The following is a 144179-nucleotide window of genomic DNA, read 5'->3' on the forward strand; positions in this document are numbered from 1 at the left end:
TAACCGTTTAGTCTCCTTGCACATTTCTCATAACAACAGTTTGACGTATCTTTTTAACTTCTCCCTCCTCACTCTTTCTAGCTCATTTTCTCCTACTTGCTTCTATCAATCATGTTTGTGCTGTATCCAAGCTTCTCCCAGATAATTTTCATATTTCTGCTCCTGTCAATCAGATCCCTTTTGATGTCACAAGACATGAATGAAGATGTAGAATTCCAGCCTTGACATAAATCAGCATTGTACAGGTATAGGCTTGCGCTTCTCAGGAAAGGGGCAGAGATGCAGCAATGATATCGCATTGAACAGGGAAGAAACATTGCTGAATAATGTAATAGACAAATTGGACAGAAGTGGAAGTGGTTTATCATTTTTGCTTGGCTCTGAATCATTTGATTTTAGAAAAAAAACCTGGTATGCTTATTTTAATGTAAAATTGGTAATGTGCATATTCTGTATGTGCTATAATTATATTTATTTTTATTCATTAAAAAGAAATAAAAAACGATTACACCTCTTTTATTTATGCCATTTACAGATCAGCATAAAAATTTGTCTGCTTCATTGTATGGGTTCTTATGATTTTGGGGGATACCAAATATTTCTATACTACCGGTTTAATTGCATGTTTCCATATTATAAGTGTTTATAGCTGTTTTTGTCACTTTTATTGTTGTATTAACATAATTAGCAGTGTCCATCATACATATGGCCCCTTTCTGTTCTTTTATCCATACTAAAATGTTATTAGTTTTGACGTTTATCTAAAATGTTAAAAATATTTATTTGTTGTTTGTGCTACGTTATGTTTTAGTAACTTTATGGGAAAAATAATATTTTCTTTTTCAGCATTTTTAAGTACCTAAAAGGTACTAACGTAAAAAGATATATTTGTATATATCAGCACATTATGCCTGTAAAGAAGAATACTACTAAGGTTTTTACGTAGAGAAAATTCTCTCATACACAATAATGCAGTGCAATCAATCTGTGGCTCAATTTTAAAGTTTATCCCTTCCTTATCATAGATCCTATGTCTGAATCCTTGCACAAAAGAATCCAAGAAGAAATTGAGCATATGTGGTGCGGCGTGAGGCGGAAGCCACCGGCGAGGCACTCGTCTTCTCCTGTGATGCCCCGGAGCGCTACATGAAAGAATGGGTCCTAGCTGGGTGTTGGTGCTGTGAGGACCATTTGCCCGTGCAGGCCACCTGTAGCCAATGGTGTTGGCCGGCCAGGACCATAGGTTTCAGAGTTCAATAAAGGAAACTCCCGTTCTAAAACACAGTCTTTACTGAACGGTAACTTGGTAAGGGTGATGTACAAGGGGTAGCGGGTATAAAGTCTTATGGACGGTTCCTTCACAGTGTAGCATTTTCACACACATTGTTTCCTTCCACTGTAGTCTACTCCAGGGCCAGTGAAGCATGCTGTTTCTCCCTACTATTTCATCACAGCCTAGCCTGTCGCCAAAGTCCTTATCAGCAAGTCTCTCTACCTGCTCACCGGTTCCACATCCAATTTCTTCCACTATTGGTGCCCTGGATCTACAGTTCGGTACCCCCACTAGTCCCACAAACTCAATCCTGTTTAGGTCCATTACCTTCGACGTTCAGCAAGCTCAGGGTTTCTCGTGACAAGGACCCCTTTAAGAAGGAAGGCCACTCTGTCTCGTCTTCGGCTAGTTCGAGATCACGCTACTCACTTATCCCTTAGTCTTCTTTTCTTAGTAGTTCACTAAACAGCGGCACTACTCACAGACACTTCCTACTTCAACTTGGATTTGTCTTTATCTAACTATCTACAGGAAGCAGTCAGTTGCACACAAAGCCCCTCACACTATGGGCTAGTCCCAAACATTAACATTATTCTTACACTAATGTTGCTACCTAGCTACAGTCACTATCTTATCGTACCTATCTTGTGTGCTAAGCCCTAACCTATGTCTTACCCTATGCTATCCTATACTGCACACTACCAACATTACTTTTCTTATGTTATCACATCCTACCTTATACATTACTACACATTACATAGGCAAACGTCACATGACACAATATATACAAAAGATGCAGGACACATGACGTGATTGGTGTCTTCAGGGGTAGGAATGTGACAGTCCAGTCGACACATCTTACATATAAATAAAATATAGCAGCATCCATTCATCACTGTCCAATGCTTGTACTGCTCCTCCTCCAATGTCCTATGTAATCTACTCAAAAGATAAAGAAACACAGGAGTGTCCTGTGTAATAATCTACACAGGACATCACTAAATAGGGAACGGCAATGTTTTCAAAAGCTGTTCCGAAAGTCGCAGATCAGCTTTCTGACTGCACCCATCTTCGACCATTAGCCTCTGTGTAGCTGAGCTGCACAAGCGGTATGTCCGATCCTGGGTTTCAGATGTTGTAGACCTACTTTTGCTTGGTTTACAGCTCTGTATAAACCACACAACCATTAAAAATGTTGCACTTAACTTTTCACAATCTATTTGAGAACCTCTGTGATTAATAGGACACTGTCGGCTGCATTGTGGGTGCAGTGTGCTGGCCCCTATGTGGACTACCTTTAGTTACCTAGTCATTACAATTTAGTCCTTGTAAAAGTTGATCCTTACCGTTACCAATTTTCCCTGCAGAACACACCAAGAACTGACTGTTTACTTACTTCATAATATACTGTATGACAAGTGTCATTCTAATGAGATAATCAATGATATTCACTTAATCTGTAATTTGTTTTCATGTTATTACTGATTAGTGTATATGAAAGATAAAATATCTGTCATTTTTCAAAAAAGCTGAGACAATAGGTGGAATTTATTACAACTTACTCTCAGTTGAGCTCGGGTAAAATGTACCAAATTTATTAAAAGATACCGCCTTTACTAAATTTTGCACATCTTTGTCCATTCACCAAGAAAAATGAAATTTACTACAACTTTAAGCATGTAGAATCAGACAGAAAAGCCTTCTCTATCCTTTCTTTTGAAATCCTGAAATATGAGGCAAAAGTAAGTACAGTAAAAGTAGAACGTACAGTAGAATCCTCTACATCTCTTGCTGTCATTACAAAGCCAATATCAGAGACACAAACCATAAGGCATTGCCATTTCTCTGAGCTTTAGAGGTAATTTGTCACTAAATTTTTACCAGCTAATCTGAGAGCTGCATGATGTAGAGACAGTGACCCTGATTTAAGTTATGTGTCACTTACTAAGCAGGTTGCTGAAGTTTGGATAAAATCAGTGTTTTATAACCAGAAGATCATCACTATAGGACTAGTAAACCTGCTACCATGCAGTCTTCCATATTCATGAGCAATGTATAACCCCACCGCTAACACTGGCAGCTTTAAGCCTTTGAATAGTGTATGCAGAAACTTGACAATCAGTGGTGTGCAGGCTTGGACTGGCCTAAAGGAGAACAGGAGAATTCTCTGGTGGGCCACCACCCTATTATATGAGCATTACAACAATCTACCCAGTTCATTGTTATATAAATTTGTGATTGAGGATAATGTCACATTTGCATGTAGCTGAAAAGAGGGGCCCTGAAGTTGTGGATGAGGTTATACAGAGCTTAGCATTCAAAGGACTGCTAGACCTGCAGCAGATAAAGCAGTGTTTTTATCAGAATGACAGCAAGAGGCACAGTAATGATACATCACTGTAATCAGGGACTCCGCCCCTATATCATGCTCATCTCAGATGGGGTAGCAAAAACCTAATGACAGATTCCATTTAACGCCTAAGTAAGCAGTAAACGGGTTGTTCCATCTTGAACATTTATGACATATCCATAGAGGTCCAATCTCAAGAACTGGGAATAAAGAGATGATGACACAAGCATGGCTCTCTCCATTCATTTTTGTTCTCTAGTTTTTGAAACTACCATACAAATGAATGGAGAGAGCTGTGTATGTGAAGCCGACTCTCCACATACAGTGACATCAAAAATGTTTGCGACTGAATCAAGCCTTTAATTGAAGTATGAGAAAGGAAAATTAGTTTTTCCATCTGGTCTTCTCTTTTATAAACTAAATATACAATCATGTCATCACTCATCAGCAGAAAAGGTAAACTATTAATCTGATGAATCCCACTTAAATTTAATGGAAAGACAAATTATGATATGTTTAATCCAACACTGAATTATGCAATTTTCACAAGTTTATCCTTTACCTCGTGTGATCAGCAGCGTATTTCAAAACTCAAATACAGAGCAAGATTATTCAACAGATTTGTCTTTCAAAAGTGGTTTGTAGTGACATGAACATAAATGCCAACAACTTATTTCAATTTCAGGACAGGCGACATTTGATTCTGTTTTCTAGATTTAACAGTGCAGAAGGGACTTTCATTTATTGCTCTGCGGCAGAGAGACAGATTTAATTATTAAAGAACTGTGTTGGCTACAAGCCAGGACAAGGTATAAATAGATATACTAAATTATTAAGATGTTGTCTCTTTACCTGTGACCTTCCTTTAGCAATCCCCTCCCAGACCTTATGTCTCTTTTGTGGTCTAAAAGTGGCAAGATCTCTACTATTACTGTCTGTGTAATACAATAGGTGAGACTTAATCTTAACCACAAACGCTACAACTTCGAAAATTAATTTCTGATTACATTCCCTGACTTACACTTGCTTAGCAATATTATTTTCAGTAAGATACCAAAAGTTATTGTGACAATAAAATACGAATGAGCAGCACTCATTTGCACATAGAAAAAGACCTTCAGGTAGATTCATTGGCTTTCTACAATGTTGACAAAACTTAACATAAAAACAAAATGAGCAAATACCCTGTGGTAAGTAATTAGTAATAGTAAATGTAAATCACATACGATACTTCGTTAACACTATTTTGATCAACAAAGTGTAAAAGCCATCCCACACCAACATATACAGTGATAGCTAAAACTGTTGGCACCCTTGAAAATGTTCCAGAAAATGAAGTATTTCTTCCAGAAAACTATTGCAATTAAAGATGTTTTGTTATGCACTTGTTTATTTCCTTTGTGTGTATTGGAACAACACAAAAAAAAAAAACTGAGGAAAAAAGGTAAATTGAACATAATTTCACACAAAACCCCCAAAATGGGCTGGACAAAATACTTCATTTCTAGAACAATTTCAAGGGTGCCAAGACTTTTGGCCATGACTTCTCATTTCTTTGGTTTTGCTTGTCAAATATGTTTACGTCGCCGTGGCTGCATATCTCGCGTACATATTTGACGAGCACGCCGAAGATACTCGGTTAGGACTCAAGCGTGCTCAACTTTATGAACAATGTTTTTTATGATTGCATTGGGAGATTTGTTGTTTTTTACCTTGATATTTAAATTTTCTAGCCTGATTTGGATTCTCAGCAGAAACATGTCCAGGATGTATTACAAAGATTGAGGGAAAATTCTTTGTTTGCGAAAATTGAGAAATGTATTTTTCATGTTCAGGAGGTTTGATTTCAGGGATACATTTTGTCGGCTGACGGTTTTAAAATGGATCCTGGTAAGGTGAAAGCTATAATTGATTGGGTTCAATCTAATGACCTGAAAGCATTGCAACATTTTCTATTATTCGTCAAGTAAAAGAAATTCATTAAGGGTTCCTTTCAGATTGTTAAACCTCTTACTGACCTCACACATAAGGGGGCGGATCTCAAGGCTTTGCTCATCGGATGCTATTGAAAAATTGAAAAGGTGTTTTATGTCTGCTCCTGTTCTAATCCAACCCAATCTTCAGGAACCACTAATTGTGGAAGTGGATGCTTTGGGGGTTGGAGTGGGAGCAATTTCATGTCAGGGGACCAAAACTCTGACTAATTTGTGGCCCTGTGCATTTTTCTCAAATAAATTTTAATCTGCTAAAAGAAATTTTGATGTCGGGGACCGTGAGTTACTCGCTGTTAAATTAGCTTCTGAATATTGGAGTAATTTTTTGGAGGGGGAAGTTCATCAAATCACTGTAGTCACTGATCATAAAAATTTAGCTTACATTGAATCAGCCAAACGGTTAACTCCTAGACAAGTCAGATGGTCCTTATTTTACTCTAGATTCAAGCTCTCTATCACATTCAGGCCAGGGTCTAAGAATGTGAAGGTTGACGCACTGTCACGCACTCTTGATTCACTATCATCTCCAGAACCTCCATCCTCCATTCTTCCTAAGGGCATTGTGGTTTCTGTGGGATCCTTGTAGTTGGAGGCAGAGATCCGTAAAACTCAGTAGTTTTCCCTGTCCGGCACTCCAGGGTCCAAGCTATTTGTATTTGTGTACTTAAGATTACGCCTGTTACAGGAGTTTCAAGATTCCGCCCTGAGTAATCACCCTAGGGTCACAGCTAAGCACAAAGCTATTTCCAGACTCTTTTGGTGGCCGTCTATGAGTAATGATATTAAAGATTTTGTATCCACCTGTGAAGTTTACGCACTCGCTAAAGTTTGTCACAACCAGCTGGCCGGGGAATTGGTTCCATTGCCAATTCCAGAAAGACTGTGGACTCATCTGACCATGGATTTCATCATGGATTTGCCTCTGTCTGATGGGATAACTGTTATCTGGGTGGTAGTTGAAAGTTTCAGTAAACAAGCTAATTTTGTTCCATTGTCAGGGTTACCTAATGCAGAAACACTCTCCAGCTTGTTTATTCGTCATGTGGAACCTCAACACATGACAAAGAAATTCCTCTTGACACTGTTTCTGATAGGGGAATGCAATTTGTCTCCAAGTTTTGTAGAGCTTTTTGTAAGAAACTGGGGTTTGACTCGTCTTTTTCCTTTGCTTGCCACCCTGAAACCAACAGTCAGACGGAGAGGACAAATCAATCTTTGGACCAAATTTTGAGGTGTTTTGTCACGGCTCAGCAGGAGGACTGGTCCTCATTCCTACCTCTTGCAGAGTTCGCCTTTAATTGGCGGGTGAATCAATCCACTGGAACGTTGCCATTTTTCTGTAATTACGGTTTTCATCCCCATTTTGGTGAGTTTTCCAGCATAAGTTCTGAGTGTCCACAGGTGGAGGTCGCTATACAGAAACTTGAGGATGTTTGGAAGGAGGTTGAGAGGAATATTGGGGTTGCTCAAGTTCACCAAAAACGGGAGGCTGAAAGAAGACGTTCGGCGGTTCCTGTTTTTAAGGTGGGCGATAAGTTCTGGCTGTCATACAGAAACTTTAAACTTAAGGTTCCATTGGCGGAGTTAGGACTGAAATTCATCGGTTGCTATGAGGTCCTGGAAGTGGTCAATCCAGTGGCATTTAGGTTGAAGCTTCCTCCATGTCTCAACATCCCTAATGTCTTCCATAGATCTCCGTCAAAGGAATTTTTTTCCCTCAGTGGTGTCGTCCTCGTCCCCGCCTCCTCCGTTTGCTGTCGATGACAGTCTAAAGCATGAGGTACAAAGGGTTGTGGATTCTGGGAGGGTCTGAAATTAGATTGTCTCGTGAGGACTTTGGTGGGGATATTATACTGTGTGGGGGAAATGTATTGCAAAAAAATATTTTTTTCTATAAAATAGCTTTTATTGTGTAAAAGCGCCAAAATATAGAAAAACTATATAATTGTGGTACCGCTGTAAACGTACTGACTCAAAGAATAAAGCTGCCTTATCAATTTTACCACACGCGGAACAGCATAAAAAAAACAACAAAAAAAACAATTCCTGAATTGTTGGTTTTTGTTTATTCTGCCTCCCAAAAATTGTAATAGAAAGCAATCATAAAGTGTCACATGCCTGAAAATGGTACCAATAAAAACATCAACTCATCCCGCAATAAACAAGCCATCACATGACTCTGTTGGCCAAAATATGGAAAACTTATAGCTCTCAAAATATGGCGATGCAAAAACTAGATTTTACAAAAAAATGTGTCTTTTAGTGTGTGACAGCTGTCAATCATAAAAACCCGATATGAATCTGGTATCGCTGTAATCGCACCGACCTGAAGAATAAAGTCATCTAATCACTTATACTGCACGAGGAATGGCGCAAAAAATAAACTCTAGGGTTAGGGCTGGGCAAGGGTTAGGGTTGGACTAGGGTTGGGCTAGGGTTAGGGTTGGGGTTGTGGTTAGGGTCAGGGTTGGGGTTGTGTCTAATAACCGTGAAACATATGGGCGGGGACTCGAGCATGTCACTCGAGCACGCGCGATACATGGTGCATACCTGAGTACCCGAAGCCAACTCAAGTAGCGAGCACTTGCGCTCAAGACTAATGACAACTTATTCAATATGATGACCTAATGTTATCAAATTCTGTGTCGTACCCCTAGGTTCACTATACTCCTTGATAAAATCCTTGAGGGGTGTAGTTTCCAAAATGGGGTCACTTGTGGGGGGTTTCCACTATTTAGGCACATCAGGGGCTCTCCAAACGCGACATGGCGTCCGCTCTTGATTCCAGCCAATTTTGCGTTCAAAAAGTCACACAGTGCTCCTTCCTTTCTGAAGCCTGCCGTGCGCCCAAACACTGTATTTTCCCCACATATGGGGTATTGGCATACTCAGGAGAAATTGCACAAAAGTTTTTGGGGTCCATTTTACCCTTGTGAAAATAAAAAAATTTGGGCTAAAACATAATTTTTGTGGAAAAAGTTAGAATTTTTTATTTTCACGGCTCCATGTTATAAACTTCTGTAAAGCACTTGGGGGTTCAGAGTGCTCACCACACATCTAGATAAGTTCCCAGATGGTTCTAGTTTCAAAAATGGTGTCACTTGTGGGGGGTTTCCACTGTTTAGACACATCAGAGGCTCTCTGAACGCAATATGGCGTCCGCTAATTATTCAAGCAAATTTTACAATCAAAAAGTCAAATTGCACTCCTTCCCTTCCGAACCCTGCCGTGCGCCCAAACAGTGTTTTTCCCCCACATATTCGGTATCTGCTTACTCAGGAGAGATTGCACAACAAACTGCATGGTGCAATTTCTCCTGTTACCCTTATGAAAATGCAAAATTGGGGGCTGAAAAACATTTTTGCGGGAAAAATGTGAAAATTTTATTTTTACGACTCAATGCTATAAACTTCTGTGAAGCACCTGGGGGCTCAAGGTGCTCACCACACATCTAGATAAGTTCCCTAAGGGGTCTAGTTTCCAAAATGGTGTCACTTGTGGGGGGCTTCCACTGTTTAGGCACATCAGGGGCTCCCCAAATGCAACATGGCGTCCGCTAATTATTCAAGCAAATTTTGCAATCAAAAAGTTAAATGGCGCTCCTTCCCTTCCGAGCCCTGCCGTGCGCCTACACAGTGGTTTTCCCCCACATATGGGGTATCTGCTTACTTAGGAGAAATTGCACAACAAAATGCATGGTGCAATTTCTCCTGTTACACTTATGAAAATGCAAAATTGGGGGCTGAAAGACATTTTTGTGGAAAAAATGTAAAAGTTTTATTTTTACGGCTCAATGCTATAAACTTCTGTGAAGCACCTGGGGGTTCAAAGTACTCACCACACATCTAGATAAGTTCCCTGAGGGGTCTAGTTTACAAATTGGTGTCACTTGTGGGGGGCTTCCACTGTTTAGTCACATCAGGGGCGCCCCAAACGCAACATGGCGTCTGCTAATTATTCAAGCAAATTTTACATTCAAAAAGTCAAATGGCACTCCTTCCCTTCCGAACCCTGCCGTGCACCCAAACAGTGTTTTTTCCCCACATATGGGGTATCTACGTACTCGGGAAATTGCACAACAAATTTTTGGTTCCATTTTTTCCTGTTACCCCTGCAAAAATAAAAAAAATTGGGTCTAAAATAACATTTTTGTGAAAAAAGTTAAATGTTCATTTTTTTCTTCCACATTCCAAAAATTCCTGTGAAGCACCTGAAGGGTTAATAAACTTCTTGAATGTGGTTTTGAGCAACTTGAGGGGTGCAGTTTTTAGAATGGTGTCACTTTTAGGTATTTTCTGTCATAAAGACCCCTCAAAGTTACTTCAAATGTGATGTGGTCCCTAAAAAAATGGTTTTGTAAATTTTGTTGGGAGAATGGGAAATCGCTGGTCAACTTTTAACCCTTATAGCTTCCTAACAAAAAAAAATTTGGTTCCAAAATTGTGCTGATGTAAAGTAGATATGTGGAAAATGTTATTTATTAACTATTTTGTGTAACATATCTCTCTGATTTAAGGGCATAAAAATTAAAATTTTGAAATTTGCCAAATTTTCAACATTTTTGCCAAATTTCCCTTTTTTTCACAAATAAACGCAAGTGATATCGAAGAAATTTTACCACAATCATGAAGTACAATATGTCACGAAAAAAATCTCAGAATCAGGGGGATCCGTTGAAGCGTTCCAGAGTAATTACCTCATGCAGTGACAGTGGTCAGAATTGTAAAAATTGGCCTGGTCATTAACGTGCAAACCACCTTGGGGGGTAAAGGGGTTAAACTTATAGTTTTTGTATACAGTGGGAAAAATAAGTATTTGATAAACTGCCGATTTTGCAAGTTTTCCCACCTACAAAGAATGGAGAGGTCTGTAATTTTTATCGTAGGTACACTTCACCTGTGAGAGACAGAATCTTAAAAAAATGCAGAAAATCCCATTGTATGATTTTTACATAATTAATTTGCCTTTTATTGCATGAAATAAGTATTTTATACAATAGAAAAACAGAACTTAATATTTGGTACAGAAACCTTTGTTTGCAATTACAGAGGTCAGACATTTCCTTTAGTTCTTGACCAAGTTTACACACACTGCAGCAGGGATTTTGGCCCACTCCATACGATCTTCTCTAGATCTTTCAGGTTAATACAGGTAATGAGTGCCGAGTAGGAGGGCTTCTAAAAGGAAAACTAACAGGTTTGTGAGAGACAGAATTCTTGCTGGTTGGTAGGTGATCAAATAATTAATTTGCATTTTATTGCATGAAATAAGTATGTGACTCGCCCCCTGGGCCTGTGTTGTGCGTGCACGTGTATGCGGGGAATACCCGGAGCCAGATCGCTGGGGGTTGTAGTCTCCCGGGCGATGACCCGGTCCGTGCCCAGGGTGGTCAAACCAGTGGCAGACTTAGTAGTATTATAATTGTCCGACTACGCCACCAATGGATTGCGGTCAGTGGGGACCGCCGCTGCGATGCAGACCACTGAGGCTGATGTTGTATGCGCAGCCAAGTATGGGATGACTCCCCACGGGAGAAGTATAGCCTCAGGGCAGTTAGTGCAGATGATGGGAGTGATGGTGCACGAGCGTCCCAGCACTGGTGGTGCTGGTGTGGCGAAGAAGCACAGAGACATGTGGTTGCAGTTTCCAATGCTTTACTCACAGTTCTTTACTGGTCCTAGTCACCTCGGCACTGGCGGTGACTGCCCAAGCCGTGCTGCGTCCACCAGGCAAGGGGCTCGACCAACTCCCAGGCAATTCCAGAGCGTGGCACAGGGCTCCCTTCTCTTCCCTTCTCTAGCCGTGCCCCACCAGTGACTCTACGTTTGTCCGGCTGCCTCGGGCCTTCTCTTGGTATGCTGATTTCTGCGTCCCTGACCCTATGTGGTGTGCCTTCCTGGTAGGTGTAGTGAGGGGTCGCACCGAGATATAGTCACGACCGCCGGTCTTTGGCTGAGGATTAGTCGCCTCCACCAATTTGGGATCCGGTACCCTGTTCTGCCAACCCGTCACCCGCAATCTCCTGGGTCTATGGGGTTCCTTCTTCTCTCGTGTCTCTGGGCCTCTCTTAATGTTCTGTTCCTTGTTTCCTTTCTCTTCTGTTCCTGTTCTCTCTGCTGTTTCTGGCCTCCACTCCAGGCCTGCCTCGTGGGGCTGGGCCCAGACTGAGCCACAGCTCCCTGTCAGCCCTCTCTGGCTGAACTCCTTCTCTCACTCCTCTCCTCTGACTGTCTCACTGAACCTCTAAGATGGTGCCCACCTTATATACCTCCCTCTCTGTGTGAGCCCAGGTGACTAGCAACCAATGGGTTCCTACCTATGCCCAGAGACCCACCCCTATCTGCTCCTACACCACTGGGTTTTCCTTCCCCTCCCCACTCCAGCCAGGGACAGATGCTGTCGTGCCTGCACTTCTGTCTAGTGGGAGCACCGTTGAGCTGTCCCTCGGAAATGGGGTGTGTGTGGTGCATGCAGCTACTGAGTCCTGGTCCACACTCCATCCTTACCCGGGAGTGGAATATCACACCTCTGGTTTGAGGTGCAATACCCCTGTAGCAGCCAAGCCCTCGGGGTGCTACATATGCAAAAATTATACAATGTGATTTTCTATTTTTTATTTTAAGATTTTGTCTCTCACAGTTGAAGTGTACCTATGATAAAAATTACAGACCCCTCCATTCTCTGTAGGTGGGAAAACGTGCAAAATCAGCAATGTATCAAATACTTATTTTCCCCACTGTAGTTGGGAATATATACTGCACAATTTGTGATTTTGCCTTACTGCTTAAAGGGAACATGTCAACATGGTTTTCCATATTGCAGTAGTGTTATGGCTATATTAGTGCTGAATAGGCCTCCTTTTCTTTGTAAAAACTGGTTATGAGAAAACTAATGTAGAAGTAATATGCAAATTAGGTTCGGAGTGCACAGGGGGCATGTCAATGCACTTTGCTTCTTTCCAGTGCAGAGTCAGGCCCTTAGTGCGCATCAAATCTGATTTGCATATGTCTTCTTCTACATTGGATTTTTCAAGACTGACACATTTGAACAAAGTAATACAAACATTTTATCATTTTTATCTTTACTGTCTTTTGGGGCAAGCGCCTACACACATCTATTAACATTCTTACAGAGGTGGTCCGCTTTGCACAACTTCTACTCATTAAAACTGTCCCATGACAGTAAGCTTATCACAAGGTATGAACATGTTAGTAGTAGTCAGCTGTCATCTGTGGCTGAAACCTAACAGTAATTGCTTCATTTCTGTGCAGAAACATAGGAAATGAAGCATGGAGCCCATGTACTGTAAATAATTTGATTTCTGTGTAATATAGGAAAGGTCTTCCAGTGAGAGAACTGCTTACCTGACTGAATCCTATTTACAAAATGGGGAGAACCCCAAAAGAGACCCCTCTTTTGGCATCTTTGCCAGTGTCACATCCCCTGATAACGCCGCCGCACATGCGGTGAAACATATTGGGGGGACTTGTGCTATGAGTACAGTTTGTCCTATTCTGCCGTTTGTATGAAGGCAACCGGGTGCCGCTAAGTGTATGTAGAAATGCGAATACCACTATAAAATACTAATGGCAGATTAGGGACAAAGTTTTTTTATATACCCCTAGGCATTTTTAATCAAATATGAAATAAAAGCTAAATTTTATGGCTTGTTAGAGAGGGGTCACTTTTGGGATTCTCCCCATTTTGTAAATACATTATCAATATACCCCTCCCAGGCCATTGTTTTCCTCACAGTTTGTTATATACTGACTGAATCCTGGCTCAAACCCAGTTTATTAGCCTGAATTATTCTACCACGTATGTACCACGTAAGTAAAAAAACATATTTCTTAGCTTTTTACAATAGTATAGTCTCGCAGTGGTGGACATTTGTCATTGTGTCACTATTTCTCATGTTGATGGAGATCCTTTTGGCGCTCCCTAGTTAATATATTGCAAAAAAAGAGAGGATGTGAGGAAATAACACAAATGCACTAGTAAATAATCTGATATTCGTACATTAGGCTGAGCGGACCTCTGCTCATGTGAAGTGTACACAATCTCAGATAATATATATCGGCTTTGGCTACAAATTTGTTATTTCAATAAGACTTAACCAGCACACAGATCAAAAGAAGCAGCCAGATCCTTTCAGCGGTACTGAATTGTGTCCCTCTTGAAATATAATCTGAACACTTTGCTGGCTATCTCTGCATCTGCAATTCACTGTGTCACTGGCATTTCAATTTATTTAATTCACCAAGGATATTCAAGCAGAGTAACTAGATCTGTATTAAACTGTCTACAGCAAATGTAATGATCAGGGCCATGCATTGCCTTGTGCTTTTCTTGTTCAGCTACCAAGCAATAGACGTTAGAAGCTCAATTGTAAAATCTGCTGCGTTTTATGATTAAATAATTAGGGCTATAGCTAAATTGCTACATGTAATGTGCTACCAGGAAAGGGTTATGTCACTGGAAATACACAAGCATGTACATTGGGGAAAATAAGTATTTGATACTTTGAGAGCAGGATTTATATTTTCTCTATCTTGACTGTATTGTGGATATTCTACATGTATTCTCTCCTGCTTTCCAAGATGGAGTTTGAACCAGTATGTGTGTGAGATAAGGAGTCTTTGGAATGTCTTTGTCTAACAGACTTAAGCCCCCGTCTCACATAGCGAGATCGCTAGCGAGATCGCTGCTGAGTCAAGGTTTTAGTGACACAACAGCGACCTCACCAGCGATGTCGCTATGTGTGACACTTTGCAGCGATCAGGCCCCTGCTGTGAGGTCGCTCATCGCTGCAAAATGTCCTGGACCATTTTTTGGTCTTTGCCCTCCCGCTGGTCAGCACACATCGCTGCTCCTGCTTCAGCAGGCTGGTAACCAGGAGCAGGACATCGTGGAAAGATTCTTTCCATGATGTCGCTGCTCCCCTGATCGCTGGTGAGCCTGCCTGTTTGACAGCTCACCAGCGATCACATAGCGACGCAGCAACGATCCGACAGGTCGTATCGCTGTCGGGATCGCTGTAGCGTCGCTATGTGTGAAGGGGCCTTTAGAGAAGACTAATAAAGACTAATAAAGAAAGAAACTGAGAGACACACCTATACTGTTAAGAAGTGTGTAGACAGAATTACCTTTAGCCAATGAGATGTATGTATGCTAATGTCAGCACATATTAAGAGACAAGCTGAGCCAATTATATTGTTACCATATATGACTATTAAACACCTGTATAAGATGATGTCATGCTGAAAAATAAAGAGAGACCTGCTCTGATGCTCAATGTATCAGCGTGGCTCTTACGTGCATGTATTTGAATTTTACATTTTAATTTGGAACAGGCACAACATCTCTGAACGTCCCACATTATGTGGCGACGACAAAACCTGGCGCGGGAACAGGTATCTGCTAGTTTAAAAGGCTGCTTGATCCAAACTGTTTGCTGGTGCCTGCACAGACAGACAAATCAGGAAAAAGCTGCAACAAGGTAAGAAGTTTTATTCTTACGCTACCTCAATTGGTCTCTCAGTCTTGGCCTCAGTGTGTTTGGGTAAGTGGGTTGGCAGATCTCACGATCTGTTCATAGTAAGTGGGTCCATTATTGTTAGACAAAGAACCCTGATGAGACCTTGTGTATTGTGTTGAATTCTTGTGTTGTATGTTGTTCAGTGTCTGGTTGTCCACCGGGTGACAGATTTGATGAAGGTTTCTGGAAGTGTATTGGAGGAACAGCAAGATTGTTTAAATGATGTTGGCTTATAAGACCAGGCTATAATATGGTGGAAAAACTCTAAATGTGCCTGCACTGGATGTGACCAATGCTCCTTCAGGACTTGCCCTGCCCTCTAGTTCCTACCCTGACAACCCAAAGGGATGCAGCAGTTATACATCAGCCTTTTGCTGCCATCGAAGACTCACTAGGACAATTACTCAGTCAGGGTAGGCAGCTCACCTCACACCCTAGTCTGGGGGACCCGATACTGTAGAGCCTCAGGAAGGTGTGTTGCGTCCCTGGAATCCTAGTGAAATGCTGGCCATGATGAGTAGCATGCCAGATCCTGAAATGTTTCCCATGCCATTTGTTAGAGAAGTAGAGAAAATTAGAAAGGCTTTCTCCTGTTGTTGATGGGATTTAGAGAACCTGGTATCAGCAAAAGCAGGGGGTACTTTCTACTCCCTTGTGGTGGGGGCAATAGGGCCTTTACCCGCAGATAATACTTCATTCGATTCGGGGAAGCTGTATGTAAGAAAACTCACCCAGTGGGGTCAGGCCAGATTAGCTTCTCAGTCAGCCACCCTTCACGCTATTCAACAGGGTGATACTGAGTCAGTATAAAAATGTTATACCTGGCTGTGGCAGAGATGGCAGGACTTGTTAGAATACATCTGAAGTTCACACCCGTTTACTGTTCTGTGCCTTTGTTGAAGGTTTAAAGCCTGTGATTAACCCCTTTACCCTCGAGGGTGGTTTGCATGTTAATGACCAGTCCAATTTTTACAATTCTGACCACTGTCATTTTATGAGGTAATTACTCTGGAACCCTTCAATGGATCCACCTGATTCTGAGATTGTTTTTTTGTGACATATTGTACTTCATGATAGTGGTAAAATTGCTTCAATATCATTTGCGTTTATTTGTGAAAAAAATGCAAATTTGGAGAAAATTTTGAAAATTTCGCAATTTTCAAAATTTTAATTTTTATGCCCTTAAATCAGAGAGATATGTTGCACAAAATAGTTAATAAATAACATTTCCCACATGTCTACTTTACATCAACACAATTTTGGAACCAAAATTTTTTGTTAGGAGGGAGCTATAAGGGTTAAAAGTTGACCAGCGATTTCTCATTTTTACAACAAAATTTACAAAACCATTTTTTTTAGGGACCGCATCACATTTGACGTGACTTTGAGGGGCCTTTATGACAGAAAATACCCAAAAGTGACATCATTCTAAAAACTGCACCCCTCAACGTGCTCAAAACCACATTCAAAAAGTTTATTAACCCTTCAGGTTCTTCACAGAAATTTTTGGAATGTGGGAGAAATAAATGAACATTTAACTTTTTTCACAAAAATGTTACTTTAGACCCAATTTTTTTCTATTTTTGCAGGGGTAACAGGAAAAAATGGACCCCGAAATTTGTTGTGCAATTTCCTCTGAGCACGCAGATACCCATATGTGAGGAAAAAACACTGTTTGGGCGCATGGCAGGGCTCGGAAGGGAAGGAGCGCCATTTGACTTTTTGAATGTAAAATTTGCTTGAATAATTAGCGGACACCATGTTGCGTTTGGGGAGCCCCTGATGTGCCTAAACAGTGGAAACCCCCACAAGTGACCCCATTTTGTAAACTAGACCCCCCCCAGGAAACTTATCTAGATGTGTGGTGAGCACCTTGAACCCCCAGGTGCTTCACAGAAGTTTATAACATTGAACCGTAAAAATAAAATTTTCACATTTCTCCAACAAAAATGTTTTTCAGCCCCCAATTTTGCATTTTCACAAAAGTAACAGGAGAAATTGCACCATGAAATTTGTTGTGCAATTTCTCCTGCATAAGCCGATACCCCATATGTGGGGGAAAACCACTGTTTGGGCACATGGCAGGGTTCGGAAGGCAAGGAGCGCCATTTGACTTTTTGAATGCAAAATTTGCTTGAATAATTAGCGGACGCCATGTTGCGTTTGGGGAGCCCCTGATGTGCCTAAACAGTGGAAACCCCCACAAGTGACCCCATTTTAAAACTAGACCCCTTAGGGAACTTATCTAGATGTGTGGTGAGCACCCTGAACCCCCAGGTGCTTCACAGAAGTTTATAACATTGAACCGTAAAAATAAAATTTTCACATTTTTTCAACAAAAATGTTTTTCAATTTTGCATTTTCATAAGGGTAACAGGAGAAATTGCACCATGCAATTTGTTGTGCAATTTCTCCTGAGTAAGCAGATACCCCATATGTGGGGGAATACCACTGTTTGGGCGCATGGCTGGGCTCAGAAGGGAAGGAGCGCTATTTGACTTTTTGAATGTAAAATTTGCTTGAATAATTAGCGGACGCGATGTTGCGTTTGGGGAGTCCCTGATGTTCCTAAATAGTGGAAACCACCACCCCCCCTCCCCCCCAGTGACTCCATTTTGGAACTAGACCCCTCATGGATTTTATCAAGGGGTATAGTGAAGATTTTGAACCCAGAGGTACGACACAGAATTTGATAACATTAGGTCATCATATTTAATAAGTTTTATTAGTCTTGAGTGCAAGTGCTCGCTATTTGAGTTTGCATCAGGTGCTCGGGTATGCACCAAGTATTGCGGGTGCTCAAATGACATGCTCGAGTCCCTGCCCCGCATGTTTCACGGTTATTAGACACCCAAAAAAAAACATGCGGGGATTGCTCATGCATGGCAGGCAATCCCCGCAAGGTTTTTTTGGCTGGATAACAGCTGCAAAACATTTGGGGCGGAGACTCGAGCATGTCACTCGAGCACCCGCTGTACTCGGTGCATACCCGAGCACCCGATGCAAACTCAAGTAGCGAGCACTTGCGCTCAACGTTAGTCGCCATATTGTCGTCATTTTTTTTTCTTTACTTCTGAAAAAATTCCAACCCCAACCCTAATCTTAGCCCAACCCTAACCCTAACCTTAGCCTAACCCTAGCCCAACCCTAACCCTAGCTCAACCCTAACTCTAGCACAACCCTAACCCTAGCCTAACCCTAACCCTAGCCCATTCCTAGCCCAACCCTAACCGTAGCCTAACCCTAGCCCAACCCTAACCCTAGCCCAACACTAACCCTAGCGCAACCCTAGCCCAACCCGAACCCTAGCCCAACCCTTACCCTAGCCCAACCCTAACCCTAGCCAAACCCCAACCCTAGCCCAACCCCAACCCAAGCCGAACCCCAACCCTAACCCTAGCACAACCCTAGCCCAACCCCAACCCTAACCCTAGCACAACCCTAACCCTAGCACAACCCTAACCCTAAAGTTTATTTTTTATGCCGTTCCTCGTGCAGTATAAGTGATTAGACGTCTTTATTCTTCGGGTCGGTGCAATTACAGCGATGCCAGATTCATATCGGGTTTTTATGATTGACAGCTGTCACACACTAAAAGACGCATTTTTTTGCAAAGACTAGTTTTTACATCACCATATTTTGAGAGCTATCATTTTTACTATATTTCGGCTGACAGAGTCATGTGACAAGTTGACGTTTTTATTGGTACCATTTTCAGGCACGTGACATTTTTTGATCTCTTTCTATTCTGATTTTTAGAAGGCAGAATAAACAAAAACCAACAATTCAAGATTTTTTTTTTTTTTTTTATGCAGTTCCGCGTGTGGTAAAATTGATAAGGTAGCTTTATTCTTTGGGTCAGTACGTTTACAGCGGTACTACATTTATATATTTTTTTTATATTTTGACGCTGTTACACAATAAAAACTATTTTATAGAAAAAAGAATTGTTTTTGCATTGTGAGAGCTATAACTTTTTTATTTTTCGGCCGTTAGAGCTGTATGGCGGCTTGTTTTTTGTGAGAATAGATGACGTTTTTAGCGGTACCATTTTTATTTACATTTGTCTTTTTGATCGCGTTTTAATCCATTTTTTGTTTGGCGGTATGATGATAAAACATAGTTTTATGTTTTGTTTTTTATTTTATTTTTTTACCGTGCTCACTAAAAGAGTTAACTAGTGGGACAGTTTTATAGGTCAGGTCATTCCGGATGCGGCGATACCAAATATGTGTACTTTTATTGGTTTATTATTTTTTTTATAAGGCTGTGTGCCCACGTAGCGTTTTTCAAGCGTATATGCTGCGGAATTTCCGCAGCGTAAACGCTTGAAAAACGCATGTATATCCGCACCCCATGGTCCCCAATGGCATTCCGCAATGTCAATGCCCATGCTGCGGATTTTTCCGCAGCGTATATGCTGCGGTCAAAAATCCGCAGCATGTTCATTAATTTTGCGGAAGCGCAGCGGAATCAATGTGCGGATGGTACCCAAGTCTGGATGAGAGGAGACTCTCATCCAGACCTGGGTACCAAAGAACCTGTAAAAAAAAGAATAAAATAAAGTTTATACTTATCTTCTGATGTTTTCCCTCCGTCGCGCTGTTGTCTGAAGGACCTGCCACGTCATCGAGTCATGTGACCCACCACATGACTCAATGACGTCACTGCAGGTCCTGCACACAACAGCGTGAGCCGCTCAAGACTCCGGACGGGGCAGAGAATGCATCAGAAGGTGAGTATAAAGTTTATTTTTTTAATTTTTACCATTCTGAACAAGTTGTCAAGCACTTTTCCAAGTGATGCTTGGAGAAGTGCTTGATAACCCGCATGCGGAAATGCATGCAAAGACGCCTCACAAACGCTTCTACCGGCGGGAAAACCGCATGTAATATCCGCATGCGATTTTCCCGCCAGGGAGAAGCGTAAAAAATATGCTTCAGGTCCGCAACGTGGGCACATAGCCTAAGAATATTTATTTATGGGTACAATATATTTTTATTTTTTTTTATTATTATTTTCATTTTTTTTTAAATATTTTTACAATTTTTTTTTCATTTTTTTTTCACTTTCTGACATTTTTATTATTTTTTCACATTATCCCACTATGGAACTTTCACTTTTTGCAGCCTGATCGGCTGCATGGCATAGAGAGCAGCAGCTCCCTATGCCATGCAGCCTGTCAGTGCTGCACAGGGACAAGTTACTTTGGTCATGCACTGCGCATGACCAAAGCAACTTCCTGCCTCCTGGTGTCCCGGATGTTGTCATGATGATGTCAGGTCACCATGGCAACAGCCGGGACCGGACTCAGACGCCGCGAGACGCTGGCAGAGAAGGTAAGTATAGCGCTCACTTCCTCTTGTCACCGGAATGCTGCGATCGATTTTGATCGCAGCATTTCGGGGGTTAATGTGTCGGGAGCGGTGCGGGACTGCTCCCTGCACATAGCACCGGGTGTCAGCTGTAACAATCAGCTGACACCCGGTGGCGATCTCGCCCGCACCGCTTGTGCCCATAAGGCCCAGGGCACAGATATGTATTAATACGCCCTGGGCCAGAAAGGGGTTAAAGAGCCATTAATAGTGTCCCACTCCGAGTACCGAGTAGTGTGTCTCCTAAATTCAGAGGAGAGCATGATAACCCCCCTTTCTCCCCCTTCTCCAGCAAAGGGGGGGCAGGGTCTCACTAAGCCATAAATGCCATACAGCTATACCTGCATAGGTTTGCTGTGCTGGAACTGTTCTAACTTTCTCCCTCCCTGTTTATGTCTCTCATGATGTTATGGCCATTTTTCTCAGTACTGCTCAACATCTCAGAATTTTATGTGCCCTCCTTATGCCTGAAAACATCATATTCTCCTTTGCACTATTCTGAATTCATCCACCTTGTTGCCTCTGGAGGGGGGGTGGTAGTGGTAACTTGGGTGACCTGCTATTTGAGCCACAAGAGGAACATGACTGTGTACAAATAATGTCCTACAGGGGTACAGTGTCCATTTTAGGACATGAACAGATATCAAAATCAAACATCAGAATGATGTCAGTTTGAGGCTAAACACCCTGTTTGAGAACTGATTTTGATAAGTGATTCTGACAAGTGATCCTGACAAGTGATCCTGACAAGTGATTCTGACAAGTGATTTTGACAAGTGACTTTTACAACTGTAATAATAATAAAAAAAAAATTTACTGTTCGCTGATGGGACTTGAACCCAAAGCTCTGCATTTAGAAGCCAGTGCACTAATCACTGAGCTATAAACTCAGCTCAGAAAAGCTAAGCGTTCTATTTGGTTATATGATTTTCAGTGCAAATCTTGTCTGAAACTGATTGGGACTTTCAGAAATACCTCCCCCAAGCCAAATTCAAATGATGTTTGATTTTGATGTGTGAGTCTGATGTGTGACTTTCTTCAAACATCAGAATCAGAATCACAATGACTTTTAGTCACCCTGAGTATTTTCATGGTTGATCTCATAAGACAAGAAAAGCTACCAGTCAGTATCACTTGACTGGATAGCTCAATGGTAAGGCATCAGCCTCTTAAACTTCAATGTCTGGGTTCCAATCCCATTGGGATGTTATTTCTTTTTTTGTAGCTACGCCTATTTAGCACACAAACTACAGAAACGCCCAGGAAGCTGAACTCCATGCCCTAAAAGATGCCTGCAGACGTGCTAAAGATCAGACTGCCACTATTTATACAGACAGCCGCTATGCTTTCATGACTATGGACCTATATGGAGAGCTCCATCTTTCCTCGCAGCGGCAAGTAAGCCTATCAAGAATGATAAATCCATCCAATGCCTGATGGAGGCCCTACCTTTACCCGAGAAAGTTGCCATAGTGAAAGTCAAAGGTCATGCAAAGGAAGACTCAACCACAGCTAAAGGCAACCACCTGGCTGACCAGACTGCAAACTCTGCAGCTTGCCAACCAAGAGACAACCCTGCCAAGGTGGCAGCTGCACAGGTGGCCTCCACCACGGACCCACCTGTGACTTACGATCTTCTCCAGAAGCTACGATGACAGGCTGGTGTTGAAGAATTCACCAGATGGCAAGAGAAGGAAGCTGTGCAGTCACCAGAAGGACTGTGGCATGTGGGGACAAAGTTTGCCTTCCCTAAGTTCTGTATCCCATGCTGGATCAAGCCACCCACGGCAATACCCACCAATCAAAGACTGCCATGACAGACCTCATCCACCATCATTATTATGCTCCTGGGTTCAGTGTCACTGCAGACAAACACGTTCAAGCCCTGTACCCATTCCAGCATCTTCAGAAGGACTACATTCAATTTCCCAAGATGCAAACCTACGCATATGTACTTGTGTGTTGACCTCTTCTCAGTATGTACAAAACTGTACCCCATGTGTAAAGCCACCGCTAGGGCTACAGCGAAGAGACTAATTTCAGATGTTGTCTGCAGATATGAGGTGCCTGAGACCATGAAGAGTGACAGAGGCATCCACTTTACCGGAGAAGTAATGCAGGAAATAATGTCTGCTCTTGGAGTGGAACAGGCCTTTCAGACTGTGTACCATCCACAAAGTAGAGGTAGAGTAGAGAGATTGAATGAGACCAGATCTTTCAGGTTTCAGGGCTGTCACTGGGCAACACTGAGTTTCAGCTCCCTCCAAAGATTTTCTATTGGGTTCAGGTCTGGAGACTGGCTAGTCGACTCCAGGACCTTGAGATGCTTCTTACGGAGCCACTCCTTAGTTGTCCTGGCTGTGTGTTTCGGATCATTGTCATGCTGGAAGACCCAGCCACAACCCATCTTCAATGCTGTTACTGAGGGAAGGAGGTTGTTGGCCAAAATCTTGCAACTCATGACCCCCCATATATTCCTCCCTTCAATACAGTGCAGTTGTCCTGTCCCCTTTGCAGAAAATCACCCCCAAAGTATGATGTTTTCCCCACCATGCTTCACAGTTGGGGCGGTGTTCTTGGGTTATACTCATTCTTCTTCCTCCAAACATGGCGAGTGAAGTTGATACCAAAAAGTTATATTTTTGGTCTCATCTGACCACATGACCTACTCCCATGCCTCCTCTGGATCATCCAGATGGTCATTAGAGAACTTCAAATGGGCCTGGACATGTGCTGACGTGAGCAGGGTGACCTTGCGTGCCCTGCAGGATTTTAATCCATGATGGCATAGTGTGTTACGAATGGTAATGCTTGAGACTGTGGTCCCAGCTCTCTTCAGATCATTGGCCAGGTCCTCCCATGTAGTTCTGGGCTGATTCCTGACCTTTCTCAGAATCATCCTTAACCCACAAGGTGAGATCTTGCATGGAGCCCCAGACCAAGGAAGATTGACAGTCATCTTGTGTTTCTTCCATTTACTAATAATTGTACCAACAGTTGTTGCCTTCTCAACAAGCTGCTTGCCTATTGTCCTGTAGCCCATCTCAGCCTTGCGCAGTTCTACAATTTTGTCCCTGGTATCCTTAGACAGCTTTTTGGCCTTGGCCATGGTGGAGAGGTTGGAGTGTGATTGATTGAGTGTGTGGAGAGGTGTCTTTTATATGGGTAACGAGTTGAAACAGCTGCAATTAATACAGGTAATGAGTGCAGAATAGGAGGGCTTCTTAATGGAAAACTAACAGGTCTGTGAGAGCCAGAATTCTTGCTGGCTGGTAGGTGATCAAATACTTATTTCATGCAATAAGATTCAATTTAATTATTTAAAAATCATACAATGTGATTTTCTGTTTTTTATTTTTTAATTCTGTCTCTCACAGTTGAAGTGTACCTACGATAAAAATTAGAAACCTCTCCATTCTTTGTAGGTGGGAAAACTTGCAAAATCTGTAGTGTATTAAATATTTATTTTCCCCCTTGTATATATAGCATAGATGAGTGGGAACATATGGGTACTCTATCGGAAGGATGTAATCAAGGCTTTTGCACCAGTTTTCTAGTGTTAAAAAGTTGCATATTTTCATGCAGGACTTTTTGCAAGAAAGAAGTGTAACTTTTTTTGATTTTACACTCTCCTGTTACTTTCGAAAAATGGGTGGGAAAGTGGCCTTGGTAAGCTCGCCAAAGTTTTATATAGCAAAACTGTTTCATGAAAACATGTACCGAATTTATCAAACACCTTGCAACACATTAAGAAATTTGGCGTAAATCAAGGCAACGCACGGCAAAACGCATTTAAAAAAAATCCACCCCTATATTTATATATTCTTCTTTCGCATGGAAAGAGCATAATTTAGCCATTTTCAATGCTATCTAACATTTTTCCCAGACAATGTTTAGAAAGAATGTGCAGTGAAGTGCCCGGATCTGCCATGGTTTGAAATTATAGTATGAGTTAAGAGGGGTTAAGGAAATGAACAGTAAAACAAGCAGAGCTCTTAATTATGAGTAATAACTCAGGCTGAACTGACCTGACAAGCATTGCTGAGTAAGAGCTTTTCTCAGCTTGTGCACATAACTTTGTCCAATGGATATGTCAGCAGCTGTTGAGAGCAGCGTTACTTCTCACAATGTGTGGTGGGGGCTTATCATGATCTGTTTGATTGGACACTTCTGTAGTTATTTAGCAGACGTACTGAAAACATAAAGGGGTTGTCCACAACCCCTTCTCAATCAGCACGTTTGCCACCATAAAATAACAACACTTATACTCACCTCTGCCAGCGGTGTTGGCACACTCTCTCAGACATCAAGAGGAAGTGAGCTGCCAGCCACACCTCTCACTTCCTCATGATTACTGACTTGTCTGAAGGAGGGGAGAGTGAAGCCAGAGCTGATTGGGTGCTGGGCTCGTGTAACATTGTTATGTCACGTGAGTCACGGGAGAGCACGTGCCGACACCACCGCTGGAATGGTGCCGACACGAGAGGTGAGTATAAATATTGTTATTTTACATTGACCAACATGCTGATTACAAAGGAGTTGTTCAAGTAGTGGACAACCCCTTTAAAAGACCCTTATATAATATTGTAGGGGTTTCAGATATCTGGTATCTGCTTGGATACGCACAGGGTTTTTATATCAAAACAGAATAAAGTTTATTGTCCTTCATAAACTTTACAGCTCCAAAATGAAACAGCCTTTTTTTAGCACAAATGAATAACCAAACAGTTCTTTCTTCAGCACAAATAAATAATAAAAGTCATCTCTCTTGGTAAGGCAAAGTAAATCAAACGGTCTCTCCAGTTTGGCAATACAGGGAACCTCTTGGACTGCAGTGCAGACTATCCACCAGCTCTGTCATTCTCCAGCCTCAACACACTACTCCTACCTGAGCTAGACCAGGTGCATTTTATTAGGCCAGTAAGACTCAGACTGGGGTATGGGAGTGACCTTTCCCACCCAGGATCTTTTGGTTGTTTCTAAATCCCAGACCCCAAATCCAGTCAAAATAAAAGCCATCTCAGTAACACATACCTGCCATCCAGGACCTTACCTCCTACCTTTTTACAAAACTTTTACAGAATATTGAGGTATGATAGTGTCTGAGATTCATCAAAGCTTCTTTCATTTATGCATGTAACTTCAATGGAGGCTTTATACAGCAATGTGAACTGAACCTTAGATTCAGGCAAAAAATAAAGAAGGAAGTTTTCGGCACTAGTAAAATGATCTTCAATTGGCTTTTTATTATTTATACAACTGTGGGTACTCAGGATAAGCAATGTTCCCTCAGGCCAACGCTGTTCTGTTTGCATGTGAGGCCTTGAGAAAGAGTATGTGCACATGAAACGTTGTTGGCATGAGGAAGCACTGCTTATAGGGTCGGACTGGGACTCAAATTCAGCCCTGGCATTTGAGAGCACACAGACCCATTTATTATGAAGTGAATGTGATATACAGTACAGACCAAAAGTTTGGACACACCTTCTCATTTAAAGATTTTTCTGTATTTTCATGACTATGAAAATTGTACATTCACACTGAAGGCATCAAAACTATGAATTAACACATGTGGAATTATATACTTAACAAAAAGTTTTAAACAACTGAAAATATCTAATATATATAATTGTCTTATCCCGTCTGTCTGTCCAGGAAATCCTGCGTCGCTGATTGGTCCGGCCGCGGCCAATCAGCGACGCGGGATTTCAGAAAAAAGATGGCGGCCGTTGGCGGCTCATCTGTCGGACGGAGGTCAGCGGCGAGGACCGCTGATCTCCCGACGGCAAGTGTGAACGGAGGACCGGGGAGCAGCGCCGCCGGTCAGGATGCTTCTGCTGCGAGCAGCCGCTCATCTCCCAGCTGCTCGCAGCGGAAGTATCCGCACAGGCAGCGCCGCTCCCCGGTCCTCACTAATACGACGCTGATTGGTCGCAGCCGCCTGCCGCGACCAATCAGCGATATGGGCGACAAATTTAAACGCCCGCGACCAATCAGCGATTTGGGCGCCAAATTTAAACTCGCTCTCCAGTACTCAGTAACACGGTTCGCTGATTGATCGCGGCCGGCGACGCGGCCGCTCTGCTGATTGGTTGCGGTGGCCGGCCGCGACCAATCAGCGATTTTGGTGCCAGATTAAAACACCGCTCTGCTGATTGGTCGCGGTCGCTGGACGCGACCAATCAGCATTAGTGGCGCCAAATTTAAGCCCCGCTGTGCTGATTGGTCGCGACCGCCGGCTGCGAAAATGAGCAGTATTGGCGCCAAATTTTAACACTGCTCTGCTGATTAGTCGCGGTCGTCGGCCACAACCAATCAGCAGTATTGGCGCCAAATTTAAATCCCGCTCTGCTGATTAGTCGCTACCGCCGGCCGTGACCAATCAGCGATATTGGCGCCAAATTTAAACACCGCTTTGCTGATTGGTCGTGGTCGCGACTAATCAGCAATTTTGGCGCCAAATTTAAACACGCTCTCCAGTCCTCACTAACACGGTTTGCTGATTGGTCGCGGCCGCCGCCCGCAACCAATCAGCAGTATTGGAGCCAAATTTAAACCCCGCTCTGCTGATTGGTCGCGTTCGCCGGCTGCGATCAATCAGCAGTATTGGCGCCAAATTTAAACACCACTCTGCTAATTGGTCGCGGTTGCCGGCCGCGACCAATCAGCATTATTGGCGCCAAATTTAAACACCGCTTTGCTTATTGGTCGCGGTGGCCGGCCGCGACCAAGCAGCGATATTAGTGCCAAATTTAAACACCGCTCTGCTGATTGGTCGCGGTTGCCGGGTGTGACTAATCAGCATTATTGGCGCCAAATTTAAACACCGCTTTGCTGATTGGTCATATTGGCACCAAATTTAAACACCGCTCTGCTGATTGGTCGCGGCCGTGAACAATCACCATTATTGGCGCCAAATTTAAACACCGCTCTGCTGATTGGTCGAGACCGCCGGCCGCAACCAATCAGCATTATTGGCGCCAAATTTAAACCCCGCTCTGCTGATTAGTCGCTACCGCCAGCCGCGACCAATCAGCGATTTTGGCGCCAAATTTAAAAACCGCTCTGCTGATTGCGCCCGGTCGGCCGCATACATATTCTAGAATACCCGATGCGTTAGAATCGGGCCACCATCTAGTGTCTTATATTCTAGGTTCTTCAAAGTAGCCACCTTTTGCTTTGATGACTGCTTTGCACACTCTTGGCATTCTCTTGATGAGCTTCAAGAGGTAGTCACCGGAAATGGTTTTCCAACAATCTTGAAGGAGTTCCCAGAGATGCTTAGCACTTGTTGGCCCTTTTGACTTCACTCTGCGGTCCAGCTCACCCCAAACCATCTCGATTGGGTACAGGTCTGGTGACTTGTCTAATGTCCATTCCTTGTGTTCTTTAGCCCAAACAAGTCTCTTCTGCTTGCTGCCTGTCCTTAGCAGTGGTTTCCTAGCAGCTATTTTACCATGAAGGCCTGCTGCACAAAGTCTCCTCTTAACAGTTGTTGTAGAGATGTGTCTGCTGCTAGAACTCTGAGTGGCATTGACCTGGTCTCTAATCTGAGCTTCTGTTAACCTGCGATTTCTGAGGCTGGTGACTCGGATAAACTTATCCTCAGAAGCACAGGTGACTCTTGGTCTTCCTTTCCTGGGGCGGTCCTCAAGAGAGCCAGTTTCTTTGTAGCGCTTGATGGTTTTTGCAACTGCACTTGGGGACACTTTCAAAGTTTGCCCAATTTTTCGGACTGACTTACCTTCATTTCTTAAAGTAATGATGGCCACACATTTTTCTTTACTTAGCTGCTTTTTTCTTGCCATAATACAAATTCTAACAGTCTATTCAGTAGGACTATCAACTGTGTATCCACCTGACTTCTGCACAACACAACTGATGGTCCCAACCCCATTTATAAGGCAAGAAATCTCACTTATTAAACCTGAAAGGGCACACCTGTGAAGTGAAAACCATTTCCGGTGACTACCTCTTGAAGCTCATCAAGAGAATGCCAAGAGTGTGCAAAGCAGTCATCAAAGCAAAAGGTGGCTACTTTGAAGAACCTAGAATATAAGACATATTTTCAGTTGTTTCACACTTTTTTGTTAAGTATATAATTCCACGTGTGTTAATTCATAGTTTTGATGCCTTCAGTGTGAATGTACAATTTTCATAGGCATGAAAATACAGAAAAATCTTTAAATTAGAAGGTGTGTCCAAACTTTTGCTCTGTACTGTATGTTTGTCGATTCTTGTGGATTGCTCAAGATATACATCACATTTACACAATACAAACTGCTGTGAAGGAAGAGTAAAACTATGTGAGATTTAAAAGGAACCTATCAAGCCAGATAACTCTATTTACCTGCAGATATAGAGTTAATCTGCAGGTTAATAGCATTAAGAAGGAGACCAGCCATTTTACTGAAAGTGCGGGTCAAATAAACTTTATTTCTCCAAGAAGTCACCGGCTTTCAGTCATGCAAGTCGTGCCTGGAGCAATTACAGTCACTGCTCGCAGCTGTAAGCACGCCCTGGCACTTTAACTGACAGCTGACTGTGCACTGATGCACAGCCAGCTGTCAGTCAAGGGAGGAACGCAGCAAGCAGGGACCAGCCCTACTCATAAAAGTGCTTCACTCTCCCCTCCTTTGGAAGTAACTAATATCCGAAGGAGGTGAGAGCAGTTGCAGCTCTCACTTCTACTGCATGTCTGGATTTGTCCAAAAGTGAGGAAAGTGAAGCCAGCAATGATTGGTCACAGGGATCGTGTGACATAACAATGTTGCCGTAACGCAATCCCTGGAAAAGCCAGTGTTGACACATCTGGAATTGCACCTGCCCCAGAGGTGAGTATACAGTAGGTGTTATTATTTTACAAGGGGGAACATAGGGATTGAGAAGGGGTTAAATCTGTTCAACAGCTATGTAAATCAGAGGGTTTAGAGATTAGTCCCAACAGAGTCACTTAACGTAGGGGCAAATGTGATGTAAACATAGCGTAGGTCAGTGATTTCAAAATCCAGTCCTCATGGCCTCCAACAGACAATGCGGTGACATCATTTAGTCAGCTGATGGTCACGCGACCGCTGACGTCAGCAGTCAGGTGATGGTCGCGTGACCATCAGCTGACTAAATGACGTCACCGAAGGTCCTTGCAGATCACCGCTGGGAGCCAAGGAGAGCGCATCGTCGCCGGGAGGACACGGGGGGCCGGCGGAAGGTGAGTATGAATATTTTTTACTTTGTAATTCCTTTTTTTTAAACTATTTTATGGTCGCACAATACAAATCCATGCCAGTTGCATGGATTTATATAGTGTGACCAACTTGTCAAGCCCTTGTTATGATCTGCAACAAGTACTAAGGAAAGATAGGGGAAAGCTGTCCCTACAGTAAGACTAAGCTGAATCCCTACGACGTAGCGGGCTGCCTGTTCTTAGCGAACAGACCCGCCTTAGTCCTCGGCTAGTCTGAACGAAGACCTATAGCATAAGGGGAGGGGTCCCTAAAAGAACTAAGGACTGGAACAAAAATGGGGCACCTCCTAAACAGAGAAGTTGTTGCAGAACACAAAAGACAAGCTGACAAAAAGGTACTAGAGGTCCCAGAAGGACCAAGCGAACTGACAGAGATAGGTACCGAAGCACCTGGCTAGAAAAACAGTCAAACAACACTGAAGTCCAGCACAGCCAAAAGGGCGGAGCTGGAATATAAAGACAGGTGGTCACGTGATCGCAAAACACAAGATGGAAAAAATAAACAGGAGGGTTCTAACAGTACCACCTCTTTTATGAGCATCCTCCAGATTCTCCAGGCCCAGGCCTATCCGGAAACCTCCTGTGGAAAGCTCTAACAAGCCTAGGAGCAGAGACATCATCCGCCCTTACCCAGGAGATATCTTCGGGAACGAAACCCTTCCAGGAGACAAGATACTGTAATCTCCCTCTATGCCATCTAGAATTCAAGATACGAGAAATATCATATTCGCCGTCTTCCACCACAGGAGGAACTGTGACAGTGGAATCCCTATCTGATACATCAGCCTTTTTCAACAAGGAAACATGAAACACAGGGTTAATCTTCCAGGAAGTAGGGACATCCAACCTAACCGCAGATGGGTTAACAACCTGAAGCACTTTTAAATGGACCCACAAACTTAGGACCCAGTGAAGTGACCGCGGGCAAGGCCGCGCATTGGTATCTATGATCTGGCCCAGCAAGATCCCCACACACAGACTCTATCTTGATAACCGTATCTTTACTCGTATACATTTTTAACACAGCAAAGAAAAAAACAATAAATGACAACCATAAATATGCACAGTAATAACGTGTATTGATAAGCTGACCCTCACTGTCCCTACTCACACGTTACCAGTCCTTTACTCCAGAAGGATGTGTCCCCCGTCGCAGGCCTGTCTGTCTTTGCAGGAGGGCGTCCCAGCCTGAAAAAAAAAACAGGAACTGCAGAATTCGCGGAAAGAAAGGAAGGGATACTTTGGCCTCTCGCCAGAGGTCCCGCTTACAGTCTCTCTGATCCGGATAGAAGCTCTGGTGGGTCCCCTTATGTAGTCCACACTCCAGTAGCAGGGAGTGTAACAACTGAATCCTTCAGCAGTGCAGGAGCTGGGGAAAGCTCCGAGGATATGGTGTCAGATAGAAGAAATCACGTTGAGAGTCTCTCCTGCGCCACACACGAGGGCCTGCACACCGTCCTGGCTCTTTTCACAGACCACAGCAGACTCTGCGTGCGCTTTTTCCTGCTTCCCACTTTGGTCACGTGACTCTCTAGGGCGGGACACAGGAGGCTCAGTCTTTTTCTCTGTCATGACACCCTGCGCAGGTGCAACCTCTGGCCACAAGGTGGCAACATCATCCTGTGTAATGACTTCTGTAACAGGCTCTATATCAATTATCACAGAACAGCCAGAGCCGGCCAGCTCACTACACGCCCCCCCACTCAAAGGTTGGCAGTCCCTGCCAACGACCGGCTCCACGGCGGCGATGGCTGTGGATGTGACAGGGGGCGGCTGGGAAGAGGGCCACACATATTGGTCTCTGTAGGACAGTCCTGGAGGTACCCCTGCAGTGGTCCTCGTTGTCCGCCTAACGGGTTGGATCCCCTCTCTCCTATCAGTCACCCCACTCTCTTTCCCAGTCGACATGTCAGTAGAGGAGGTAATCGGTTCAAGTGCGTCAGTCGGACGGACAGGGGTAGGCATGCATTCAGTCTCTACATCCCCGGGGTCAGTGTCTCCGACAGTATTAGTGATATCCATCTCTCTAGGTATCACAGTAGGGGAGTCAGGCTGGGAACGGCAGGGGCGCAACATATTACGGTGCAAAGTTCGGATGCTGCTGCTGTCTTCGCCCTGCACTCGATAGACGGGACCACCGGGGTACGGCTGTCCAATTACTCGATAGACTTCGGTCTCCCACTTGGGCCGGAGTTTCCCTTGTGGCTTCTTTATTCGGACTAGGACCAGTTGACCTACATTCAATGGGTCTTCTTGTACCGGAAGTGGGTCAGCGTGCACTTGATCCTGAATTTGTCGGCCTACTAGCCAGTAGACAGTCTCCATTCTCTGGCGGTGTGTTTGTAGCCAGGAAGGATAGGTACCACAGGTATCTTCTTTGGAGCTAGACAGTTGCAACTCATGGATGTCTTTGCCTGGACGGCCAAAGAGAAGGGTGTATGGGGTGTATCCGGTGACGGAATGGACCTGATTATTATAGGCCCACAGCAGTTCCGGGAGGAATCGAGGCCAGTCGGGCTTTTTGTCTTCAGCCAAAGTCCGGATCAGTTGTAAGAGGGTCCGGTTAAAGCGTTCACACGCGCTATTCCCTTGTGGATGGTAAGGGGTGGTCCTGGACTTCTTGATTCCATACATCCGTTGGAGTTCTTCAATGACTCGCCCTTCGAAACAAGCCCCCTGATCAGAGTGTAGCCGCTCCGGACACCCGTAGACCCGAACGAATTGCTGACAGATAGCCTGTGCAGCTGATTCAGCAGTCTGATCCTTGGTAGCAACAGCGACAGCGAATTTCGTGAAGTGGTCCACCATCACCAGACAGTACTGGTAGCCACTATTCGCCGTTCCGATCAACAGATAGTCCACCATCAACAGCTCGAGGGGCCTTGAAGTCTTAATAGTCTGGACGGGGGCACGCTGCTCCGCGGACTTGTGGAATTCACTGGTACGGCATGCTTGACAGACGTTTTCAACCAACTTACGGAGCCCCGGACAAAAAATTAACTGCTAGGTCCACCGGAGGGTCTTGTCTATGCCGAAGTGGCCGTTCCTCCTGTGAGCTTCGCCCACCATCTCATGGGCCAACTGCACCGGGACGACAATCTGCAAACACTCCTCCTGCATATGGGATAAAAGGGCCCTGAGACACAGGACTCCATCTTTCACGATCAGCCGATCCCACTGGGCAAGCAGAGCCAAGGCTCCGGTCGATAGTCGGGCTCTCACTTCGGAGGGCGGTTTCTCTTGTTTATTCACATACTGTTTCAGTAAGACATGCTCGGGATCTCGATCTTGAAGCTTGGCCCATTCTTGCTGGGACAGGGGAGATCCCACTACGCCTTCAATCCCTCCTACCGCATACTGGCAGCTATCTTCTATTTGCTTTGCGAGCCGGGCAAAGTCAGGCATCTCATCTTCCTCCAACTCTTCATCCCGGTCCCCCACTGGCGGGGATGATGTCACTCTAGACAGGCTGTCAGCATTCTGATTCTCGTTCCCCGCTCTGTATTTAATTTTGTACTGGAATCTAGAGAGCCTGGCCATCCAGCGCTGTTCCATTGTCCCTAGTTTGGCATTCTCTAGGTGGGCAAGAGGATTGTTGTCCGTCATGACCAGCACCTCCGCTCCTGTCAGATAGCCGGCAAATTTCTCCGTCATAGCCCAAGTCAGAGCCAAGAGTTCCAAGCGGAAGGAGCTGTAGTTGACGGGATTCTTTTCGGTGTCACAGAGAGACCTACTGCCATAGGCTATCACGCGTTCTTTATTATCTTGAACTTGAGAGAGGACCGCCCCTAGACCTTGAAGGCTGGCGTCGGTGTGCAACTGAAACGGTAATGTGTAGTCTGCATATGCCAGAACAGGGGGTGATGTTAGAGCAGCCTTAAGTGCCTGAAAGGATTTTTCTCGGTCAGGCCCCCAACTGATGCGTCGTCCTCTGGGGCTGTTCGCGGTCCCTCGGAGAACCTCATGCAGTGGTTCAGCAAGCCGAGCAAAGTCCTTGACAAACCGACGGTAGTAGCCTGCTAGCCCCAGAAAGGCCCGGACTTCTTTGACGGTAGTTGGCTGCGGCCACTCTTGAACGGCTGCTATCTTCTCCGGAGAGGGCTGGACGCCTTCGGCCGAGATCCGGTGACCCAAGTAGTCGATTTCCTGCTGGAACAGACGGCACTTGCTGGGCTTCAACTTCAAGCCGTGTCGCCTCAAGCGCTGGAACACTTGGCCAAGCTTGTGAAGATGATCTTCAAAGGTGGCGGAGTATACCACGATGTCTTCAAGGTATATCAGCGTAAACTCAAAGTTGAAGTCCCCCAGACAGCGTTCCATTAGTCTCTGAAAGGTCCCCGGTGCGTTATTCAAGCCGAACGTCATCCGGTCGAACTCATACAGGCCCATGGGAAGGATGAAAGCGGTCTTTTCCCTGTCCTTCTCACTCATTGGAGCCTGCCAATATCCACTGGCCAGGTCTAGGGACGAAAAATATTTGGCCTTCTTCAGGGCGGTCAGTGACTCTTCGATCCGAGGAAGTGGATATGAGTCCCGGATAGTGCAAGCGTTCAGCCTACGGTAGTCCACGCAAAACCTTAGGGAACCATCTTTCTTTTTGACTATCACCACGGGTGCAGCCCACGGGCTCTGGCTTTCACGTACCACTCCGGTGTGTAGCATAGATTCTAACAGGCTTTTCACCTCCTGGTATTGCTGAGGTGGTATCTGCCGGTACCTCTCGCGGATAGGGGGGGTATCGCCCGTGGGTATCTCGTGCTGGATACTGGTGGTACACCCAAAGTCTGTGTCATGCTTTGCAAAGGAGTCTTGGTGTTCCCGCAGGAGTTCCTCCACTTGAGACACTTCTTGTTTGGTGTACTGAGACGTGTCTAGCTGCACTTTTTCCCGTAGTTTTCGCCCAATGTCTTCATCGTCTACTTGAGCGTTTATGGCTGAGACGGTTACCGTCCAGTCACCTTCTGTAGACGGGGTGAATTCTAGGGGCCCAATGGGATTCACTTCCGTGGGTAGAGCATATACCCGGGCAAGTTGAGTGCCGGCTTCGAGGGCTAGGCCTACGTCTGCGGTGTTGTTTAGCCTGACAGGGACTTTCCCGTTCCTCACGACGGCTAGAGTGCGAGCAACTAGTGGGTTTAGCTTACCCCCACTTGGGGTCCTCGGCTCGATCAACACTTCAACCCCCTCAAGTTGTTGGTGGGTGTTAAGGGGTAAGGAAATGACTGTCTCTTTTTCAGCGGGCAAAGTAATCCGGTTACGGCGTGGCACCGTAATGGCGGCTAGGGGTAGTTGTTCCTCTGCCATCTGTTGAAGTCCAACGGTCCGGATTACGCGCTGGAACGCCAGACGAGTCGGCTTATGTTTGGTGACTTTCTGCCAGTATTTGGGTCCTTTTTTTGTCAACAGCATAAGATCTAGGTCTTTCAAGATGTTCATTCCAACTATCACTGGGGTTTCGGAGCCGAAACCTTCCTTGACGATGACGATCCCTCGTTTCCCTAAGTCCTGTCCGCAGGCCTTTGTGTCCATCCAAGCAACTCCAGTCACTGGAATGGGTAGATTATTAGCCGCAATAATCTTAATGGCGGTGTCTGGGTCACGAGCAGTTCTTGGTTTGAGGTAATTTTCTTAAAACTGTTCAGAGATCATGGTCACTTGTGACCCGGTGTCCATCAGTCCCTGTACGGCAATTCCTTCCAGGACAACTTCAAGTGTCGGGCTATTCGAGGCAAGAGCACTCCGCCATCGGCTCTGTTTTTCCACACCCCTCTACTTGGCCTCCCCTGCTGCGCGAGCCTCAGCTGCAGGGGTGTCTAGTTTAACGGCGGCCATTGTGGTGAGGCCCGGCGTGGTAGCTCTGCTTGTGGATATGGCTGGGGTTCCATTCGCTGGTCTGATCGAAATTCCCTTCGCTGGGGTGACTGAGGGTTTGTTCGTTGGTGCGACGGAGGTTGTTGCGGAGGGAAGTGTTGAGGACAACGATTTGCCCTATGGCGAGGATCACCGCATGACCAACACTGTCCCACGGGACGACTAGGCTGTCTTCGCTGGTCTCCCTGTCGGTCTAATGTTAACTGTAATATCTGTCTCTGTAAGTCTGCTACCATCTGTTTCAGGTCTTCCGTGTCACTGTTCGGATTTTTAATGTCAGATATGGATCTGCACGCAGCACCTTGAATCACCACATCCATGACGGGTCCCCTTGAACGTTCTATGGCTTCCTGTTTGACTTCAGCAAAAGTAAGAGCCGGCATCATCCGGATCAAGTCCTGTAACGTGCGGTTAAGATACTGGTCTCTCAGTCCTATTACAAATTGGTCTCTCAGTACCAGGTCACGAGAAGCCATACCAGCTAGTTGCTCCCCTTTTCCACAGGTTTGTTCAAGGAGTACCTGAAGGGTGTTCGCATATTGGGGAATATCCTCCCATTCAAGCTGCGTCCGTCTAAAGAACATGTGTCGCAGTGTTCCCTGGTATGTGGTCGGCCCATAGGTGTTCTCCAGCACCCACACCAAATCATCTACTGTACGCTGGTCCCTGACCGTCTCCAGTCTGACTGTCGTCCATGCCTCCCCCTCTAGCGTCAGTACCGCCATTTCTGCCAAGGTCTTAGGGTCAATATTATACATTTCCCCCAGTATCCGGACTTGTTCCGCCCACTCTGGTACAGGGTAGTTTCGTCCGCCAAATTTCCTGACCTGATTCACAATAGACACCGGCGGGGGTTTCTGACTGTACACATGGCCTGGGTGGGAATCCTGTTGGTCACAGATCCTGCCGACTACGCCAGATGAAGTGACCGCGGGCAAGGCCGCGCATTGGTATCTATGATCTGGCCCAGCAAGATCCCCACACACAGACTCTATCTTGATAACCGTATCTTTACTCGTATACATTTTTAACACAGCAAAGAAAAAAACAATAAATGACAACCGTAAATATGCACAGTATTAACGTGTACTGATAAGCTGACCCTCACTGTCCCTACTCACACGTTACCAGTCCTTTACTCCAGAAGGATGTGTCCCCCGTCGCAGGCCTGTCTGTCTTTGCAGGAGGGCGTCCCAGCCGGAAAAAAAAAACAGGAACAGCAGAATTCGCGGAAAGAAAGGAAGGGATACTTCGGCCTCTCGCCAGAGGTCCCGCTTACAGTCTCTCTGATCCGGATAGAAGCTCTGGTGGGTCCCCTTATGTAGTCCACACTCCAGTAGCAGGGAGTGTAACAGCTGAATCCTTCAGCAGTGCAGGAGCTGGGGAAGGCTCCAAGGATATGGTGTCAGATAGAAGAAATCACGTTGAGAGTCTCTCCTGCGCCACACACGAGGGCCTGCACACCGTCCTGGCTCTTTTCACAGACCACAGCAGACTCTGCGCGCGCTTTTTCCTGCTTCCCACTTTGGTCACGTGACTCTCTAGGGCGGGACACAGGAGGCTCAGTCTTTTTCTCTGTCATCACACCCTGCGCAGGTGCAACCTCTGGCCACAAGGTGGCAACATCATCCTGTGTAATCACTTCTGTAACAGGCTCTATATCAATTATCACAGAACAGCCAGAGCCGGCCAGCTTACTACACCAGTTTTTTAGAGGGAATCCTCAACCGCAGGTTCTTTGAGGACAACCAAACCATGTCACACACAGTAAACAAAACCTCCTTACGGTTCCTGTCAATATACTTCTTGGACTTCTTGTTAGCCTCTTGAAGGTTGCAACGTACATTAGTCCAAACTCTCTCCAAATCACCGGAAAAATTCTTCTCCGGCACCGCTGACCCCAATTTGGAGAACGAACCAAAAGAAGGATGTCTCCCAGTACAACAAAAAAAAGGAGAACACCCAGCAGAGGAGGATGTATGATTGTTAAGAGCAAATTCTGCGAGAGGCAGAAACTCAGACCACACCTCTTGATTGTCCACCACAAAACAACGCAGAAACTGTTCTACATCCTGGTTCTTTCTTTCAGTCTGTCCATTAGACTCAGGATGATACCCAGATGAAAATGACAAATGGACTCCCAACCTGTCACAAAAATCACGCCAAAAGCTAGTCACAAACTGAGGTCCTCTATCAGAAACAATATCCGTGGGAACGCCATGAAGCTTGACAATCTCCTTAACAAACGCCTTAGCGAGTGTATTGGCACAGGGCAACTTAATGAATGGAACCAAATGACACATCTTACTAAAACGGTCCACGACCACCCAGATGACAGTAAAACCCTTGGATACAAGAAGATCAGTAATAAAATCCATTGTGAGATGCGTCCAAGGCGTACTAGGAACCTCCAGATGGCAAAGCAACCCCGCAGCAGGAGTATGCGAAGCTTTTGACCTAGCACCCACCGTACATTGATGCACCCACTTGATGACTTCTTTCTGCCATCCAGACCACCAAAAACTGCGACTGATAAGTGTAGCATCGGCGTCTCTGCCTCCTGCCAGGCAGAGACGCCGTCCCTCTCACCTCCCCGCTCCCCGCGCGGCGTCCTCCTGCGCTCCTCTTCCTGCAGCGGCCGGCGCGCGTTATTTCCCGGGCACTGTGCTTAGGGCGTGCGCGCGCTCCCTCTCTCTTAAAGGGGCCGCGCGCGCCGCCCTAAGGAGTCCCCGGCCAATAGCTGGAGGACCTCCCATATTTAAGGCACCTCCTCCAAAATGGAGGTGCCCGAGCAAAGTTGTTGCACAGTTACTTATCTCTGCTTCAGCCCTCAGGTCCCGCTGCTAGCCTGACTCCTCGTCCTGCCTGCCAGCCTGTTATCTGCCCGTTACCTGCCGAGCCTGCCAGCCCGCTCACCTGGAGCACTCACCTGTCACCTGCCTGTTACCTGCCTTGTCTGACAGCCCACTCACCTGGGAGCACCCGCCTGTTACCTGCTGTGCCCGTCAGTCCGCTCACCTGGGAGCGCTCACCTGTTACCTGACTGTTACCTGCAAGGCCTGTCAGCCCGCTCACCTGGGAGCACCCGCCTGTTACCTGCTGTGTCCGTCAGCCCGCTCGCCTGGGAGCACCCGTCTGTTACCTGCTTGCCTACCTGGAGGCTCCGCCGTCACTTGCTGTGACCACCTGCCTGGTAAAACTAGAGACTACTACTTGCTCCGCTGTCACGTACCGTGACCACCTGTCAGCTACCCAGAGACTTCTGCCTGCTTGCTGTGTCCATCCGTCATACCGGTCAGTCCCAGCCATCTGACCCGTGGGAGCCACCTGCTCTCCTACAAGGTCGTCCCCAGAGTAGCACCTGGTCCCTCTGCCCGGATCCTCCCTGGTCACGGAGTCGTTAGCTGCCGTCCGACCAGGGTCGGTTCGGGTTGATACTTAGTCACTCCCCTCTGGGTCCTTCCTTGCACCGCGGCACAGAGGTTCCACCACCCGGACCCGTAACAGTTTGCTCGGGCCATGGAACCTCGCTCTCTGACCTATACCACGAAGTCTCCCGTCAGAGATCCCAACAGGAATCCATCCTGAACCACCTGCGGAATGTCAACTCCCGCCTGGACACACTGACTGCTCCACCAGGACCCGCTTCTAGTTGCACGTCTCGCACCCCGGCAGCTCCGCTGCCCACCAATCCCATGGTATCCGGCCTCGGTCCCCGGCTTTCTGCACCGCCTCGTTTTGGCGGAGACCCCGCCTTGGCTCGAGGTTTCATAAACCAGTGCACCCTGCACTTTGAACTCTTGGCACATCAGTTTATCTCCGACCGGGCCAAAGTGGCATTCATCATGTCCCATCTCACTGGGGAGGCACTGGCTTGGCTAAATCCCCTGGGGGAGAGAGGGGATCCCCTGGTGTCCGACCTGTCGTCTTTCCTCACTGCTTTCCGGAAAGTCTTCGATGAACCGGGACGTAAGACCTCATCAGCCTCCTCTCTGCTACGTCTCCGCCAAGGGAGTCTCACCGTGGGCCAATATGCCATACGGTTCCGCACCCTCGCTTCTGAGCTTGCCTGGGATAACGAGGCCCTGGTGTCCGTCTTCTGGGAGGGCCTTTCCAGGCGGATTAAAGACGAGCTCGCCGGTCGGGACATTCCTACCACCCTGGCTGACCTGGTGTCACTGGCTACCCGGATTGACATCCGGTTTCAAGAGCGCACCAAGGAGACCACCCGTGAGAGAAGGTTTCCCCACCTTGCTCCTACTTTCCAGAGGCCTGTCTCCTCATCTGTCACTCCCCGGGCGCACTCACCTGAGCCCATGCAGATCGACCAGACCAAGATGGTCAAATCTCGCCAAGAGTCACGCCGAGCCGAGGGGAGCTGTTTCTATTGTGGCAGTAAGGAGCACCTGATCCGTTCCTGCCCATAGAGGCCGGGAAACTTTAGTGTCTAGGACCGCTCAGAGAGGTCGCCCTAGACAGAAGTGAGCCCTCTCCATCCCTGACTTTGTCTGTCTCTATCTCCTGGGGAGAGAACCGTCATTTTGAACTTGCCCACCTGGATTCTGGAGCTGCTGGAAACCTCATTTCCCAGTCCCTGGTTGAGAAATACCGTATTCCCACCAAGTCTCTGGCTGAACCATTGTCAGTCGCCTCCGTGGATGGAAGACTCCTTCCAGTGACCATCCTGCTCGTCACGAAACCCATAACCCTGCAGGTGGGAATGCTGCACTCTGATAAAATCTCCTTCCATGTGCTACCCGGACTCTCTCACTCCCTATTGTTAGGCCTAACTTGGCTCCAGACACATGAACCCGTGTTGAACTGGCAATCCGGTGAAGTACTCCGGTGGGGGCCGGACTGCCACAAGACCTACCTGGTTCCGGTTCGTCCGGTCCGTCCACCACCTACCCCAGCTAATTTACCCGGTCTTCCTGCTCCATATTGGCCCTATGCTGACGTCTTTGGTAAAAAGGAAGCAGAGACATTGCCACCTCATAGGCCATATGATTGCCAGATCGACCTGGTACCTGGCGCCACTCCACCCCGTGGCCGTATTTACCTGTTGTCTGCGGCTGAAACCCGGGCCATGTCTGAGTACATTGAAGAGAATCTGGCTAGGGGATTCATCCGGAAGTCTACCTCCCCGGCTGGAGCAGGATTCTTCTTTGTCAAAAAAGAGACTATAGAGGACTCAATCAGATCACGGTAAAGAATAAATACCCCCTGCCACTCATCTCCGAGTTGTTTGACCACCTTAAAGGCACCAGGATCTTTTCCAAGCTGGATCTACGTGGAGCATATAACCTGGTTCGTATCCGGCAAGGAGACGAGTGTAAGACGGCATTCAATACCCGGGACGGTCACTATGAGTACCGTGTGATGCCCTTCGGTCTCTGCAGTGCTCCCGCCATCTTCCAAGAACTGGTCAATGACATCTTCCGTGATCTTCTTTACTCCTGTGTGGTGGTATACCTGGACGACATCTTGGTCTTCTCTCCGGATCTTCCCACACACCGGAGGGATGTTCGTCAGGTCCTGCTTAGGCTCAGGCAGAACCACCTCTATGCTAAATACGGGAAGTGCCTCTTCGAACAGACCTCTCTTCCATTCCTGGGCTATGTTATCTCCCAGACAGGCTTGTGAATGGATCCAGAGAAACTCTCTGCTGTCCTAAAGTGGCCCCGTCTGGAGGGGTTGAAGGCGATTCAGCGATTCCTGGGCTTCGCCAATTATTATCGTCTCTTCATTCCACACTTCTCGTCCCGGACGGCCCCCATATCTGCGCTCACCCGTAAGGGGGCAAATCCCAAGGTATGGTTGCCCGAAGCCGAGGAGGCCTTCCTTTCCTTAAAAAAAGCCTTCTCCTCTGCCCCAGTACTGCACCGTCCGGACTGCAATAAACAATTCTACCTGGAGGTTGATGCTTCCTCCTCTGGAGCCGGAGCGGTGAAAAATCTTCTTCCGGGAGAATGGTAACCTGCGGCTTTTTCTCCAAATTGTTCTCCTCATCTGAGCGCAAATACTCCATAGGATACCGAGAATTGCTAGCCGTCAAATTGGCGCTGGAGGAGTGGCGCTACCTGCTTGAGGGGGCTCTATACCCGGTGATCATCTATACGGATCACAAAAATCTGGCATATCTCCACAATGCCCAAAGACTCAATCCGCGTCAGGCCTGGTGGTCTTTGTTCTTTGCCCGCTTCGACTTCATCCTACATTTCCGCCCTGCGGACAAGAATGTCAAAGCCGATGCCTTGTCCCGATCCTTCCTGTCCTCCGATCTAGAGGAGGAGCCTGTGCACATCATCGATCCCTCCAAGGTGATGAATGTGGCCCCCTTGGATGTAACTCGTCTTCCACCCGGTAAGACGTTTGTAGCGGTGCCAGACCGTGAGAAGGTTCTTCGCTGGGGCCATTCTTCTAAACTAGCTGGCCATGCTGGCCAAAAGAAGACCTTCCAGCTCATTACCCGGAATTACTGGTGGTCTACCCTGCGTAAGGATGTGGTAGACTTCATCTCAGCCTGTTCATCTTGTGCCCGCAACAAAGTTCCCAGACATTTACCAGCCGGTCATCTCCTGCCTCTTCCCGTACCTGCTGCCCCGTGGCAACACATTGCTATGGACTTTATTACCGATCTCCCTGTTTCTGCCGGTTGTACAGTCATTTGGGTGGTCGCGGACCGCTTTTCTAAAATGGCCCACTTCATTCCTCTGCCTGGCCTCCCATCTGCATCTGAGCTAACTAAGGACTTCTTTCACCATATCTTTCGTCTCCATGGCCTACCCCTCCACATCGTGTCGGATCGAGGGGTTCAGTTCACCTCACGCTTTTGGAGAGCTACCTGTAAGCTGCTGGATGTCACCCTTGATTTCTCCTCCGCTTACCACCCACAGTCCAATGGTCAAGTAGAGCGAATCAACCAGATCCTTACCAGCTACCTCCGGCACTTTGTCAATGCCCACCATACTGATTGGGTGGACCTCCTACCATGGGCCGAATTCTCTTATAACAATCATGAGAGCGAATCCACTTCCAAGTCCCCGTTCTTTATTGTCTATGGCCAACACCCCCGGATTCCGTTTCCCGTCTCCGCTTCTGTGGACAACCCTGCTGCGGAGTCCCTGGTCAGTGATTTTTCCACTATTTGGGAGAATACTAGGTCCACACTTCTTCAGTCTTCCGAGCGGATGAAGAGATTTGCTGACAAAAGACGTCTGGATCCGCCTCAATTCCGTCCGGGAGACAAGGTTTGGCTCTCCTCCAAACATGCGCGGCTCAAAATACCCTCCTACAAGCTGGGCCCTCGGTTCATCGGTCCATTTGAGGTCCTTAAACAGATCAATCCAGTGGCCTACAAGTTGAAGCTTCCACCCACCATACGCATTCCCAACTCCTTCCACGTATCTCTCGTCAAACCTGCTGTCTTTAACTCTTTCTCCAATAATTCAGGTACTCCTCCTGCTCCGGTTGCTGCTGAGGACGTTTTTGAGGTAGAGAATATTCTGGCCACCAAGAGGGTAAGAGGGAAAACTTTTTTTCTGGTGGATTGAAAGGGCTTTGGCCCAGAGGAGAGAACTTGGGAACCCAGGGAGAACATCCACGCCCCGTTTCTCCTTGAAAAATTTCTTGCCAGCCTAAAAAAGAGGGGGTGTAAATGGGGGGGGGTACTGTAGCATCGGCGTCTCTGCCTCCTGCCAGGCAGAGATGCCGTCCCTCTCACCTCCCCGCTCCCCGCACGGCGTCCTCCTGCGCTCCTCTTCCTGCAGCGGCCGGCGCGCGTTCTTTCCCGGGCACTGTGCTTAGGGTGCGCGCGCGCTCCCTCTCTCTTAAAGGGACCGCGCGCGCCGCCCTAAGGAGTCCCCGGCCAATAGCTGGAGGACCTCCCATATTTAAGGCACCTCCTCCAAAATGGAGGTGCCCGAGCAAAGTTGTTGGACGGTTACTTATCTCTGCTTCAGCCCTCAGGTCCCGCTGCTAGCCTGACTCCTCGTCCTGCCTGCCAGCCTGTTATCTGCCCGTTACCTGCCGAGCCTGCCAGCCCGCTCACCTGGAGCGCTCACCTGTCACCTGCCTGTTACCTGCCTTGTCTGACAGCCCCTCACCTGGGAGCACCTGCCTGTTACCTGCTGTGCCCGTCAGTCCGCTCACCTGGGAGCGCTCACCTGTTACCTGCCTGTTACCTGCCTGGCATGTCAGCCCGCTCACTTGGGAGCACCCGCCTGTTACCTGCTGTGTCCGTCAGCCCGCTCACCTGGGAGCACCCGTCTGTTACCTGCTTGCCTACCTGGAGGCTCTGCCGTCACTTGCTGTGACCACCTGCCTGGTAAACCTAGAGACTACTACTTGCTCTGCTGTCACGTGCCGTGACCACCTGTCAGTTAACCAGAGACTTCTGCCTGCTTGCTGTGTCCATCCATCATACCGGTCAGTCCCAGCCATCTGATCCCAGAGTAGCACCTGGTCCCTCTGCCCGGATCCTCCCTGGTCACGGAGTCGTTAGCCGCCGTCTGACCAGGGTCGGTTCGGGTTGATACTTAGTCACGCCCCTCTGGGTCCCTCTTTGCACCGCGGCACAGAGGTTCCACCACCCGGACCCGTAACAATAAGTCTCTAAGTCTCTGAAATTCCTGGATGACCTGCCAACCGAGACACATGACACTCCACAAACAAATCTCTCGTAAAGGTTCTAGGCATGAACAACCTCCCTTGGGGAGTGTTAGATGGAGCATCTGACGCGCCCCCTGGGCCTGTGCTGTGCAGGGGGATACCCGGAGCCGGATCGCTGGGGGTTGTAGTCTCAATGTGGCGGTGACCCGGTCTGTGCCCAGGGCGGTCAAACCAGTGGCAGTCTTAATGTATAGCAAATGTCCGACTACGCCACCCGTGGATTGCGGTCAGTGGGGACCGCCGCCGCGCTGCAGACCGCTGAGGCTGATGTTGTTTGCGCAGCTGAGTGTGGGATAACTCCCCACGGGAGAAGTATTGCCTCAGGGCAGCTAATGTGAGAGATGACGAGAGTGATGGTGTGAGCGTCCCAGTGCTAATGGTGCTGGTGCGGCGAGGAACCACAGAGACGTGCGGTTGCAGTTTTCAATGCTTTACTCACAGTTGTTGTTCATGTCAATGCTGCAGGCGATGACTGCCCGAGCCGTGCTGCGTCCACCAGGCAAGGGACTCGGTCAACTCCCAGGTAATTCCAGAGTGTGGTTCAGAGCTTCCTTCTCTACCTTTCTCTGGCCGTCCCCACCAGTGACCCACCTTTGTCCAGCTTCCTCGGGCCTTCTGTTGGCGAAACCTCTCCCGGTTTCCCTGACCCTATACGGTATGCCTTTCTGGTGGATGTAGTGAGGGATCGCACCAAGATGTGGTAACAACCTCCGGTCTTTGGCTGAGGAATCTGTTGCCTCCACCAATTTGGGTTCCGGTACCCTGTTCTGCCAACCCTTCACCCTGTATCTCCTCTGGGCATATGGGGTTCCTTCTGTCCTCGTGTCTCTGGGCCTTTCTCTGTGTTCCTTGCTTCCTTTCTCCTCTGTTCCAGCTCCTTTCTTACTTTCCTTTCCGCTCCTTCTCCTCTCTCTTTCTGCTGTTACTGGCCTCCACTCCAGGCCTGCCTCTGGAGCTGGGCCCAGACTGAGCCACAGCTCCCTGTCAGCCCTCTCTGGCTGAACTTCTGTCTTCTTCTCCTCCTCTCTGAACTGGCTGGACTGAACTCACTCCTAAGATGGTGCCCACCTTATATACCTCCTTCTAACACCCGAGCCCAGGTGACTAGCAACCAATGGGCTCCTACCTATGCCCAGAAACCCACCCCTATCTGCTCCTACACCACTGAGTATTCCTCCCCCCGCCCCACTCCAGCCAGGGACAGATGCTGTCGTGCCTGCACTTCTGTCTAGTGGGAGCACCGTTGAGCTGTCCCTCGGAAATGGGGTGTGTGTGGTGCATGCAGCTTACTGAGTCCTGGTCCACACTCCATCCTTACCCGGGAGTGGAATATCACACCTCTGGTTTGAGGTGCAATACCCCTGTAGCAGCCGAGCCCTCGGGGTGCTACACATCATCTTGCGCTTTCAGAATCCCATTCTCCAAAACGGAGTCCAATGCTGCCACCACAACTCCTTTCTGTAAAATGCTCTCCTCCTCAGCACCGACCGTAGGAGAGAAGCTGCGAGATAAAGCATCGGCTTTAACATTCTTAGTACCAGGGATATAGGTAACAGAAAAATGAAACCGAGAAAAAAAAAGTGCCCACCTAGTTTGACGGGCATTCAAGCGCTTGGCAACATCCAGATAGATCAAATTCTTATGATCTGTGAAAACCTGAATAGGAAATCTAGCACCTTCCAAAAAATGATGCCAATGTTCAAACGCGAGTTTAATAGCCAGCAACTCCCGATTTCCACCATCATAATTCAGTTAGTTTTCCGAATTTTTTTTTCGAAAAGAAGGCACAAGGATGTACTCCATCCCTGTTCTCCTGAGACAAAACTGCTCCGACCCCCACCGATGAAGCATCGACCTTGACCAAAAAAGGCTTGGTCTCATCAGGCTGCATAAGGATAGGGGCAGAACTGAACCTCTCCTTGAGATACTTAAACTCTTCAATGGCCTCAGTAGTCCACTGGACTGTATTCGCACCTTTCCTGGTGAGATCGGTTAGAGGCTTAACAATTACAGAAAAATTCTTAATGAATTTCCTGTAATAATTGGCAAAACCCAAAAATCTCTGTATAGATTTCAAACCAATAGGCCTAGGCCATTCCTGCACAGCCTGAACCTTCACCGGGTCCATCTCAAAGCCCTCGCTGGAGACAATGTAGCCCAAAAAACTAATTTTCTGCACAGCGAACTCACATTTCTCCAGCTTAGCAAATAGTGAATTATCACTCAATAACTGCAAAACTTCACGTACACTCTGCCAATGGGACTCTAGATCTGGTGAATAAATCAAAATGTCATCCAAATACACAACCACATTCTTACCAAAGGTCTCAGGATGTCATTAATAAGGTTCTGAAAAAATGCAGGTGCATTGGTAAGACCAAAAGGCTTCACCAGATTCTCAAAATGACCTACTGGAGTGTTAAAAGCAGTTTTCCATTCATCACCCTCCTTCACTCGTAACAAATTGTATGCCCCCCGGAGATCAATTTTAGAGAACCACTTGGCCCCCACCAACTGGTTAAACAAGTCAGGAATTAACGGCAATGGGTAGGAATTGCGTACGGTAATCTTATTAATTTCACGAAAATTCAGACATGGACGTAAACCCCTGTACTTTTTTTTAACAAAGAAAAATACAACTGCCACAGGCAACTTAGAAGGTCTAATGTGACCAGCAGCCAGGCTAGTCTGTATGTACTCCTCCAAGGCCTTTCTTTCAGGGGTAGTCAGATTAAACAAGCGACTCTTGGGAAGAGTAGCTCCCGGAACAAACTCAATGGCGCAATCATAATCCCTATGAGGAGGTAAAACTTGCGACTCCTCCTCCGAAAAAACCCTCCAAAAATCTTGAATAGGTACCGGTAATTCCCCTTTTTCCACAGCCGCAATGCGCCCATTAGAACATTTATCATAGCACTTCGGACTCCAAGACTTAATCACATTAGTAGATCAGTCCAGTAAAGGATTGTGCAGTTTTAACCAAGGCAAACCTAGAACGACCGGAGAGGGTAAATTATCTAATACAACCAAGTCCAAAATTTCTTGGTGAACTCCATTGATAGTGAGGGGAAATGCGGCAACCTTGTGAGTAATACATTTCAAGGGAGTGGTATCAATTGCAATCACAGAAATAGGTGATGACAAAGGTTTGGATTTCAGTTTAAGTTTTTCCAAAAACCTTTTATCAATCACATTAAGTGTTGAACCACAATCCACAAATACCTGAAATTCAATCAAATTTTCCTGAAAAGTAGTACTCCCTGAAAGAAATACTCCTGCAGAGCGTAAACAAGCTATACGGGCGTAACTGACCTTTTTTTTTTCTTTACTTAAACGAAGCTCACAATACTTAATCAAATGGTCAGCTTTACCACAATAAAAACACAATTCCTTGGCGAACCTCCGGTCTCTTTCCTGAGAGGGGAGTGACTTTGCCCCAACGTCCATCGGTTCTCCGCCGTCAGAGCAGATTTTCTGAGGACTAGGACCTGGCCTTACAGGAGTCTTTACCTCATTCTGCCTAAATCTCAGCCTCCTATCCACACGAACAGCTAATTGCATGGCATCCTGCAGAGTCTCAGGTGCGGGGAATGCAATTAGCAAATCCTTAACCCTTTCACTCAGACCAGAAAGAGATAGACATTTCAGAGAAGAATCATTCCATTTGACTTCTGAAGCCCATCTTCTAAAGTATGTGCAATAATTTTCAACATCACCTGACCCCTGATTCAAACGCTTGAGTTCTGCCTCAGCAGATGAGATTCGATCAGGATCGTCATATAATAGACCCATAGCCGAAAAAAATTCTTCTACAGACCTTAAGCATGGATCATTAGGTTGGAGAGAAAAGGCCCACCCCTGTGGTTCTTTGCACAAAAGTGACATAATAAAACCAATGTGCTGTGATTCATTCCCAGAGGACCTTGGTCTCAAACGAAAAAACAAGCATTTTTAAAGGAAAAAAAATCTTGCTGTTTACCATAAAAAACATCAGGCAGTCCTACCTTGGGTTCCACAAAATGCGCTCCAGAACAGCTACTCTTGCAACTACTGTTGCTGGAGCTCGGCTACCTCCAGAGACAATCCCTGCAAGCGTTGAGCTAAAACTTGGACGGAAGCCATACTGATCCCCGAATTTCTTTCCTTTAGTTTTTTTTGGGCTGGACTTACTGTTATGATCTGCAACAAGTACTAAGGAAAGATAGGGGAAAGCTGTCCCTACAGTAAGACTAAGCTGAATCCCTATGATGTAGCGGGCTATCTGTTCCTAGCGAACAGACCCGCCTTAGTCCTCGGCTAGTCTGAACGAAGACCTATAGCATAAGGGGAGGGGTCCCTAAAAGAACTAAGGACTGGAACAAAAATGGGACACCTCCTAAACAGAGAAGTTGTTGCAGAACACAAAAGAAAAAAATTGACAAAAAGGTACTAGAGGTCCCAGAAGGACCAAGCGAACTGACAGAGATAGGCACCGAAGCACCTGGCTAGAAAAACAGTCAAACAACACTGAAGTCCAGCACAGCCAAAAGGGCAGAGCTGGAATATAAAGACAGGTGGTCACGTGACTGCAAAACACAAGATGGAAAAAACAAACAAGAGGATTCTAACAGCCCTTTTCCAAGTGATGCTCAAAATTGCTTGGAAAAGTGCTTGAAAATACGCATGCTTAAAACGCATGTAAAAAAGCTAAAATGCTTCTCTCTGGCAGAAAAAACGCATGTCAATTCCACATGCGTTTTTTCTGCCAGGGAGAGGAAAAAACACATGCGGATTTTGGCGGGAATTTCCGCATCGTGTGCACATAGCCTAACACTGGTGAGAGAACCAGTTGTAATTTCTGATGCTTTGATAAAATTCCATCACCTGTGCAATACTAAGGAAATCCTGAAAACATGATCTGTTGAGGGCCGTGAGGACTGAAGTTTGGGTCAGGCCTATTTTCCTAATCTAAGACCTAAGGCCATTGTTTCCCAATCATTACATGCCACACCAATGCTCATCACCCTGAATAACATGGCATATTTTTTTTTAGAGGATAAGAACCTTGAAAGTATGAAATATAGTCATTACCACTACTCTGCACATATAACTCTGCACACATGTGTAACCTCTCATTTGTTTACTTTTTATTAATTAGAAAACACTTTTAATATTAAGTTTGAGAGTCATTCTGACTACATATAGGGTAGCCATATAAAATCAAGACTGGCACTGTAATGTAATGTAATGTATGGTTAGCGGGCATGAAGGTTTCCATAACAACCTTACCACAGGACATCTTTTGTCAAACAGCAGGGTCCTGTCACAAAGTAAATTAATGATTTACACTGTGCCAATAGCAAAGTAAATATTAACAAACTTCTAATTTATGTTGTCAACTGAATTGTAAATGAGCTCTGATGAACAGATGGAGATATTACGAAATATGTAACGCCGTCAATGTAGATATGTTTAGCGAGCTACAAAGCTTTAACCCACTAATATTAGACATTCATGTGACACGTGTAATAACATGTAAATTTCAGTAAACTTGTTATGTAAAGTATTATGCTTTTATTTTCCAAAATTGAAAAGGTATCTTATACCAGACTGGTCCTTCAGTCATCAAACTTTTTTTGGGGGCATCTTCCCAGATGCCTAATACTCCTGCAACTAATGATTGACGGGGCTGTCAGAAAGCAATGATCTCTATATAATATACCTTGTTTGACTAACTCTAAGATTTTAACTCACAGTGAATAATGTAACTTGACACTTGTGGAACCATATACAAAATCTCCAAGAGGGCCCCCAACTACAATGGGGTTTCATAAATATTGGTCATAGTAACATAGTATTCCCCCAATTGTATTCCCTACACTAGCTTACTAACTTACTGGGACTAGGCTTCACAAATGTATTACCATTTTCAGTATTACTGCACTATTACAATTACAAATAAACCAGTTTATAATTTTGTAATATGAGCTTAAGGGATCTTTTGGGCACCCTTAGGCTCCAGTGTCCAGGTAAGAACATGCATCCTCTATAATTATACCCCTTTCAGTGATTTAGGTGTCTCAAGTGTACTACTTTGTCAGTTCCTCACTACTGAAGGTAAATATACTACATAAATCTGCAGATTCAGGACAACAGCAGATGGGAATAGGTTATATCACCCAAAATCAATCAAAATAATCAAAATATAGGTTATTTATTATAATGGACCCCACATAGCCCTCCACACAGTATATTGGTCCTCACAATGCCTTCCACACAGTATAATAGCCCTCACAGCACTCCCACATAGTATGATTGCCCCCTCAACCCCACATACAGTTTGATCACCCCATAGTCCCACATACTATTGATGTCCCCTAAAGTACCCCACACTTTATGATGCCCCACCCCCATAATTCTTCTACAAACAGTATGATGACCCTACCATATATTCCCCACACACAGTATGTCCACATACAAGCATTCATTGATAAAAAAAGATAACTACTCACCTCTCCTCCCTGTAGTGTATTTTCTGAAGCTCCGCACAGCGGGTGCGATGTAGTAACATCATCTGCATCCAGGATGCAGATGCCATTGAAAATGAGACACAAGTCGAGGGGCCCACTGATTTACAGGCCCCCTAGTGGGGTCTGTCACTGTTAGTGGTACGCCACTGCACACAATCATGTCGTGAATGGTGTTATGTTGTGAATCATGTTAATTCAGACACAAATTACTATCAAGCTCAGTTTATAGATTTTTTCTTTTGTCGATAAAAGATTTTATATTTGATCCTATATTGTTTTTATGTATCTCACATCTGTTCCAACGCTTTCTCTTGTCTTAAGTTTGCCCCACTGTTTTGACAATTTACAAACGTTTTGGTCATATATTCCCTCTAATAGCCATCAAAAATGAAGGCCCTGTGAGTGAAATCAACTCTCTTCAGTTGCCTTTTGACCTCCAAATATTAAGGCATGGATGCAAGTGCCTGGGAAATCAGAGAGCACAACGTTAGCATGATATACTGACTACTGGTTTATTATCACTCAGCCCAAGTTTAAATACTGTCACAAACAAATAAAACTTCCTGCCAAAAGATTTAGCCAATAGGAACTTAGGGACATGAAAAGAAATATGAAACTTATCCCCCCAGCAGTATTAACTATTGATCATCATGATACAAGAGCATGAGTCAAGATGTATACACAGAGACAAGATGGAGTCTGTTCTCTCACAATCCCATTAGTTTTTCCTTATTATAATAACTAGTGATGAGCGAGCATGCTCGCTACTGCTCGGTGCTCGCCCGAGCATCTCACTGCTCGAGATGCTCGGCGCTCGCCGAGTATTTCTGGGTTGCTTGGGCGGGAACTCGGGTCCCCTCCCTGCATGTTTGGCGCTCTTTAGAGAGCCAATGAACATGCAGGGATTGTCTGCCATGCACTGTAATGCCGTAGCCATGTTGGTTGTGGGCATTACAGTGATTGGCTGGCCGCACAGCATCATCAGGTCTATATCAGACCTGGCGCCGCCATGCTCGTCACAGTCACTCCGGATCAGACAGTGTAGGGGGAGCTGCTGCTGTGTCAGGGAGAGATTTGATTGTGTATTAGGTAATGTAGGGAGAAAAACCGTACATTACACATATCCATCTTAACAAATAGTCCTTCTGAGGACTAATCCATCTGCAGAGATATCAGGCAGGCAGGGTGTATAGGCAAGCAGTGTACATAGCAGACTGTAGTGCATATAGCACAAGAGGCTCCATTCCAATTCTGCCTTCTGCTGCTGTTAGATATTTCTATACAAAGGCCCAGGTCTCAGGGGCCAGGAATACTTTTCTTTGGATCTTAATCCTCATTATTTGCTTAAAAAGCAATCCAGAGAACACAATTTTTCTGCGCCATTTGCTTGTTTTGGGAGAGGTGCTGCTGCGTCAGGGACAGATTTGCTTGTGTATTAGGTAGTGTAGGGAGAAAAATCGTACATTACACATATCCATCTTAACAAACAGTCCTTCTGAGGACTAATCCATCTGCAGAGATATCAGGCAGGCAGGGTGTATAGGCAGGCAGTGTATATAGCAGACTGCAGTGCATATAGCACTAGAGGCTCCATTCCAATTCTGCCTTCTGCTGCTGTTAGATATTTCTATACAAAGGCCCAGGTCTCAGGGGCCAGGAATACTTTTCTTTGGATCTTAATCCTCATTATTTGCTTAAAAAGTAATCCAGAGAACACCGTTTTTTTTGCGCCATTTGCTTGTTGGCACTGCAGAATACAGCCAGGTCCTTTCCATATTAGAGCACTAGAAATCCAGCTATTTAAAACCATGTTTTCTCCCTCAAACAGATCACATATACGTTGTCAGAAAATACTGGCATTTCTGGCCTCCATTAAAAATTTCCTTTAGCGTGTCAGTGAAGCAATTCACTGCAGTTTGCTGTTCAAACTACTTACCTACAGGCCAGGTATTTAAAACTCTGTTTTCTCCGTCACACGGATCACATATACGTTGTCAGAAAATACTGCCATTTCTGGCCTCCATTAAAAATTTCTTTCAGTGTGTCAGTGAAGCAATTCACAGCAGTTTGCTGGTCAAACTACTTACCTACAGGCCAGGTATTTAAAACTCTGTTTTCTCCATCACATGGATCACATATAAGTTCGCACCAAACTCAGTCATTTGTAGTGAGCGTGGAAGATACTGTCCTCCATTTAAAATGGGCAAGGCACGTGGCAAGGGACGGGGAACTGGACATGATGCTAATGGTGCATGCAGAGGCCGAGGACATGGCCGTGGGCAAGCCGAAATTGTGCCACAACAAACACCCACATCTTCTCACCTGACCTTCCTGTCCCAATTTCTAGGAGACCGCAGCACACCACTATTGAATCCAGATCAGTGTTAAAAGGTTGTTGGTTGGATAGCGGATAATGCTTCCAGTCACTTAGCCACCACCACCACCACCCGGTCTTCCACACAATCAAGTCTCAGTAGCCGTGAGTCTGGACCGCATATTCCTCACCCTGATCCTCCTTCCTCCCACCATGCCGAGTATCCAGAGACAACTGATCCCACACTTGGACACTCTGAAGAGCTGTTCAGATTCCATTTATAGATTCGGGCCTCTCGCCCGGTCCACTTGAAGCGGGGCAAGAGGAGATCGCGTGTAGCGATGCCCAAATATTTGAGCAGCCACGGTCACACGAAGGCGACGGTGGGAAAGTGTCACAAGAGGTGGACGATGATGAGACACAATTGCCAGAAAGTCAGAAGGAGGACCAGGGTGCGGAAGTGGAAGACGAGGTGGTGGATGATATAGTAACTGACCCAACCTGGCAGGAGGACATGCAGAGCGAGGACAGCAGCACACAGGGGGAGGGAGGCAGAGCACCCCAACAGGCAGGAAGAAGCAGCGTGGTGGCCGCAGACAGAAGGCAGGCAACCGTTCCCCGTAACACCAACATGAAGGAAGTTGCCAGTACAACTGTTAGGTCTTCCCGAGTCTGGTTGTTTTTTAAAGACTCTGCCGATAACCCCAAAAAGGCCATTTGCACCACCTGCCAGGCCAGCATCTGCAGGGGTGGCAAAACAACCAGCCTGACCACCACCAGCATCATCAGGCACATGGCAGCAAAGCACCCGACTTTGTGGGCTGAACCTCCGGGGTCCAGGAACAGTGTCTGCGGGTGGCACCACTGCTTCTTCCGCTGTTGTGCATGCAAGCCAATCCCCTGTCCATGGTGCATACGAAGATGCCTCCTGCCCTGCACCTGTCGTTGCACACTCTCAAGTAGCAGATCAGGAAGCACGTCCATGTCCTTGTCCCAGCGCAGCGTTCAGTTGTCCATACCCCAGTCCTTGGAACGCAAGCGAAAATATGCAGCCAATGTCCCACAGGCCACAAAACTAAATTCTCACATTTCACGACTGCTTGCGCTCGAAATGTTGCCTTTTAGGCTCGTGGAGACGGAAGCATTCCGCAACCTGATGGCTGCGGCCATCCCTCGGTACTCGGTCCCCAGCCACCACCACTATTTCTCCCCGCATTATACAAGCACGTGTCTCAAAACATTAGCCGTGCTCTCAACAACGCAGTTACCGGTAAAGTCCACCTAACCACGGACACGTGGATAAGTGCTTGTGAGCAGGGACGGTACATCTCGCTGACGGCACACTGGGTTAACATAGTGGAAGCCAGGACTCAGTCGGACCTTGGGACGGAACACGTCCTCCCGATGCCAAGGATTGCGGGCCCTAGGTCAATCAGGGTTGCTCCCATGGTCTACAGCTCCTGCACCTCAACCTCCTCAGCCTCCTCCTCCTATTCAGCCTCTATTTCCGAAATGACCACATCAGTCACAAGTTGGAAGCAGTGCAGCACTGCCTCGGCCAAGCGGCAACAGGCTGTGCTGAAGCTAATATGCTTAGGTGAAAAACCGCACAATGCTGAAGAGTTGTGGACAGATCTGAAAGAGCAGGCAGATCTGTGGCTCACACCACTGAACCTACAGCCAGGCATGGTCGTGTGTGACAAGGCTGGAACCTGGTGGCGGTTCTGAGGCGAGGCGAGCTCACACACGTACCATGCCTGGCCCATGTGCTTAACCTCATGGTTCAGCGGTTTCTGAAATCCTAGCCGGAGCTGCCGGATCTGCTTGTTAAATTACGCCGCCTGTGTGCCCATTTTAGAAAGTCAGCTACAGCTTCCGCCACCCTTGCAGTGTTTCAGCAGCGTTTGCAGCTTCCGGTTCACAGACTGGTGTGTGATGTCCCCACGCATTGGAACTCTACACTGCAGATGTTGGGAAGGATTTGTGAGCAGAAGAGGGCAGTTGTTGAGTACCACCATCTGTATTCAGTTCAGACTCCACACATAAGATCTCAGGAGTGGACATGGATGTCAGACATATGTACCATCCTCCAAAACTTTGAGGACTCTACCAAGATGGTGAGCGGCGATGATGCCATAATTAGCGTCACCTTCCCGCTTCTCTGTCTTCTGAAACGCTCTCTGCTCACAATGAAAGAGGATGCATTGCAGGCGGAGCACGATGAGATGGAGCAAGGAACCATACAGGGTGATTACACACAGCCAAGCCTCATCTCATCCCAACGTGGATTGGGTGACAATGAGGAAGAGGAGGAGGAGGAGGAAGGACAGGAGCTAGTTTCATGCACTATAGACGGTACTACCTGCACAGCTGTCATACTGTCTGTTCAGCATGGATGGCCAGAGAACAGAGAGGAGGAGGAGGAGGAGGAGGAGAGCATGGTCAGTCATCCTGTTGATGAGGAAACGGAAGTCTTGCCTGTTAGTAGTCTGACATGCATGGCTGAGTTTATGTTACGCTGCCTTTCCCATGACCCTCGCGTTCTCAAAATTTTGGATGACAGTCATGACTGGTTGGTGACACTTCTAGACCCACGCTACAAGGAGAACTTTATATCTCTTATTCCTGAGGCGGACAGGTCTACAAAAATGGGGCAGTACCAGAAGGCCCTTGTTGCGGGACTATTAAAAAAATTCCCATCTGAAAACGCTGGCGGCAGAGGGCACACTTCCTTGTGTGATGTCCTCATTCTCAAAAGAGCCCTTTTAGTTTTGCGTTTACCCTGGGTGATGGGGGACTCGGTGTCGGGTCCTGTGATGAAGAGATGGGATGTAGCCGTGGCCCGGACCCGACCCGTGCTCAGGGCCGTCACATGAAAAGGGAGATGCTGTGGGCTCGTTCGGGTTGAGTGGCTTATTTTAACGACTACGCCACCTGTGGTGCCTGGTGAAGGGTCACCAGCGCCGCTGCAGTCCGCCGAGGCCTGATGTCATGGCGGCCAAAGTTCTCACTGCTCCCCACAGGCGGAGCAAGGCCTCAGGGCAGGCAGACAGAATGGAGGGGGTAGTAGTGCGGGGAGTACGGGCACCGCATCGCGTGGTATGGCGCATAATGAACAGTCCGGAGGCCATAGGGGTGAACTTCCAAGGCTTTACTCACTTAGAGATGATAGCGGGAAGGCGACTCCCTGCTCCCCGCGGAGTCCTGCGGCTACCAGGGACGGGGGTCCGACTACCTCCGAGAAAGTCCAGTATTCGGTAGTGACCCTACACCAGAGTGTTCCTGCACTACAGACTTCACCCTTTCTCGTCTGCGCGTGTGTAGATAGGCCGGGTCTCCCTCTGAGCTCATCTCAGGACTAGGGCACGGGTGGCAATTCCTCTCCATCCGATGCCCGGTGGGATCCTCAGGGCCTACCGGGCTTTCCCGTCCAGGACATGGACTACAAGGTCGGGTGTCGGGGGCCGGTACCCCTCTGAATAGATCAGGTAGGCGAGGACAGGTGGCGTACTCCGCTCCGTCTGCATCCTCCCCGGGACCCATTTGCGGGGGAGCCACACTCTAGAGCTCCCGGGCCTTCTTGATCCTGGTCCTTGGCCGGGTTGAGACATCCCTGGTCTATAACCTACCTCTCGTCCCAAGGCCAGGGTACGAGGGCTGTGTCCCTTGCCGGTGCAGGCCCACACAGGTTCTGCACTCCCGGGCGGGAGGTCACATTACACACAGTATTTTGACAGCCGACAGACTAGCAACAGCTAGACAGAGGACGGAAGGACCAAGATCAAAAATGGCTTTTTATTAAATATCAAATTTGAAGTGTAACTAACTTGTAAGTCCTCCACCCTCACCCACTAACTGGTTCCTAACACTTTGTGTTCCCCAGTCTCCCTGGGGAGCAGCACCTAGTGCATACCAGCTCCCTCTGGTGGATAAGTGTGGTGTTGGATGCAAAAGGTTAGGTCACAACTATCACACTGGCCTTACCTCGGAGGAGGAACACCACACTCCATTAAAGAAGTGCAGCATCCCTGTGGGGGTCGAACCCTCAGGGGCGCCACATTCTCCCCTGGTAAAACACAGCATGTCCGCGGGCTGCAAAAGAAGTAACACCCAGGAAATTTTCTTTTTATAGAAACATAACCATCTTCCCTTTATGGGAGGGAACAGATTCTTGAACGTTGCATAACAAGGTATATACAGTGCCTACAAGTAGTATTCAACCCCCTGCAGATTTAGCTGGTTGACACATGCGGAATTAACTTGGCATTGTGACATTTGTACTGTAGATCAGCCTGGAAGTGGGAAATGCACTGCAGCAAATTTTTTATTTTTTTTTAATTTTTTTTTAAAACGTAAAAAGTTAATTCAGAGTGTCATTTATTATTCAACCCCTCAAACCACAAGAATTCTGTTTGGTCCCCCTAAAGTATTAAGAAGTAGTTCAGGCACCAAGAATAATGAGCTTCACATGTGTGGATTAAATATCTCTTTTGCCAGCCTTTTCTGACTATTTAAGACCCTCCCCAAACTTGTGAACAGCACTCAGACATGGTCAACATGGGAAAGACAAAGGAGCATTCCAAGGCCATCAGAGACAAGATCGTGGAGGGTCACAAGGCTGGCAAGGGGTACAAAACCCTTTCCAAGGAGTTGGGCCTACCTGTCTCCACTGTTGGGAGCATCATCCGTAAGTGGAAGGCTTATGGAACTACTGTTAGCCTTCCACGGCCAGGACAGCCTTGGAAAGTGTCCTCCCGTGCCGAGGCCAGGCTTGTCCGAAGAGTCAAGGCTAACCCAAGGACAACAAGGAAGGAGCTCCGGGAAGATCTCATGGCAGTGGGGACATTGGTTTCAGTCAATACCATAAGTAACGTACTCCACCGCAATGGTCTCCGTTCCAGACGAGCCCGTAAGGTACCTTTACTTTCAAAGTGTCATGTCAAGGCTCGTCTACAGTTTGCTCATGATCACTTGGAGGACTCTGAGACAGACTGGTTCAAGGTTCTATGGTCTGATGAGACCAAGATCGAGATCTTTGGTGCCAACCACACACGTGACGTTTGGAGACTGGATGGCACTGCATACGACCCCAAGAATACCATCCCTACAGTCAAGCATGGTGGTGGCAGCATCATGCTGTGGGGCTGTTTCTCTGCCAAGGGGCCTGGCCATCTGGTCCGCATCCATGGGAAGATGGATAGCACGGCCTACCTGGAGATTTTGGCCAAGAACCTCCGCTCCTCCATCAAGGATCTTAAGATGGGTCGTAATTTCATCTTCCAACAAGACAACGACCCAAAGCACACAGCCAAGAAAACCAAGGCCTGGTTCAAGAGGGAAAAAGTCAAGGTGTTGGAGTGGCCTAGTCAGTCTCCTGACCTTAACCCAATTGAAAACTTGTGGAAGGAGCTCAAGAATAAAGTCCACATGAGACACCCAAAGAACCTAGATAACTTGGAGAAGATCTGCATGGAGGAGTGGGCCAAGATAACTCCACAGACCTGTGCCGGCCTGATCAGGTCTTATAAAAGACGATTATTAGCTGTAATTGCAAACAAGGGTTATTCCACAAAATATTAAACATAGGGGTTGTATAATAATTGACCCACACTTTTATGTTTAAAATTTAATAAAATTCAACTGAGCAACATAACTTTTTGGTTTGTAAGATTTATGCTTCTGTTCATAAAACCTACTCTCGTTTGCAGTTTGAAGGCTCTAACTTATTTGCATCTTATCAAACCAGCTAAATCTGCAGGGGGTTGAATACTACTTGTACTTTATACTGTAGTATAAAAGTATAAAATTATAAAATTATAAAAGTGCTAGCATTTTTCCAGAGACATTTGTGCAAACAGACAGGTTAAGGTGCAAAAACGCAGAGTCAGTACAGAAGTGCGAGGGACCTGTCCTAAACCCCCAACGTAGGACCTGGGGTGGCTGCAGGGCAAAAAGATCCCGAGTTGGTCCTCCCGGAGAGCCACCCTGACAGGTTTTTCTTCTGAGGTCTTGAGGTAGAAAATATCCGCGGTTTTTGTATAAAACCAATATGGAGCACCTAAAGAGATGCAAACTATATACAATGTAAAGAGTCTGTCTGCTGCCAGTCCGCAGGGACACGTGTCTCTAGAAACCGGGTAAGAAATTAAGCATAATAGAAAAAGTCAACAGATTAAACTTGTAAACCAGAACAGCAACTGCCGGGGGCTGCTTTAAACCTCGGGCTCTCTCCTTGGAAAGGGCTCATTCCTCCCGACGGAGGCTAGCCGGTCCCCTGAGGCTGAGCGCGGGGTGGCATCACTCCCGGACACTTTGTGCACGTCCAGGGCGTACCACCCTCGCACCCCCTGGTGGCGAGAGAAAGTCACTCTATCGCCCGGGAAGAGGTTCCGGCCAGGATGTCCCTTCCTTAAACGCGGCTCAACGTCCCGCCGGCTGACGAAGACGTCGTCCTGGTACTGGGGACACCGGATGAACCCCCACCCCGCCTCATGGTGAAAACGGAGGACTTGGCCTTCCACTCGGGGACTGGGACGGGTGGCCTCCTCCTGATGCGCCCGAGATTTAGCAGCTTTAGCCCGCACCTCGAGGCACTCGCAGCGCTGCTCCCGTGCGAGCTGAAAGATTTGATCGCTGCACCACTGGCTCCTCCTCCGCGCTTCAGCCCGGGTCTCCCGGGGGAAGCCCATTAGGTCGCCCCCCTGGTTTTCCCAGGCCCACTCCTCAGCCTCGGGCCAGGTCACTGCTGGTGTGGGTAGCGGGGTAAGAACGGGTTGCTGCGGGTCCTCTGTAGGCGCGGACCAGTCCAGGTTGGAGCCGGTAGTTTCCTCCGCAGCTTCAGGCACCTCCGACTCAGGGTTTGGGCGGCATCGCAGGTCTCCACCCATAGCTGCCGATTGCAGCTCCGGAGCCAACGCTTGCTCCCAGGTGACCGCGTGGGGAATTAGGTACTCCGACATGAGGTCCAGCATAGTCACAGTAGGCTCTGCAGCCGGGGCAGGGGTTGCACACTCACCTGCCGCTGGGTCGCCCTCGACCTCTGTCACCGAGTCGACTTGTCCTAGGATCTCAACTCCTTGGTGGCGGTCTCGGATGCGCAGCAGCATCTCCTCCCGCCACGCAGCCGTCGCCGCCTCCTGGGCCTCTTTCTGCCTTCTTAAGAGTCCCAGAGCTTCTTGCCAGAGAAATGCAAAATCTCCCGGTGTCAACACGCTGCCGCCTTGCTCTCTGCCGGGTGAAGGGCCTGAACCGGGTTCAGTAGATGCATGGACTTGCTCCCCAGAGGCGTCCATGTCTGCCTCTGTTGATTGCCAAGCTCCGACTGCAATGGCCGCACCTTGTTGCTTTTCTTCTTCCTCCTCTTTCGGGGCGGTTCCTGGGCGGAATTCTGACAGGCCTGCCTTCGTCCAGCCCATCCTGTTTGACGGGCATTAGCCCACGGACAGTCTCTGATGGAAGGGGCAGTCCACATTTTTGGCGCCAAGCGGGAGCCCAGCCCACGATGGGAGGCGTTCAAAGACAGTCTTTTCACAGCATTATGGCGCCTGTTCTTCTTGGGCGGGCACCATTTTAAGTGTAAAACAACAGTTCAAGGTGTAAGGCACACAGTACCCGATAGCAATGGGCACTTCTTCCTTTGCTGCGGGCACGCGATCCTGCCGACTACGCCAGGTTGTGACGTCCTCATTCTCGAAAGAGCCCTTTTAGTTTTGAGTTTACCCTGGGTAATGGGGGACTCGGTGTCGGGTCCTGTGATGAAGAGATGGGATGTAGCCGTGGCCCGGACCCGACCCGTGCTCAGGGCCGTCACATTAAAAGGGAGATGTTGTGGGCTCGTCCGGGTTGAGTGGCTTATTTTAATGACTACGCCACCTTTGGTGCCTGGTGAAGGGTCACCAGCGCCGCTGCAGTCCGCCGAGGCCTGATGTCATGGCGGCCAAAGTTCTCACTGCTCCCCACAGGCGGAGCAAGGCCTCAGGGCAGGCAGACAGGATGGAGGGGGTAGTAGTGCGGGGAGTACGGGCACCGCATCGCGTGGTATGGCGCATAATGAAGAGTCCGGAGGCCATAGGGGTGAACTTCCAAGGCTTTACTCACTTAGAGATGATAGCGGGAAGGCGACTCCCTGCTCCCCGTGGAGTCCTGCGGCTACCAGGGACGGGGGTCCGACTACCTCCGAGAAAGTCCAGTATTCGGTAGTGACCCTACAGCAGAGTGTTCCTGCACTACAGACTTCACCCTTTCCCGTCTGCGCGTGTGTAGATAGGCCGGGTCTCCCTCTGAGCTCTTCTCAGGACTAGGGCACGGGTGGCAATTCCTCTCCATCCGATGCCCGGTGGGATCCTCAGGGCCTACCGGGCTTTCCCGTCCAGGACATGGAGTACAAGGTCAGGTGTCAGGGGCCGGTACCCCTTTTGCAGCCGGAATCCCTCTGAATAGATCAGGTAGGCGAGGACAGGTGGCGTACTCCGCTCCGTCTGCATCCTCCCCGGGACCCATTTGCTGGGGAGCCACACTCTAGAGCTCCCGGGCCTTCTTGATCCTGGTCCTTGGCCGGGTTGAGACATTCCTGGTCTACAACCTACCTCTCGTCCCAAGGCCAGGGTACGAGGGCTGTGTCCCTTGCCGCTGCAGGCCCACACAGGATCTGCACTCCCGGGCGGGAGGTCACATTACACACAGTATTTTGACAGCCGACAGACTAGCAACGGCTAGACAGAGGACGGAAGGACCAAGATCAAAAATGGCTTTTTATTAAATATCAAATTTGAAGTGTAACTAACTTGTAAGTCCTCCACCCTCACCCACTAACTGGTTCCTAACACTTTGTGTTCCCCAGTCTCCCTGTAACCAGGGGAGCTGCACCTAGTGCACACCAGCTCCCTCTGGTGGATAAGTGTGGTGTTGGATGCAAAAGGTTAGGTCACAACTATCACACTGGCCTTACCTCGGAGGAGGAACACCACACTCCATTAAAGAAGTGCAGCATCCCTGTGGCGGTCGAACCCTCAGGGGCGCCACACTTGGACAACCAAGGAGTACAGGCGAGAGAGACACAACTTCAATCCAGCAGAGGCAGGGGAACACTGTCAAAGTTCTGGGAGAGTTTTCTCAGACCCTCCCATCGCACAGGCCCTGAGGCGCGGGGTACTCTCACAAGGAGTCCAAAGTTTGGGAAGATGCTGAGGGAGTACCTTGCCGACCGTACCAACGTCCTCCGTGATTCCTCTGTGTCTTATAATTGTTGGGTATCCAAGCTGGATACGTGGAATGAACTGGCTCTCTATGCCTTGGAGGTCCTGGCCTGCCCTGCCGCCGGCGTTTTATCAGAGCGGGTTTTTAGTGCCGCTGGTGGAATTAAAACTGATAAGCGCATCCGCCTGTCAACTGAAAATGCTGACAGGCTGATGCTTATAAAAATGAACAAGGGCTGGATTGTGCCAGACTTCTCAACACCAACGAATGATAGCAGCATAACATAAACTCAAATCCAGTGTCTTTTCTTGGGAGGTGTACTCCCATGCACCTTTTCACACCCACACATGGGTATACACTTCCTGATTTTGTCTATTTGCTCTTGTCCTCCTCCTTCTCCTCATCCTCCACCACCATATCACCAGGGTGACCGTGGTCCGTGATGCAACACCCACATTATTTTTTTAAAGGGTGTTTATGATGCCCGTAAAAAATTTTTTTTATACAGTATGTTCATGTATACCCCCCAGGGGTAAATGTTTGTCAGCCCATACACTTAGTGCATGGGCATTACAAGTATAAGAGGCCCGCTCCTTTCTAATGGGAGCATTTTTTTATGAGGCCCTCCTCCACGTCTCTTCCAAGGGGCATTGAAGTGCCTCCAAATTTTTGGCAGCCCTTGCATTCACTGCATAGGCCAACACTATGGGAGACTCTCTCCTTTCTAATGGAAATTTGTCATTACTGTGGCCCTGCTCTATGTATCTTTAAATTCTTAGTGGGGTTTTTCCTAAAACTGGTCAGCCGTTGGACTCACTGCATACCCTATAACTGTATAGCAGACCCTCTCCTTTCTAATGGGAACATGTCGTACTTGTTACTGTGGCCCTGCTCTGTGTGTCTTTAAATTCTTAGTGGGGTTTTTCCTAAAATTGGTCAGCCGTTGGACTCACTGCATACCCTATAACTGTATAGCAGACCCTCTCCTTGCTAATGGGAACATATCGTACCTTGTTACTGTGGCCCTGCTCCTTGTGTCTTTAAATTCTTAGTGGGGTTTTTCCCAAATTTTGGCAGCCCTTGCAGTCACAGCATGTGCATTACCACTATAGAGACCCGCTCCTTTATAATGGGAACATTTTTTTTTACTGAGACCCTCCTCTATGTCTCTTCAGAGGGGTATTGGGTTGCGTCCAAATTTTTGGCAGCCCTTGCAGTCACTGGATACGCAATAACAGTATAGGAGACCCACTTGTTAATAATGGGAACAACAAAGCATAGCCGGCTGATGACTCTCTAACAATAGCTAGGGCCGACTGCTGGCCTTTTAAGAATAGTAAGGGCTGTCTGATGTCCCTATAAAGATAGGCTTTAAGACTTTCAGAGTCCCTCCATCATAAATCAAAAATGATGTGTCTGATGATGTGTCACACACCACATTGCCAGATAAGGTTGTAAAATGTTAAAATGACATTTCCCGGTGAATGCATTTGTCTTAAAAAATAACGTAAAAAAACCCAAAACAATAGGATCTTTCTTTAGTATAAAAAACAGTGTCACCAATTTAACCTCAATGTAATCACGTTGTTCAGCTCATGCACCTCCTCCTCAATCTCCGAAATGACCACATCAGTCACAAGCTGACAGCACTGCAGCACTGCCTTGGCCAAGCGGCAACAGGCTGTGCTGAAGATAACATGCTTAATGCTTAATTGACAAACCGCCCAGCACTGCAGAGTTGTTGAAAGCTGTAACACAGCAGCCTGATCTGTGGCTCTCACCGCTGAACATACAGCCAGGCATGGTCGTGTGTGGCAATGGGCGGAACCTGGTGCCGGAGAAATTAAAGCCGGGGTAGATACGGTTTCCCTCTATGCCAGTCCTTTCACCAAGCTAAAGAATATGGCTGTGGTGAAATACAACTCCCACTGAGAAGCTGTTTCAGATTGAAAAACATTGTGCCCACAAGAGGATTTGATTCTGAGGGCTAACCTTTCTCACCCGCTCAAGAGCCCCATAGCAGCTGCAAAGTTAGTGCTATCATGAACTCTCCTGAGGTAGAAGCCAAGGCACACCAGAGGATTCTCTGGTGGGACTGTCCAACCCTGCCGAGAAGCAGTCCTGGCTCAGAAAAGTGTGTGGGAAGTTTCCTGGACACTCTATGGCTGCTTTTTTACTGAGGAGGAAACACGCAAGCACAGGGAGAACATACAAAGTCCTTGCAGATGTTGTCCTTGCTGGGATTTGAACCCAGGATCCCAGTGCTGCAAAGCTTCAGTGCTAACCACTGATCCAATGTGCTGCCGTTCACCCTCTAATATCTAGCAGGCTGGAGAAACTTGCACCTACTGCCACACTATCTTCAGCTCCTTTGTGAGAAAATGTATTTGGGCAGCCACTCAGTCTACCAAAAAAATTCCTGAGAAGGAAATTGGGGTAGGCTTCGCTACTGGTACTAGTACTGGTACTGGTACTGGCAGTGCTAATACAATGGCGTCGTACCATACTTTGCTGTAAATATTCCAGGCTGGTAGGAGGCAAGCAAATTCCCACAGAAAAGTACCAGCAGTAATGTTCTGGCCACATTTCAAGTGCAAGCAGCTTTAGAGGATTTCCTGGGAGAAATGACACGCAGGGTAGATATGGTTTCCCTCTATGCCAGTCCTTTCACAGAGCTAAATACAACTCTTAGCAAAAAAAGTTGTGGACTGGCTCCATACCGTCCCTGGCCACATTCACCTGTCCAAGTGTTTGTGGTTAAGCGGCCCTTCCCAGTATGTGACCTGGGGAGGGCATGGGTAATGTTGTGGGACACGTGCTTGTGGAAGGCGGAGGCAATACCGGGAAATATAGTGGTGGCTGGGGACCGAGTATGAACACCCGGCCGCCGCCAGCATGAGGTTATGAAAAGCTTCCGCCTCCACGAGCCTAAAAGGCCACATTTCAAGTACAAGCAGCTGTTAAAAATTTGGCAGTATAGTATTGCAGCCTGTAGGTGGGTGGGTGGCTGGCTGCCTGCATACTTACACTTGCAGTCAAAGGAATGGGGTAGGGACAACTGAACGCTGCAGTGGGACAAGGACGTGGACGGTGATAGTTGCAAGTCTGCAACGACAGGTGCATGGCGGGAGGCATCTTCGCATGCGCCAAGGATTACTTATGATGGGCACACTTTTAGGCAGTGACCTGGGAGTCAGAGATGCTTCCAGGGGTCTTCCCCATGCTGTTCCCATGTCTTTTCAGCACTGTATGCATGTTTCTGTTGATGTGTCACACACCACATGGCCAGATTAGGTTGCAAAATGTTAAAATGACATTTCCTGGTGAACGCATTTGTCTTGGTTGAAAGCAATGCAAAAGTGCAAAAATGCATCAAAAACGCTACGTGTGAACATAGCTCAAGGTGTGGAGGAGTATTTTTGTTTTTGGTTATTTATTTTGCCTTATATACAAGTCATTACCCTGGAGAGGATGTTCCTTAACATATTTCCCAGGAAATTCCATTTTGGTTTCATTTTGTATGTTTTATTGTGAGGCCGTAAAAGTCGCGTAATACTCTGACAATGTTGTTGACAGCAGTGATCTGGGAGTCAGAGATGCTTCCAGAGGCCTTCCCCATGCTGTCCCCATGTAATTTGAGCACTGTTCCCATCGATTTGGGCAACTTTTAGGCCCTCTGCAGACCGCCGGAGGGAGCCGCCTGAAAAATGCTCGAGTTTTCCATAGACTTACATTGGGCTCGTTGCTCGGGTCGAGCACCCAAGTATTCCAATTTCCTCGACCCGAGCAATGAGTACCTAAGCATTTTAGTGCTCGCTCATCACTAATAATAACTCTGCTACATGCTTAAAGTGGACAGAACATAAGATCGGGGTCATAAAATGGATTTATGTTTTAAAATGGACATTATAAACCATTCCAACATTAAAGCCCCATTTCCTTCTACTTTTCCTATTCACCTTTTGCTTTCAAGTTTTAAGCAAGCCTTTCAGCATCTCAAGTATATCTAAGCAAACTTCTCCAAGCAATCATACATAACATAACCATGTCACTAGCTGGAAGACCATAACATGTAATAATAGGATTCTGTAGTAGGAAATAAATAAATGCAGATGAATGGGAATATACAGTAGATGTTTACAATCCCTCTGGAATAATTCTTCTATACATTTTTAGTACTCATGCATTTCTAATCACTGAGAGTTTATCCTGCAGCCGGGTGCTAAAATACAATCTGAATCATCATTTCTGGATATTGCTCATACAAAGCGACAAGTAGTTTGCATAAGGGCTAGTAAATATTGACAGATAAGGGCTGCTCAACGCAACGACTTTCTGAGTGCCTTAGGAACACTACTTATTCACTTGATTTGCCTTCAGGCATAAAAAGCAGTGTAAGCCAGGAGTTCTTGTCATATGATCGTTGATATGTTGTGCCAATGTGCCTTAGTATGTTTTCATTATATTTGCCTATGGCTGGTGTCAGGCAGGAAAGACACAAATTAAAATATTGCAGAACTTAGAACAAGAAGGTATTGTCACTTCACAACTGTGTTCTTGTTTTCTGTAAAGTACACTAAAGAACTACACCTCTGAACAATAGTCTATTTGTATATTTTCCATGTATCTCTGTTAGAACATCTTTGCCAGGACGGATATATTCAATATATTGGTGTTGTATTCTGTATAATGTTGTTGTTGCTGGCATTATAAAAGGAATGCATGTAAAGAAAATGGGCAAGTCTTTTTGTTCACAACTAAATAGTTTATTCAATATATTCAGCACAACATAAAGGCTACAATGATAAAGAAAAAAACCCTAACAATCTCCATGTAATCATCTGCTTTTGATCTTCTAAAATTCTACATTACATTGCAATGCTATGCTGGAAACAAATGTGGAATTTCATGCAGTAGTGTACATATATCATTGGTAGAGAGCAGTGACGTACATTACATGTAGCAAAGGTAAAGATTAGGACAGTATATATAGCATAGTTATAGGGCTATGCAAAATACAACACTGTGCAAAACTTTTAGGCAACTTTTGAAAAAATGCTTCAGTGTAAAAATAGAAGTGTTAATAGTTTATTTGCATCAATTAACAAGATGCAAAGTGAATGAACAAAAGAGAAATCGTAATCAAATCAATATTTGGTGCGACTACACTATACATTGAAAACAGAATCAGTTCATCAATTCTTAAAGGTACACTTATACATATTATTTGAGGTAACTTGGCAAGAGTTGTTCCAAACATTTTGGAGAACTAACCACAGATCTCATGTTGATGTAGGCTTTAGCAAATTCATCTATCTTTACATGTACTCCCACACAGACTCTATGATGTTGAGATCAGGGCTCTGCAGGACCATATCAATACTTCCAGGACACCTTGTTCTCCTTTACACTGAAAATAATTCTTCATCATATTGGCTGTATGTTTGGAGTCATTCTTACACTACATAATAAATTTGGAGCCAATCAGGTGCCTCCTTGATTGTACTGAATAACATATTAGTATCTGCCTGTATTTCTTAGCATTGACCTGACTCTGATAAGTCAAAAATAGTTATGTCTTACTGAGGAATGCACTACTCTTAAAATATCTAAGATATTGGAGCTTGAGTACAGAACCATCAAAAGTTTTGTTGCAAATAGTCAAGAGGGTTACAAAAAACGTTTGTTTTTTTTGTATTTTTTTAAAGAGGCACATTAACTGCCAAAGATTTGAGAAGATCAAACATGAAGCAACCAGGAACACATTGTCCTCCAGTGATGTCATATTCCAGCGCTGCAGCCTCCCAGTGCCCACAAACGCAAGATGTTCGTTCAGTGGTCAGAGACATGGCCAAGGTGAGGAAGGTTGAAACCTGTCCATTACACAGAACAAGACACATAAGTTGAAACATCAAGACTAGGCCAAGAAATTTGTCATGACAGATTTTTCAAAGGTTTTATGGACTGATGACGAGATAAGAGTTACTCTTGATAGATGAGCCTGTGGCTGGATCAGTAATGGGTAAAGACCTTCACTTCCTCTCAGACGTCAGCAAGGTGAAGTAGGGTACTGTTATGGGCTGGCATTATTAAAGAAGAACTAGATGGAACTTTTCGGGTTGAAGATGGACTCAAAATCAACTCCCAAACCTACTGCTAGTTTTTAAGTTTTTAGAATACACTTTCTTCAAGCAGTGGTACAGGAAAAAGTCTACATCTTTCAAGAAAACCATGATTTTTATCCATGACAATACTCTATTGTGTGACACTCGAAAGCCCTACCCTGGGAGATGGAGGACTCGGAGCCGGGTCCTGTGTGGTAGATGGGGTGCAGCCGTGGCCCGGACCCGCTCCGTGCCCAGGGCCGTCGCACTAAAAAGGATGGTATGGGCTTATCCGGGTTGAGTGGCTGATCTCGACTACGCCACCTGTGGCACCTGGTGAAGGCCACCAGCGCTGCTGCAGTCCGCTGAGGCATGGTGTTATTGCAGCCATGGTTGTTACTACTGCCCACAGGCGGAGCAGGGCCTCAGGGCAGAGGGACAGGATGGAGGGAGTAGTAGTCTAGGAGGTCTGGTGCTGCGTAATGCGGTGTAATGCAGAATAAAGAGTCCGGAGGCCATAGGGGTTAACTTCCAGGGTGTGCCATCTCACGATGGAGATGGCAGTAGGAAGGCGTCTCCCTGCTCCTCGCGGAGTTCTGCAGTCACTAGAGACGGGGGGGGGGGTCCGACAACCTCCGAGTAAGTCCAGTGTTCAATCAGGACCCCGCACCAGAGTGTTCCTAGACTTCAGACCGGGTCCTTTCCTGTCTGTGTGTGTGTAGATAGGCCGGGTCTCCCTCTGAACTTCACTCAGAAAAAGGGTACGGGTGGCATCTCCGCTCCTTCCGATACCCGGTGGGATCCTCAGGGCCTACCGGGCTTCCCTGACCAGGACGTAGAGTAGCAAGGTCAGCTGTCGGGGGCCGGTACCCCTCTTGCAGCCGGAATCCCTCTGAATAGATCAGCTTGGCGAGGACAGGTGGCGTATACCGCTCCGTCTGCATCCCCCTGGGATCCATTTACGGTGGAGCTACACTCCTAAGCTCCGGGCCTTCTTGGTCATGGTCCTTGACCGGGCTGAGACATACATTGTCTGCAGCCTGCCCCTCGACCCAAGGCCGGGGTACGAGGGCCGAGTCTCCGTCCTCTGCAGGTCCACACAGGATCCACGCTCAGGGAGGAAGGTCACGGACACAGAACGATCAAAGAACCAAGAACCAAAATGGCTCAGGATTAAATATGAAATTTAAAGTATCACTAAAATGTGAATCCTCCACCCTCACCCACTAATTGGTTCCCCTATCTCTTGGTTCCCCAGTCTCCCGATTCCAGTAGGGGCAGCACCTGGTGCCTTCTAGCCCCCTTTGGTGGGAGAAGTGTGGTGTTGGATGTGGAGTTGGGGTCCTGACCATCACACTGTTCTTACCTCAGAGGAGGAACACTACACTCCATTAGAGAAGTGCAGCATCCCTGTGGCGGTCGAACCCTCAGGGGCGCCACACAATCACATGTGTTAAAGTCTCCACTGCTTGGCTAGTTAGTAAAAGATTAAAAATGAAAGAATAATGACATTGCCCCTTCCTCACCTGACCCAAATTCTATTGAGAACTTGGCTCTTCTTAAACAGGAGATTTACAGTGAAGGAAAACATTCACCTCTCTGGGAGGCTGTGGTTGATGCTGCCTAAAAAGTTGATGATCAACAGATAAAGAAACTGACAGACTCCTTGGATGGAAGGCTAATGGCTGTTATTGAAAAGAAGAGTGGCTATATTGGTGCAACATTATGGCCGGTGCCCCTGCATGGTGTCCCCTTCCTTCTCCATGCAGGGACGTCGGCTTACCCACTGTCCCTGCCCTCGGCATGCTCCCTGTCCTCTGCATGCTCCCTGTCCTCTGCTACAGTGTGTGCTGCAGCTGCTAGCAGCGTGTCAAGTGCACACACGCTCTGTTAGGGGGGCGGCTGCAGACAACTTTATTTAAAAGGAACGCAACTGACCCCGGGGTCCGCGATGCAGCCAGGTGGGCTGCTGCCGAACACTTTCCGGGTGAAAAGGTACGCAACCAACTTAAACGTTAAGCCCTTCCGTGTTACTGCACACAGGAATGGGTATAGCGGTTCGCACTATCTCCGTTAGCAGCACGGGAGATGAGCGACCGGAAAACTATCTGTAGCCCTGTTACTGCACAGGGACTACTCTGGCGGCACTAGGATGCGTGTGTGACTACTCGACGGGTACACGTGCCTCCAGCCGGCGTGCCACCGGACTGAAGGGTTCTACTCCACGTGGCTGACAGGCGATAGCCGTGGACAGGGCGTCTGCAGGCTGCTCGAGGTGTTAGGCGACCCCTTTGGCTGAGCCAGGCTGCAAGATGTAGCTATCTGCCTAAGCAAATCTAAGCCTGCCTGAGTGACCTGTGCTAATCAGCCGAGCGAACTCTGGCATCGGCAGGTCACGGAGAGAGCAGCTAGGGAGCACGTGGAATACACTCGTCCACACAACAGCAACACTTGCTAAAATGATCTGAACGCGCCGCCATGTTTGTGGGCGGGCCTTTTAAAGATTAAGCCCTGCCCCACTGTCGCACCATTGGTGACGTCACCTGTGACCAATCAGGCGGTGCCAGGTCACCGGATCAGCTGGTTCCCGACCCACCAATCACGGTCCGCCATTTCACGGGCATGCTCAGTGTGATGCATCTTTGACTTAGGCTGCCGGAGCCCTGACTCCCTCCGCAACCTATACTTCATAGTGCTAGACACAAACACCGGAGATACAACTTGCACATCTAGTGCATTGGCTAGGCGTTGGGACTGATGGTGATGCTGTGCAGCATCAGCCCTGGCTGAACCAGAATGGGAGACCACAGAATCCACTGACGACTCAGAACCCATTTCTGATCCAGCAAGTGCCTGGCGCCTAACATGCTCCCATGCTCTTAAAGGGGCAGTGCACACTTATAATAAATGCCCTCAGCTTGTAGCTGAATGGCATATAGCATAATTAGTACACCTGCAAGATGGCTCCTAGCCAACAGCTGGGAGGCATCTTGTATAAAAGACTCCCACTGCCTTAGCGTGTTGCCAAATCAGCAGCATTCATTAGTGTGTTGTTTTCCTTACTAGTGAGTTGTTAGGTCCCCTGGCCCCAATGCAGCCAGGTCCTGAACCCTAATCACTGTTCCTGGTGTGGCCAGTGTCCTGTTCCCAATATGAGACCTGAGAGTCTGAGCGCTTCCCTATCCCAGTATCCTGTATATCCGGACTGCTACAACCAATCTCCAAATTACACATCTCACTCTCCATGTCAATTACTGTTCTGCAGTGATCCTGAACCTATAAATCTGAATGGAGCCCAAGTCTGTGTCAGCTAACCTAACCCATGGGGACAGCTGCTGCAGTACTGGGATCTGCCTAGAAGTGGTACCTGGTGGCTACCTGCAACCCAGCCTGTCTGCACCATCAGGAGCTACAGTGAACACCTGGTAGCCACTTAGATACTCCACTACCTAGGCGGACCCATCCCTGTTGTACAGTGGGTCCACAAATCCACATGCTCCACCATTGGGTGTAACAATTGGTCATTGATATTTTTTTGAAAATTCAGAAATGTATTTTGTACATTTTAAATTGTTTGGTTATTATTCTCACTATTCGAACAGATGAAAATGAACAATTGACATGGGAAAATATACATTTTTCATTTAGTTGCATAATAGTTCTGAATACTAATAGTTGGCCAATAATTCTGCAACATAGATACTCTACTAATAAAGACAGAACCTCACTTTAACTTTGTTAAATATTCAGATTTCAGGTTTATTAACCTTTTGGATTGACCGACAGCACTGAAGTTGATCAAGAATGAAATTAATATTCAAAAATACAACTTAACTAATAATCCTGCAGACATTATTTATATTACAAAAAAACTATTCAGCACATATATGTCATCTATTGCAAATCTAATTGATAAAAGGTGTCCTTTTCGTGAGCTGCAGTTTTCCCTAAAACCCCAACAGCATTCGCCTGATGTTCAGTTCATCTATGCTATCATTGAGAATAACTATCGGTGACAGCACGAGCAGCTGTCTCATTCACTTTGAGGAAGTAATCTCTTCTACGCTGCCAATCACCATGGTTTGTTCTCACCCTAGCAGTGTTTTAAACCTGTCAATTGTTTTCCATTACATCCCCACTCCTATGAACATTAACAGCTTCCTGGAGACAGAGAAACCGTTATTAATTACATTCCCTAATAAACTCATTTGGCTCCTTGCCCAGCTTCCAAAACATGCATTGGCCTGCGCACCGCCAACTCTCTGTAATTATGTTTATACGGAAAGTTAATTTTTGTTTTCATAAATTGATTTGAGGTTTCTGGAAGCTATTTACAGATAATTAACTTTAGCCGCACAGGCGGATGGGAGTCTTACTTACATGTTGGTGCCCTGGTCAAACCAGAGAATGACCTTAGAACCTCATCACATTTCATTCCATATACTTCAGGGGATGTGAGATACACATTCAGATAGTCATCCTCCGTGTGGATGGGAATACAACACTCCAGTGTATTACAGAAATTATGGGTAGCAGATAGTAATGCACACCATGGACAATTGTTTGTTTCTTCTTTTTGTTCCAAACTTTGTTTTCATTACCACATATCAGCTACTCTTCCAGAATACATTTATCACATTCGTATACCCTTCAAAGATATGCAGCCAAAGTGTAGCACTTATAAGTACAGCACTTCTGTTTCATTGCAAAATGTCTGCAAACCACTTTCTTTTGTGTCTGAGAGCTGGTTAGTGTCTATTGATTTAGCAGTTTCACAAATTATTTATTAAGCGGTCACCAATGCAGAGTACTTGAATTCTAAAACTTACAGAGATTGCTGTTAAGACAACTTTAAAAATTGATGTTTAGGCAAAAAAAAGCCAAAACATACATTTGCTCTTTTTTTTCTATTTTACTTATCTGATCTGATGTCTATTGGAGGCTAAATGTAAACTAAATGCACGTTTTTAAAGGAAACCTGTCAGCAGGTATTTACACTCCAAACTAATGTCATCTATGTAAAATTGGTGTAATGTTGTTTACTTTGTTTTAGAAATCCTTGTTGCTGTTTTTGAGAAATTCATTGTCAAATTTTTATGCAAATGAGCAGCAAGTGTAGTGGGGATGGCACTGAACTTACAGCTCTCCAGCCTCTCTCCCTATTTTCCCACGCATCGCCTGCCCCCTGCCAGTGACTAGCACAAGAGGCGTCATTTTATGGGGCTGCTCACATGCAGTAAAGTGAGGATGCTGTGAGAGCTGAGCTATTGATTTGTGTATGCACTGTCCCAGGGAATGATGGTGCCTATGTGACATCTCTGGTGGCTCAGTGGTTAGTACTGTTTCTTTACAGTCCTGGGGTCCTGGGTTTCAATCCCACCAAAGACAACATCAGCAAGGAGTTTGTATGATCTCCTGGTGTTTGTGTGGATTTCCTCTGGGTTCTCTGGTTTCCTTCCACAATCCAAACACATACTGATGGGGAATCTAGATTGTGAGCCCCAATGGGGACAGTGCTGATAATGAATATAAAACACTATGGAATATGATGGCACTACAGTATATAAGCAAGCTAAATAAATACATAATGAATAATAAACAAGAGTGAACTGTCAGTCACTGACAATAGGTAGACAGAAGGTAGGAAAATAAGTAGAAAGGCTGGAGAGCTATAAATGCAGTGCCAATCCCTGCATGGACTTTACATAGAAAAGATGGGTGACAAAAGTAGCATGGTGGCTCAGTGGTGAGCACTGCAGCCTTGCAGTTACAGTGCTGAGGTTCTGGGTTCAATGCTCATCAAGGACAACATCTGCAAGAAATTCATATGTGGCGTATATAGTAGCCCCAATGGATTTAAGTGATGAAAATGTCCCTAAAGCACTGCTGAAATCAATGACGCTATATAAGTGAGTAAAAAAAAATACATTAGTGTTGGTGTGAAATCTGCTGATAGGTTAAGGCTATTTACTAGTGTTGAGCGAGCATGTTCTATTAACCCTTTCGCCGAGTATGCTCGGGCCGAGCTCCGAGTATTTACAGCTGCTCAGTGATATGGTTGAATTGCTCCCGTGTGCATGATTTGCAACTGTTTGACAGCTTTATTACATGGGAGGAATGTCTATTTCTTACACATTCCTCCCATGTAATAAAACTGTCAAACAGTTGCAAATCATGCACACGGGAGCAATTCAACCATATCACCGAGCAGCTGTAAATACTCGGAGCTCGGCCCGAGCGTGCTCGGACAGAACATACTCGCTCAACCCTACTATTTACATTACATGGACAGATATATTGGGAAACACCTCCATGTTCATGATGTCATTCAGTCCCATTGCCACAGGAGTAAAAATCTACCTCCCGGCCATGCAGTCTTTGTTTACAAACATCTGTGAAAAACCGGGATGTTCCTTAGAGTTGACTGAATGTGAGCATGATACTGTAATAGGATGCCACCATTGTAACAAGTCAGTTTGTCAAATTTCTTCCCTCCTATATATTCTATGATCAACTGGTAGTGGTATTATTGAAAAGTGCCAAAACTCCTTGTCCACCACCCAGTTCCTACCCTCTCATGGATTCATGCAGTAGGTTTTCCACTCCCACCCTGGTCTTTCACATTCCCTTTATTTCTTTTTCCCCAAAACCACCTCTTTTACTCCACTATTCAATGCTGATTTTTTTTCTTTTTGCAATCCATTTTTCTGCACATTCTTTTTAATCTCTTCACTTTAACCGATCGCATTTCCTTAAATATATATACTTTATTTCAGCATGGTCTTTATTTTTCTTTCTCCATCATGATATATATGTATATGTTTTTTTTTATACTTTATTGACTATCACATCCCCTCTTCCTAACCTTACCCTGTCCTCATTCCCCTCCCCTCTATGGGTGTACTTAATTAGTCTTCAGCATTTTTTAAACCTTGCTGTTATTGTGTTGTACATTCTTGGCTTTTTACCTTGAGGAAGGTGCCGGTACGGTGCCGAAATGTGTAGGGACACTAAAGAACCATTTTAGAACACAAAATGCTTCTCATTTATTGCAGTGCTGCCCATTCAATGTGATATCGTCCTGTACTATAAGCCTCCTTTGGCAGTAAGATTGGCACAAAATCTGTGCTATGGGAGCTTCATGGCATAGTTTTCCATTGGCGACCTGATGCATGCAAGCTTTACGTCACCAAGCAGAATGCCAAGCGTTATATCGAGAGGCGTAAAGCATACTGTCTCTGGATTCTGAAGCAGTAGAAACGGGTTCTGTGGAGTGATAAATCACACTTTTCTATCTGTCAGTGTGATAGATGAGTCTTGGTCTGGCGAATGCCAAGAAAATGTTACATGCCTGACTGCATTGTGCCAACTGTAAAGTTCAGTGGGGAAGGAATAATGTTATGGGGTTGTTTTTCAGGGGTTGGATTAGTCGGCTGAGTTCCAGTGAAGAGAAATCTTAATACTTTGGCATACCAAGACATTTTGGACAATTGTTTGCATTTAACTTTGTGGTAACAGTTTAAGAAAGGCTATTTTCTGTTCCAACACATCCTAGTGCACAAAGTAAGGTTCATAAATGGATGATTGGGTGAGTTTGTTGTGGAATAACCTGAATGGCCAGAGTCAGGCCATCTGGTCGAACATCAGTGACTGACCTCACAATTGGTTTTCTGGATGAATGGGCAAAACTTCCAACAAACACACTCCCCAACCTTGTAGTAAACCTTCCAAGAAGAGTGAAACTGTTCTAGCTGCTATGTGGAGACCAACTCCGCATGCTCAAAAAAATTAAGGGAAAACTTAAATTCCACAGTCAAAAATCAATCAAAGATTCTAGCTGAAAACGTTTACTGATATAAATTGTTTAATTCGTTGAGGACAAAATGACATATTAACAATTAATGGAAACTAAAACCATCAGCTTAATCACCCTGAATATCAAAGTAAAAAAAAAATCACAGGCAGATTCAATTTGCAAAATTGAATGAAGATAAGTCATAATATAACTCAGTATTGTGCATGGCCCCCAAAGGCCTCTTTGCAATCCTGACAACATCTCAGTATTGTAGGGGATCTCCTCCCAGGGCATCATTGAGCTTCTGGACAGTCTCACATAATGTCCTAATGGTTCTCAACTGAATTAATGTCTGGGAAATGTGAGGGCTACTCAATGGCATCAATACTTTTGTAATCACAAATTGCCTACACACTCTGGCCACGTGGGGCATTGTCCTGCATGAGAAGATACCCAAGGCTCACTGCACAGTTGTAATGACTACCATAGACTCTGGGGATTTCAGCACTATACCCCACAGCAGTATTATGTGAGCCTCCAAGGATATAACTCCCCAGGTTATGACTGGCCAATCTTCAAACCAGTCATACCGAATGACGTTACAGGCAGCATAACATTCACCATGATAAATACCAACCTTAGACTATGTTTCCACAATGAGTTTTTAGTGAGTTTTTGATGTCGCATGAATTTCTGCAGCATTTCTTCACCTATTATGTAAATAAAGTTACTTGTGTTTTTTTAATTGCATTTTTTCAGTGCATTTTTTATGAGTTTTTATCGCATTTTTGACACTGCGCTTTATGCTTCTTGTTGGCATGTCATGTTGTAAAAAAAGCTGCTTTATTTTTGACTGGTATTTGGCTTTGTTAAAACTTTATTGATATAGTCATGTGTGGATTACATGCATTATTTTATGTGTTTCTACCGCGGAAACGCAATAAAAACGCATGTGCATTTTTTACCTGTAGATTTTCCACATCTAATTCAAGTCAATGGGAAAAATTTGCACATAAGACTCAGCATACCTGCAAGAGAAATTGACATGTTGCGGATTTGAAACATGTATCACAAGACAGTTTACGCTGAGTTAAAAAAAAACACAGTTATTTACTCTGAGGATTTCCTTAAGGCCACATTCACACATTCAGTATTTGGTTAGTCATTTACATCAATATTTGTAAGGCAAAACCAGGAGTGGAATAATCAGAAGAAAAGTATAATAGAAACACGTGCATCACTTCTGTATTTTTCACCCACTTCTGATTTTGGCTTACAAATACTGATGTAAAATACTGACCAAATACTGAACGTGTGAGCGTGGCCTTAATCTCATCCACTTTGCTGGAACTGTAAGGCCATGTGCATATGTTGAGTATTTCGTGAGCTTTTACCTTGTGAAAAACTGTACCTCTTCCCACTTTCACCAACAAGTCTCTTGAGCAGAATGTTGACCATCCGCTTAAAAGTAGCAGGGGCATTCTTTATGATGAACAGCATCACGATGGACTTGTACAGTCTGAATGGTTCTGCACCACCGGGGGACACTAATGTCAGCTTGGCACAGTTTTATACAGACGCCCCCTGTACACACGCACAGGGAGGCATGGGGAGTGAGAGAGGGTGGCCCATGCAACCGCCGGCATGGCACAACACTCACTCACATCCTTGACAGACTGAGAGATACCCTTTCAGTAGCTCCAGTGGAAAAGAGCCTTTCCAGTTTGGCAGGAGTGCCACCAGCTCCTTGTTAAATATAAGCCCAGTCAGTTAACGTAATTATATCGGGCCAGAAACCAGCCCCGGTAGCATGTGACATTAAATCGAGAACACGGTCGTGTGGATTCGTAGATCGAGATAAGAGAGCAGCCCAAGGTTAAATTGTATATTTAATCGCCTTAAGGGCACACTAGACAAAACACCATATACAGAATAATAACACATATATGATGGTCAGATATGCAAATACAGGTTGTAGTACAATAAGTATGAGCAGATGGTACAAACATCAGTTACCAGTTGGATGTTAGACCTTGGTGCTGCATAGCCACATAGGAGGTGTAGGGTGCCGGCGGTTTTCGGTTTCTTCCAACACAATACGATGGTGTGACCTCCCTTAGAAGAGACCGCTGGGCCACAGCCTCGCACGAGCAATTAACCCCTTGATCAGTCACTCCCTTTCCTGCCCCTAGGTTTTTCCTAGTTTCTCTCCCCTTGGGTCTGGGAGCTGAAACTCCAACGCCTATGATGGATCATAACTTCTCAATGGAAGGTCATAAGAAGGCGGTTTTGGCATCATCGGATCCGGCCGGGCCCCCGTTACGCTTGGAGAACAAAGACAACTTTGCTACTTGGTTCTACTAGCCGTTCTATGTATCACCCCTCCCCAGGGTGCTAGAACGGGTCTAGACGTAGGCAGGTGTTCATCCCATTCCTGCGATCTTGGAAATGTAACCAGTATACGGCTAGGATGTATGATAACTCCATAACTCCTTATGAAATTATGGCTCCTGTCTATCTGGGGTTTTATTTAAAGCAGTTAAGCAGCTTGGGCTGGAATTGTCTTACCAGAAAGGACTTGGTCCCAACTAGGCTGCCAGGGGTGTAATTTTTTTCACTTGGAGCTTTTGAAGCTGGATCACCTGATGAGCCAGGTGTCCTGTCTCAGATTCATATTTTGAAGGAGGTCTATAATCTCAGACGGGATATGCAGTCGATTGGCACAAAATTATATCCCCTCATATTTTTCACACCTCCCTCCTTCAGAAAGGGCTAGGGGCAGCACTTTCCAGTGTTCCCCTGAGCACACGTCTGCAACCTCCCCTCACTGGGATAACCCGTCGGTGTTACTGTGGTCACAGCCCTTCTTGTGGTGAATGGTCAAGTGGTAATGCTGGAATTTAAGACTCCAGTGTAGCAACCTCCCATTCGTTCCAGATCTGGTGTGTAACCAGCTGATGGGGTTTTGGTCTGTCACCATGGTGAAGTGGCGCCCATGTACATAGGGTTGCAGACACTGCAGGGCCGACATCATTACCAGGCATTCATTCTCCATCGTGGGGTAGGTCTGTACTACAAACAGCTGCATGAATTCGGCTGCTTTTAATACCATGAAGCTGTCAAGGGCGGTCTTCAGCATCCAAAAGGCCACCTCACAGTCATTTGTCCAATAGACTGCGGAGGGCAGATTCTTCTTGGTAAGGTCCTTTAAGGGCTTTTCCAGGCTACTACATTGGGGAACAAACCTCCTATAGAACCTGGCAGTACCCACGAAGGACATCACCTGTTTCTTGGTCCTGGGGGTGGGCCAGTGTGGGATAGCATCCACTTTCCCAGGCTTCAATTTCAGAGCCCCCCTACCTACCCGGTGCCCCAGGTAGTGAACCTCGCTCAGGCCCAGCTGGTCAAGCCAGCCTGGTGGATCCACTCGAGCACCTGCGTTAGATGCTCTTGGTGGGACTGAAGGCCGTTAGTCTGTGGCTGGTCACCAGATGTTGCGCCTGTATCTGCTTTCAGAGGGACTCCATCAGCTGCGACGTGAACTGGATCGCCCAGTCGGTCAACATTTCAAAACACACTCGGGAGAATATCTCCAGTAAGGCAGTGGCCACCTTGTCGGCCCGAAAGGGCAACAAGGCTACCGCCTCCGGGTACTGGGTAGCATAGTCTACTACCGTTACTATAAAAGCTTCCAAAAAATGTGAATAACTACTGAAGAAATATTCATTAAAATGATTTTTTATTGACAAAAAAAGATAAAAACTCTAATGACAGATAAGATAAAAAAACATATAGAGGGGATATAATCCTATATTGACTAAACACCAGAAAACATATAAGAAGTGGGTATAACAAACAGATGGTATTATCTGTGCATAAATACAAGATCAGTGCTATCGATGGAGTCCATATACGAGTATACAGTGGGTACGGAAAATATTCAGACCCCTTTAAATTTTTCACTCTTTGTTTCATTGCAGCCATTTGGTAAATTCTAAAAAGTTAATTTTTTTCCTCAGTACACTCTGCTGCACCTTATCTTCACTGAAAAAAAACAGAAATGTAGAAATTTTTGCAAATTTATTAATAAAGAAAATCTGAAATATCACATGGTCAAAAGTATTCAGACCCTTTGCTCAGACACTCATATTTAAGTCACATGCTGTCCATCTCCTTGTGATCCTCCTCGAGATTGTTCTACTCCTTCATTGGAGTCCAGCTGTGTTTAATTAAACTGATAGGACTTGATTTGGAAAGGAACACACCTGTCTATAGAAGATCTCACAGCTCACAGTGCATGTCAGACCAAATGAGAATCATGAGCTCAAAGGAACTGCCCAAGGAGCTCAGAGACAGAATTGTGGCAAGGCACACATCTGGCCATGGTTACAAAAGAATTTCTGCATTACTCAAGGTTCCTAAGAGCACAGCGGCCTCCATAATCCTTAAATGGAAGAAGTTTGGGACCACCAGAAGTCTTCCTAGACCTGGCCGTCCAGCCAAACTGAGCAATCGTGGGAGAAGAGCCTTGGTGAGAGAGGTAAAGAAGAACCCCAAGATCACTGCGGCTAAGCTCCAGAGATGCAGCAGGGAGATGGGAGAAAGTTCCACAAAGTCAACTATCACTGCAGCACTCCACCAATCGAGCCTTTATGGCAGAGTGGCCAGATGGAAGCCTCTCCTCAGTGCAAGATATTTGAAAGCCCGCATAGAGTTTGCTCAAAAACACATGAAGGACTCCCAGACTATGAGAAATAAGATTCTTTGGTCTGATGAGACGAAGATAGAACTTTTTGGTGATAATTCTAAGCGATATGTGTGGAGAAAACCAGGCACTGCTCATCACCTGCCCAATTCAATCCCAACAGTGAAACATGGTGGTGGCAGCATCATGCTATGGGGTTGTTTTTCAGCTGCAGGGACAGCGACTGGTTGCAATTGAAGGAAACATGAATGCGGCCAAGTACAGAGATATCCTGGATGAAAACCTCTTTCAGAGTGCTCTGAACCTCAGACTTGGCCGAAGGTTCACCTTTCAACAAGACAATGGCCCTAAGCACACAGCTAAAATAACAAAGGAGTGGCTTCAGAACAACTCTGTGACTATTCTTGACTGGCCCAGCCAGAGCCCTGACCTAAACCCAATTGAGCATCTCTGGAGAGACCTGAAAATGGCTGTCCACCAACGTTCACCATCCAACCTGATGGAACTGGAGAGGATCTACAAGGAAGAATGGCAGAGGATCCCCAAATCCAGGTTTGAAAAACTTGTTGCAACATTCCCAAGAAGACTCTTGGCTTTACTAGAGCTTTACTAGCTCAAAAGGGTGCTTCTACTCAATACTGAGCAAAGGGTCTGAATACTTATGACCATGTGATATTTCAGTTTTTCTTTTGTAGTAAATTTGCAAAAATTTCTACATTTCTGTTTTTTTTTCAGTCAAGATGGGGTGCAGAGTGTACTTTAATGAGAAAAAAATTAAATTAAATACTTTCCGTACCCACTGTATATTCAATAATACGTCCACATGGATAAATAAATATCTAATTGTATACAGACATCAGCATAAGAGCACCACTACAAGTGTGTACAGTACACCTATAAAAAGAAAGCCACCTGCCAAAATGTACGTTGGAGTCCCTGGGTGTTCATATCTGGTAATATACTCTCCCTGCTTTTATAGGTGTGCACACATGCCTATCAGTACGCATGTTTTAAGCTAGAGTAGCTACTCACTCAGGAAAATAGGTAAATCTAAATACTGCAACTGACCCTGGCAGTTACTGTACAGAATAGAGATCCTGACCTCACAGTCCCTAGTTGTTCCTGCATGAGCAGAGATCGCCCTAACTACAGACTAGAAGATGACAACTCGGACCTATGCTGCCTAAAAGGCCATCGAGCGCATCACTTTCCTCCTAAAGAACCGTAGTGCAGAGCAGAGTGTGAATTACCTACAAAAGGGAAAGAGTGCTGAAAAAAGGAAAAGATCCCAGAGTGAGTAAAATAAACCATGAAATACAAAATAAAGTATAAAGTATGTACTGTTAGAAAATATGCTGCCTACTTCCTAAAAAGAAACAGAAGGTAGGTGCAGAATAAAGGACAGAAACAGTAAGGAGAAAAACCGTAGCTGGAATTTCACTGACTGGCTTAAAGCTACTGCAGAAAGGCTGAACATCCACAAAAACTATCATCAGCAAGAAATGCCAGCAGGGGGAAAGAATATAAAGCCACACCCAAAAGGCGATAGGGCAGACAAATGAAAACACCTGTGTTATGTTAGACAGACTGCAGCCAGAATAACAGAACCTAGATGCACAGAGAAAGGTGTGTCTGCTGTGGTTTGGCAGACAGAGAAGTGACCACAAAACACAGACACAATGGTTCAAACCCAGGAGCATGACAGCATGTTAATCACATTGATGATATCAACAACATGGGTGGACATTATTGGTGGTTCAGTGGCCACATACTGGAACACTAGCTGCCCCAAGTCTATTCCGAGCAAAACACTTGCAGGAATATGCTATGATACCCCCACCTCCAGCACTCCCTGCCTGGCGCCCAAGTCCAAATACACCTTGGTGACGCTGTTTCGGCTCCTCCAATCAAAGAGACAGCAAGGGACACCAGCACCAAATTCTGTGGGGACACCAGCTCGGGCAGCACAAGAGTCATCTCGGTGCTCGTGACCCGCAGTCCCATGACCATGGCCTGGCCTATGGTGACGGGCTGAATGTTGTCAAGGGACCTCCCACTCACACTGGGATAGGGGCCCCCTTGGGATTAGGTGCAACCACAACATTCATCTTACCTCCTCTCCAGCCAGCAGGTTTTTTGGCCTCTGGAGTCCTTTTGTTGGCGTACTTGTCGGCAAGTGTTGCTTTTGCGGAGGTTCCCTTTCGCTTCAGGTCACGGAGATACTGCTGGAGGTCCTCCAGTCAGTTCCACAAAAACTGCTCAGTTGCCATGAGCTCCTTCGGCTGCTGGTGGTTAAGTTGTACTGCTGGACCAGAGCCTGCTTGATATCCTCATAGCTCAGTGTGGTCTCGCTGAGCAAGTACCCAAAGCTTTCCGGGGCCTTACCCCTGAGGCGAGGGGATAAGAACAGGACCCATTGGTCTTCAGGCAAATGGTACTGATGACAAGTCTATTCAAATGGCAGCAAGAAGGTGTCCAAGTCTCCTTCTTTATGCAGCAAGGGAAAGTCCTCCGCCTGTAGCTCCTGATGTCGGATCTCAGGGGACTTGCCACTGGCTGGGGTGGGCTGCTGGAGCTTGAGAATTTGTAGTTGGTGCTCGCGGTCATGCTGACATTCTGCAGCTTCATCACGATGTACTGCCATGAGGGTCTTATAGATGGCCTGGACCCCAGCCTGGAGACCGGCCAGGGCAGCTTGCAGGAGAGCATCCGAGCCTGCCTGGCTGGGGGGACGGGCAGGTGGTAAGTGATCCACTGCGGGGCTGACCACTGGCTCCTTGGAGAGCTTTGGCTGGGCTCCTGTTATGTACTTCAAAGAGGGGCCCAAAAAGACTGGCACCAAACTAGCAAAGGCGCAGCCAAAGACGCACTTGGCACAAGCCGCCCAGCTAGGTGAGCCCTTGAGGGCTGGGAATACTCTTCACCCAGCTCCCATTAAACGGAAGGGGACTTTGGGAGAGCACTTCCCAGGCCCACTGTCCCCAACAGCTGGCGTTTGGTGACGCAGTTGGTGCTCAGTCTAGGACCAGGCGAGTACCACTGCAGGAACTCCAGAAAGCGTAACCAAAAGAGAAAGTGAGAAAACCCTGCTGTAATGGCAAAACCTAATGCTAGCACCACAAACCCCCAAGCATATGGGAAACTCCAAAAAAACGCAAAGGACTGAGCAGGGAGCAGGATTATATAGCCTGCCTAAAGATCAGGTGCTGACTACATCCCAATCATCTGTTTTCAACAGCAGGCTGGACAAAATCCCACCATTGCTTATTACCAAACAAAACAGCATCATGCGTTGCTTGGGAATCAGGAAAGACAGCGTCCTATCTTCCCTGGGCAGAGAAATCAGTGACAGACACAGCGTCCCGTGTCCTCAAACATCCCACAACACCAGTACTCGACGCTCCACAAGATGGTAACTCCGCCTCCCAGGTCAGGACAATGGCACCATACCTGACCAGCTCCATAACCAGATGGGAGCACAGAACCATGATTCGTAACAGCTCCCCTTCGTCTTGAATAACATTGCCTTCCACCTTTTCCCTGCCATCCGCATCATTTGCCATCTTCTCAGCTCTGTCCCTGGTGCCACTGGCCATCCTTGCAACCTTTCATCACTGACACAGAGCTGCAACCTGATATACCCACACACCTTACTGTATTTGCAATCAGTGCTGAACTGATCTTAAAACCTTAACAGCAAAAAGCTACTGCTGGTAGTCTTTAGGGTCTGGGAGTATGGGAACCACACTCACACATACTATTATCTCAATCCTACTGCTGCCACCAATGTGTGAAGAATCGCACCTCACCAGCCCTGACTGGCACCACTAATATGTCAGGGGTCACGCGGTACAGTCTCCCCACTTTCACCAATGTGATGTTCTGCACTCCCTGGGGATATGTAATGTCAGCTTAGCATAGTTTTACACAGACACCCCCTGTGCACATGGCCACAGGGAGACACGAGGAGTGAGAGCGGGTGGCCCACATGACCGCTTGCTTGGCACAACACTAGGTTAAGTACCCTGAAAGGCTGAGAGACCCCTTTCAATAGTACCAGTGAAACAGAGCCTTGCCAGCCTGGTAAGACTGCCGACGGTTCCTCGTTAGTTATAAGCCCGATCCGTTAATGGGAATAAATTGGGCCAGAAACCAGCCCTGGTAGCATGTGATGTTAAACTGAGAACATGGACATGTGGATTTGTGGATTGATATAAAAGAGTAGCTCACGTCCTACGATGATCCCTGACTCCGCTATATCCAGATGCTGTGGTGAACGGTGACATCAGTAATGTGATTGCTCAGAACGGCCACCAGAACACACTAACAATATCGTGAGAACGTGGCTGCAGTGACGAGCGGTGATGTAATTATGGTTACCGCATGTCACAGGCGTCGGTTCTCACAGTAACCGCTGTGTGAGCCGGCCTGAACTGCGGTAACATTACTGATGTCACCGCTCGCAGCGTGAGAAAGTTCTCACGTAACCTTAATTACGTCATGGCTCATCACTGCAGCCGGGTTCTCACGCTACTCTTATTGTTTTCCGGCTACCGTGCTGAGCGGTCAAATTACTAATGTCCCTACTCACCACAGCATCCGGATGTAGCAGAGTCAGGGATCGTCGTGGGACTTTGGATGGATTTACAGCAGAGCACTTTGGATTATTATTTTTTTGCAAGTTAATAAATGAGTAAAAGAGGGTCGGGGTGTGTTTTTTACAATTAAAGGACTTTTCTGTGTGTGTGCGTTTATTTCTTTTGACTACTAGGTTAGTAATGGGGGTGTCTAACAGATGCCTCTCCATTACTAAACCTTGGACTTGATGTCAGCAGACATTAAACAGCTGACATCAACCCCAAAACCATTACCCCACTTTCCAACGCACCAAGGCAAGCGGAAGAGCAGAGACTAAGTGACAGAATTGGCGCATCTAATAGATGAGTCATTTCTGAGGCGGCTGAAGGCTGGTATTATTAGTCTGGGAGGGGCCAATATCCAGCCCCTTCCCAGCATATTAAGATCTGCCCAGAGCTGTCTGTTTAGCCTTTGCTGGTTATTAAAAATAGGGGGGAACCCACAACATTTTTTTGAGGTCCCCCCATTGTGAGCTGTTAATAATAGGCTGGGAACGTTTATGGATATTGCCCCCTTCCCTGAATAATAGCACCAGCCCCTAGCTGTCCGCTTTCCCTCACATGGTTAATAAAAATAAGGTGACCCCACGTTATTTTATTTATTTATTTACAGAAAACTACATACGCAAAGCACTGATTATATATCACACTGACAAATTTCTATCTATCTATCTTCCTCATCGATATCTATCCCTATCTTTGAACATCTTTAATATATAACACTTTTTAATTTTTATGCTGTATTTCATTCCATATGTGTCACACTGACAGCACACAGACACATGGATACTGACAGCACACGGATGTCACTTACGTACTCACAGATGGCACAAGGACAGGGACTACGGATCTCACCAGGACGTGAGAAGGGGGCCTAATAAATTGCACACAAAAAATGAAGCAATGGCAGTCACAAATAGATACAGTACAATACGGTTATTCTTAAAACAAAACCATATACAGGGTAATAAATCACTTATAACAGTGTGATCAAATGACAGGTCAAAGGACTGACAGACTAATGCTAACGGAAAATACCCACTATAGTAATTACAGATATAACCCTGCCAAACCGCAATACTGCAGTAGATAGAAGAAAATGTGTTTAGTTCAAAGTGTGATACAAACCCTCTGGGCTGGAGCACTGACGTATCTTTCACCTGAACTTGTTTCATCAAGGGAAATCAATAAGCATTACTAAGAAAACTATGGCAAAAGCTGCATGTATCTAGGCGTGTATTTTTTGTGTTGGTGTAGGGATTCAGTGTTCTTACCCACAATACACTTCAGAACATGCCCTCATGAAAATGTTTCTACAAATAAAGATTGAGTAACTTTGTAAACACATAAGATTACTTATCTTGTAGTAATCCTGAGTTATTGCCAGTGATAAATAGTCTAGAGTTGTACACACAACTGTTGCTACTTTTTTAGTACCTATAATAACTCATATTTCATAGAAATTTGCTAATTCTTCTCCAACCCCTTCCCTCTCTTAAACTGGTCTTTCACACCTAAATCTGTCTTGTGAGACAAGATGGACTTTCAGCTTGCTGATGGATCAGGTAATATGCTACCCATAAAAGTCTGATGTCATAGTGTTTATACATATCTATCGGGATGATTGTATGATTGGTGGGTATCATGTATGTGCCATAGTCTAATGAAAAAGACAAATGAATAACATCTGCTGATCCTGTACATATACTGGAAATACTGGTAGGTTTTTCTAGCCACAACTTCATCAGCAGGTATTGTGCATGTACTCACTCATGCACCTCTCACCATACCTGCCTATCGTGCATTACTGGTATGTATAGATGTGGTATCATACCTGCCATTACCCTCCTGATGCAGAAGTGAATCTCTCTTTGATGATGACTTTTAAAAGGAATCTGTCACCAGGTGTTTGCCAGCCCATATGAGTGCAGCATGATATAGGGGCAGAGACCCTAATTCCAGCACTGTGTCACTTACTAGGCTGTTTCCTGCAGTTTTTATAAAATAACTGTTTTATCTGCTGTTCTCTGAATGCTGATGCGGTGAGCCACAGGGGAGGCATCGGATGTTGCAGAGGGGCAAGCTGGGACTTGTGTTACACGCACGTCGCTAGGTTCAGATAGGGCGAGATGGGTTTCATGAATTCTTTGGAATCCTGGAGGAACCATTACGCAGGGCGACCATAGGCTGCAGCCTCTCTCAGGCACATGATAGATTCAATTGCTGACCAGACACATCTGACAGTCTTTTTCAACAGTTTAACAGTGGAATTTAATCTGAAGCACGGCCAGTGCAATTCGGGGATATTACAGCACAATCTTTATTACAGTATAGTTTAATAAAGCAGGCACAGTAACATCAGTCTCTTCAGTAGCATAATTCATCACAGATTAGATCTCTTGGCAGCACACTTCTATGCATAAACAGCAGGCTTTTCCTTCACAAGGACTCACTAGTACACAGCATTCCTTATCCTGCATGGAGATGGAGGGGGGAGCGTTTGATGAGGGAGATGATCCCTGTGACACAATTCCTTCCAGTCCTTATCTTCCTGCTCGATAATACTCTGCACTGTTAGCTCAGGGAGTTTATCTGACCTGTGTTTAGTTTCTCTCCTGATCTGAATCCTGTTCAGTTGCGTTCTGTCAGATCCAGATAACACACCACCTTTCTCTTCAACTTCAGACAGACTACAATAACAAGTTCCCAACAATCCCCCTGGGGCTCTGCTGAAACACTGTCTCATGTGACTGTGTTAACCGCTCTAGTTGCTGGATGCTTCTGAAGCACAACATTACTTGTGCTTGTCACACTCTTCCCTCCTTTTTGAATGTTGTCCTCGACATTCGTCTTAATTGGTCAATCTGACCAATTCTGAGACAGTGGTGAAAGTTGAGTAACTTTATATACAAATTGATTAACGTTTATAAACATTTATAACTACCTACTCTACGACCTTATTCTTGTAGTACTCCTGTAAGAAATAAACAATAAACACAATCAGAGTCTCTTCAGCTGGAGCTTTTCGAACGTCTTCAACCAGCTCTCTCTCTCACTATGCCTTAACAGTTCTTTGTTTCTACAAAGTCTTTTAAGGAAAATCAAAGCATGAAAACAAGTCTTTCTACCAGGCAACATCTTCCATACTGCCTCTCGGTGGTGAATACCACTCCTGTGGGCTTACTTGGTCCATAGGCAGAGACACCTGTTTCCAGTCGACAGTCCTTGGCACTTGACTCGGTTCACCAAGTGTCTCACACGTCAGCATCACGGGCCTCCTCACTTCTTGAGTCGACATCCTCCTGGTGGGTTGTTCCTCAGATACCACGGGTTCTTCGGTCACAGGAGTTTCTTCTTCACTCATTTCCTGTGCTTCCTCAGATGCTCCTGGAACTGCCTCTGAAAGTTCCTGTACTTCTCCGGAATCGCCTGCTTCCACACGGTCTGGTAATTCTGCTTCTCAAGGTCACTATCCACCACCGGAGCTTCAATCTGTGGTGGTCTCTTAGTCGATTTTGGTCTATGTCGGTCTGCTGCTGGGAAGTTTTGTTGTGGTGGGAGATAATCACAGGGTAGCAATAAATTCCGATGGCCTATTCTGGTTTTCTTGTCCCGTCTTTCCAATCGGATTTCATACACTGGACTGTCATCGGCTTTCCTCTTTACGACCACATACACCTTGTCTTCCCAGTACGAACAAAGTTTTCTTGGACCGCCTTTCTCACGAACGTTCTTGACTAGCACCCGCTTCCCGGTGCCAATTCTGCTCCATAACATTTTCGATCATAGTACTCCTTACTCATGCTCTGTCCTTGCGTAACCACTTTGGACGCTCTGCTGTATGCCTCTGCCATCTGTTCCTTCTAGTTCCGAACGTACTCTAGATACATTCTTTAAGTATCTGACACCGGAGTATCAAACATTATATCGATTGACAGTCTTGGCGATCGTCCATACAATAGGAAGAAGGGTGAGTAACCAATTGCATCGCTCTTTGTACAGTTATAGGCATGTACCACTTTTGACAGAGAAATCTTCCAGTCTTTCTTCTCGTCAGCTGGTAAAGTGTGCAACATCGACAATAATGTCCGGTTAAAACGTTCCACTTATACATTACCATCTGGGTGATAGGGCATTGTGTGGGATCTCTGAATTCTACTGTACTTTCCTAGCTTGGCAAAGAGCTGGCTCTCAAATTCTCTTCTTTGGTCGTGGTGAAACCTCATAGGGAACTCAAACCTCAAAGCAAAATCATTGAAGATCTTCTCTGCTGCTGTTCGACCAGCTTTATTGGTGGTGGCATATGCTTGGGCAAATCGAGTAAAATGGTCCATCACCACCAACATGTATTTGTAACCACCCTTGCATGTCTCGAGATGTAGAAAATCTATTGAGACCATCTCAAACGGATACGTAGTTTGGATGCTGCCTATAGGTGCCTGGGTTGATGTGTTGGGATGTGTAACGGGTCTGGGCGGCGGAACCTCTGAGCTACTATACAAGGGGGCGGTCCTTGTAAGGGAGCGGGTGGCGACCAGGGTAGACGGGCAGGCAGTCACAGCAGGTGACCGGGACAGTCTCTGAATGAACGGACAGGAGGTCACGGCAAGTGACCGGGGCAGTCTCTGGATGAACGGGCAGGAGGTCACGGCAAGTGACCGGGGCAGTCTCTGGATGAACGGGCAGGAGGTCACGGCAAGTGACCGGGGCAGTCTCTGGGTAAAGGATTGGTACGACCTGTGGCGGCAGATGATAGACGTGAGCTCCCAGGTGAGCAGGCGAGAGTCTCTGGATAAACGGGTGGTCACAGCATGTGACGGCGGAGCCTCCAGGAAGACCAACAGACAGGTAGCAGATGAGCGCTCCCAGGTGAGCGGGCAGGAGTCTCTGGATAAACGGGTGGTCACAGCATGTGACGGCGGAGCCTCCAGGTAGGCTAGCAGACAGGCAGCAGATGAGCGCTCCCAGGTGAGCGGGCAAGCTGGTCCTTAGACAGACTGACAGGAGTTGGAAGGCAGACCGTCGGACCTCAGGCTAGCAGGCAGGTAGCAGGATATCAGGCAGGAATTAGACAGCAGACTGGCAGGAATCTGGCAGGTATCTGGCAGGTAACTGGCAACGGGACCTGAGGGCTGAAGCAGAGTAGTGAACAGTGCTACAACATTGCTCGGGCACCTCCATTTTGGAGGAGGTGCCTTTTATATGGGAGGTCCTCCGGCAATTGGCCGGGGACTCCTTAGGACGGCACGCGCGGTCCCTTTAAGAGAGGGGGAGCGCGCGCACGCGCGCCCTAAGCACACTGCCGGGGAAGGAGCGCATGCCGGAAGCAGCGGGGAGAGAAGCGCCGAAGGACGCCGCGCCAGGAGCGGGGAGGTGAGAGGGACGGCGTCTCTGCCTAGAACGGGGCAGAGACGCCGATGCTACAGTACCCCCCCCTTTAGGCCCCCTCTTTTTTTGGCCAGAAAGAAATTTCTCAAGGAGAAGCGGGGCGTTGATGTTCTCCCTGGGTTCCCAAGTTCTCTCTCCTCAGGACCAAACCCCTTCCAATCTACCAGAAAAAAGGTTTTTCCTCTTACCCTCTTGGAGGCCAGAATACTCTCTACCTCAAAGATGTCATCAGCGGAAACCGGAGCAGGAGGGGCACCTGGATTTTTGGAAAAAAAGTTAAAGACAACGGGTTTGAGGAGAGATACGTGGAAGGAGTTGGGGATCCGATGAATCGAGGACCCAACTTGTAGGAGGGTACTTTGAGCCGCACATGTTTGGATGAGAGCCAAACCTTGTCTCCCGGACGGAATTGGGGCGGATCCAGATGTCTCTTATCAGCATATCTCTTCATCCGCTCAGAGGAGAGAAGAAGAGCGGACCTGGTGCTCTCCCAAACAGTAGAAAATTCGCTGACAAGAGACTCCGCAGCAGGGTTGTCCACAGAAACGGAGACAGGAAGTGGAATCCGGGGATGTTGGCCACCGACTATAAAGAACGGGGATTTGGAAGAGGACTCGCTCTCATGGTTGTTATAAGAGAACTCGGCCCATGGTAGGAGATCCACCCAGTCCGAGTGGTGAGCATCAACGAAGTGCCGGAGGTAGCTGGTCAAGATCTGATTGATCCGCTCCACTTGACCATTGGACTGAGGGTGGTAAGCGGAGGAGAAATCCAGGGTAATGTCCAGCAGCTTACATGTGGCTCTCCAGAAGCGAGAGGTGAACTGAACCCCACGATCCGACACGATGTGGAGGGGCAGACCATGGAGACGGAAGATGTGACGGATAAAGTCTTTAGCCAGCTCGGGTGCAGACGGAAGACCAGGCAGGGGAATGAAGTGGGCCATCTTAGAAAAACGGTCAGCGACAACCCAAATGACAGTACAACCGGCAGAAACTGGAAGGTCGGTGATAAAGTCCATAGCGATGTGTTGCCAAGGAGCAGCAGGTACGGGAAGGGGCAGGAGATGGCCGGCAGGTAGATGTCGGGGAACTTTGTTACGGGCACAGGATGAACAGGCCGCGACGAAGTCTACCACGTCCTTACGCAGGGTAGGCCACCAGTAATGCCGGGTAATAAGTTGGAAGGTCTTCTTTAGGCCAGCATGGCCAGCTAGTTTAGAAGAATGTCCCCAGCGAAGAACCCTCTCCCGATCTGGCACAGCTACGAACGTCTTACCGGGTGGAAGACGAGTCAGATCCAAGGGGGCCACATTCATCACCTTGGAGGAGTCGATGATGTGCGTAGGTTCCTCCTCTTGATCGGAGGACAGGAAGGACCGGGACAAGGCATCAGCTTTGACGTTCTTGTCCGCCGGACGGAAATGAAGAATGAAGTCAAAGCGGGCAAAAAACAACGACCACCGGGCCTGGCGAGGATTGAGTCTCTGGGCATTTTGGAGATATGCCAGGTTTTTGTGATCCGTGTAGATAATTACCGGGTAGAGAGCCCCTTCAAGCAGATAGCGCCACTCTCCCAGTGCCAATTTGATGGCTAGCAATTCACGGTCTCCTATGGAGTAGTTGTGCTCCGACGAGGAGAAGATTTTGGAGAAGAAGCCGCACGTTACCATTCTCCTGGTAGAAGACTTCTGGGTGAGCACCGCTCCGGCTCCGGAGGAGGAGGCATCAACCTCCAGGTAGAATTGTTTATTACAGTCCGGACGGTGCAGGACGGGAGCAGAGGCGAAGGCTTTCTTTAGGGAAAGGAAGGCCTCCTCGGCTTCAGGCGACCATGTCCTGGGGTTAGCCCCCTTACGGGTAAGTGCAGATATGGGAGCAGTCCGAGACGAGAAGTGTGGGATGAAAAGACGATAGTAATTAGCGAAGCCCAGGAATCGCTGTATCGCCTTCAAACCTTCAGGACGAGGCCATTTTAGAACGGAAGAGAGCTTCTCGGGATCCATTTGCAGACCTGTTTGGGAGATGACATAGCCCAAGAACGGAAGGGAGGTCTGATCGAAGAGGCACTTCTCGTATTTGGCATAAAGGTGGTTCTGCCGAAGCCTAAGCAGGACCTGACGAACATCCCTCCGGTGTGTGGGGAGATCCGGAGAGAAGACCAAGATATCGTCCAGGTATACCACTACGCAGGAGTACAGGAGGTCACGGAAGATGTCGTTGACTAGTTCCTGAAAGACCGCGGGAGCATTACAGAGACCGAAGGGCATCACAAGGTACTCGTAGTGACCGTCCCGGGTATTGAATGCCGTCTTCCACTCGTCTCCTTGACGGATACGGACCAGATTATACGCTCCTCGTAGATCCAGCTTGGAGAAGATCCTGGCGCCCTTGAGACGGTCAAACAATTCGGAGATGAGTGGCAGGGGATATTTGTTTTTTACTGTGATGAGATTGAGTCCTCTGTAGTCAATACAGGGACGTAGCGAGCCGTCTTTCTTTTTTGACAAAGAAGAATCCGGCTCCAGCCGGGGAGGTAGATTTTCGGATAAATCTCGGCTGCAGACAACGGGTAGATACGCCCACGGGGAGGAGTGGTGCCAGGTACCAGGTCGATCGGGCAATCGTATGGCCTATGGGGTGGCAACGTCTCAGCTTCCTTCTTACCGAAGACGTCCGCATAGGGCCAGTAGGGAGCCGGGAGACCAGGTAAGTTAGCTGGAGTAGGCTGAGGGCGAAGTGGACGGACCGGGACCAGGCAGGTCCTATGGCAGTCAGGACCCCATCGGAGATGTGCGCTCCCAGGTGAGCGGGCAAGCTGGTCCTTAGACAGACTGACAGGAGTTAGAAGGCAGACCGTCGGACCTCAGGCTAGCAGGCAGGTAGCAGGATATCAGGCAGGAATTAGACAGCAGACTGGCAGGAATCTGGCAGGTATCTGGCAGGTAACTGGCAACGGGACCTGAGGGCTGAAGCAGAGTAGTGAACAGTGCTACAACATTGCTCGGGCACCTCCATTTTGGAGGAGGTGCCTTTTATATGGGAGGTCCTCCAGCAATTGGCCGGGGACTCCTTAGGACGGCGCGCGCGGTCCCCTTAAGAGAGGGGGAGCGCGCGCGCGCGCGCGCCCTAAGCACACTGCCGGGGAAGGAGCGCGTGCCGGAAGCAGCGGGGAGAGAAGCGCTGAAGGACGCATCGCCAGGAGCGGGGAGGTGAGAGGGACGGCGTCTCTGCCTAGAACGGGGCAGAGACGCCGATGCTACAGGATGTTTATCTTTCAGACACCCACACTCCCTGGTCGCGTACCTCTCAATATCTCTCTGCATGTACGGCCAGAAGAAACATTCACGGATCAAGTTGGTTGTCCTTTCCACTCCCAAGTGTCCCATGTTTTCATGGGTAGTATCAACTGCTGGTTTTGTCCTCCTTTACGATACAGGATACCATCTTCACTGAGGTAGAGCTTCGTCCATTCTTTAACTAAAACAGATACTGGTGACTCATAATCTCTCTCCTGTTTACTTGGAAACCGATTTTGGTCCACATAAAGTACTATTCTACCAATTATCTGATCTTCCCTTTGTGGTCTACGGATTTTTCCTTTTGGTAGTTGTTGAATGGACAGGGGGTGATCTTGTTCTCTAGCTTTTATGATGGTTTCCACCGTCAACGGACACCACAATGGTGTGTCTTCCTCTTGATAAGCTTGCACTGCTTGGGTAGTGCTCTCAATTGCTTCCAGACTGACTTCCTCCGAGCATTCTTGCATGAACTCCTCAGGCTCTAATGGCATTCTCGACAATCCATCAGCATCCACATTGCAATATCCTGGCCTGTACTTGATGCTGAAACTGAAGTCAGCTAGTTCAGCGACCCATCTCTGACCTATTGCATTCAGTTTGGCTGTAGTGAGGACATAGGTCAAAGGGTTGTTGTCAGTGTATACCTCAAACTCTTTGCTGTAGTACAGATAATTTCTAAATTGTTCACAGATAGCTAGTGATGGGCAAGCACTAAAATGCTTGGTTACTCTATGCTCGGGTCGAGCGAATTAGAATGCTCGGGTGCTCGACCCGAGCAACGAGCCCAATGTAAGTCTATGGGAAACTCGAGCATTTTTCAGGCAGCTCCCCCTGGCAGTCACAATACAAAAACTAAACCAAAATGGATTTTCCTGGGAAATATGTTAAGGAACATCCTTTCCATAGTAATGACTTGTATATAATGACTTATATATATTGTATATATCTGAATCCCTTCTCCCTCTTACAGACATTAGTTCCTTACATGATGCAGATGTTGCTGCCACTTTATACAACACCACAACAGCTGCAGCTCTCGATTTGGTCGCCCCCCTCACACATACCAAAGCTCGCACAAACAGACAACCCTGGCACACCAGCCTAACTAAAGAACAGCGACAGGTCTCCAGGGTTGCCGAGCGTAGATGGAAAAAGTCCGACTCCAATGAGCACCTCATTGCATTCAAACAATCCCTCACTACCTTCAAGTCCACACTCACTGCAGCAAAACAAACATACTTCGCATCCCTCATATCCTCCCTGTCTCACAACCCCAAACAATTATTCAACACCTTCAATTCTCTCCTCCGTCCTGCAGTGCCTCCTCCCTCTCCTCTTATATCAGCCGAAGACTTTGCTTCATTCTTCAAGCAGAAGATTGACACCATCAGACAAAGCTTTTGCCTAAAGCCCCCACAGCCCCACCCCACACCTACTCAACCCTCTTCCTCCAAAACCACTTTCTCCACCATTTCTGAAGATCAACTTTCCTCTTTAGTCTCCAAATCACACCTCACGACCTGTAAACTTGACCCAATCCCGTCCCACCTCATCCCAAACCTTACCACTATCTTCATCCCAGCCCTAGCCCACCTCTTCAACCCGTCACTAACAACTGGTGTCTTCCCCTCATGCTTCAAACATGCCTCAATCACACCCATCCTCAAAAAGCCCTCCCTTGACCCATCCTCTCTGACTAGCTATCGCCCCATATCACTTCTCCCCTATGCCTCAAAACTACTGGAACAATACGTCCATTCTGAACTGTCCTCCCACCTCTCATCCTGCTCCCTCTTCGACCGCCTACAATCTGGTTTCCGACCGCACCATTCTACTGAAACTGCCCTGACTAAAGTCACCAACGACCTACTAACCGCCAAATCCAAGCAACACTACTCTGTCCTCCTCCTCCTAGACCTGTCATCTGCCTTCGACACAGTGGACCATTCCCTCTTACTACAAACTCTCTCATATCTCGGCATCACAGACTTGGCCCTATCCTGGATCTCCTCATACCTAACAGACAGGACATTCAGTGTCTCCCACTCACGCACCACCTCCTCATCTCGCCCCCTATCTGTCGGTGTCCCCCAAGGTTCAGTCCTAGGACCTCTGCTCTTCTCCATCTACATATTAGGCCTGGGGCAGCTAATAGAGTCCCATGGCTTTCATTATCACCTCTATGCTGATGACACACAGATCTACCTCTCTGGACCTGATATCTCCTCCCTACTAACCAAAATCCCACAATGTCTGTCCGCCATTTCATCCTTCTTCTCTGATAGATTTCTACAACTTAACATGGACAAAACAGAATTCATCATCTTTCCGCCATTCCATTCACCCCCCCAACTGACCTATCTATCAATGTCGATGGCTGTCCACTCTCCCCAGTCCCCCAAGCTCGCTACCTTGGGATAACCCTGAACTCTGAACTCTCCTTCAAACCACATATCCAAGCCCTTTCCACTTCCTGCCGACTCCAACTCAAAAATAGCTCCCGGATCTGCACATTCCTCAACCATGAATCTGCAAAAACACTAGTGCATGCCCTCATAATCTCCCTCCTCGACTACTGCAACCTCCTGCTCTGTGGCCTCCCTTCTACCACTCTTGCACCCCTCCAATCTATCCTAAACTCTGCTGCCCGACTAATCCACCTGTCCCCCCGCTATTCCCCGGCCTCTCCTCTCTGTCAATCTCTTCACTGGCTCCCCAGAGACTCCAGTTCAAAACCCTAACCATGGCATACAAAGCCATTCACAACCTGTCTCCTCCATATATCTCTGACCTAGTCTCCCGTTACATACCCGCACGCAACCTCCGATCCTCACAAGATCTCCTTCTCTACTACCCTCTTATCTCCTCCTCCCACAATCGCATACAAGATTTCTCCCGTGCTTCCCCCCTACTCTGGAACTCTCTACCCCAACACATCAGACTCTCGTCGACCGTGGAAACCTTCAAAAGGAGCCTGAAGACCCACCTCTTCCGACAAGCCTACAACCTGCAGTAACCACCGCTGCATGACCAGCTCTACCTTCACCTAATGTATCCTCACCCATCCCTAATAGATTGTGAGCCCTCACGGGCAGGCTCCTTGCTCCTCCTGTACCAGTCGCTGTCACATTGTGTTCAAGATTATTGTACTTGTTTTTGCTATGAATACCCCTTTTCACATGTAAAGCAGCATGGAATAAATGGTGCTATAACAATAAATAATAATAATAATAATATAAGGCAAAATAAATATACAAAAACAAAAATGCTCCTCCACACCTTGGGCTATGTTCGCACTTAGCGTTTTTTATGTGTTTTTGCACTTTTGCATTGCTTTCAACCAAGACAAATGCATTCACTGGTAAATGTAATTTTAACATTTTACAACCTTATCTGGTCATGTGGTATGTGACACATCATGAGATACATCCTGTTTCATTTATGATGGAGGGACTCTGAAATTCACAAAGCCTATTTTTATAGGGCCATCAGGCGGCCCTTACTATTCTTAAAAGGCTAGCAGTCAGCCCTCGCTATTGTCAGCCGGCTATGCTTTGTTGTTCCCATTATTAACAAGTGGGTCTCCTATACTGTTATTGCGTATGCAGTGACTGCAAGGGCTGTCAAAAATTTGGAGGCAATCCAATGCCCCTTGGAAGAGACGTAGAGATCGGAGAACCTCCTAAAAACAATGTTCCCTTTATTAGGAAGTGGGTCTCCCATAGTGTTTGCATATGCAGTGAATGCAAAAGCTGACAAAACTTTGGAGGCACTCCAATGCCCCTTGGAAGAGATATAGAGGTCGGAGAGCCTCCTAAAAACAATGTTCCCATTATTAGGAAGTGGGTCTCCCATAGTGTTTGCCTAGCAGTGAATGCAAAAGCTGCCAAAAATTTGGAGGCACTCCAATGCCCCTTGGAAGAGACATAGAGGTCGGAGAGCCTCCTAAAAACAATGTTCCCATTATTAGGAAGTGGATCTCCCATAGTATTTGCCTATGCAGTGAATGCAAAAGCTGCCAAAAATTTGGAGGCACTCAAATGCCTCTTGTAAGAGACGTAGAGGTCGGAGAGCCCCCAAAAAACTATGTTCCCATTATTAGGAAGTGGGTCTCCCATAGTGTTTGCATATGCAGTGAATGCAAAAGCTGCCAAATCTTTGGAGGCACTCCAATGCCCCTTGGAAGAGATATAGAGGTCGGAGAGCCTCATAAAAACAATGTTACCATTATTAGGAAGTGGGTCTCAGATAGTGTTTGAATATGCAGTGAATGCAAAAGCTTGAAAAAATTTGGAGGCACTCCAATGCCCCTTGGAAGAGACGTAGAGGTCGGAGAGCCTCCTAAAAACAATGTTCCTATTATTAGGAAATGGGTCTCCCATAGTGTTTGCCTATGCAGTGAATGCAAAAGCTGCCAAAAATATGGAGGAACTCCAATGCCCCTTGCAAGACACGTAGAGGAGGTGATATGGTAGATATGGTAGTGAATGATATGGTGATGGAGGATGAGGAGGAGGAGGACAAGAGCATATAGACAAAATCAGGAAGCGTATATTCATGTCTGGGTGTGAAGACAGAGGTGCATGGGAATAGAATTAGGCCTCCCAAAAAAAGACACTGTTTTTGAGTTTAGGTTACGCTGCTATCATTCGGTGATGTTGAGAAGTCTGGCACAATCCAGCCCTTGTTCATTTTTATAAGAGTCAGCCTGTCAGCATTTTCAGTTGACAGGCGGATGCGACTATCAGTTATAATTCCACCGGCGGCACTAAAAACGCGCTCTGATAAAAGGCTAGCGACAGGGCAGGCCAGGACCTCCAAGGCGTAGAGAGCCAGTTCATTCCACGAGTCCAGCTTGGATACCCAGTAATTATAAGGCACAGAGGAATCACGGAGGATGTTGGTACGGTCAGCAAGGTACTCCCTCACCATCTTCCCAAACTTTGCACTCCTTGTGAGAGTAACCCCCGCCTCAGGGCTTGTAAGATGGGAGGGTCTGAGAAAACTGTCCCAGAACTTTGACAGTGTTCCCCTGCCTCTGCTGGGTTGGAGTTGAGTCTCTCTTGCCTGTACTCCTTGGTTGTCCAATGAACTGTGACCTCTGCCGCCAGTTTTTTCCGATGGGAATTTTTTTAATAATTCCGCAACAAGGGCCTTCTGGTACTGCCCCATTTTAGTAGACCTGTCCTCCTCGGGAATAAGAGATAGAAAGTTCTACTTGTAGCGTGAGTCTAGAAGTGTCACCAACCAGTAATGACTATCACCCAAAATTTGGACAACGCGACGGTCACGGGAAAGGCAGCGTAACATAAACTCAGCCATGCGCCAGACTGCTAACAGGCAAGACTTCCGTGTCCTCACCAAGAGGACGACTGACCATGCTCTCCTCCTCCCTGTCCTCAGGCCATCCACGCTGAACAGACGGTATGACAGTTGTGCAGGTAGTACCATCTATAGCGCATGAAACTAGCTCCTCCTCATCTTCCTCATTGTCACCCAATCCACGTTGGGATGAGGTGAGGCTGGGCTGTGTGTAATCACCCTGTATGGTTCCTTGCTCCATTTCATCGTGCTCCACCAGCAATGCATCCTCTTTGATTGTGAGCAGAGAGCATTTCAGAAGACAGAGAAGCGGGATGGTGATGCTAATTATGGCATCATCATCGCTCACTATCTTAGTGGAGTCCTCAAAGTTTTGGAGGATGGTACATATGTCTGACATCCATGTCCACTCCTGAGGTTTTATGTGTGGATTCTGAACTGAACACCGACTGCTATGTTGATGCTGGTAGTTAACAACTGCCCTCTTCTGCTCACAAATCCTCTGCTCACACACCTGTTGGTGAGCCAGAAGCTGCAAATGCTGCTGAAACACGGCAAGGGCGGAAGCTGTAGGTGACTTTCTAAAATGGGCACACAGGCGGCTTACTTTGACAAGCAGATCCTACAACTCCGGGTAGGTTTTGAGAAACCGCTGAACCACGAGGTTAAGCACATGGGCCAGGCATGGTACAGGTGTGAGCTTGCCTCGCCTCACAGCCGCCACCAGGTTCCGGCCATTGTCACACACAACCATGCCTGCCTGTAGGATCAGCGGTGTCAGCCACAGATCTGCCTGCTCTTTCAGAGCTTTCCACAACTCTTCAGCGTTGTGTCGTTTGTCACGTAAGCATATTAACTTCAGCACAGCCTGTTGCCGCTTGGCCGAGGCAGTGCTGCAGTGCTTCCAGCTTGCGACTGATGTGGTCATTTCGGAGATCGATGCTGAAGAGGAGGAGGAGCAGGAGCTGTAGAATGTGGGGGCAATGCTGATTGACCCAGGGCCCGCAATCCTCGGCGTCGAGAGGACGTGTTCCGACCCGAAGTCCGACTGGGTCTCGGCTTCCAATTTGTTAACCCAGTGTGCCATCAGCGAGCTGTACCGTTCTTGCCCACAAGCACTTGTCCCCGTGTCCATGGTTAGGTGGACTTTCCCAGTAACTGCGTTGTTGATCGCACGGCTAATGTTGTGGGACACGTGCTCATGTAATGCGGGGACGGCACACCGGAAGAAATAGTGGTGGCTGGGGACCGAGGGACGGCCGCCACCTTCAGGTTGCAGAAAGCTTCCGTGTCCACGAGCCTAAAAGGCAACATTTCGAGCGCAAGCATTCTCAAAATGTGTGAATTTAGTAGTGTGGCCTGTGGGGCGTCTGCTGCATATTTGCGCTTGCGTTCCCAGGACTGGGGTAGGGACAACTGAACACTGCGCTGGGAGAAGGACGTGGACGTGCTTTCTGATGGTGCTAGTTGAGAATGTGCAACGACAGATGCAGGGCAGGAGGCATCTTCGCATGCGCCATGGACAGAGGATTGGCTTGCACGCACAACAGCGTAAGAAGCAGTGCTGCTACCCGCAGACACTGTTCCTGGACCCTGGTGTTCGGCCCCCTTAGTCGGGTGCTTTGCTGCCATGTGCCTGATCATGCTGGTGGTGGTCAGGCTGGTCGTTTTGCCACCCCTGCTGATGCTGGCCTGACAGGTGGTGCAAATGGCCTTTTTGGGGTTATCGGCAGAGTCTTTAAAAAACACCCAGACTCGGGAAGACCTAACAGTTGTACTGGCAACTTCCGTCGTGTTGATGTTACGGAGAACGGTTGCCCGCCTTCTGTCTGTGGCCACCATACTGCTTCTTCCTGCCTGTTGTGGTGCTACGCCTCTCTCCCCCTGTGTGCTGCTGTCCTCGCTCTGTATGTCCCCCTGCCAGGTTGGGTCAGTTACTATATCATCCACCACCTCATCTTCCACTTCAGCACCCTGATCCTCCTCCTGACTTTATGGCAATTGTGTCTCATCATCATCCACCTCTTGTGACAGTTTCCCACCGTCGCCTTCGTGTGACCTTGGCTGCTCAAATATTTGGGCATCACTACATGCGATCTCTTCTTGCCCCGCTTCAAGTGGACCGGGCGAAAGGCCCGAATCTATAAATGGAAAAGTGAACAGCTCTTCGCAATGTCCAAGTGTGGGATCAGTTGTCTCCGGGCACTCAGCATGGTGGGAGGAAGGAGGATCAGGGTGAGGAATATGCAGTCCAGACTCATGGCTACTGAGACTTGACCGTGTGGAAGACAGGGTGGTGGTGGTGGTGGCTAAGTGACTGGAAGCATTATCTGCTATCCAACCAATAACCTTTTGGCACTGCTCTGTGTTCAATAGTGGTGTTTTGCGGTCCCCTATTAATTGGGACAGGAAGGTTGAGCGAGAAGATGTGGCGAGAAGATGTGGGTGTTTGTTGTGGCACAATTTCAGCTAGCCCACAGCCTCAGCCTCGTTCTCTGCATGCACCATCATCACCATCATGTCCACTTCCCCGTCCCTTGCCATGCGCCTTGCCCATTTTAAATGGAGGACAAAATTTTCCACGTTCACTACAAATGGCTGGATTTGAACCGCAGTAATATGTGATACGTGTGACGGAAAACTACAGTTTTAGCTATTTTTAACAGCGAACTGGTCAATAACTTCGCTAACACACTGCAACAAAATTTCAATGGAGCCCAGAAATGGCAGAATTTTCAGCGCACTTATATGTGATCCGTGTAACGGACAAACCACAGTTTTTAATAGCTAGCCTGTAGGTAACTATTTTTAACAGCGACCTTGTGTCAGTAACTTCACTGACACACTGCAACAAAATTTCAATGGAGGCCAGAAATGGCAGAATTTTCAGCCAGTTATATGTGATCCGTGTGACGGACAAACCACAGTTTTAAATAGCTGGACTGCAGGTAACTATTTTTAACAGCGACCTCGTGTCAATAACTTCACTGACACACTGCAACAAAATTTCAATGGAGGCCAGAAATAGTAGAATTTTTGGCGCACTTACAGTACAGACCAAAAGTTTGGACACACCTTCTCATTTAAAGCTTTTTCTATATTTTCATGACTTTGAAAAGTGTACATTCACACTGAAGGCATCAAAACTATTAATTAACACATGTGGAATTATATACTTAACTAAAAAGTGTGAAACAACTGAAAATATGTCTTATATTCTAGGTTCTTCAAAGTAGCTACCTTTTGCTTTGATGACTGCTTTGCACACTCTTGGCATTCTCTTGATGAGCTTCAAGAGGTAGTCACCGGAAATGGTTTTCTCTTCACAGGTGTGCCCTGTCAGGTTTAATAAGTGGGATTTCTTGCCTTATAAATGGGGTTGGGACCATCGGTTGTGTTGTGCAGAAGTCAGGTGGATACACAGCTGATAGTCCTACTGAATAGACTGTTAGAATTTGTAAGAAAAAAACAGCTAAGTAAAGAAAAACGAGTGGCCATCATTACTTTAAGAAATGAATGTCAGTCAGTCCGATAAATTGGGCAAACTTTGAAAATGTCCCCAAGTGCAGTTGCAAAAACCATCAAGCGCTACAAAAGAAACTGGCTCACATGAGGATCGCCCCAGGAAAGGAAGACCAAGAGTCACCTCTGCTTCTGAGGATAAGTTTGTCCGAGTCACCAGCCTCAGAAATTGCAGGTTAACAGCAACTCAGATTAGAGACCATGTCAATGCCACACAGAGTTCTAGCAGCAGACACATCTCTACAACAACTGTTAAGAGGAGACTTTGTGCAGCAGGCCTTCATGGTAAAATAGCTGCTAGGAAACCACTGCTAAGGACAGGCCACAAGCAGAAGAGACTTGTTTGGGCTAAAGAACACAAGGAATGGACATTAGACCGGTGGAAATCTGTGGTTTGGTCTGATGAGCCTAAATTTGAGATCTTTGGTAACCACCGTGTCTTTGTGCGACGCAGAAAAGGTGAACGGATGGACTCTACATGCCTGGTTCCCACCATGAAGCATGGAGGAGGAGATGTGATGGTGTGGGGGTGCTTTGCTGGTGACACTGTTGGGGATTTATTCAAATTTGAAGGCATACTGAACCAGCATGCCTACCCAGCAACTTGCAGTGGCATGCTATTCTATCCGGTTTGCGTTTAGTTGGACCATCGTTTATTTTTCATCAGGACAATGACCCCACACACACCTCCAGGCTGTGTAAGGGCTATTTGACCAAGAAGGAGAGTGATGGGGTGCTACGCCAGATGACCTGGCCTTCCCAGGCACCAGACCTGAACCCAATCGAGATGGTTTGGGGTGAGCTGGACCGCAGAGTGAAGGCAAAAGGGCCAACAAGTGCTAAGCATCTCTAGGAACTCCTTCAAGATTGTTGGAAGACCATTTCCGGTGACTACCTCTTGAAGCTCATCAAGAGAATGCCAAGAGTGTGAAAAGCAGTCATCAAAGCAAAAGGTGGCTACTTTGAAGAACCTAGAATATAAGACATATTTTCAGTTGTTTCACACTTTTTTATTAAGTATATAATTCCACAAGTGTTAATTCATAGTTTTGATGCCTTCAGCGTGAATGTACAATTTTCATAGTCATGAAAATACAGAAAAATCTTTAAATGAGAAGGTGTGTCCAAACTTTTGGTCTGTACTGTATATGTGATCCGTGTGACGAACAAAGTACAGTATTAAATAGCTGGCCTGTAGATAACTATTTTTAACAGCGAACTGGTGTCAATAACTTCGCTAACACACTGCAACAAAATTTCAATGGAGGCCAGAAATGGCAGAATTTTCAGCGCATCTATATGTGATCCGTGTGACGGACAAACCACAGTTTTAAATAGATGGATTTTTAGCGCTGTAATATGGAAAGGATCTGGCTGTATTCTGCAGTGCCAACGAGCAAATGGAGCAGAAAAACGGTGTTCTCTGGATTGCTTTTTAAGCAAATAATTAGGATTAAGATCCCAAAAAAAATTATTCCTGGCCCCTGATACTGGGGCTATTTCTAGAAATATCTGTAAAAGCACAAGCAGCAGAACTGGAACTCTTTTTTATTAGAAAAGGTACAAAACACATACAAAACACAAATACAACCACAAATACAAACATTATACAAGAAAACAAAAAAATCCCAGCAAGACATAGCCCAAATCCGAAATTTCCAGAGTCTAATTAAAATAACACGTGGCACAGAATAGTCCTCGCTCTCCAGGAGACCCCCCAGCAAGGGAAAACCTTAACATGCCTCTTACTCCACAAAGACCCCAACCATCTGCCACATTCATACCTGCACATTCACACCTAACCCCCTAATAAAAGGAAAACTAAAAACCTGGCCCATCGCCCAAAAGCAGCAGAACTGGAATGGATCCTCTTGCTATGTGCACTGCAGTCTGCCACATACACTGCCTGCTTGCCTGCCTAGCACTGATATCTATGCAGTTGGATTAGTCCTCAGAAGGACTGTTAGTTGAGATGGATATGTGAATAATATATGCTGGTATACCTACACTAACTAAGAAAAAAGCAAATCTCTCTCTAGCTCAGCAGCACCTCTCCCTACACTGCCTGATTCCAGAGTAGACTGACGAGCATGGCGGCCCAGCTCTGATATAGACCTGATGACGCTGTGCGGCCAGCCAATCACTGTAATGCCACAACCAACATGGCTGCGGCATTACAGTGTGTGGCAGACAATCCTTGCATGTTCATTGGCGCTCTAAAGAGATCCAAACATGTAGGAAGGGGACCCGATCTCCCGCCGAGCAACCCCGGAATTACTCGGCGAGCGCCGAGTATCTCCAGCAGTGACATGCTCGGGCGAGCCAGGAACTCCAATTTTACGGAATGTAGATGGTAATTCTTCTCAGCGTCTGACAACGTTCTAGAACCGTAACCGATGACTCTCAATTTTCCATCTTAATGCTGATACAGGGCAGCTCCCAGTCCAACTTGAGAAGCGTCACAATGAAGAACAAATAGTAAGTTGAAATCAGGATATCCCAAGATGGGTGGTTTTACCAGGAAATCTACTAGTTCTTCCAATACCTCCTGGTGGTCTGCTGTCCAGAGAATGGACTGTTGGGACATTGGGCGTTGTTTCTTTTACGCCCGGTCCTACCGGCGTTCTTCTTTTTCTCCGTGGGTGTTGTTGACTCTGTCGTCCCTCCCAAGAGGAGGTATAGCAGGGCGGCAATCCTGGAGAAGTTCCGAACGTAAGTATGATAGTAGGAGAGGAATAATAAGATCTGCCTCAACTCCCCGACAGCAGAGGGCCGCTTGTCTTTTAAGGCCAGTACCGGAGCGATTTCTGCTGGGTCCATGGTATATCCTTCTCCAGACACAATTTTCCCTAGAAATTGGACTTGCCTTTTGAACAGTTCACACCCTTGATGGTGTGCTTTACCCTGATCGAGGACAGAGAACCAGGTATTTCCTGATAGGCTATCCAGCATACCTTGAATCTTTGGTATCGGGTGCCGATCAGGTACTGACTTTCGGTTTAGTTCCCGGCAATCACAGCAGAGTCTCAATGTACCGTCCTTCTTCCACAAACAATAGGAGAGGAATAAGACGACTTCGACTTTTGGACCCAACCTTTGTTGATTAGATCTTGTAAATACTCTTTCACTCACGGTGTAATGGTTTTGGCACAGACATGTAACTTCTGGTTGCTGGGGTCATGTCTTTCAAATTGATTTTCAATTGCAACGACAGGATACAGCCTATATCAGAGTCATCTTTAGAGAATGCATGACACTCTTCTCTCAGCATCGGTTTTGCTATCACTATATCTTCAGCACACAAGTTTTCTTGGGATCCTGGGGGATACCAGGACCCTGAGGTGGGTCGTGCAATTTCCTCCCCTGGGCAACTCCTGTTCCTTGAAGGGGAGGCTGAATTCACGGCAGACCCCTGGGCAGGACTCACACTGGCTGGATCTACCGTTTTAACGGTTTCAATGTGACCTAACACAGAATTTGGATCCAGGCTAATTTCGTGTTTCGTAGTATTCATCACCGGTACTGTCACTCGAGCAAACCCACCAGTAGGAATCGTAAGCACAGTCTCATCTTAAACTAGGCCTTCCTGTAGTTCTGAGGAGTCTTTTGGCACGAACAGTCTTTTCTGGACTTTTCTTCCCGGTTCTACCCGGACTCCACACCTCACCCCACCATTTGGTTTGCAGGGATGATAGTTGGGCGCCAGCCTAATTTGACTTCTTTTAGGTCCATTGTTTTCCGTGCTTTCTTTACTCTATGAATCACATTTTACGCCACGGCGTTGGGCATGGTAAGTGATGTGGCAATTGCATCCACCACCAGCGTCCCTGACTTGTGTTTCAGGAATTTCGGTCTGGTTGACAGCTTTGCCATGGAGTTCCACTGGTCCTAAGAGTTCTTTTAGCAACCAAAGGCAGGTATGTAGCAGGTAGCGCCTTCTCCATTCTTCATTTAAAAGGCTCACTTGGGCTCCTGTGTACCACAGTGCTTTTTACCAGGAATCCATCTAGCTGGCACTATATAAAACACCTTTCACCGATTAGGCTGATGAGGCTATCTTTACTGACCAAGGAATCCTCTTCCCAGGAGTACATCTTTTGACCTCCGCACTGGGCAATAAGTAACTGATGCCCCTGTCTCTCTTGCAGTCGTTGTAGACGGGAACACAACACACTTGGGGATAGTACTGACAAAGCAGTTTTACCTCATGGGCCGTTCTGGGGTTTGATGAGATTAGGATTTGCTTCTGGGGCTCCCTCTGTGTTGCGGTTCCCAGTCGACCCACACTGGCAACCTCCTGTCTTTTAACCCAAATGACCGTGACCATTGGCATTCCTTGGCAAAATGTCCTTCCTCACCACATCTTAGACAGTGGACACACACCGTACTCTGATTTGATGAACGGCACGCTTCACAAGCCGGGTATCTTCTGTTTTGGAACCCATTCCTGGGTCTGAGGGATACAGGTTCTGGTCTGGAATGAATCAACTTTTTCACCTCAATCAACTCAGCTCGCAGTTCTCCTATTACTTCCTCCCAGTCAGCACTGGCGGTCCTCTCTTTTGTTGGTGATTTAAGGTTCCCTCTCGGAGGTGGCACAGGATGGTCTCCATGATGATCTTCGGACTGGCCACCGGGGTCTCCAACTTCAGCTGACTCATTTTGATTTTAGGTGCAGAGCCTTTCTTTAACTTTGTTCGCTCTCTGACTCCAAACTAGCTGCCTCATTCATTTTTTCAATTAGGACTTTGTCCAGAATTCCAGGATCTTTTAGGTACTGTTTCAGCTGCAACTTGATGTCTTTGCTAATTTGTTCCCAATGATCTCAAGAACTTCTTCTGGACTAGTCCAGCATCAAACTTCTTCGTTTCTACATCTCTGGATGCAAACAACAGTCTATCCTAAGGTTAAAGTGCTCTGAACAAGAAACTTTGGGGTGATTCATTATTTTTCTCTGAGAGGTTAATGAGTCGGTGGAACAATTCTGAAGTACTCTCTTCTTTATAGTGCCCTTTTAAAATCATCTTCAGCTGTTGCAAGGTCAATTGACTCTTCATTTCTAGCATACTACGGAGGTTCAGTCCTGGGCTGATTGCTTTCACCACCCGCTCATCGATCTCATCTGGCTGGTAGCCTTTCTGTAAGCCTGCATCGATCTGGTGTAACAAGTTCATATAAGACTGTTTACACTTTCCAATCTGTCCCAGGATCTTGACCTTGAATGGTGATTTGTGGTGTTAGAGAGGACTATCTTCCTGATTTGTCTAACCTGAGCAGGGTAAGGGTTCTATCTGAATCTGTCACTCGTTCAGAGGTTTTGGTCGATTCCTGCAGGGCTGTTGTTAGGGCTTTGAGTTGTTCTTTGAATTCCTGTAGTTCAGTCTGCGGACGGAGATTCCCGCTTTTGGTAATTAGTGCTGCCCCTCTATCCTCCAACTTCAGCCTGGTTAGAAACTGTGTTAGCTCCTGGAGGAACGTCCCCATGATGTCTTCAGCTTCTTTCTCTCCCAGCTCATCCATTTTTGCATTTAAGGCAGCTAACAGTTGCCTGCGGTTGTGTACTTTAGAAATCTGTTCTTCTGACACCTTTATATGTTCTGCTACTGCTCTCAATTCTTCACAGGTTAACTGAAGAAGCAGCTCACTAATTCTGCCCATTTGTATTTCCACATCCATTGCTGCTAGTGAGTTTTCTTTAGGGCTGGTCCCCTTTACTGGTGTAGCAGAGTTGAATTGAGGTGCTGTACTGCGGTGTTTTTCCAGACACTTTTCCTCTTCTCTCTCTACATGCTAATTCCAGCTCAGGATTCCCCGTACGGGCCACCAATGTTACATGCACGCCGCTAGATTCAAATAGGGCGAGATGGGTTTCATGATTTCTTTGGAATCCTTGGGGAACCGTTACTCAGGGCGACCATAAGCTGTAGCTTCTCTCAGGCACATGATAGATTCAATTACTGACGAGGCACATCTGACAGTTTTTTTCAGCAGCTTAACAGTAGAATTTAGTCTGAAGCACGGCCAGTGCAATTTAGGGATATTACAGCACAATCTTCATTACAGTACAGTTTAATAAAGCAGGCACAGTAACATCAGTCTTTTCAGTAGCATAATTCAGCACAGATTAGATCTCTTGGCAGCACACTTCTATGCATAAACAGCAGGATTTTCCTTCACAAGGACTCACTAGTACACAGCATTCTTTATCCTGCATGGAGATGGAGGGGGGAGGGTTTGATGAGGGAGAAGATCCCTGTGACACAATTCCTTCCAGTCCTTATCTTCCTGCCCAATAATACTCTGCACTGTTAGCTCAGGGAGTTTATCTGACCTATGTTTAGTTTCTATCTTGATCTGAATTCTGTTAAGTTACGTTCTGTCAGATCCAGATAACATACCACCTTTATCTTCGGCTTCAGCCAGACTACAATAACAAGTTCCCCACAATCTCCCTGGGGCTCTGCTAAAACACTCCCTGTCTCCTGTGACTGTGTTAACCCCTCTAGTTGCTGGATGCTTGTCACACTTGTAGTTCCACTGGCAATGGATTTTAATGTCGCGGTAGCTGACGTGGGTCCCTGGACCCCTAAACACTTCCCTCCTGTCTACAATAATTGTCAATAGCGTGAGGTGGCACTTATGAGGATGGTATAAGACCCCCTGGGGGCACTCCTGTAGAGTTGGTGTCTGGGTGCAGGTGTTGGAGCATCCTGATGTTTGTGCAATCTCAGCAGTCAGACACATGTGTGAACTTATAAACATAACACTTTACTGAAGGAGAAAACAGGGTGCAGTCTCCACTTAAAGGTAAAGTGGCGATAGTTCACAGTATAAGTTACACTGCATATTGTCCATATGAAAGAAGGTGTCTTTTATTGAAAAAAGTAAGTTTCGGGCCTCTCAGGGCGGCTGGAGCACAGTTCTTTTCACTTGCTATTGGAGGAAATGTTATGCACAGTCCAGGTAATTCTACACTGATGGAGGGGCCTTCATGGGTTGGGTCCCCGTGGTGACACACTAATAGTTTGGAAGTCCTCACGGTTTTAGCCCTACAGTTCCCTATTGCAGGAGGTAGGTCGGACAAGTTTGAGGCATGGCAGACACGATGGAACTGGTTCTGGCTAGAAGCACATAGGAAAAAACAGTTGTTGGGAGAGTACTTGTTCAGCCTTATCTTTCCTGACTGTTTAGGGCTTCACTCCTTTGTGGAAGTGATTATGTGGAGAATGATGTCCCCTCAGCGTGGACTGGAATGGATTCAGGGAGCAATGAAGTTTCCTTCTTCAGCCTTGATTAGACAGGACTAGACTGGTTTGTACCAGCTCACAGGAAGTGTGTGCACTGAGGTGGGAGGCTCCTCCTAGCCGTTTCTATGGTAGCTTGTTGTGAGAAGATTAATCACCTAACTTTCATATGTATACATTGATCAGTTGATGGCGGCAAATTACAATGCACATTTTATGAATCCTCAGTGTACAGACATGCAATGTATTACATCTCCTAACTCACACTGCCCAAAGTATTACTGGAACACTGAAACAAATCTACTGCCACACGACAACTGTTTCACTCAGCAGTAGCAGACTAAGCCTGGGATACCACACTGAGCTCTGTCTAACTCCAACCACACCACTGATTGGCTTCCCAGTAGGTGAAAAATCGCTGGAATCAGGGTCTCTGTCTCTACATTATGCTGCTCTCATATTAGGTTATCAAAAACCTGGTGACAGATTCTCTTTCAGTCAATGCTTCTGTGGCTTGTTTCCTACTATTTATCAATATACAGCAATTATATCTTCATGTAGTGGTACAAGGCTTCTGTTGGTTAATTAAAATTTTAATTTATCAAGATCTGTCAACAAAAAAGAAACACTTAAACCAATTCCAATTGATTCAAATCAGTTAAATGCTAAATACTTAATTACTTTACATTCATCTAATGATCACTGAACACTGTGTATATTTAGAAACAGGCAGATAAATTGCTTATAGGTAGTAAACCCTTAGCCAGCCTTTTGAAGCAGGAGATTAGTGACAGATTTTGCCCTTGATAGTGATCATGCTCTGCTAGGCATTGAGAGATTGATCTTCTGGTAAAAGGTTTAGAAGTTAATTATTTTGTGATAAGGGCTCTGGAATGCCTGGAAAATGTGTGGTCACAGAGGACAGTTACTACATCAAATAAAGAGAGGTCAATGAGAAAGATAATGTGCTCACTGAGTGACAAATAACTTCACTAGGACATTTCCTCAAGCCATTTTTGCTTCAATCTCTGGGCTATTGAGATTAGAAAAAAAGCAGAGTTTACCATTATTCATGAATGAAATTATAAATTAGTATATTTATGTATTAGCAACATATTTTTTTGCAACGTAAAGAAATGTTCTTAAATCAGTCTGTCACTTGGGTTCACAAATTAAATCACAAGCAAATATAAGCATGATCATAGAATGTGACAGGGATCCAGAAATGTCCTGGTAAAATATGCAACTTTGGATCCCAATGATATGCAGGCTCGGACTGGCTTGGCTGGGTGCCGGGAAATTTCCTGGTGGGCTCCGGGCCCCCTGCAGAGAAGACAGAGGAGAATTTAAAAAAAAAAAAAAAAAGGAAAAAAAAAGTGGTCGCGGGCCCTTTAAGGGCGCCGGCACGCACTCTCACCGTCTCGATGCCCAGGACAGTAGCGGGAGGGGCCTGGGAGCAGGAGAGCCGAAGAGCAGAGCAGGGGCCGCACTGCAGCGTCACACGCAGCAGACAGGGCCACACGTCTGCTACAAGTGACGTCACATCGTGCCCTGCACTGTAGTCTCCCGCCTTAGGAGCGCGTCTGTACAGTACAAGTAGTGTAATATTTGCATGTGTTTGTATGAATTTGATGAATTTGTGTGTATATGCTGCCTTCATGTGTGTGTATATGCCTGTGTGTGTGTATATGCCTGTGTGTGTATATGCCTGTGTGTATGTGCCTGTGTGTGTGTATATGCCTGTGTGTGTGTATATGCCTGTGTGTGTATATGCCTGTGTGTGTGTGTGTATATGCCTGTGTGTGTGTGTATATATATGCCTGTGTGTGTATATGCCTGCGTGTGTACATGCCTGCATGTGTGTACAGTGTGTGTGTGTATATGCCTGCATGTGTGTGTATATACACCTGCATATATATGTGTGTAGTGTGTGTATACGCCTGCATGTGTGTGTCTGTGGTGTGTTTATGCCTGCATGCGTGTCTGTTGTGTGTTTACGCCTGCATGCGTGTGTGTGTGTGTATATGCCTGCATGCAAATGTGTGTGTGTGTATATGCCTGCATGCGTATGTGTGTGTGTGGTGTGTATATGCCTGCATGTGTTTGTGTGTATGCTTTTGAGTGCCTGCATGTCTACATGTGTATATGTGTCTTCACACGTGTGTGCGTGCTTCCCTGCGTGTCTGCATTTTTGTGTGTGATTGTCTGAGTGTGTCTGTGCATGACTGCGTGTGCATTTCTGTGTGTGCTTGCCTGTGTGTGTACGTGTCCCCATTTCTGTGAGTATGTGTATCTGCGTGTGTATATTAGGGCTCTTTCACATGTCCTGATATTTACGTGACTGGAGATATGTGTCCACCTGTGTGTCATCCGTGTGACACATACCGGCACTTGGGAATCAGTGTACAGTTAGCGCTGTTCCCAAGAGCCGGGTCCTGAGCGCTGCCCTCATCATAGATCCCTTCCGGTGCTGCGATCAGCAGCAGCAGGGTCAATGATGAGAGTAGTAGTCTACTCCCGCCATGTCCAACTGTAAAAATAGGAATAAAATAAAAAAATCCTTATACTCACCTCTTCTAAGTGTCACCCGCTGTAATCCGTGTGAGTGCTCACGCCGAGGGGAATGACTCCTGCAGCAAGCGGGCCCCGGAGCTGCGCTCAGTGATTGACAGGGCACCGCTTGTTGAGCGCAGCTCCGGGGTCCACTCGCTGCAGGAGTTATTCTCCTCGGCGTGAGCGCTTGCACGGATTACACTGGGTGACACTTAGGAGAGTGTCTGCAGCACTGACAGGTTATAAAGCATAGCAATGTTCCTGCATTGCTATGCTTTATAACTACGATCAGACTGCAAAAAGTGAAAGTCCCATAGTGGGACAAAGTAAAAGAGTAAAAAAAAATTCTAAAAACATTTTTTTAAAAAATCACATAATAATAATAATAATAATAAATATATATATTGCACCCATAAATAAATATTTTTATGAAAAAAACAAACACCGCCCCACTAGCTAACCTCTTCAGTGAACACCATAGAAAAAAAACGAGGCAAAAAACAATGCTTTTTCATCATACTGCCGAACAAATAGTGGAATAAAACGCGATCAAAAAGGCGAATGTAAATAAAAATGGTATCGCTGAAAATGTCATCTTGACCCGCAAAAAACAAGCAGCAATACAGCTCCGTCAGCGAAAAAATAAAAAAATTATAGCTCTCAGAGTAAAACGATGCAAAAATAATTATTTTTTCTATAAAATAGTTCTTATTGTGTAAAAGCACCAAAACATAAAAAATGAAATAATTGTGCTATTGCTGTAATTGTACTGACCTGAAGAATAAAGCTGCCGTATTAATATTACCACACGTGAAGCAACTTAACAAAAAAAAAAAAGAACAAAAAAGCAATTCCTGAATTGCTGGTTTTTGTTAATTCTGCCTCTCAAAAATCGGAATAGAAAGCGATAAAAAAATGTCATGTGCCCAAAAATGGTACCAATAAAAACATCAACTCATCCCGCAAAAAAACAAGCCCTCACATGACTCTGTCAGCAGAAATATAGAAAAATTATAGCTCTCAAAATATGATGCAAAAACTTGTTTTTGCAAAAAAAAAAAGTCTTTTAGTGTGTTTAGTGTGTGATAGCAGCCAAACATAAAAAACTCAATATAAATATGGTATCGCTGTTGTCGCACCGGCACGAAGAATAAAGTAGTCTACTCACTTATACCACATGAGAAATGGCGTAAAAAATAAATGAAACCAATTCTTCACCTGCTGTTGATTTGTTCATTCTGTCTCCCAGAGATCACTGTAAGGCTTGGCTCACATTTATCCTGCGCTGAGCACTTGCACCACGGTTTCCGTGTAAATCTCTGAAATACATAATTCAGACAGAACCCCTGTTGGAAGATTCCCTATAATAAGGCAGGCAGATGGAGGCACTGTGGACTCTGTCTGGCCTATGATCTGGCGTAAAATTGCAGTCCACCACAGTTTTGTGCACCTTTGAAAATAAGGACACCACTGAACAGAGACAAGACAAAGCCCAGAGTAACTGCTGCCTCATTATAGTGCATGGATCCCTTAAGAATTTCATCTGATTCACGTCACTCAGAGATTTAGATGGAAACCCCGATGTAAGTGCTCAGCGCAGAGCACAGGATAAATGTGATTCCAAACGTTATGTAAAGTGTCCCCAATAAAAGCTTCAACTCAATCCACAAAAAAGCAAGTCCCCACTCAGGTACGTCATCTGTTAATGGAAATATAGGGGGCTTACACGTTACTGGTAGCACAAAGGCTCTAGAAAAGCATTATGGCTCCTTGCCCCCCAAAAGAAATCTAGCGAATTTCTGTAGCGACGAGAGTAAACTTAATTTACGGGTGCATATCTCCAGAAGCACGAGCTGGGCATAATAGCATACTGGGCACTACAATGTACTGGTCACTACAATAGCAGATTTGCAATTTTCAACATCCACTGCTGTTTGTTTCTGGAAAACACCCATGGAGTCAAAACACCGCTATACGTAGATAAATTGCCAAAGGTGTCTAATTTCCAAAATGGGGTCACTTGAGGGTGGTATTGTGCTCTTTTAGCACTTAGCGGCTCTGTATATGGAGTCTGCAAACTATTCTAGGAAAATCTGCTCTCCAGGAGGCAAACAGTGCTCCATCCCTCCCGAGTCTCGTTGTGTGGCTAAGCAGTTCTGTACAGCCACGTTCAGCAAAAATGTTGTGACATATTTTGGTGCCATTTTTACCCATTTCTCCTTGTGAAAATGTAAAATATTGGGCTAAAACAATTTTTTTGTGGTAAAAATGTAATTAATTTTTCTTCACTGCTCAGTTGGTATAAAATTCTGTGACACACCCAAGGTGTCAAAATGATCACTGCACCTTTAGGTGAATTCATTGAAAGGTGTAGTTTGTAAAATGGGGTCACTTGTGGGTGGTTCTGCTGTCCTGGCACCTCAGGGGCTCTCCAAGTGGGTCATGTACATGTAGGGTATTGGTAAAAAAAAACAAAAAAACCCCATTATACTTACCTTCTGATGGCCCCCGGTCTTTTCTCCGCTGCGTCTGGTCTCTTGTACGGCTCGCGGTGGTGTGAAAGGACCTTTCATGACGTCATTTAGTCATGTGACAGGTCACGCAACCGCCGACGTCAGCGGTCGAGTGACCTGTCACATGACTAAATGACGTCATGGAAGGTCCTTTTAGACCATCGCGAGCCGTCAGGGAGCCAGGACGCATCATACAGGAGATCGGGGGACATCGGAAGGTGAGTATATGTTTATTTTTTATTTTAAATTCTTTTTTTAACAGGTTCTATGGTACCCGAGTCTGCCTCTTTTCCAGACCCAGGTACCATCCGAACATTGAATCGCTTAATATCCGCATGTGCACATGTAGTCATGCGGATATTAAGCGATTTAATGCAAGTCAATAGCGGCAATTACACTGCGTGTCCGCAAAATTAATGAACATGTTGCGTATTTTTCCGCAATGATAATCCGCAGTGGAAATTTCTGTAGCATGTGCACAGCATATGCGGATTATCATTGGGGACCATGGGGCATGTATTACCAAGCATTTTTTAAGCGTTTTCGCTGCGGAAATTCCGCGGCAAAAACGCTTGAAAAACACATAGTGGGCACGCAGCCTTATTGTCACATTCCTATAATGTAATGTGATCAATATACTGAATTTTGCCAGCCCTTCGACCTCTCATCTAAGCTTTGAGGCCATATTTTCCCCCTTCTTTCTTTTTCACATCTAATATCTCATATTTTAAATGCTATACTGATTGATAAAGCAGAATATTTTAAATATTAGACAAAGTATAATTTTAAAACTGGAAACCTATATTTTGCAATTGACGAACAACTTGAAATATGATTGCAATGCTAAGAATATCAACTTTGCCTCCATTTCTGTACTTCAAATAAAAATTAAAAAAGTGTACTCCCTACAGAGAAATGTCTCCTGTCTGCTCTGCCAGCAAACCTTACTCACTGGCCTTACTGCAGCCAGTAAACAGTGTGATGGTACTGATCAATGTGCTGTCCTGATAAAGGAGAATACATGTGCGTATGCGTGCAGTCACCATGGATCTAGAAGATGAATATACCAGGTATGTAGGAGAGCTGAATGTGTGTACTATGAATGTAACAGAGCAGAGCTTTATTTTTTATGGATGGTCTGGAAGTATTTTAAGCCCATATTATTACACTAATAATACACATCAATTGATTTATTTTTATTTTTCTTATTTGCTGCTTGTTTTTTACCTGCAGATTTTCCGCATCTAATGTAAGTCTATGGGGAATATCTGCAGATAAAACTCGGTCTACATGAAAGAGAAATTGACATGCTGCTGCTTTGAAAAACGCTCTGCAGGTCAGTTTACGCTGCACAAATAAGAAGCACAGTGGGCATGAGATTTCTAGAAATCCCTTCCACTTTGCTGGAACTGTAGGATGCTGGATTTTTGATGCAGGAAAAAACACACAGCGTCAAAAATGCAATGAAAGCTCATCATGGGAATGTAGCCTTAGACTCTAACATCTTGTATATGAGAAGGCATGACAATTTTCTCTGATTATTTGGAATTCCATTCAGCTGCTTTCTAAATAGCTAAATTGATAAACTGAGTAGAAATAATACTTATGTTATAGCTATTGTACATTGTCTTTTTTACTTTTGTTACGTAAATAGTGGAATATTGAGTTAATTTGATAATCCTCTTTTCTGAAACTCTTAAGAAGAAAGCTCAACTATCTCAGTTTTGAATAATTAAGTTATCACTCAGTGCCATGCCTGGATACCAATCTTCCTGGCACTTTGCAGTATCACAATCGATGCCGCCCATGGCTGAGCTGATTCCCCAGCTGGATGAGTTTAGAAGCTTAAAGACAACATCTTATAGGCGTCAGGTAGCAGTTTCAGAAAGCTGTATGTGACGCGCCCCTGGGCCTGTGTCGCGCTGCGTTGCGCACGCGGGAGCTTACCCGGAGCCGGATCTCTTGAGGGTTGTAGTCTCGTGGCGGTGACCCGGTCCGTGCCCAGGGAGTCAAACTGAGCGGCGATGTAACAGCGGTAGATGCAGGACGACTACGCCACCCGTTGAATACAGCTATGGAGCTGCCGCTGCAGGACAGTCCGCTGAGGCCGGTGGATGGATGGTGCAGCGTAGATGGTATAACCCCCAACGGGAGGGGTATGGCCTCAGGGCGGCAGATGTGGATGATGGGGTAGCAGGAACCACTCAGAGACGGTGCGGTGTAATCCAGGGTCTTTACTGGTAACAACGATAGACCCTCCCGGAGTACTTGCTAGTGAACGGGGCCTGGTCAGTCCTTGAGCAGATGGGATCTCCCCTGGCCAGGCGGAGTTGTAGGCCTCCCAAACTGACTGTACTCTTCTGGCTACCTTGCTAGAAGCGGATATAAGTAGCCCACGTCCCTGAGTGTACCGTGTGGTGCTCACCCGTATGGCCGGTCACTCGGGGCCTTCTAATGGCTTCCGCTCCACGATGGCGGTGCTGGTCCCACGCGTGTGACCGTGCCTTCGGGTTTCTGGGCCTGAGGACCTGAAATCCCCTGCCGGTCGGCTTCTGCTGCTGGGTAAGAGTTAGTCCCCACAGCCTCGGACGCCGGGTCCGGTAAGAAAGCTTCTCAGTCAGGGCGAGCTCTGCAGCTGCCAGCCCCTGACTCGTAGTAATATTGCTCCCAATGAGCTTCTGCTGTTTCTTCCTATGCTGCTTCTCTGTCTCTACTCTCCTTGACTGACTAACCCTGCCTCAGCCCAGGGTTTATACAGGGGAAGTTCTTCCCCTCCCAAGACTGGGCAGGAGGTGTGGCATGCACAGGATCCCTGACCAAAGGACCTCCCACCTGCTCTCAGACATAACATTACATTACTGTGGAAAACCAGACCCCTGGGGTGCCACATTCCCCCCTAGTGAAATTTAGTACTCCGGGACTAAACATATTTTAGAAAAACATAACAAGATATAACAACAATAACAGTACAATAAGAAGAAACACATAAAGGTGGTCACGGCATGTCCGTAACCGGGTGCAGTCTTTGAAGAAAAGCAAGGTGTCCATTTCACCAAAACAGGGAGACGTAACCAGGTAGGGGTCTGTCCTACCCCGAGTCCTTAACAGTCTCTAGTCCATCCTGGGTTACGCTCCAACTATGTACAAGGATTCCCGGTAAATCCACCAAGGATTCCTAAAAATAACTGGAAACACAAAATTATACACAAGCACCAATACACAGATAAACATAAATAAAACAATTTATACACTTCAAATCCTCCAGCGTGCGGGTAACTGGCCTCTAGTGGCCCTAGTGGACCTACGGAGCTGACTGTCTGGCCCTGAACTACAGGGTGTAGGAGCTGTCAAGGGTAAACTGGGCAGCTGTCTACCGGCTCTTTGTCTCACTAGGGGTACGGCAGGCTCACTATAAGCAGAGGGTTGATCCTCCTGTTCTGCTTGTGTGGAGTCTTCTGCCTCCTGGACCGGCTGTTCTTCCAGCTCTACCTGTTGCTCCGTAGGTGCTTGGGATGCTGGTTGGAGGAAGGTGAGTACGGGTACCACAACTGCACCATTGACTTGAGTCCAAGACCGAGGGAAGTCCCCGAGCACAGTACTAACCATATCTTCCCTTTCCTCTACGGGTCGATGGTCTTCTTGTTCCTCTTCAGGGTTCCTCAGTTGTTCGGGACACTTCTTCAGGTGGTCCCGGGATACAATGGCTGTGGTTTCCCCTCCGTCTTTACTGATGGTACAAACCTTCGGGTTCTCGTGGCTTGAGGGCAGTACGGTGTACGGGTCCTTCTCCCACTGGTCATCCAACTTGTGGAGCCGTCTCTTCCTCTTCAAGACCTGCTCTCCGGGTACCAGGGGAACAGCGGGAGCATACTGGTTGTAAGTTTTCTCTTGTCTTTCCCTAGCCTGACAGAGACTTCGCTCCACGCTCTCCTGTACTCTCCGGTACTGCTGCTGCCTCTCTGTGTCCCAGTCTGTTTCTGGTGAAGTGTCCTCGGGTGTCAGGACTCCCATTTCCAGGTCAACAGGTAACTTACCAGGTCTTGCCCTCATTAGGTAAGCCGGGGTACAGTTGGTGGAACCTACCGGGATGTGGTTGTATAGGTCCACCAGATCGGGCAACTTCTCAGGCCACAGACTGCGTTCTTCCAGGGGCAACGTTTTTAGAAGATCCATTACCACCTGGTTCATTTTCTCACAAAGTCCATTAGTTTGCGGATGGTAGGGTGTCGTCCTTATCTTCCGGCAGCCATACAGATTGCAGAATTCCTGGAAGACCTCCGCTTCAAAGGCAGGTCCCTGGTCCGTCAGCACTTGGTCCGGGTACCCGTGTGGACGGCAAAAGTGCTGCTGGAAGGCTCTAGCTGCTGTTTGAGCCGTTAAGTCCTTGACGGGGACGACAACCAGAAACCGGGAGTAATGATCCACGATGGTTAACGCGTAGACGTAGCCACTTCTGCTTGGGGTCAGTTTTACATGATCCAAGGCTACCAGTTCCAACGGTTGCCGGGTGACGATGGACTGCAGGGGAATCTTCTGGCTGGCACGGTCCTTCCTTCTCAGGTTGCACGGGCCACAGTCTCTGCACCACTTCTCGATGGTTCCCCTCATGCCTACCCAGTGGAACCGCTCGCGCAGCAGGAACTCCAGCTTCTTCCACCCGAAGTGTCCAGCTCCGTCGTGGTATGCCTCCATCACCATGGCTGCGTCTCTTCGTGGCACCACTACTTGCCAGAGTAATTCATGCGTCCGGGAGTTAACCATTCTGCGGCACAACTTCCCTTTGTAAAGGAACAGTCGACTCTTCTCTGCCCATAGTTGTTTGGCTTCCTCCGGAGCGTCTAGTTCAAGGCGAGCCTCCGGCCGAGTCAGCATCTCCTTCACCAGTCGGACGGCAGGGTCGCTGTCTTGCGTTTCTGCCCAGTTGTAGTGGGGTAAGGGGTTCAACGTAGCAGCCTGCTTACTCCTTACCCGGTGGGAATACTGGATAGTCCCATGACGGTGGAACGCAGGGAGTTCAACTTCTTCCAGTCCCTCCGGATCTTCTCCTCCGTCCGGCAGGTTGGGCATCCTGGACAGGGCGTCCGCGTTGGTATTGGAGCGTCCTGCCCGGTATTTGATTGTGAACTCGTAGTTGGACAGACGGGCCATCCACCTCTGCTCCAGGGCACCGAGTCTTGCCGTGTCCAGGTGTGTCAACGGGTTGTTATCCGTGTACACGGTGAACCGGGAAGAAGCGAGGTAATGCTTAAAGCGCTCGGTGACTGCCCATACTACGGCCAGGAACTCTAACTTAAATGAGCTGTAATTCTCGGGGTTCCTTTCGGTGGGTCGCAGTTTTCGGCTGGCGTAGGCGATTACTCGTTCCTTCCCCTGCTGGATCTGGGACAGTACGGCTCCTAGCCCGATGTTACTGGCGTCGGTGTAGAGGATAAAGGGCTGGCTATAATCCGGGTACGCCAGGATTTCGTCCCCCGTGAGGGCCATCTTCAGCTGGCGGAAGGACTCTTCTTCCAGCTCCTCCCATTTGAAGGGCGGCTTCTGGTTCTTGGCCTTCCGGGACTGGCCTATCAGGAGGTCCTGCATAGGTGCTGCCTTTTTGGTGAAACCGGGAATAAACCTTCGGTAGTAGCCTACCAACCCGAGGAACTGCCGCACTTCTTTTACGCTGGAGGGGCTTGGCCATTCCTTAATTGCGGTGATCTTATCAGGGTCGGGAGCCACTCCGTCAGCGCTCACCACGTGTCCCAGGTACTGCACCTTTGGTTTCAGGAGGTGACACTTGGAGGGTTTCACCTTTAGGCCGTAACTTGCCAGAGCTTCGAACACTTCCGCCAGGTGTTTCAGGTGGTCCTCATACGTCTTGGAATATACGATGACATCGTCCAGGTACAACAGGACCGTCTCGAAGTTTCTGTGGCCCAGACAACACTCCATTAGTCGTTGGAAGGTTCCCGGTGCGTTGCAGAGTCCGAACGGCATGCAGGTGAACTCGCTAAGTCCCATCGGGGTGGTGAATGCGGTCTTCTCCCGGTCCGCCTCTGCTACAGGAACCTGCCAGTACCCGCTAGTGAGATCCAAGGTAGAGAAGAAGTTAGCAGATCTTAAAGCAGCCAACGACTCCTCTATCCTTGGTAAGGGGTACGCATCCTTGTGTGTGATACGATTGATTTTCCGGTAATCTACACACATCATCATGGTGTTGTCTTTCTTTCGGACTAAGACTAGTGGAGCTGCCCAGGGGCTACAGCTATCCCTGATCACCCCAGCCTCCTTCATGTCTCTAAGCATCCCCTTGGCGTGTTGGTAGTGGGCAGGGGGTACGGGTCGATACCTCTCTTTTATAGGAGGATGGTCTCCCGTGGGGATGTGGTGTTCTACCCCCTTGACTCGCCCGAAGTCTAACGGGTGTTTACTGAACACTCTCTCGTACTCCTGAACCACCCGATAGACTCCTTGTTTCTGGTGTGCGGGAGTGGAGTCAGTACCCAGATGTAGTTGCTGACACCAGTCCTCCATGTTTTTCTTAGAGCCGTTACCTTCCTCCGGGTGAGATGGAGGCAAGGGTTCCACAGATTGTATAGAATTTTGGTTAATGGTATATAATTTGGCTAGCGTGGCATACCGGGGCAGGTACACTTCCCTCTCCCCGATATTTATTATGCGAACGGGCACCCTCCCATGGCGTACATCAACCACCCCCCGTGCTGTCAAAATGGTGGGCCTACTGTCCGAGTAAACTGGTTCTACCATTGCCTGGTAATCTCTACCTCTCAGACCAATAGCTGCCCGGCACCAAATCATCATTTCACTTTTTGGGGGCATGGCAATAGGAAAAGGGTCACACATTCTTACGCTACCAATCTCACCGCCGGAGAGTTCCACCTGTTGCCGTCGCATCAGTGCCCGGATCTCTTTCTGGAGCACCCGCTGCTCGCCGGAGCTGGCGTTCTTGGCAACCTGCTGTAAAAGGAAAATCACCTCTGCAAGACAATTTTCAATTACATTAGTTCCTAGAGTTATTTTTGGGTGACTCTCATGTTTGTCAATATCTACAATGATCAGTCCCTGTGCTGCCAGTTCGACTCTACCGATTTTGATGGTCACCTCTTTAAATCCGATCTGTGGCATGGGCTGGCCATTGCTGGCGATGATACTCAAGTCGTCGTCAGGGTAGCGGGTAATATCCGAGTCATTCCAGTACTGCTTAAAGAGCACGTACGGGATGGTGGTGACCTGTGACCCGGTGTCCAGTAGGGCACTCATGGGAATGCCATCCAGTACCACAGGCAAGACTGGACGTCCTCCCACATATCTGTCGCGCCAGTTCGATGGGCCTGGTGATCTTTTTCCTGGGGGTTGGCCCTCTACCCCAGGTTGTGCCCGTTTAAAGAACAGTACCTTGCCATATGTCCAGGTTGATTGCAGCGGCGGCAGATGGGTCGTCCGTCCTCGCTGTATCGGTCACTGGGTCTTCCTCTGGCCGGTGGGGTCCTCCTTGGTCGACGCCACGGGATGTCCTCCGGTCCGGATGCCAGCTGGATCTTCCCTGGGGTGGAAGCCTGTAAAGACTGCACAGTTCGGGTTAGCGCAGCAACGCTCTTAGCTAGCTCTTGGACCTGATGGTGTAGGTCTGGAGCCGGGTCATTGTCCAAAGCCTGCGCATCAGCTCCCACAGGCCCTGCCGACAAGGGCGCCGCCTCCTGGTGGTAAGTGATAGCAGGGCGCTTGTGGGTCACAACGCCACCCGGTGCCGGTTCTCGGAGCACCCGGATGGCTCTGTCCTTGAACTGTGCAAAGCCCAGATGGGGATCCTGTAAGGCCATTGCCCGCAACTGGGTTCGGTGGGTATTACAATACAGTCCCTCTATAAACTGTTCGGTCAACAGCCTGTCCTCGTTTCCCACTCCATCAGGGTCGGTCTGCTTAATGGCCCTCAGGGCCTCTTGTAGGTTTAGTGCATAGTCCCTTATACTCTCATGCGCTCGCTGCTTGCACCCGTAGAATCTAAGCTTAATCTCGGCTGAGGTGCGGGTATCAAAGGTGTCCTTCAGCCGGGTTAGTATCCCTGCGACAGTCTTCCTCCCAGGTGGCCAGGATTTTACTTCCCTTTTGGCTGCCCCGGTTAGTTGGGCCACCAGGATGCTCACTTTTTGCTCTTCTGTGAGGGGGTACACCTGGAAGAGGCTATCCAGCTTTTCTCTAAAGTCATGCAGGGTATGTGACTCCCCTGAGTACTGGGGTAGCCAAGCTGCTCCCGGGATATAGGGCATGGTGAAGGGCATAACTGCAGCAGCGGTAGCGCTGGCGGGGGTTGAGGCAGTGAAGCTCTCCTCCGTATCCGACATCTTCCTCCCCCCTAGTGGACCGTGGCCTACCTAGCGATGATCCTGTTCCGTAGGCCGCGGCTCCGCAGTGGATCGTCAGGGTTGAGGACCTTCCGTCGCGCTCCTGTGACGTCGGCGTCTGCTGGGCTCCTTCCAGGACCTTACGCAACGTCCGGACGTGGGGCGGGGCTTCAGTTCTCGCGCGCTTTCGGAGTCCACGCCCCTCTTCTTCCCGCGCGGCGTCCTCAAGATGGCGTCCAATGGCGGGAAAACTCCACGGATGGCGGGAAGAAGGCAGAAGATGGCGCCGGATGGCGGGAAACTTCACCGATGGCAGGAAGAAGGCTGAAGATGGCGCCGGATGGCGGGAATCTTCACCACAGGTAAGTTTGAAAAGTCTCTTTTTCAGGCACGCAGTACCCGGTGGTTGCGGGCACGAAATCCTGCCGACTACGCCAAAAGTTGACGCACCCCTGGGCCTGTGTCGCGCTGCGTTGCGCACGCGGGAGCTTACCCGGAGCCGGATCTCTTGAGGGTTGTAGTCTCGTGGCGGTGACCCGGTCCGTGCCCAGGGAGTCAAACTGAGCGGCGATGTAACAGCGGTAGATGCAGGACGACTACGCCACCCGTTGAATGCAGCTATGGAGCTGCCGCTGCAGGACAGTCCGCTGAGGCCGGTGGATGGATGGTGCAGCGTAGATGGTATAACCCCCAACGGGAGGGGTATGGCCTCAGGGCAGCAGATGTGGATGATGGGGGTAGCAGGAACCACTCAGAGACGGTGCGGTGTAATCCAGGGTCTTTGCTGGTAACAACGATAGACCCTCCCGGAGTACTTGCTAGTGAACGGGGCCTGGTCAGTCCTTGAGCAGATGGGATCTCCCCTGGCCAGGCGGAGTTGTAGGCCTCCCAAACTGACTGTACTCTTCTGGCTACCTTGCTAGAAGCGGATATAAGTAGCCCACGTCCCTGAGTGTACCGTGTGGTGCTCACCCGTATGGCCGGTCACTCGGGGCCTTCTAATGGCTTCCGCTCCACGATGGCGGTGCTGGTCCCACGCGTGTGACCGTGCCTTCGGGTTTCTGGGCCTGAGGACCTGAAATCCCCTGCCGGTCGGCTTCTGCTGCTGGGTAAGAGTTAGTCCCCACAGCCTCGGACGCCGGGTCCGGTAAGAAAGCTTCTCAGTCAGGGCGAGCTCTGCAGCTGCCAGCCCCTGACTCGTAGTAATATTGCTCCCAATGAGCTTCTGCTGTTTCTTCCTATGCTGCTTCTCTGTCTCTACTCTCCTTGACTGACTAACCCTGCCTCAGCCCAGGGTTTATACAGGGGAAGTTCTTCCCCTCCCAAGACTGGGCAGGAGGTGTGGCATGCACAGGATCCCTGACCAAAGGACCTCCCACCTGCTCTCAGACATAACATTACATTACTGTGGAAAACCAGACCCCTGGGGTGCCACATATGCAGGGCCACCAACAGGGCATTACTGCCCTTACTGCTGTATTGGGCCCGCGAACAGCGGTAAAGAGCAGGGGCCCGGGCCCGGTCTCCGTCCCCCTTCCTCTTGTACTTCTGCTCACCGGGCCCAAGGGTATTGCGTGCCTGCGTGCTGCCGCCGTCAGCGTATGTCTCCTCTGCGCATGGAACCTGGGAGCTGCACGGCCATCAAAACTGAATGGCCGTGCAGCTCCAATGAAGTCCCTACTCCTCTTCAGTGACACGCTGGAGATGGCACGTACACGATGACGTCATCGCGTACTCGCCGGCATCAAGCGCAAGGGTGCTGCCAGTCCAGAAGTGGAACAGTAGGGATCGTATAAGAAGGTAAGTATTTTTTTTAATAGACTTAAATGGTCTTGGGGGACAGCACATGATGAACTGGGAGTGGGGGGTGCGGAGAGCTAATAATGAACTGGGAGTGGGGGGTGAGGAGAGCTAATGATGAACTGGGAGTGTGGGATGGGGAGAGCTAATGATCAAGCCGGGGTGGGGAGAGCACAATATGAACTGGGAGTGGGGGGTGGGGAGAACTAATTATGAACTGGGAGTGGGAGGTGGGAAAAGCACATGATGAATTGGGAGTGGGAAGAGCTAATGATGAACTGGGAGTGGGGGTGGGGAGAGCACATTATGAACTGGGAGTGGGGGGTGGGGAGAGCACATGTTGAACTGAGAGTGGGGGGGTGGAGAGAGCACATGATGAACTGGGAGTGGGGGGAGAGCAAATGATGAATTGGGAGTGGAGGATGGGGAGAGCTAATGATGAATTGGGAGTGAGGGATTGAAAGGGCAAATGACGAAGTGGGGTGGAAAGAGCAAATTGAGGGTGAGGGAGCACAAATGATAATGTCTTGAGGGTGGAGGACAGCAAATAATGATGACTTGAGGGTGTGGGATGGTGGACAGCAAATGATGAATGGAAGGTGTGGGTGGGGAGAGCAAATGATGACTTGAGGGTGGAGGGGGAGAGCAAATGATAATGAATTGAAGGTGGGGGACAACAAATGATGATGAATTTGGGATGAGGAGAGTAAATGATGATGGGGTGGGAGAGAGAGAGGACATGACAAAATGATTTGGGGCAAAGGGGGGCATGTAAATATAATAAATCAGGAGAGTAGGGGGCGTTGAGGATGTAGGAGTGTGACTGATAATGAATTGGGGGAAAGAGTACAGGTTGTAATTCATTTATATATTTATTAGGTGGGGAAAGTGGCTATTTACAGTTAGTGGGGGCGCAATGGTGGATTACAATTTATATTTGGAATGGTGGTTTGCATAATAACTAATTATGTATTAATGGTGGGTGCACATCTGTATTCAGATGCACAATGTAGAAGTTGGGGCTAGATAACTGTGTGTTATTTTATGCAGCGATGAGTCCTGGTCACGGTGTAAAGGTATTTGTTCCTTGTATGTGGTATTATTCAGTCACTGTGGTGGTAATATGTGGTCTAGTCATGGTTTAGCGGTATTCGTTCATTGTATATGGTATTATTAGGTCACTATGTGGTGGTAATATCTAGTCAGGCCATGGTGTGACGGTATTTGTCCCTTGTATGTGATATTATTGGTCATTTTAAAATATGTATGTAGCACATTCCCTTGAAGAAAAATAAATAACAATATACCTAAAATGAGTATTGGATATTTTAAGAAATGTCTAATGGGTTAGAGTAGAATAGGACCCGGCCAGAAGAGTCTACCTTGTTGAGGAGGCGGCTTAAAAATTCTTTTGGCCAAAAACAGAAGCTGCTAGCTATGTATGTGATCTGGTGTTCGATGGGAACTATTAATGTATGATTGGTGAGGATGTGGTGCAGAAGTGAAGTTTTCCAAGAGTGTGCGGTGGGACTGTGGAAGGTTCAAGGGGTGGAGGTGGAGCTGGGGTGGAGCCTAGGCGGAGTCTCAAAGGGGCCCAAAAATTTTGCCAGTATGGGGTCCTGAAATTACTAGTGGCAGCCCTGACAGTATGTTTCACAATATCCTGGCAGGAAAAAGAGAATTTGAGGGAGGTGGGTTGTGCTACATCTTTCGCTAAGTAGAACAAATGTCATGTAGAAATAATTATTTTTCCCAATACCTCAAGTACACAGGTGCATTTCTGATGTACAATGAGAGGAACAAAGTACTAGTGTCACATTTCATGGAATCGTTACTGTGTCATCAACCATGATTACCTGATTAATTTTGACAGTGTCATTCAGGGTAGCATACTGCGTACTTCACTTGACAATATTATTATAAAATCGCTTCAATTATGAAATTATAAATTGGCAACATTATGACAACATTTTGTAATCATTTTATAATCAGAGCACTGACATTATCTCTTAGTTCATTATTCTTTGACATGTTGCATGTAGTGTGTTGTGAGCAAGAACAGTACACTAACCATATTGACATTTTATCCATTGTTTCCAGACAGACTATAAGCTCATTGAAGATAGATATTATATTTAATTAATACGTTCCCCATGGAAGTGGTAGTATGGATTTAACAAGCTTAACATTCAAAGTATATCAAACACGATCGTTTTAGACAATCAATAGAGAATAGAGTATTTTTGGTCATCTAATACTCAAGTCATTGTAAGGGCATTTGCTTAAGAATTATTTAGTTCTGTTCAAAATATATCTTTAACCCCTTCATGCCATTTTCCTTTTTCATTTTTTTCCTACCCTTCTTCCGACAGAGATAACGTCTTTATATTTCGGTCAATATAGCCGTATGGGGGCTTGTTTTTTGTGGGAAAAGTTATACTTTGAATGACACCATTCATTCTACCACATACTGTACTGGAAAGTGGGAAAAAGTGCGTTGAAATTGCAAAAAAAGTGCAATTTCACAATTGTTTTTTTTTTTATTTACCATGTTCACTACATAGTAAAACTGACCCGGCAATATGTTTCCCCAGGTCCGTACGAGTATGCAGATACCGAACATGTATAGTTTTTTTTAAATTTAAGTGGTAAAATTTTTTTCAAAAGTTTGTAAGAAAAAAAAAATGTTGCTTTTGTCAACAATTTCCGTGACCCATAACATTTTAATTTTTTGGTATATGGGGCTGTTTGATGGCTAATTTTTTGCACCCCTAGGTGACATGTTTAGTGATACTATGTGGGAGTAGACAGAATGTTTTTATCGCTTCTTATTGAATTTTATTCCAATGTTGTGGCAGACAAAAAAACGTTATTTGTGTGTTTTGATTTTTTCGTTCAGCTGTTTACCGATCGGATTCATTTATTTTATATTTTGATAGATCGGACATTTCTCAACACAGTGATGCCAAATATGTGATTTTTTTTAAATTGTTTTCTTTTTTTAGAGGCCAAAAATGGGGAGATTTGAACTTTCACTTGTGCTATACATCGCAATTATGATCTCCTTTGAACGCCAGGCAAGGGCTGGCTTTCACAGTAGTATCGTAATGACAGGCACGGGGTGCTACAGCCGACCCTCGGCTTTCATGATCCTCGTGGTCACGGGAGCGTGGAGCGACACATGCCCCTGTCGGCACATGCTAAATGCTGCTGTCAAAGATTGACTGTGGCTTTTAACAGGTTAACAGTCACGGGCGGAGCAATGTTCAACCGGCGGCTGTTAGAAGCACATGATGGATGATTAAATTAGCCGTAATGGTAGTTCTCTTTGCACCACCCCACAAGCTCTGTGCTTCATTGGGGCAACTTAATAATAATAATAATTTTTATTTTTATAGCGCCAACATATTCCGCAGCACTTTACAAATTCTAGGGGGGAGTTATACAGACAATACAGAATAAGCATATCTCATATCGAAAGGAGTGAGGGCCCTGCTTGCAAGCTTACAGTCTATGAGGAAATGGGGGAGACACAAAAGGTAGAATGTACATATATTGTATAATGCAGCCTTGATATACTAAATAGGATAAATAATAATACATGGACTGGTCGCCTGCCAGTATGTGTACAGTCCTGACCGAAGCTATTATGTGCATGGTCGGTATGAACCTGAAATTGAAGAAGATTTTAATATGGGGGAAAACCGGGATGGACAGATAGTGTGTGGAGGCGATACGCCAGTCTAAAGAAATGGGTTTTTAGGGTCCGCTTTTAGGGTCCCACCAAGTTACCAGCGAACTCAGAGATAAATGGTTTCCAAGGCACCAGAGAGATGATTCCATTCCTTTATTCATCCAAAATGAATCCTAAAAGCAAGATTTCAGCCAGAAAGCGGCCTTTTTAATGCATAAAAAAAATGCCAGATGAGGCTGGGATGATTAGCCATAGGACCATATGCTTCTATTTAGTCTAAAAATCAAGTACAATGTTTCATGAGAAGCTTTTTTTTTGGATGATAGTAACTGTGACAGTTCGAGATGATTGGATGATTTGAAGTTCGATTTTGTCAGGTTAGGCAAATTTTTCCCAAAAAGTTTGAATTGCAGGTACTCCAATTGCCCTGAAAAGATGTGTATGACACTCTAAAGTCTCTTATAATTGTATCCAACCTCTTTTAATGCAAACACAGATTTAGTAAGTGTCTTCACCATATTAGCGGATGATAATATGGTAATAACCAACAGTCTATTTAATAACACAGTATAGACATTTCATGTTTTTCAAATTTAACAAACAGTCCAAAAATTATGCCTTTTAGTCATTTGTCATCAGGCAGACAATTCTTTGCATAACACTGATTGAAACTGATGGTTTCACTGTTAGAGGTAACATAATCCATGTTTTACTGACAGGAGTAATAAGCCATATATTACTTAGCACCCTTCACTTCCTCTCCACTAATGTGCTTTCCAGAGGCAAAGCAGGCCAATTGTGGCCTATTTTGGTAGTACTATTTCCTGGCTGGCTGCTGCCAGTGGTTGGGGTGCTTCTGCTGCTAATAGCAGTTTCCAATTCTTAGTTGTGATATCAATTTTACACTACCTAATCCAACACCATTGCTATTTTTTCTTTTACCATGCATTTTGTACAACACTATAATTAACTTTTGATAAATTTTTGCAGTGCAATGCAATTCAAAATGATAGATGGATAGATGGATAGATAGATAGATGTACAGAACACAAAATATGGTAGCAACCTGCAGTATAGGTGTGTCAAATTGGACAAGTAAAATGTGTGCAAAAACAAACATACAATATATAAAAAAAGTGAGTACACCCCTCACATTTTTGTAAATATTTTATTATATCTTTTCATGGGATAACACTGAAGATATGACACTTTGATACAATGTAAAGTAGTCAATGTACAGCTTATATAACAGTGTAAATTTGGTATGCCCTCTAAATAACTGAACACACAGCCATTAATGTCTAAACCACTGACAACAAAAGTGAGTACACCCCTAAGTGAAAGTTAACAAACTGTGCCTAATTAGCCCTCCCCAGTGTCAAGTGACTCATTAGTGTTACAAGGTCTCAGGTATGAATGGGGAGCAGGTGTGTAAAATTTGGTGTTATTGCTCTCACACTCTTATACTGGCCACTGGAAGTTCAACATCGCACCTCATGGCTAAGAACTCTCTGAGGATATGAATAAAAGAATTGTTGCTCTACATAACCAGATCCATGAAACCAGATCCCTGTACAGGGGTTAAAGGGTATCAGGATTTCTCTAGAATCTGCCAGATGGAGGGGCTTGTGCCAAGTGTTTCCGAGGTAGCCTTTTTGAGCCTGTTGCATCAGACAGGCGTTTAAAGAACACAGATATACAAAAAAAGTTGTTTGTAACATGCACACTTTGTGAGGTAGATAGTTGCAGTTAAATGTCTGAATTTTAGTGAATTTCCTTGTGTTTTTTAAAAAACAATTATTCCACCTTTCTCAAAAACTACTGCAGAAGAAATGCAAAAACTCAGTATAATTTCTTGTAATAGGCAGGCACACAGTCTTGATTTCAGATTTTCTTTCTGTAAAAAAATTGTGGTGTCCTGCGGCTGCTTTCTAATGCATTAAAAATGAATGTTATAGAAAAGTTATGGATGAGATAAATAAAAATCTGATATCACTGGAGACCTCACAGAATCTCCTCTGGGAGATTAGCAAGGATTCAAAAGTGGCAGGAAGACCAAACATTCTTTGTGTATTTTTCTTGCTAGCATAGAGGTGCTAAATTATGCTGAGGAGATAATAGCCCCTAAGGTAGATAGTATATATCAAGTATACCTGTAATGCAAATGCAATATTTCCGAGCAATATTTATAATCTGATATCCACAACATCCATGGATATATCTGTGATTGGGAGATATAATCACTTCTTTGGGTTCAAGCTCCATTATTTTTGGCTTTGGGAAACCATAGAAATGTAATGTCAACCCAGATTGTGAATATATCACAGTCATGTTTGAAGTATTTAGTGTGGTGAAAGCATGCTCACTATTAGTGTTGAGCCACCCACGTAGTGTTCGAGTTCGGTTCGGTTCGTCGAACACCCGTATGTTCGCCGAACTGTTTGTCGAACTGTTCGTCGAACACCTTCGAACACCGTTAAAACCAATGGCAGGCAAACAAAAACACATAGAAACACATAGAAAACACATAGAAAACACTTCAAAGGTGTCCAAAAGCTGACAAACTGCTCAGAAGACACAACTAACACATGGAAAAGTGACAAGTACATATAGTCATGCGAAAAGAAAAGAGGTGGAGGAGTAAAAGGAGAGGGCGACACAGATATAGGCATGTCATGCCCTTCTAAAACCAAAAAAGTGCGAAGCCGACACAGCCAGTCCGTTCCTGCCCGTGCGACCTCCGTGTCGCCGGGTTTGTGCCAGAGCCGCGGTGGACCCTGACGGCCAGCCCCCCTCTCCCAATACTGATGCCTGTCCGCTGGTGGGTCGAGCGAGCCCCCCTGTGGTGGAGGCAGGTCTAATATTTTTAATTGAAATTGTCTCTCTAATTTGAATGAGTACACTTTAAATCCTTTTACAAGGATCTATTGGAGGGCAAGTCTCATGCCAGCAGCCGCGGTAATTCCAGCTCCAGTAGCGTCCACTAAAGCTGCTGCAGTTAAAAAGCTTTTATAAGGATCGAGCTTGGCGGTCCACCGCAAGGCGTCCTACCGCCAGTCTCAGCCCCTGTGCCTTGGGGTGCCTCCCCGATGCTCTTCACTGAGTGTCCCGGGGGCCCGAAGCATTTCCTTTGAAAATACTAAGTGTCCAAACTACAGGTGGTGTAGCTTGCTTAACAGCTGGGATAATCCGCTGACTAGCAGACACTGCTACTAGGCACAAAGTATTTCCTGGGCTAGATGCAGTTAAAAATTTGTAATTAGATACTCTCGTTGGATGCTGAGAAAGTATTCCATAGAGTCTCCTGGCACGCCATATATTATTCTCTTAAAAAGCTTGGGGTAGGGGTCTAAGGGACCCTTTTATAGCCAAAATCACGGCCCTGTATCGCAATACGTCACCTAGGCTGAAGATAAATGGAACATTTTCATCACCTTTCATAATCACCAATGGGACAAGGCAGGGATGTCCTCTGTCCCCTCTCTTATACATCCTAGTGACGGAGCACCTGCTCTCATCAATTCGCCATAACCCCAATATTAGGTGGATTGAGGTGGGAGGCACCGAGTACAAGTGCTCTGCATTTGCTGATGATGTCCTAGTATATATCACTCAATCACATATATCCATCCCTGCTGTTATGGCTGAAATAGATCACTTTGTTACATGGTCAAATTTTAAAATCAATGCAGCGAAGTCTGAGGCCCTCGATGTCTCCCTCCCCAAATCCATACAGGATTCCATCCAGTCCAACTTTCCCTTTGCCTGGCCCTCACAGGGTATCAAATACTTAGGAATTCATATTCATAGAGACCTCTCCCGTCTATGTTATCTTAATTTTGGGCCCTTTATTGAACAACTCCATACAGACCACGGTTGGCAAGTTAGAACTGTAAGATTCACTACGTGAACCACTGGTGTTTTGTGGAAAAGCACATGTACACTGTGCTCCAAATTATTATGCAAAAAGTGTTTAGGAGTGATAAGGTAAGAATTTTTTTGTTTGTCAGTTAAACTCATTGATGGTGATGTGTGTCAGGGCTCTTTATATCACTGTAAGCAATTGCAGACACCTGTGCTAATTAGTTTGGCAGGTGTGTCCAATGAAAGGCAAGACTACTTAAGAAGGCTGTCCCACATTATTAAGCAGCCTACATTTTCTGCCAAAATGGGAAAGAAAAAGGATGTGTCGGCTGCTGAGAAGCAACAAATTGTGGAGTGTTTAGGTCAAGGCATGACTACAATCAACATTGCCAAGACACTTTATCCTGATCATCGCATAATCAAGAAGTATGTAGCTGATTCACAGTACACACATGTGAGTGCTGATAAGGGAAAATTGAGGACTCTTTCCTACAGGCAATTACGTCAGGTTAAAAGAGCAGCGGCAAAAAAGCCTTGTCATAGCAGCAGACAAGTTTTTGAAGCTGCTGGTGCCTCCAACGTCCCCCGAACAACAAGATGCAGGGTCCTTCAGAGGTTTTGCGTAAGCCATCCTGTCCACCTCCTCTATCCACTGTACACAAGCAGAAATGGCTCCAGTGGGCCAAACAATACATGAAGACTGACTTCAAAACTGTTTTGTTCACCGATGAGTGCCGTGCAACGTTCGATGGTCCAGATGGATGGAGTGGAGGATGGCTGGTTGATGGACACCCCACGCAAACACGGCTATGGCGCCAACAAGGAGGAGGTGGAGTAATGTTTTGGGCTGGAATCATGGGGAGAGAGATTGTCAGCCCCTTTAGGATCCCTGAAGGGGTAAAGATGAACTCCTAAATGTATGTGGAGTTTCTCAAACAGCACTTCCTGCCATGGTTCAAGAAGAAGAACTGTGTATTCCGCAGCAAGATCATTTTCATGCATGATAATGCACCATCTCATGCTGCACATAACACATCTGCATCTCTGGCTGATATGGGCATAAAAGGGGACAAACTTATGGTGTGACCCCCATGCTCCCCTGACCTCAACCCCATTGAGAACCTCTGGAGCATCATCAAAAGGAGTGTCTATGATGGCTGGAGGCAGTTCACATCTAAGCAACAGCTCTGGGAGGGTATTCTGTCCTCATGCAAAACAATTGAAGCAGAAACCATCCAAAACCTGACAAATTCAATGGACGAGAGAGTTCAGAAGCTCCTTTCGAACAAGGAGTCCTATGTGCAAATGTAACATCACCTAGAATAAAGTTTTGAGTTGAAAACTGTTTGATTTCACTTTCTAATAACCTGCTAATGCTTATAATTTCAAAAATGACCATTTTTTTGTTCTTTATTAAAATGAAAAGGTTGATCGAAGAGTGTGGGGGATCTAAGAGTGTGGGAACCCAGTAGTCAGGATTATTTCGAATTCTGACAATCTGAGGGTCATGTTGCAGGTAGTGCAGCAAGAAGGCACTCATGTGTCTTGCACATCAAGGAGCCTCAAAATTATTTTCCGGGCTAGATGCAGCTAAAAATTATTATTAATTTGTAAGCTGGTGGAGTTTAGTATAGATGGCCTAATAGAATCAGTACTGCACACTGCTACAAGGCCCAAATTATTTTCCAGCCAAGATACAGATAAACATGATTAGTAATTTTAAATCTGGTGGAGTTTAGTATAGATGGCCTAATAGAATCAGTACTGCACACTGCTACAAGGCCCAAGTTATTTTCCAGCCAAGATACAGATAAACATGATTAGTAATTTTAAATCTGGTGGAGTTTAGTATAGATGGCCTAATAGAATCAGTACTGCACACTGCTACAAGGCCCAAATTATTTTCCAGCCAAGATACAGATAAACATGATTAGTAATTTGAAAGCTTAAAATGGTTGGTGAGGTGATTTTAACAAATCATCAAGCTTTTACTCTCCCCAGGATGACACAGGGGTAGAAAAGTCATTTCGGATCCATGATTTGTTCATCTTTATGAACGTGAGTCTGTCTACATTATCAGTGGAGAGCCGCGTGCGCTTATCTGTCAGCACACCACCAGCAGCGCTGAGCACACGTTCAGACAGAACGCTGGCTGCGGGGTATGACAAGATCTCCAAGGCGTAAGTGGCGAGCTCCAGCCATTTATCCAGATTGGAAGCCCAAAAAGAGCAAGGGTCCAGTGACACAGTCATGGCTTCAATGTTTACTTGGAGATACTCATGTACCATCGTCTCTAGGCGTTGACTATGTGTCAGACTTCTTGTCTCCCGTGGCCTTGCAAAGGATGGGCTAAAAAAGTGGTGAAATGATTCCGCAAAATTGATGTTACCAGCAGATACTGTGTTTCTGTTACGTTTTAAGTGCTGAACACTCGACGGTCCCACGGTTGGCAAGTTGAAACTGTGAGAGAACAATCATGCTTCCTTCCTCTGCCCTCTACCCCCATCCTCGCACAACAGAAATGTGATCAAGGTCTCCCTCATCTGATGAGTCTTCCATCAATTCATCCTCCACTTCTTCCTGGGCTCCTGCACCTTCCTCACTAGTTTGGCTGCTACCATGCGCCCTGGTAAAACCATCTCCCCCACCCTCACATGCCTGCCGTCTTGGTGCTGCCGACCGTCTGGACCTTGCAGATGTTAGCCCTTCCGCATACAATTCCTCCTCCTCTACTTCTTCCACCTCCTCTTGTGCCACCACCTGACTCCGAATTCTGTTTAACATGTGCTCCAGCATGTAAATCACCGGAATAGTCATGCTGATAATGGCATCGTCAGCACTAAACATCTTCGTCGCCATTTCAAAACTGTGCAGAAGGTTGCATAGATCCCTGATCTGAGACCACTCCTCCAGCGTGATTTGCCCCACATCTGGATCTCGTTGGCACAGGCTATACGTCAGAACCTATTGCACCAGGGCTGGTCGGTGCTGCCACAGTTGCTGCAACATGTGCAGAGTTGAATTCCACCGGGTAGGCACATCGCATTTTAGCCGGTGAAGTGGCAGGCCCAACGACTTCTGTAGAGATGTAAGTCGCTGAGCTGCGGGATGCGAACGGTGGAAGTGAGCACACAGCGACCGTGCCCTCTGCAGAAGGCCATCTAGTCCGGGATAGTGGGCTAAAAATTGCTGGACAACCAGGTTCAACACGTGAGCCATACAAGGCACGTGTGTGACATTGCCCCGGCGAAGGGCCGCACCCAGGTTTGCAGCATTGTCGCACACGGCCTTCCCTGGGTCAGGTCCAGTGGAGACAACCATTCATGAAACTGGTTCTCCAGAGCTGACCGCAACTCCTCAGCTGTGTGACTCACATTTCCCAGACATTTCAAAGTAAAAACCGCCTGATGACGTTGAGCCTGCTGCCAGCATAGTAAGGAGGTGTGCAGGATCCCTTCTGCGCAGTTAGAAAGCTTGTGGCATGACCAGACAGGCTTTGGGTGCAGGTGGAGGACCGAGAGGAGGTTGAGGAGGCAGAAGCAGTGGAGGAACTTCGAGATAAAGAGGATTGATGCACAACTCGTGGGGACGGCAAGACTTGGACAGCAGCCCCTTGTCCTGCTGTCACCATATTTACCCAGTGCCCAGTCAGCGACATGTAACGCCCCTGTCCATGCCTACTCGTCCAAGTGTCTGTGGTGAAATGCACCCTGTCACACACAGAGTTTCCCAAAGAAGCGGTGATGTTGTGTGCGACATGCTGGTGGAGCGCAGGCACACCTTTCTTTGAGAAGTAGTGCCGACTGGGCATCTGGTACTGGGGCACTGCGACGGACATAAGGTCTCGAAAATCCTCTGTGTCCACCAGGCGGAAAGGCAGCATTTCTGTAGCCAAGAGCTTGCAGATATTGAAATTCAGCCTCTTAGCTTTCTCATGGCTAGGAGGAAATGGTCTTTTACTTGTCCACATCTGAGGGACCGAGGGCTGGCTGTTGTGCTTAGACAGGGTTGAGAAGGGTGTCCCCGGCAAACTGCCGGTCTGTGAGGAAGATGCAGGCGGACATGTTAGGTTGCCTTGATCCAAAGGTGGTGCTATCGATGTCGGACAGCGCTGAACACCAGCTGGTGTTTCCACTTCCAAAGAAAATGATGACTTGCCAATCACGCTGGCTGTTGCTGTTAAAGAGGTGGCAGGTCTGCGTCCCAAAACAGGTGTGATTGCTGCCCCCCCAGTCACAGAGGATGAAGAGGCCGCGGATGCACAAGATGTGGCAGACGGTGGTTGGCCCGGCCGGCTAGGTCGCATTGTAGCACAGTGAGCTTCCCACTGCAATTTATGCTTCATATCCATGTGCCGGTTCATGCATGAAGTACTCAAACTATTTATTTTTTGGCCTCTACTTAGCTTTTGCTGACAAATGTTACAGATAACACGAGTTGGGTCATCCTTATCGATCTGAAAAAATGCCCAGGCTATGCAAGGCTTAGCACCCATGCGACCTGAAGAGCCACCACGACTTGTGGTCAGAGGCAGAGTTGTGTTTGAGGATGCAGTTGTTGACGTGCTTCCAGTACTAGGCCTCTGTCCAGGAAGGCGCAACCTGACCTCGTCGTCACTAGCATCCTCCTCCACCTCCTCCTCTGACCTCATCTCTTGGCTGACTGTGGGTTGACAGTAAGTGGGATCTCCAACCTCGTCATCATCACCCTGTGTGTTATCACACCCGTCGTCCTCAGAGCCAACCTCTTCCTGCCCTGACAAAAAACTAAAGTTGTCGCTCCAATCAGTTATTTGAGTCTCATCATCGTCTTCCTTATTGTCTCCACCAACAGGAGTTACAGTTTGGGAATGAGGGTCTACATTATGGTAAGAACCTTCTGCGTCTGGTCCTGGATCCGACTCATAAAGATTCTGGGCATCAGTGCAGATCATTTCCTCATCTGGATTCACAGAAGCTCTGGAGCCGACCTCTGATTCCCAGGCTATAGTATGAGTAAACAGCTCTGCAGACTCAACCATCTGTTCTACCCCATACTCAGACGGGCAGCTGGGGACTTGGGAGCTGTGAGGAAGCAAGTGCGATTGGGGTGACACCTCTGAGGACTGGAGTATTTGTGATGTTGAAGTTGAGGTGGAGGAGAGGCCACTTAAAGGAGCACTTGATATCCGTTGAAGCACCTGCTGTTTTTGTGCCTCATCTGGAATTTGTAGCGATTGGCGTGGCCATAAGAAAGGGATCTTATCACATTGTCCGCTAAAAGAAGTAGACATCTTAGTTTGGCTGGAAGATGGTCTTTCTTTTGCAGATGTTACTGTTGCTTTAACACCTACCCCATGGACGCAACCTTTTTTTCCCTTCCCAACACGCCTATTCCCCTTTCCACCAGCAGCAGGCCTTTTTCCACTCATTTTGGTGGTTAACTAATTGACAACTCTGGAGTTGTTTGAACAAAAAACAATGGATGGGAACCGAGCAGAGCTGAGTGGCCAAACTGTGGTATTAGCCCAAAAGTATTGGCTAGGTTAGATGCAGTAAAACAATTTTATTACATACACAGGTGGTGGAGGTTAGTATAGATGGACTAATAGAACAAGTCCCACACACTGCTACAAGCCCAAGCCCAAATATTTTTTCAGAGCTAGATGCAGATAAAAATTATTTTGAATTTGCAACCTGGTGGAGGTTAGTATAGATGGACTAATAGAACAAGTCCCACACACTGCTACAAGCCCAAGCCCAAATATTTTTTCAGAGCTAGATGCAGATAAAAATTATTTTGAATTTGCAACCTGGTGGAGGTTAGTATAGATGGACTAATAGAACAAGTCCCACACACTGCTACAAGCCCAAGCCCAAATATTTTTTCAGAGGTAGATGCAGATAAAAATTATTTTGAATTTGCAACCTGGTGGAGGTTAGTATAGATGGACTAATAGAAAAGTCCCACACACTGCTACAAGCCCAAGCCCAAATATTTTTTCAGAGCTAGATGCAGATAAAATTATTTTGAATTTGCAACATGGTGGAGGTTAGTATAGATGGACTAATAGAACAATCCCACACACTGCTACAAGCCCAAGCCCAAATATTTTTTCAGAGCTAGATGCAGATAAAAATTATTTTGAATTTGCAACCTGGTGGAGGTTAGTATAGATGGACTAATAGAACAAGTCCCACACACTGCTACAAGCCCAAGCCCAAATATTTTTTCAGAGCTAGATACAGATAAAAATTATTTTTAATTTGCAACCTGGTGGAGGTTAGTATAGATGGACTAATAGAACAAGTCCCACACACTGCTACAAGCCCAAGCCCAAATATTTTTTCAGAGTTAGATGCAGATAAAAATTATTTTTAATTTGCAACCTGGTGGAGGTTAGTATAGATGGACTAATAGAACAAGTCCCACACACTGCTACAAGCCCAAATATTTTTTTCAGAGCTAGATGCAGATAAAAATTATTTTGAATTTGCAACCTGGTTGAGGTTAGTATAGATGGACTAATAGAACAAGTCCCACACACTGCTACAAGCCCAAGCCCAAATATTTTTTCAGAGTTAGATGCAGATAAAAATTATTTTTAATTTGCAACCTGGTGGAGGTTAGTATAGATGGACTAATAGAACAAGTCCCACACACTGCTACAAGCCCAAATATTTTTTTCAGAGCTAGATGCAGATAAAAATTATTTTGAATTTGCAACCTGGTTGAGGTTAGTATAGATGGACTAATAGAACAAGTCCCACACACTGCTACAAGCCCAAGCCCAAATATTTTTTCAGAGCTAGATGCAGATAAAAATTATTTTGAATTTGCAACCTGGTGGAGGTTAGTATAGATGGACTAATAGAACAAGTCCCACACACTGCTTCAAGCCCAAGCCCAAATATTTTTTCAGAGCTAGATGCAGATAAAAATTATTTTGAATTTGCAAGCTGGTGGAGGTTAGTATAGATGGACTAAAAGAACAAGTCCCACACACTGCTACAAGCCCAAGCCCAAATATTTTTTCAGATCTTGATGCAGATAAAAATTATTTTGAATTTGCAACCTGGTGGAGGTTAGTATAGATTTACTAATAGAATGATGCTATGTCCAAAAGGTTTTACTTGGCTAAGTGCAGTTTAAAAAATTGTATTCTATACACAGGTGGTGTAGCTTGCAACACAGTTAGGGTACTCCACTGACTAACACACACTGCAAGAGGCCAAAAAGGATTTGCTTAGCTAGATTTAGCCAAATGCTGTGAATAAAACTTGCACAGCACTGGCACAGACCTGCCTGGCAAAAAGTGATAGGAACTGATGTAACCTAGCCCTCAAAAGGACTGCAATTACAATTAGTCTTTACTCCCAACCTATCTATTTAAGAGCACAGACCTGCCTAATAAAAGTGATAGGAACTGATGTAACCTAGCCCTCAAAAGGACTGCAATTACAATTAGTCTTTACTCCCAACCTATCTATTTAAGAGCACAGACCTGCCTGATAAAAGTCATAGGAAATTATGTAACCTAGTCCTCAAAAGGACTGCAATCACAACTATTCCCTACTCCCAAGCTATCTGTAGATTTGTGCGAAAATTGGCTTGAAATTAACACTCAAAGTATAGCGCACACAGCAACAGCGGTGCCGTCTAACACGCAGCTGCAGCAGTGAGAAAATGGTGGCTACGTGGAAAATGGCTGGGTCTTATAGGGCAAGGACATGTGACATACACTGCCAATGACACATGCCCTTGCTTGTGTGAAAAAAGCAGTTCGCTCCGTGTGTGCGCTGCTGATAGGCTGACAGATTGCACCTCCCCACTGTTAATGCGGGAAAGAGCAAAAAAAATGGAGATCTTCATTATTTATGCAGAGATCCATCCCCTGCCCCTCCCCCCGCCCCGCTGTACACTCAAACTGCGTATTAACATTAATTTTCAGCATTACTGAGAAAAAATCCAGTTATGATTTTGGCGCACGGACAGTTATCGAACATAACCTCGAACAGCCGAATTTTTTCCAAATTGTTCGTGTTCGCCGAACGGCTCGAACACCGCCCAAAACAGCTCGAATTTGAGATTGCCGAACAGTTCGAGTCGAACACCGCTCATCTCTACTCACTATATGGAAATATGATAGACATATTATTCCACATAAATTAGAATGATGTCTTTGCCCCATTTTTCCATGCATGCAATTAGCCATCCTCCTATTACCTGACCAGGATGAGGAATGAGGGGTATGGATCAGATCTTGTATAATATCTCATCCAGAAAACCTCAGGTCAGATTCAGGAGTGATAACATGAATTGTAAATCTGTCCTAATTTATGCGATGATCTTCTCTGCAAAGAATGCTCAAGGATCTAAACCTTAAGGGCTCTCTTGATTTATCCCTTTTTGTTTTATACTGTTTTTGCTTTTATATATGTATTTATGTAATTTATTTGTTAGAAAGTTTGTTTGGAAAGTTGGGTGTATATCTGTACTAATGTGTCACCCAGAGAAGGTGTCTTGCTGGCCTATCAAAATGACTAGTGGGGACAGCTAGAAGCGTGATGTAGATGTGTGAAATGGCTGCTTAGCTGATTTTCAGCCTATTTCGAATGTGAGATGATAGGCAAATATGAGAAGTGGAGTACCACTTTACAGTCACATCAAAGTCACATGTGCAGCGAATTGGCAGTGTTTGTGACAATGAACAAAAATGTGTGTAGTTGGAATTGAAATTCAGTAGGACAGATGCTAGTTAGACCATATTACCGATCAACACACTTGCACTTCTGCTAGCACCTCTCCTCTCTCTCTCTCACCCCCCATCAATTGAATCTCTATGTTATTCTACTCTCATTTTTTTCAGTGCTGCAGGTATACAACACATTACTGTCTGGAGCATTTGTTTAATGTTTTAGGGCTTTTTCTTTCTATCTTTATTGCTGAGCTGTAAGTTCTGATGTATTCTCACTATCCTTGTCACGACTCTGTTGTCGAGTATCCTTGGACCAGAGGTTCCTACCCTGTCCCTAATGCTAGGGGCACCCTAGCTGGCCCTGTTCCTCGGATTACTTCTGAAGATGAAGACGCCGGTGCCACGTACCTTGTCTGAGCTCCTCAATCCGCCCTCAGTCTGTTCCCTCCCCCCACCCAGGCAAAAGGGGAGTAGCAGTGTATTGCAATACACCAACCAGACTAACAAGGTCATACAAACAGGGATAAAGGAAAATACAAATCATACAAATATACTCACACAAACAACAAAGGAAAACACTGGGGAGTGGAGGATGGGGAAAAACAAAGTAGGAGAAGAAGGGGATTAACACACAACCAAAACCGCGCAACAATCTTAGCTAAAGCCACCAAACACCTTCTCAAACAACAAATCACCAAACTCATGACCATGCAGCATGAAGTTAGCTCTGGCAATGATTACTTGCTAGAGAGCAGAATATATAGGAAAGGAGAGTGGCTAACCGTGAACAGCTGAGAGCATCAGCATAAGCAAGCTTCCAGCAGCACACAGCTAAGCAGATTAACCCCTGCACTGCTAAAAGAAACCTGCACCATTTAATAAGAAGGTGAAAGGCTTCTAATCGGTGCAGGAGTAGGAGGAATCAGACGCTGCAGTCTACTGGCTCATCTCTGTCGCAGTAAACCTGTGACAATCCTAAAATCACCTTAAAATAGCTGTTGCATTGCCTAGGCTTTTATATAGGTTATGAATCTAGTTCCTCCTGATTAGCTGCACTATTCCATGTAATGTGATAGCTACAAGGCATTATGTGGAATCATGCACCGTAACGTCTGAAGTCATGTCATCCTTCTGAGACTGATGCAATCTCTTGCAATATGTAAAAAGCGGGAGGGAATTAGTTTGGCAATATGAGCGAATCAAATAGTAAAATTGACTAGAATTTAATTTACATCGAATCGATCAATTTTAGTGACAGTTAAAGAATATTTGAAGAGTACTGCATTTTTATTGTACAAAAATGTGAATGTAGTGTGGAGGTAGAAGTAGAAACAGGTCTAAGTTTCTTGATTAGCCTATCTACGCTTATCTTCAAATTTTCTCACTAAGACTCAATAACTTCAAGCTACTCTATACAACTAAATCATTCTTGTTATTCTAAAATCGTGATCAGATGGGCGTATGCAAAAAATTTTAACCAGATAAAAACAGACGATTTTAATCTGTATTTTATCTTTATGCAATCTGTATCTGTTTTTAACATTAGTATGGCATCCACTTCTACATGAACAAATTAATAAACAATAAAAGGTCAACTGCAGTTTCTTATCTTAATTGTAATCGATTTGTAAAAAACTGCATGACATACGTACGATAACCCAAATGCGATCCATTTTTTCGTCACCCATTGACTTGAAAATGGGCAAATCTGATCCGGAATTCAGATCAAAGTCGTGAATGCTGAGAATTTTAACCAGCAGACCATCAGTCCATGTGTAAAAATGTTCATGTGTGTTATGGGTCCGGATGGTGGAACCACTGTGTCGTGGTGCAAGGAGGGACCAGAGGAATGTAATTAAGTGCCTAGCCGGACTGACCCTGGCTACACGGCGGCTTAGTTGACTCCGTGAGCCAAGCAGAGACCGGGAAGGTGAACCAGGTGCCACTCTGGGACCGACCTTGTGTGAGAGCAGGCGACTCCCACTGGGCTGATAGCCAAAGCGGACTGGCACGACGGATGGGCAGACAGATGTGCATGGCTGGTAGGCAGGCGGACGGAGCTGACTGACGGACAGGCTCGGCTGGCAGGCTGATTGGCAGGCACGGCTAATAAACAGGCTGGCAGACACGGAAGATAGGCAGGCTGGCGGGCACAGCTGACACACAGGCTGGTGGGCATGGCTGATAGGCTGGCGGGCATTGCTGATAGACAGGCTGGTGGACAGCACTGGGACCTGAGGGCTGGAGAGAGTGTTAACACACAAACTTCAACATTGCACAGGCACCTCCATTTTGGAGGAGGTGCCTTATATAGGGGCAGTCCTCCGGCCATTGGCCGGGGACTCTTTAGGATGGTGCGCAGCCCCTTTAAGAGGGAGGGAG

This window comes from Phyllobates terribilis, unplaced genomic scaffold (assembly GCF_046119375.1).
Source record: "Phyllobates terribilis strain yellow unplaced genomic scaffold, ASM4611937v1 Scaffold_1__5_contigs__length_1240528914, whole genome shotgun sequence".
Classification (NCBI taxonomy): domain Eukaryota; kingdom Metazoa; phylum Chordata; class Amphibia; order Anura; family Dendrobatidae; genus Phyllobates; species Phyllobates terribilis.